This window comes from Cervus canadensis, chromosome 5, assembly GCF_019320065.1.
Source record: "Cervus canadensis isolate Bull #8, Minnesota chromosome 5, ASM1932006v1, whole genome shotgun sequence".
Classification (NCBI taxonomy): Eukaryota; Metazoa; Chordata; class Mammalia; order Artiodactyla; family Cervidae; genus Cervus; species Cervus canadensis.
Window position 1 is genome coordinate 73,602,682 of NC_057390.1, and position 144,179 is coordinate 73,746,860.

Genomic DNA, 144,179 nt, shown 5'->3' on the forward strand with positions numbered 1-144,179 from the left:
CACTCTGGGGCTCTTAAAAGGGGTGGGGACAAGTTAATGAGATTTGGGTGCCTGAAATACTATGAAGGATGCTTAAAATCAGATTCTGAAGCTTGAGAACATTCAAAGTGCTTTTGGCCTATGCTTTTCTTCACTTGATCTCCTTAGGGAGGGCCTTTATGGTTCTCTTAAGGATTAAGTAAACTAGTTAAAATCTGAACCATTTTTTCAGACAAATCAAAGCTGCAGGATTGTTTGAAAAAGTCTGCCTGACTGGTAGAGAAGGGGAAAGCATGACAGGGTGACAAAGGTGCCTCCAAAGATTTGAGTGCCTGGTTTCACCACAGATGTTTACAGGCCTTCCTCCATTAAGCCCTTCTAATCACTAGGAAGAGAGATGGGGGATCTAGGACACAAGGTGGGCTTTAAATAGGAGTCATTTTTGCAGAGATCTATTCTGTGGTGAACAATTTGAAACTTTGCTCTTGTCCAGCAAACAGTGACACCATGACTCATTAAAACGGAGTATAAGGTGGAGGTAGGCTGCCCAGAATCCTGGGTGACCCTGAGCACACTGGAAAACCGCACTAAGGGCCAATATTTTTCAAAGAGAAGAGAAATGTAGGGTGGGATAGAGACCTGCAAACTCTGCCTCTTGCTCTTCAAAGCCCAAGATTTACAGCCCGAGTTTCAGTCCGAGACTTACTGGTGGGAAAGGTGTTGGCTGTTGGGTGTAGTTGTTCTGTCGTAATAACCTTTTCTACACTGTTAGTGTGAACTAAAAGCAGCACATGAGTGATGCTGGGTGATGCTTGACAAGCGTGATGCAGGTTTCTAGTACTTTGTCTTAGAGATGTCATTTTCTCCTCTGCCCTAACCTCCACTGCTTCACTATTGATCCTTTCCCAGGCACAATCTCTGCTTGGACCATGAGCCCAGAGAATACAAAAGCATAATTGATACATATACCCGCTCTGCCAGGGAAGAAGATGGAGCCCCTATCCTTCCTCACCACTTGCACCTCTGCTCAATAAGCTACTTATGTGGCACTTAGTTATAAGTGTCTGTGGTCAGAGGCTGTCACATAAATTTAAGTGTACAGATGTCACAGTCTGCATTTTCACAGGACCATTTTAAAATGGCACAAAAATCTGCAAAAGCAAAATATTTTGAAGATGGGTCACAAATAATGCAAATGTTAAGGCACTTTTTGTAAATATAATTAACTCGAGGACCCTCTATAAAGTGCATGTGAGACATAGACATTTGAGGGTTTTTTTCCTCTTATTTTTTTGTAACAGAAAGAAATACAAACTAATTATCATGAGGTTTCCACACTGTGACATTCCCAGAGAATAGTTAACATTACTTAAAGTTGCTTATGACCCCTACAAAGGCAAGGTCAAAAGAGTTGATTCAATAAGAGTTTCAGAAAGAGTAAGTTGCTACTCCATCTTAGGACTGTTGCTCTACCTAAAAATAAGTAAGAGATGGTGTGATTTAGAGGACAAAGCACTCTGAGTTGAGGCACTTTCATCCTCACTAAACTCTGAATCCACTTGACCCTGGCCACTGGCTATAGTTTATTCATCCAATATTGAGGAATTTGTGTCAGAATATTACTTGAAGAGCAGAGCATTAGGAAAAGAGATTTTTAAGAAAGTAAACTCTAAGGAATGAGCAGCAGTGGCTGGAGGAGACGCCTGCATGAGACCCATTTCTTGGCAGTTGTTGCTGAAAACTAGAAAGCTCTGACTTGACTTTAGTTGGTAGCAATGGGCATACTGTGAGCAGTGCTCCAGAGCAACAAGGGTTAGAAGTCTGAATATGGCTAGAGACGGCCAAGACACAGAGAAGCTCTGGCCAGCAACAGCAGATGGGTCTTATCACCTGCTTGGTAATCACTGCTACTGCTATGAGTTGCTCTGGGAGGATGGCTAAAATGCAAGCAAAAGGGACAACTTCGTGGCTGTTTCACTGAATATTTGCTAAGCATCTGTGGCGTCTTCTAAGGAGGATATTGAGATAAATAAGTTACTGCCCTACCCCTGAGTTGGCCCCAATCTACAAAGGAAGGCAGACACACATGTAAGCAATTACACAGAGACAATAAAGCATGACAGTCTTTCCTGCATATAACTTACAAGTGATGGAAAATCATCACCCTATGTGGAAAGAGTTTGAAGATAGATGACATTGGTATGGGTTGATGAGTCAGACTTTGATTTTGTGTAAAGGAGGGAAACAAAGAATATTAGAGCTCTGCATTTATATACAATTGCTCTGGCAGTGTCTGCAATGGTTTGATACAAGGAATGGGTATTCGACAGAGGCAGGACTGGTAGGAGGCTATGGTTACTACAGCAGACAAGGAAAAAACAGTGGAAAGTATGGTGACAGTCAGGAAGGAATAAAGAGGTGCCAGAATCTTTAAGAAAAAAGGTAATTCTGCAAGAACTTGGTGAGTTCTATAGCTGATCTTTAAGGAAAACTTCAATAACATGTGTTTTCAGCACAGACTGGGAATATGCAAGGAGAGGTATCCAGTAGGAAACTGGATCAAGGGGATAAAACTCAGGAAGAAGGCCTGTTTTGAAGATGAGGATTTTGGAGCCCTCAGTCCACAGGCATTGTTTTGAAACTCTAGAAGATCAAACAACATGCTTTGCTCATGGCAAGTCCTAAAGCCCAACACTGGAACAGCAGCTCCAGGAGTTCAAGTCCCTGCTCTTCCTTCTCCCTGTAACATGCAAATTAAAACTCTGGGCCCCATGGGTAGACAGAACCATATTCCCCTCAAAGCTACCCACATCCTAGTTCCCAAAACCTGTGTTAGATTATGCGCAAAGGGTAATTAAGGTTGCCAATCAGCTGACCTTAAAATATAGAGATTATCCTGAATTAGTCGGGTGAGACTAATATAATCCCAAGGATCTTTATAAGTGGAAGAAAGAAACAGATCAGGTCAGAACCAGAGAGATGCCACTGTAAAGACTTAGCCCAAACTCAGTGACTTTGAAGAGGGAGGAAGGGACCAGAAGCCAAGAAATGCAAGTGGCCTCTAGAAGCTAGAAAAGGCAAAAAAAAAAAAAATTCTCCCCAACTCAACCCCACCAACATCATAGCTCAGTGAGATCCAGTCAGTACTGCCAACCTCTAGAACTCTAACTCTTTCTCACCTTTTTTCCCTAGGCCTTACTGCCTTTCCACACCTCTTTCTTTACATTTTTAAACAATTTTTATTTGACTACAGTTGATTTACAATGTCGTGTTAGTTTCAGCAAAGTGAATCAGTTATACATATGTATACATCCACTCTTTCACATTCCCCCCACCATCAAGGCTGCTCTCATTCCCCTCCATCCCTACCTTTACCTCCAAGGCCCAACATAGACACCACCCACTGGACCCCCTCCTGAGCCTCAGGGGCTCTTCCACTTCACCAGACCCCTCATGGACACTGCACTCCCCTCATTTGGGACTTAGTGTGACTGGCTGCTAATGCAATTTGCTGACCAGGATCCTTTGCCCAACTGCACCAGTTCAGAATGCCCTAAAGGATTTCCTTTGCTTCTTCGACCCTGATCCTCTCCCAATCTTCATATTCTCAACTGTCAACCCCTCATCCCCAACACACACACACAAGGCAATGTATCTGCCAGGCCACACAGCCTAAGACTAGCCACACCAATGTAAGTTTCTTATACATTTGATTGATACATATGAAAGAGAAGTGGTAGTGGTAGTAAGTTCAACTCGGTCACTCAGTTGTGTCTGACTTTTTGCGACCTCATGGACTGCAGCATCCCAGGCTTCCCTATCCATCACCAACTCCCAGAGCTTGCTCAAATTCTCACCCATCCAGTCGGTGATGCCATTCAAGCATCTCATCCTCTGTCATCCCCTTCTTCTCCTGCCTTCAATCTTTCCCAGCATCAGGATCTTTTCCAATGATTCAGTTCTTCACATCAGGTGGCCAAAGTATTAGAGTTTCAGCTTCAGCATTAGTCCCTCCAATGAATATTCAGGACTGATTTCCTTTAGGATGGACTGGTTGGATCTCCTTGCTGTCCAAGGGACTCTCAAGAGTCTTCTCCAACACCACAGTTCAAAAGCATCAGTTCTTCGGTGCTCAGCTTTCTTTATAGTCCAACTCTCACATCCATACATGACTACTGAAAAAACCATAGGTTTGACTAGACAGTGGTAGTACACTTAATCCCAAAACAAGGGGAAGGAGCTGGGTTTGCAGTATACATATTTCTGCAGTATGTGATAAAATTCTCCTGCTTCTAACACCTGGACTCTAAGAAAGCTGCGGCTGCTCCTGCCCTACACAGAAATCTCTTGCAGGTTTTGCTGCAGAATGATCATATGAGCAGCAAACTCTAAAACTCATCTAGCACCAGAGCCAGAGCAGTTAACACATGGGGCTCTCGAGTCTGCCCCTCTCCACTTCTCAGCCACAGTCCTGGTCCTTCCAGCTAAACTGCCTCTCAATAATATGTGACATAAACTTTCATGTCCTTGGTTCCCTGTTTAACAGCCAAACAAATAATTGTCTTAACTGCTCATAAAAGACCTAGAAGATTTTGGAAGGAAAAGTTAAAGAAATAGGAACAGTCAAGCTACTCTGCCTTTCCCTGTCAGGAAAAAGAGCCACACTGGCTCATCGCAGGTGACCCCTGACTTTTCCTTTATCTTTCTTACCTTTTCATTTTGCTGGTTATAGCTGCAGGGGTGACAGAACAGAGAATACCACTTAGTGAGCTGTTATTGGCCTGAAACTGTCTTATTGCTTTGTGGAAAGAAATTGAAGGAAGAATTTTTAGATATTGATATCTGTTTGTCAGAGAAAGTACAGTCATCCACAGAGGGTTTCTGACAGGCCAATTTTGCAGAGAGATTCACCCACCCGGAATCTTCACTTTCTTATTTTCAAACGTCTGGCTTCACCCAGATTCGCAAGAAGGGCCTGGAATCTTTGACCATCTTCTCCTGCAGACCTGCCCTACCCCAAATTTGGGGACACTATGGCCATTGGTTCTAGGTTCGTGTAATCACTCATTCTCCCATTTATCTCATTTGTAAATGGGAACTTGGCTGATTTTATTATTCTGCATTATTAAGCATCATGTTTCCAGATGGTCCACAGAGCAGGTCTGAGCTGGGAGTGTGTGTCGTCGGGCCTCGGCTAATCTATCACTGGGGGCACATGTTCTGCAGGAATCACTTTCAATAACTGGTCTGTGTTTTTCCAAATGGATTTACATTTTTATGTGCGACTGATGACTTCTCTGGAGACACATACTATGAACGTCTGGCTCACTATTATTACATGTACAAGTCATAAAGCTATGTAATAAGACTCATAAAAACATGCAAATAGTCCTTTTCCAGGGAGAAAAGGAACATGATCAGCCCTAAAATCAGAAGCTTTGCAAAGCTGATTGCTCTGCTGGGAAATGATAGGAAGGAAGATGAAACTTCCTCTGGGATGTCCATTCCTAAATAGTAGATAGATAAGATAGGCAGATGGATAGATAGATAGATTACATTAGATAGATAGGCAGATAGACAGACAGACAAGACAGATAAAGCTCAACAACTCCAGAATTTTGCGAGGCCAGGAAGTCATCTCCAGCAGTCCGGAGAAAAGGAGGGAGGATCCTGTATTGTCCTGCTCCAGGCTGGAATGACCCCTTGCCCCCCATCATGGAGCCCTCTGGGAACCCCACCATTCACACCCTCCACCTCAGGAATTCAATCTGGAGGCTCAGGTCTCCACTGACAATTCTTTCTTTCAGTCCCCCAGCCCACAGTGGCCCTGCTCCACTACAGACTTCTGACTTATCACACTCAGCTCTTGATTTTATACTCAGCCTGTGTTCTTCTTGGGGAGGTCCCATGACTATTTCCTCAAACAGATTTCAAGCTCTTTAAGAACACACACTTCTTCCTCACCGCCTCCTGCCCCCTACCACCATCACACATCCTGCATCCTCCAGCCTTCATCCAAGAGTTGCTACCATCAGCAGACAGTAAGAGCAGCACGCTTTAGGTGTTCAGAGGATGTTCACAATGGAGTCTCTGCAGCACTTTATGCCACCTTCAATCCATTCTTCACACTGTAGATACAGTGAATTTTTAAATGCAAATCTAATCACATCACCCCCCAGTCTAATAGCTTTGCCTGACAAAGCTCTCCTAATTCCTGCTGAGCCTAGCTCCTGCTCCTCCCGGCTCACTTTTTAGATCTCTCTGTCTCAGCTCTCCCTGCTCCAAACACACAGAGCTGTTTCACTTCCCCACATGCCAGGATTCCTCCTGCTTCAGACAGGTTAGTCAAGCTATTCCTTCTGTCCCTCTTCTTTGAATAGTTAGCATCTACCAAGTGATCTACCCGTCATTCCATTCTCAATTATCAAATACCCCTTCTGTCTGGAGTTCTTCCCTGATCCTCTATATCACTTTAAACCGTTCTATTCTGCATTTACAGAGCACCTGCTCTTTCTCCTTTGTAGTCTTTTCCACAGTTATTATTAATTTATATAGCTATTTAAGTAATTTCTATTGGCCTTTGGAAACTGTCCCATAATGACAGGGAGTCTAGCTCATTTAGCACAGCAGCCTAGAGCTTAGTATAGATTCTGAAATTCAATAAGATCTCTATGAACATTTTCAAAGTAAGAAAGAGAAAGGGAGAAAGGACAGAAAGGGAAAGAGAGAAAGGAAGAAAGAAAACATGGCATACATTTGAAGGAAGGAAGGAAGAAATGGAGGGAGGGAAGAAAAAAAAAACACAGCATGTGATACATTTTAATTTGCCCCTTCTTCTCCCCTCATCTGGCCCAGGCATCTTGAATCTTTTGCAAAATACTGGCCATACCTACTTCAAAACAACATCACACCTGTACCAGCAGGCTCCAGAATCACCCCAGGGATGTCCAGATCACTCTCAGCATCTGATCTTTGTAACCTGCCTCAACCTCGTAACTGAGCAACAAGGAAGCTTGAAGAGCCTTAGACAGCGGAGCCGTGCCTGGGGCTGAGACACTGCTGAGAGCTGCTCGTCCTGAAATTCCCGCTCCCTTGGCAGTGCTATGGCCACACTTCCTCGGACTTCCTGCTCTCCTTCTGACCTCTCCAGCCACCTTCATGGGCTCAGGGACCTCGGTCACCTTGTATATGGTAACAATCTATTCTTGAAGCTCAGTTTTCTCATTTTGCCCTCAGACCTACATGCACAGCTACCTCCTGCACAATGGTTCTCCCACAGATACCTCAGTTCAAGTAAAAATTTTCATTTTCCACTCTCAAACAAGATAGACCAAAATCCTTGTCTTCCCCCTGGGCTTGCCATCTCAGGGAATGAAACCACTATGGGTTCTTTGTGATTCAAGCCAGACAATCCTGTGTCATCCCTGACCACGTCTCAATCCTTGCCACCAGTTCACCACTGAGTCTTGCTGATACGCCTCCTAAGTGTCTCTCAGATGTGCCCCATCCCTGCTAGGCCCACTGCCACGATTCAGCCCCACAGCAGCATCTTTCACCTGGACAGCTGCCACAGCTTCCTATCTAGTCACCCTGCCCCCATGTAATTAAGTACCAACTAATTTCCACATTGCATCCAGAGTGATATTCCTAAAATTAAAGTCAGATCATGCCACTTCCTGGTCCAACCCATCACTGACTCTCCATGGCTCTCCATATTAAATCCAATAGCACAACATGGCTTTCTCATTCCCCTTCCTCCCATCAGATTCTGTAGTCCCACATCCTAAACCACTTGCTTTCTCAGCATGACTTTTGTCCTCTCTTAATTTTCCATACATTCCTCCCTTGGCCTGTTCATTCCTACTTGATCTTCAGATGTGAACACAGATAATCACTTTTTCTGCAACGATTTCCTGATCCTGCCTGGATTAGGGCAGTCATTCCTCCTCTGTTCTCACAGCAACCAGCCACCTGCATTCCCACCACGCCTACTCCGGGAGTTCCCGCTGTTCTGATTTCTGCTTGTGATCCTGTGCTCTCCTACCCTCCCCTTTTTGCTACTAATTATTGAGTCCATGTGGTTTTGGACTTACACCAAAGGCAAAAAAAACTCTTTGCTCAAAAATCTACAACCTTAAACTCATCAAGATAAAGAGGCCAAGTGGAACTGACGATAGGTAAAAGGGCAAATTAAAATGTCACCTGTGCATTAATGCCTATTTAGATGTAGAAGATACGGGTATGGACTTTATTTCACATGGACAGAGGGGCAAATGATAAAACGTGGTAAGACTTTGAAACAGAGATAGATGCTAAGAGCAATGCTCAAGGTGCATTATATGATCCTTGTGCTACTAGACTGTGGCCAGAGACTATGTCTGCTTGTTCACCACTGCAACCCAGTGAAACAGTTTTTGAAAGAATGGGCTATAGTTGTGAAAGTTGCTCAGTCATGTCCAACTCTTTGTGACCCCATGGACTATGCAGACCATGGAATTCTCTAGGCCAGAATACTGGAGTGGGTAGCCTTTCCTTTCTCCAGGGGATCTTCCCAACCCAGGGATTGAACCCAGGGCTGCTGTATTGCAGGCAGATTCTCTACCAGCTAAGCCACAAGAGAAGCCCAAGAATACTGGAGTGGGTAGCCTATCCCTTCTCCAGGGGATCTTCCCACCCTAGGAATCGAAGCAGGGTCTCCTGCATCACAGGTGGATTCTTTACAACTAAGCTATCAGGGAAGCCCAAAGCCACATATAATTGGCAAAAATCAAATTATAAAATCCACTGAGTTTGAAATATCTTTTTTTCCTTAATACCTCATTGATTATGTTTATCTTTGAAACAAGCAATTTCTGGATAAAGGATAAACAGACATAACTAAGGCATCTCTTGCAGGTCTACCACATGTCTGGGTTGAGCCCTGAGGGAGTTTAGACCTGAAGAAGGAAGGGCTGCAACCCAGCAGATGAGCACCAAAGTGGAAGTTGGAAAACTCCTCCCTGCAGGACCTTCACAAGCCTCATTTCCTTTCTGCAACTTGGTTTCCTTTCCTGTAAATCTGGGATAGTCATACTTACCTTGTAAGGTTGACATGAAAGGTAAAGAAAATAACATTTTTGAAATCGCCTTTCTCATAACAGATATTAGTTTTATTATTTATTTTTATAAAATATGACTCCTTTCCTTAGCTAGCTCAGCAGTTGGCAGGAGAGATAAGCACATTCCTACATAAGCCAAAGCATAATGGCGGTGGGATCCAAGCCTCCCTGAAAGAGGAGTAGATGCTTTCACAGAGGAGGCTATCCTGAGACTAGGAAACCATTTGCAGAACTGCAATGGGTCCCGACCACCTGCCAGCTTCTCCTTTGCTCCTGTCCATCCCAGGCTGGGTGGATGAGCTGATCTCTGTCAGTCCTTCCTACCTGTTAGGCCGGAAGTATAATATATTCCATAGGAAACTGCCTCATTTTCCATGTGAGTACAGCAGAAGGAAGAGCTGGTGCAAAAGCCACAGCCTCGCTCCAGCAGGACCAGCACTCCACAAGCCCTCGCCCTCTCTGATCCTTTAAGATGATATGTACACTCCTTCCTGTCCTCCACCTATGCAAGTCCACACCCTACCTTTGCCTAGACGATTTCTGTTCATCTTTTAAGACAGAATGTGTCCCCTGTTCTAAGAAACTGAGCAGTGTTATTCATTTTGGCCAGTCTTCACCAGCCTGTGGGTACAAACTAGTGTTAATCACAGTATTATCTAATATTTGGTTTCCTCATACTACCATCTCTATGATGTAGAAAACCGGTCTCCTGCCAAACTCTCCCACCAAGACTTTCTGGATGTCCCCAGGCAGTGTCTCACAGCGCTTTACCTATGTTCCTGGATAAATTTGCCTGCTACACCCAACCCCCATGGGAATTCCATCTGTATATCTATTTTAGTCCATGATTCCATCAAGCCATGCTTCTTTTCCCCTGAAAACCAAGGTCTCCCCAGGGCCTGCCTCATGCCTGTGGACCTGTGGCCTCTATCCTGCCCTGGAGAACACTCTGATCTTACCAGGACTTGTTCACTCCTCCCCTCCCCCACACATCCCCACTGTTCTATTTGAACAAGGTTTCCAAAGTGTATTCATAGGATCAGAGCTCTGCAAAACACCGAATGTTCTCTATAGATTTTTTTTTAATGCTGGGTTCCATAATTAAATAAATCGAGGGATTCTAAATTGCTGTTTCAATGTATGGTCTTCTTAGAGCAGCAGTATCAGTATTACTTGATAGCTTTTTAAAAATGCATAAACTCAACCCCAACCCAGACCAAAATTTTAACAAAATCCCCTGGTGAATAATACACACATTAAAGTCTGAGAACTATTGCTCTAAATTAAACAAAATTAAGCATATTTCTAACAAAAATTCCTCAGAGCCTTTAATGTGCTTGTGTGTATCATAAACTAAAGAGTCACATAAAGTGTGCATGCATAGTGTTTTGCAGTACACATTTTGAAAAATCGTGTACTGGAACTTCACTCTACCCAAATGTACTCTAGTCTGGGGCTGCTTGGGAGCCTAGGTCTTCTCTTTTACCCTGTTGGTTATGTCCTGTTACTAGTGTGCTGATAAATGTTTAATAAACACTTCCCCACAGACAAAATTTTTTGTTTGCCATGGTGTAAACACTCTCACCATGGCCAGTTTTAGGCTACCATTCAGCTTGAGGTATGTAATCAGCTCTGATGACCTAGTAAGAGTTGGCTGGAGAACTCTACTGTTTAGGGAAATACCTGAGCTGTGTTTTCTGCACCTCAGTGATCCACGCATGCTTCAGGCGAGCATTCAGTCCAGCTGTTACTTCTGTCCTCTACTTATCCTTTAGTGATGGACACCAGACTATACTCGGAATTCTCCTTCCTACCATGACTAAGGTTTCCTTAGTAGGACCAATCTCATCGTGCATTTCCTTCTCTCAGAGTGAGCCTCTCTTCTCTTCATCATCCTTCCCTCAGAATAAGCCTCTCTCATGAGGTTCCTAACTCTTCTAACAGACAGATTTCGGTAGTACCAACCTCACCAACTTGACAGAAAGTGAAGTCGCTCAGTCGTGTTTGACTCTTTGCGACCCCATGGACTGTAGCCTACCAGGATCCTCCGTCCATAGGATTTTCCAGGCAAGAGTACTGGAGTGGGTTGGCATTTCCTTCTCCAGGGGATCTTCCTGACACAGGGATTGAACCCAGGTCTCCTGCCTTGTAGGCAGACGCTTTACTATCTGAGCCACCAGGGTGTGAACTGAAAATCTGACTCAGGCTGAGAATTGGAGCTATTAAAGAAAACAGAGGTGGTGCTTCCTCACTCCTGATTACCTGAAGAGTGACTCAAGACTTTTTCCTAGCAGGTTGTGCTGGGGTCAAGCACAGCCATGGGACACACATGGTAAAAATAGATAAATCTGTTTCCTTTCTCATCACTTCCAGTTTGGAAAAGACTTCTGATTCCAGCCTGCTTGATGCTTTTTGGTTTTTTTTGTTTTTTTTTCCTGAAACATTTAGCATCACCCTCTCTGTGGATGTCGTAAGTTGCCTTCACTGCAAAGTTTGCATATAAAGCACTGTTCCAGGAGACAGAACCAAGCAGATGGAGGAAAATTAAACAGGGAAAACCTTTGAAGGACTGGGATAGCTCCTAAGAGGCAAATGCTCTGTTTCCCAGCAGGGCTTCTTAAACTCAGTAAAGCTAGAGTGTTCGAAGGATCTGAGATCAAGCACAGAGTCTAGGAAATCCTGGCCTCTCTAGGAGGGCCACAGAAAAGTCAGTTTCCTGCAGTGAGAGCACTGGATCTCAGCAGCTACCTCAACACCAGGACTCCCAGGTTGCCTTCTGCATCTCCCAGAGGGCTCAGACTTATAGATGGAGCACAGAGGTAGGCCTGAGTTTCTCTGCCTATGGTAAGAATTTACACGTGAAGAACTTACACCAGAGCCAGAAAGTGATTAGATGGAGAGGGGCTAGGCATTCCTGGCCATAATATTGTGTATTGTGTCACTAAAGAGGAAGGGAGATGGTTTACCCTCCATCCTCTGTGCTTGGTTTATGTTCCATCCTCTAAGCCCCACGCTCTCAACTTCATGGGCCATAAGGAGTCTGCCCCTAACACCTGTTACAGCTGTCATTCAACGCATACTTGCTGAGCACCTACTATGGGCCAGATACTCTGAGCTACACTGAGATAAGTAAGCGTCAGTCTCATCTCACAGAGAGCTGGAGTGGGCATGGCCAGCTTCACACACTAAGCCAGAGGGTGGGGATAAAAATATAGATTTCTGGATTCCCAGCCAACAGTCCTTCCTTCACAGATTGCTCTTGGGAGCTGCCCTTTGTATAACTGGTAATGTTTCTCAGTTCTCTTTGCATGTATCATTTTAGGTCTTCCATAGCCTCTCTTGTAGCCCAAAGAGCTGTGAATCAACTAACTAAATTTACTTGCTGCTTCTAAACGTTTTTGGAACCAACATTTGAATTATATTACCACCTTCTTTTTCACAAGAAGGGAAACCCTCATTCATTCATTCAGCAAATACATATTAAGTACCTACCATGTGTCCCTATTATCCTAGGTGCTTGAAAACAGTAGTGGGGAAGGAAAACAACTCTCTGCTTCTTGATGTTTATACTGTAGGAAGTATAGATAGAAACAAACAATACAGTTAATTTGGGGATGGGAGGGAGGCTCTAGAGGGAGGATATATATGTATACATACAGCTGATTCACGTTCAGCAGAAACTAACACAATGTTGTAAAACACTTATACTCTAATTTTAAAAAGCAATGCTGTATAAATGTATCTATATACAAATGCTCACAATAAAGGTAGGTTGTATTTAATGTCAGAAGGAAGTGAGCACTACGCTTTTACTTTTGTCACCTGCCCATCCCATCCAGCAATCTGCTTTCAAAGGAACTTTTGTAAAATGCAAATCTCACCATGCTACTCCTCTGAGTAAAACCCTTCGGTTGTTCCCACCATGTTCAGGATAAAGGCCATGACTCTGGCTCCTGTTTAATCTTCCAGCTGGGTCCCTTTCACAGGTCCCTTTTTCCATCGAGCCTTCAGGCATGCTATGCCCATGACATATCAGGCTGCTTTCATGTTTCAAAGGGTCGAGATGAAGAATGGGTCACCCATTCCTCTGGGTCTGCCTCATGTACTTTCCCTCATAGATCCTTTGTAATACTTATATAACGGTACCATTCTGACTCAACTCTTACTTCTGTATTAGCCCCTAAAAGGCATGGATGATACTTTGTTTATCTTTATATACCTAGGGTCTGTACATATGTACATGTCCAGTCTACATTCCTTGATTGGGAGAACTAACAAATGAATGAGACTAATTGGCTAGTCTGTGATTCTAGGCACACATATGGAAAGTCTTTAATTCCTGGCCAAAGAGGACTAGCAGGTATCTCATTTCATAGGCTCTGTGCATTATTCAACTCTAAACATGGCCTGCAGGCCAAATCTGATCTAACACCTGTTTTTGTAAGTTAAATTTGATTATAACACAGATCCTTTTATTTATCCTACCATTACCAGAGTGGTATAATTGCCATGGAGGTCATGTGGCCTGTGAACCAGAAATATTTACTATCTGAATCTTTATGTATAAAGTTTGTAGACTTCAAATCCAGGCTATGCCAAACAGAGTTTGTTTGATCAAATTTCTAAAAGGACACAACTAGCACAATTTCTCCTCAGGTTAGTCCAGAAACAAATACAAAGCAGGCCCATAATTATCGGGTTTGGGGCAAATAAATCACAGCAGAGGCTGAAGGAGGCCCATTAAAAGATCTGGTGCATGATGCTCCTGTCTAGAGAAGGCACTTTTTTTCCCTTCTGTCAGAATTTATATGACTTTATTTAATGTCAGAACTTGATGACTTCAAGAATATTCTTTAAGGGAATTGTAGCAATGGGCATAAAAAAAATACCCTGAACATTCTTCATTGCAGCCAACATGTATTTATTGAGCACCTACTACATTACAATCATCAGTATAATGTTAATATTTCCTATACCAAGCTCAAAACTTTACAACTCTTACAGGTCCAGTTAGCTGAGAAGAAGACCCTGAGAGGGAGAGGAGCATACAGGAAATGTATGAGGTGGTGCTCTCAGGACCTATATCAGTGGGGGAAGGAAAGGGAATAGATCTGAAGAAAGAGAAAAGCTGGACTGCAATGCAATCACAACAGAAGTCTCAGCTGGCTCCACTGGGAAATCTGAAGCCTAGAGGTTCTTTCAGAATCACCCCCATCAGGGTGGGAGGGCTGGCCTTCGGGCCTCTGCAAAGACTAGTCCTTGGAGGCACACTGCCTGTGGGAAGGAGGATCTCTATATGGAAATTCCTGGAAAGAGCTGACAGCTGAAGGCTAGAACCTGTGGGAAATAAACCCTCAGTCCTGAGGGAAGAGTCTGGGTGGGGCATGCAATCCTGTGTCTACCACAGATTCATTTCATATAAGTTCCAAGACCAGCTCTTTCAGGCTTCTTGGGGGCCTTTTTTCTTGGAATAAATGCATAAAAAGAGTTAACAGTGGGACAAATGAGAGCCTCTGTGGCTTCAGCTGGTCTCCAGGTGCTACCAATCACACCCCTCTTTTACTGGACATCCTAGATGCCCTGTACACTCAGTCAGCACCTCCACTATCTACGTGGCATGACCTAGACCCTCCACCCTAAGGATTCAGAGCTTCAGATCACCACGCCCTTCTTAGGACATGGCTGCTATACAGGGTTTGTACACATATATACATTTACTATTAAAATTAGGCAAAGGGGTGCCAAGAAGATCCAAATGCAAAACACATTCCCCCTGTCCCTTCCGTGTAGCAGCACCCTGCCTCTCCCTGATCCATTAAGTTCAAGTGTCCCTGTTGTTGTCCTTCAGTCGCTCAGTCACGTCTAACTCTTTGCAATCCCATGGATTGCAGCACACCAGACTTCCCTGTTCTTCACCATCTCCCAGAGCTTGCTCAAACTCATGTCCATTGAGTCAGTGATGCCATCCAACCATCTCAGTCTCTGTCACTTCCTTCTCCCCCGGTCCCCCATCTTTCCAACATCAGGGTCTTTTCAAATGAGTTGGCTCTTCGCATCAGGTGACCAAAGTATTGTAGCTTCAGCTTCAGCGCCAGACCTTCCAATGAATATTCAAGGTTGATTTCCTTTAGGATTGACTGGTTTGATCTCCTTGCAGTCAAGGGACTCTCAAGAGTCTTCTCCAACACCACAATTCGAAAGCATCAATTCTTCAGTGTTCAGCCTTCTTTATGGTCCAACTCTCACATCTGCACCTGACTACTGAAAAAAACCATAGCTTTGACTGTAAGAACCTCTGATGGTAATTACTTTCCTTGTCTCCTAATCTCCTGGCACAAAGAGCAAAAAGTGCCTGGGTAGCAGCTAATGCTCAATGTTCAATAAAATTCTTACTAGGTCCCTCAATGCAAGCTCATACCTTTGGGAATCAAAACTTCCAAACCTACAGAGCCCAGAGTTGTGGGAACAAGAAGCATTAATTCCCCCAAATAGCTTTGTGGAACTGATGGGAGGTGGGCCTTTCCTTCTCTTCCCTCCTGGTGACACACATATTTTACCTACTAGAGACACAACATTCATTTGCCATTCTGACATTATGAGAGGTTTACCCATGCTCATTCTGAATGTTAAGTACCATGACCTGGCCTGTATGATTTGGGGATCTTATCATCCCATTGCCATCAGTGAACCTAATTCTCTAAATTCTCCAACTGTCAGAAACCATCTTCAGAGACAGCTAACACTGAGTTCTGGGAGATGCTGGTGCCCTTCTTTCTAGTACATCTCTTATTACTTTGAGAAATGGAGCATCCTCTGGGTCCTCCCAGTAAATATAACCAGCTGGTGAGTTTTCCAGCCTTACATGGTACATCGTTTCCTAGCATGCTCATTTCTCTGAGACCTTTGATCCACCATCTGCCATACCACTTCTAGCATCCTTACCTTACTTAAGCCATCACTTCCTCCATGCTTCTAAGAGCCACAGTAAAAGCCAACATGTTAGCACCATCTCCTGGGGGTCTTGCCAGTTTGTTAAATTCTGTGTGTCTATACCAATATGTTCTCCCTCATCCAATTCCATCCTCCTTGATTCAACACCTTCAGAATCCACTGCCTAACATATGAATGTTACTTTCTGGTTCCTATGGGTGTATATTCATCTTAGATTTGGTTATAAACTTCATAGTCCCTCTGAACTTCCTGGCCACTTTTTCCAGACTGGAGGAAACATTAGATGAAGTCTGCCTCCAAGTGGGGGATCAGCAATCTTTGGGAGACAGAGACCTTTGCAGCCAAGGGTAATGCTAGAAAGAGCTAACAGCAGGGGGCCATCAAATAGCAGAACTCCTAACCATGGGAATAAGCTCTTTAATAGCAAAGGGGGCTAGTTCTGAGTGACACAAACCAGTATCCACCGTAAGCACTTTCCCAACACTCTCTTATATGCCTGGATGAAGGTAAGACCTGCCTCCAGGAGGTTAAATTCTGGCATCAAGAGCTCTAACAGGTAGAAAACTTACAAAACTTCTCTAAGGGGAAATTTTGCATCAGAGTACTATGATGAAAAGAGACTTTCAGCTCCATTCTTGTGTCAAGATGAAGAAGCTATGCTTGGAGGTCAGCTGACGTGCCCAAATCTCACAGATGGCTAGTGACTGAGACTAGACCCTGGGTTTATCCTTGAGCCTGCTTCAGAGATCTCCTTCAGAGATCTCCACCCAGAAGCTCTGACCTTCAGTGTGTCCTTCTAGCACCCCCATGCAATTTCAGAGGTGATGTATAAACCTTGAGATGAAGACTCCAAGGTGCCCAAATCTCCATACAGTAAACTACTTAACCCAGAGTGAGGAGGGATTGTCACCCATCAGCATGCTTCTCAATAATGGCACAAGAACTGCATGCAAGTCTGACTGCCCATCCTTGGTATGCAAAGTGCTGGCTGACTTTCCTGCAGTGGGGAAGTTTTCCAGTAAAAGCAGGAAGGAACTTCACCCTATCCAATCTCTTCATTTGACAGGGGCAAATAACTTGTCCTAAATCACACTGAGAGCTGAGGACAAAATAAGGACTGGAACTTCCCTCCAGGAATTAACCATAATTACTGGAGGAAGTGCATCTAACTTCTATAATGAGGAAGTAGGAACCAAAGAAACCAAAGAGTAAAGATGCCACACTAAAGCAGAGCTGCAGACAGAACCTAAATCTGTTTCCCACCAGTGAAGAGCCCCTCTGCAGGGCAGAGTAACAGTTGCTGCTGGTGTCCTACAAGATGGAAGGAGGAGGAGAACAGAGTATATTCATTGTTTTCCACTGACCCTATTCCAAGGGTGTGTGTGTCCGTGTGTGTGTGTGTGTTTCCACCAATAGCCTGGTTCCCACCAGCCATTCTTGACAAGGTCCAGACTTCTTAACTCCATGTTTCCCAAAGACAGAAGGTTCAGGGTGACCCTGGGTACTTAATCCAAATTCTAAAGTATAATAATCCAAACTTTATTATTACTATACTTTAGAAACAAAAGTATGACATGCTTGTAGGAAGCATCAGTACGCAAATGGAGCTTAATCAGGGGTGGGTCTCCAGAATGGAGGAAGGTCTGAAACCAAAATTTTGATGGGAAACTTTGAGAAGTGAAGACCTGGGTGTGGGCCAGGTCAAGGGAGCTGGTTTCAATTCTCTGAAGAGTAGCCGTGGAAATCAGTCTCCAAAGAGCCAGAGTTGGAATTACAGGGAGGTAACTCTCAGCTCTGCATGTAGTGTCCTGGTACCGAAAGCTGTTTGGCAATGCTAAACAGTGTCCTTAGAAGTAAGTAGTGAGTTTGTCAGCAAACCACATGTCAATAACACTATCAGTGTTCAGGAGGTGGAGGCTAAAAGTGCTGCCAACAAGAGATTCCTCAATTCTGGTGGCTTGGTAGAGAAGCAGAGGGTAGACAGGTGGCCCCCTATAAATAATACAAGGTTATTTAGACTCCAGCTATTATCAACAGAATATTCTTCTCTCTCCCTCTGACCTGTGACTGGCATCCACCTGGGTAGCAATGAGCTGACACTCCATCATCTGTGCCCCTGCTAATAAACCCCAAGAATTACGACTCTGGCTCCATCACAATATTGTAGTGGTCCCCTTGCCTCCATACAACCCAGAAAGTGCCTCTCCCAAGTCACCAACATTTCTCTGATTTTGGACGTGTTCATTTGTCAATTTAACATGAGCTTAAATGACCACTGTGTTTCCTCTTCTCTCTCACAATATACTGTGACTTGAGCAAAACAAAACAGAGGATTCAGATGTCATATTTCAAGAGAATGATGTGTCTAAGCTGCTGCTGACAGTGCCTCATTTTAAGCCCTAGATGTTTATGAAGAAAAGAGCTGATCACTTGGGGATATTCCAGAACCTAATGCCCTGCGGTTAAGCAGTCTCAAGAAAAGAGTAGATTTATAACCAGGAACCCAATCCCCTCTTACTTCCACTTGTAACTTACTAGGAAACTACCTTAGGAAAAAAAAGTCACTTTCTAAACATTTAAATAATTCAAATGAAAAACTCATTAATTAAAGCGCTGGGGAAAGATATGTTGCTGGCAGTTTGAAAACTGGGTTTATGAGGGAAGGATAAAGAGAAGTGACCTAAATCAGAGTTTGGCAGCTAACTAAATCCCCAGTGCTTACAAACGTCTCAATCCCACAGTCAGAGCCTCAGTGTGGAGAGTTGAGCTAAGCTACTGCATGGAATTGCTGCCTCAGCATCCATTTTGTTTGGCCAAGTGGGCTGCAGGGACCTTAAACTGATACCAGACCCTGCATGAAAGCACATGCCCTAAATACCCTAAATAGCAGAGTCACAAGCAAATGTTATGTTCCCAGTAGGATTTCCCCAGCAACCCTTGTAATCTACAGTCCCCCTGCCTTTTAGCACCTGGCCCTGTTTGCCTTATGTACCCCTGTGGGCCTCACCAAAATCTCACCCTTTGGTTTGAATTGACTGATGCAGCCCTAGCCCAGGAGTCCCAAAGCATTCACCCACAGGACCTAAAAAAGGTATGTGCCCCAGGCCCTACTTCTCTGCCTGACAGCCCTTGGCCTTGACCTCCCCACGTGACCCCCTCGAGGGGGCCACTATGTATGTACTGTGTACTCCCTCCAGGAACTGTAAGCAATAAACTCCTCTACTTCATTTTCTCTTGTGGTCTGTTGTTAAATTGTGGCTCAGCCTCCAGTTCTTTGTGCTCTACTTAACAGATGTTAATTTAACAGAGTCATAACCCTTGGGCCAGGAGCTGGAAGTGGATGCTGCTAGAACCTAGAGGCACCCACAGCTCAGGGTTCCTGGGCCCAGAAGACAAGAAGTACCTGCCACCCAGTCCCACACTCAGTCTCAGTCTGGTAGTCTTAGAGAAATACGGCTGCTACTCAAGAGTCATAAAACACTATGTGAAAGACCCTAAGAAGCTGAGAGCAGTTCCCTCATTTGACAAATAAGGACACTGCCTGGAGTGGTGTGACATCTTGCCAGCACTCCTAAGGGAGTAACTGGCAGAACACGACTGGATTCCATTCTGTTTGACCTGAGGTCGGCATGTGTTTAATCTGTCATACCATCTCTCTAAGTGCTGCTTTGGGTAAAGCTGACAGTCTAGACAGCATGCTAAGGTAAAGCCAGAATTACATGTATCTGTCACCACCATGCCTCCCCTTCTGTGACCATCTCCCACAAAATAGGACCAGGATGGTCTGCAATGGCTTCCAGCAGCTTCCATGTTCCTGGCAGCTCTGCCCCGGCCAGCGCTTTCATGGAGGACTGGTCATTATCCCTCTCCAGTTTTCATCCAAACGTATTTCTTGAAGGGAATGGACCAACGCCAGGTGATTCTAATAATTCTCACTAAGATGGGTGCTTTTCTGAGCTTGAGCTTCCCCAAAGCTTGTTAATGCAAAGCACCTCTGGGGGTAAAGGCAGGGCTGCTTTTGAACAAGGACACTTGCCCTGTGGCCCATGCCAATTCCCACACTACCCTCAGTGGCCACACTCTAGAAGGGTGTGACCCTTCTAGATTCCCCTTCCGCTGTGCAGAGCATCTCTGCCAACATAAGCGCCACCAAAAGGAAACTCGACTAGGAAAGGGGCCCTTGGAGCAGACTTCCGCCATCACTAGCCCCGCCAGGGTGGAGCCAGGAGCCAAAGAGAAGGAATGATCATTCTCTCTCTCCCGTGAGGCAACTGCACAGCGGTCGTGTCTAGGAAAGAAAAAAATGTCAGTGCTGCCCATGGGAGGGTGTAATGACCCAAATTATGGCCTGTCAGATGAGGCAGCGCCTGCCCCAGGGGGGAGGCCACTGCAGCAAATGCGGCTCACAGAGCAGGTAGGAAAGAGAAATGTGCTCAGGGCAGGCTGTGGGCGTGGGGGTGTGGGCTTCACACCCCTGCTTTCACACTCCAAGCCTGCTCCTCCAGGCCTCCGAGGCCTCCTGGGTGCAGATATCAGAATATCCTGGGCTGGGCGGGGAAGGGGCAGAAGCAGGCACACACAAAAGATATTCTTCAAACAAGACCAGGTAGCGAGTAGCTAACCTCTTAACCAGAATCGTGAAAGACGTCTCTCTCTTTTTTCTCTTAAACAGACTTTTAATTAGGCAGCATTCTTATGAAGGAGGGAATCCCTGTGGCCTGAAGTGATGAAACGGTGCCCACAGTGAACATAACACGCACTGGGGTAAGACAGGGCTGAATCCCAGACCCAATTTTATCACTGAGCAGACTCAGGCAGGGTATCTTCCTCTCCATGCCTCATTTTCCTCTTACTGTGACCTCATACAAAGGCTGTGGGGACTGGGCATTCACTCATTCAAAAAAGGACTTATTGAGCACTCATTCTACAATGACACATACTCTAACGAGTAATAGTTGTAGTAGGAATACTAGTAGCTGTTATTGGGGTTGTAGAAATTATAGAAGAGTAGTAGGAGTGAGCATTTATTAAGTGTCAGACACAGTTACAAAAACTTTACATTATTAACTCATTTCAGACCCCTAACAAGAGGGTTAATGGCAGGCCACTTTTCACAGGTGAATAAATTTACACGATAACTAACTTATCCAACAGCCATAACCAATGTCTTCAAATAACTTATATTCTATGGGAATGGGAGACATTACAAAATTAAACCAGTTAAAATTTAGAAAATAGCAGGAAAGAGACCAATTTAGATCAAGAGGTCATGAATAACAATGAAGCTAGGGCTGAGAGATGAGAAAGAATCAACGGTGAAAGAAGCATGGATTAAAGTAAACACATAAACACTGTCTAAAGCATAGCAGTTGCTTAACAAATGCTTCTTCCCTTCTTATTAACTCCCTGTTAAAGAAACTTGACACGAATAGCCACTAAAATGTTTATAATCATGGTGAAGATGACCATGTGCCAAGACTGAAGAAAGTAATGAAAATCAGGGTTGGCTTGACCTCTGAGCCAGAAAGCCTACATGAACAGATAAGATTAAAAGTGATTGTAACCCCAGGAAAACTAGAGAATATTCTGACTCTACCCAAAGGAAAGGACCCCCAAAAAGCCTGATCTGGAACAATGACAGACAAACATGTAGAATGTGATGGCATCCACCAACCATGAGACATCTGAGAATAATAAACCAATCAACCTGGCAAATGACACTCCCTTAAGAAATTTAGACATTTTTTCTACAAACAGTTAGGGATCTTAACTCTTCATCACATAGATGGATGATAGATGGATGGATGGGTGAATGAATGGGCTATTTCTATGACATCTCTCAGTGACTTATTCCAATCATTGCCTTCCTATTAAGGAACAGCCAATTCATCCCCACAGTAGCTGGGCTTAGAGTTTAATAAATACATTTCCTAGCACTCAAGACAGGGGACCTATTAGGCTAGTAATGGAAGCTGCACTTTCAGAACCAGCTATTTGTGGCAAAATGACTGCTCAATACGTTTTGAGGCTCCTTGATAATCCATCTAGCACATCTTCTATATTCTGTGGAGGCCCCGGGAAATACTCCAGGAGACAAGGAAAAAGCTAAGATGGTTACTAGTTATATCAAGGGTGGATCCACTTCTATAGATTTTATATGTTGGAGTGATGTCTAAGAATTTATTTGAACTTATTTATTGCTAAATCATGAATCCAATGTAAATTTATAAGATTCTTCTTCATAATGAAGATCTGTAGAAAGTGGGTGACAATATATCTATAATTAAGGGGGATTCTGAAAAGCTTGGCTATTTTAAGAATTTCATAATAGATCGATAAGGAATATCATCATAAGCATATTATTCTTGGAAGTACATAGTTTAAGAATATTGTAAAAACAAGCCAGTAATTTAAAATATTTCCCCTGGTATCTTGTTTACTCACTGGGGCTAATTTACTTTGAATTCTATGAGCATTTCTTTTCTCTTTAATAAAATGAAGAGGTTTACGAAGAAAAGACATAAGAGTTTTAGAAAACTGCTTAGTGTGAGCTGTTTATTTGATGTATGGATTGGAAAATTGGATGGGTCATGGGCTGAATTAGAAGAGGTATGTATTGCAAGTTAAAGGAGGTGAAATCACTATACCAGTAGCTATACTGTAAGAATGTTAGTAGCCTAGAACACTGCTAATAAAAGTAATGAAGCTATTAAAGAATATAAAAACTGTAATGCATAAGAATGATGGTGACAGACCTAGAAATCTGGGTCTATAAAGGAGAAGATTTAGAGTGAAATGGGATGGTTGTCTTAGTATATTAAAATTTGTTCTTTGCCAAAAGTGAGCAGCCCAAGGAATGAGGGGTGGAAAGAGAAGGAATAAAACTTCAGCTTTAAAAGAAGTAAAGGGCTCATGTAGGCTTCCTTTCCCAAAAGAGTTTGGGCAAAAGATAGTCAAGAAAACTTTAGGAGTGGTGCAGAAAATCATGGAGTTGGGTAAAGATCGAACTACCAACTAGACCCTCAACATGCCACTGTGAGTTCAGTGTTGGAATCTAAGTGGAGTCAAGCAGTGTGGGCCCTCATGCTAAAGAGAGGGTGAATGATCAGACAAGGAAATAGTTGAGGCAAGTGGAGACAAGAGGTACTGGCCCAAGGGAGAATAATGAGGGATGGAGGGGGAGAGAGCCCAAAGCCACAGTCTAGGTGAGTAAAGAGGATACCTGAGCTGGGTAAACAGTGGCAGTGGGAGCTCATGTGGAGTGTCAGAGCCCAAGCAGGGTGCAAAGTAGAGCAGGAGATAATTATGGCAGTCTGGCATCTGTTGTCAGAGCCCAAACAGAGTGTGGAAAGCTTTTGCACAGCCTGGCAAGGGGTGTGGAAGCCTAGTTGAGTAAGGAAAGTGTTTTCAAGGGCAGTGATGGCAATTTGGAATGGAATGTAGGAGCACAGTAAGAAGGGCACTAGTTCAGGGGAATGGCAATAGTAGCAGCCTGGGGAGAGGTGTTGAAACCCCAGAGTGGCAGGAGGCGCTTCTGCAGTGGGAGCTGGGCATGGGAGAGTGGTGCTAGCCATGGGATATTGGTTGCATTATTGCCAGGTTTGGAAACAACTGAACTAGATCAGGGCTTATCAAACTTGAGTGTGTATATAAGACATCAGGGGACCTTGTAGAATTCAGATTCAAGTTCAGTTTTTTGGAGTGGCATCAGAGACTCTGCATTTCTAACAATCTCCCAGGTGATGCCAATGCTGCTGGACCACAGACTGAACTTCGAGTGAAGAATCAGATGATCTACGAAAGCATATTCCACCTGGAAATCAATGACAACAGAATTCTTCATCCAGTTCTCAAAGAATTCATCAATGTGGATGTACTTTCATGAGCAGCCTGTGAGATAAACTGGCAATGACTTTGTATTTGTGGATGGTCTGGCATGATCTGATAAAAAAAAGAGTCTTGCCCCTCGGAGAACACTGTCAAGTTCTGGATATGTTTCAGAATGGAACAATAAGAATCTTTACTTTTTGGCCAATATAACCAAAATCTAGGCAATGGTACTTCGTTGCATGATCTAATAAAATAAGAATCTTGCCCTTCAGAGAATACCATGTCAGGTTCTGGACATGTTTCAGAATAGAACAATAAGAATATTTACTTTTTGGCCAATATGACCAAAATCTAGGCAACGGTACATCACAAGAAGTCTAAAGTACATCACAAAAGTCTAAAACTTTTCCTAAAAATAGGAAAAGTTCTTTGGACAACATCCCACTATCTCTTTATCACCATTTGCTTGCAGTTGAAACTGACTCTAATTTTTTTAAGCTTTTCTTTTTCTCATAGCAACCAAAGACCAAGGAGTCCATGCCAAAGGTAATTACCTTAATTACTTGGTGAATACTCAGTTCTTCTTTATATCTGTATCAAATCCTAACAAACTGATACCTTATCATCTTTTTGTGGAATAGTAAGCATTATTATTAAGTGCCAGCATGTGCCTAGCTATGGACTAGGCCTATTACTTGGGTTTCATCTTCTTAATATTTTTATTAAAAAGTAGGCAATTAATGTCATGATCTTCTTGTATATAATGCCAGGTTCACAATTTTATGCTTTTTCTACATATAGATGTGTCCATAAAATAATATAATGTTTAAGTATGTTTTAAAAATGTACTTAAATGCTATCACAGTATATCTACCCTTTTGCAACTGCTCTCTCTCAAAGTTAAGGTTCTGAGTTCTCTAAAGACAGACAGGTAGACAGATAGATGCAGTATTTCATTCTATGAAAATTCTACATTTGATTTCCAGACCGTTACTTTGCCTTTGGTTTTTCATTACTCAAGCTATGTCATAATAAGCATTTACTTCACTTGTGCAAGAGTATCTCTGGGTATGTAATCAGAAGCCAAACTGTGAGTTCGTAAGGTAAGCAAATTGTCAAATGTACTAGAAAACATCAAAAGCCCCTCCAAAGTGGTTTTACTATTCACACTCTCCCTGGCAGTGTAGGGGAGTCTTCATATGCCTATACACATGCCAACACTTTGAATTTTCACCTTTTAAAAATTTTTGGCTGATTGGATGATAAAAAGTTATCGCATTGGCCAAAAATTCACATGGAAAAACCCAAATGAATCTTGCAACACAATATTTTCTAAAAAATTTATATTCATCTGATTGCTAGCAAGATTATTTTTCCCTATTTAGGCTTCCTCTTTTATGCACTGTCTGCTTTCATCCTTTGCCCATATTTATTAGGTTGTTTGTCTTTTAGTGACTTGAGGAATTGTTTGTTTTCTTGTTTGTTTTCTGGGGCTTCTCTGGTGGTTCAGACAGTAAAGAATCCGCCTGCAATACAGGAGACCTGGGTTCAATCCCTGGGTCAGGAAGATCCCCTGGAAAAGGGAATGGCTACCCACTCTAACATTTTTGCATAGGAAAGCCCATGGACAGAGAAGCCTGGCGGACTACAGTCCATGGGGTTGCCAAGAGTCAGACACGACTGAGCGACAACACTTTCCAGATTGCTAGTTACACGTGTGGCAAACAACTTCTCCTGACCTGTCATTTCACATTTAGGTGGTTCACGGCATGTGGTCATGTAGGAATTTATCATGTCATGTAGGAATTTATTAAGTTAAATATATCAATGAGAATTTGCTTAAGAAATCCCTTTTTTCCCTGATGTCACAGAGATGTTCATATAAAGTCATCTTTTACACAATTTATCTTTATTCTACTTGAAATTTATTTTGTTTATAAGCGATAGAAATGCAATTTATTTTTATTTCCATATGGAAGGCCAATTTTCCCAATTCCAGATCATCCTTTCCCCCTGATTTTTGAGGACCCCTGTGTTAGCCACCAAAGTCCTCTATAAGCTTCACTCAGTTTCTGGACTGTCCATTTGGTTCCAGTCGTTTATTTGCTGTTCCCTCTGCCAGTGCCACTGCTTTAATTAATGCAGGTATACAAAATGTTTAACATTTGGTAATGCAAGTCTCGTTAACAACTTCTTCTATCAGCAGATTGATAAACAGTTTGCACATAACTTTTGAATTTTTTTTTAACTTTTGTTACCTATGCAAGGTTCATTTTAATGAATGTTCTTTATGTCTTGAAAATAATGCATATTTTCTAGGTCTATTATATCTAGGAAATCAAGCTTGATATTCATGCTATTTTAATCTTCCAAATCTGTTCTAAATTTTTATTTTCTTTCTATGATTGAAATGTATGTTGATAAGTACCTGTAACTGTTGTCTATTTACTTCTCAGTGATATTCCTTTCTAATAATGAAGTGTTCCTCTCCATCGTTATTTATGATTTCCATCTGCAGTTCTTTTTTCTCAAGAATAACTTTGCTTTTCTTTACTTTTTAAGTATTCTGTTCTTGTTATGTCAAATCAATAAAGTTTTCTTTTATAACTTTTTAAATCCTATTGGCTTGGAAGTTATTTTCTGTACTTTTACTCAAGTTTCTACACTATTTTGAAAACTCATCAAAATATCATTCACTATTGTCACTTTTTCTAGTTAACAAGTATGTATTAAACCAACACATAACCAGCTGAATGTAAATGTCTCAGGACTGTCCCCACTCCAACTCACCACCACATCTCTCTTTACTGTTTTAACACAGAACAGATGCATTTTCTTCTATTTCTGCCCCCAACTGGAGATCCATATGTTAAGAACCCAGGACCACAGGTATCTTGCTTTCTTCCCCACGACAGCAGTGTGACAGATGTGAGGCAGGAAATCTCGGTAAAAGCATCTATTTGGCACGTCCAACCTCTCCATGATGTGAGAAGATGAGAAGTCTAGACGAGAACGGAAATACTAGAAGGCACAATTCATGATTGCCTATCTAATCGACATTCTCATATTCAGATTTATGATGAATAAGCTTATCACTTTAATCTCCATCTCTGATTCTTTCACCTGTTTTCTTAACCGGTTCTAAACTCAGACAAAGGAAAAAAGTATGACAAGATATTAAGCTTGACCTCTGGCCTGGGCAAAGTAACAAAGATAGCAAAGTTCTGTCTGTTCACTGGGATCTCCATAACACAGGACACATTTCCTAACCTGGACACTGGAACTTAGGTCCACTTTGGGTGAGAATGAAACCAAAAAGAGAAGTTAAAGGGAACAGAACAGAAATAAGGATGACAGCAAAAGGCAGGTTCACTTTGTCCCTGGCACTGGATTTTGATGCTGAGAAACCCAGCTCTCCAGGAGTCCAAGGTTCTCAGCTAAGTAACTGCTTGATGTTGAGTTCAAATTAAGTTCTTTCTGCTTTGTGGGTGGGGAGGAGAACTGATGATATTTTCCTGGAGCTGTTCCTGCCTCACCACAAGACCACAGCAGCAGTGGCTCCTGCCCCACTGACTGGAATGGAAAACACATTTTGGTCCCCATAGCAGGGAAACCCCAGGAGCTCTGCCATACTGTCGCTAATACTGTAGTCTTTCCAGTCAAGATAGTGGAAATAAAGGCAAGATAACCCAGCATTCTTGGAACCCTGGGTCCAAGATAACCCAGGACCATGCCTACCAGCTTCCAGCCTCCAGACAGCTTGACCCTGGCCTCAGCTCTGCAGCAGCTCTCATAATTCCCCACTCACTCAACAGGCATTGATGAAGGAGGGGGTCTGGGCCAGCCTCACAGAAAGCTAACATTCTAGACGGGCACAGGGTAGCAAGGAAACTGGTTAGGCACAGGAGGACTAAAAGGCACAGTGGACATTCAGGGATCACTGAGGTGGCATTTCTTTCCAGAGTAGACTTGTTGAAGATGGAAGACCTGGATGATCAGCTTGACAATATAATAAGAAGCCCCCTGTTTCTGTGTTGAGAATAACACACTAGTATTTATTACATTACAGTCAGTCGCATAATCCTCCTAGCTCCTGCCATTCTGTTGTTTAATTTTGAACAAATTGTGTCCACTACAAAAAGCCTTAGGTAAAGAGAAAGCTTGTTTTCAAGGAATGTAGTCTAATATTTTTAAACTGCAGAAAGCACCTGCATAGTTTCCATCTGTAGCTGTGCAGGCTCATTCTCAGTATTTGTAAAGAACTTATGAATGATACATGTCCTCCAAAGGGAGCCTCAGCCTAGACCAGAGGAGCTCTGGGCATGGGTTTTGTGTTGGGGGTGGGGGTGGGGGCAACTGAGCAAAAGCCTACGTGTGAGATGAGACAATTTTATGCAAAATGGCTGTGTGGAGACTCCCATCGGCTCCCTTGCAAATGGACAAGTCATAAACCTGCCTAATGACTTGGAAACTCAAAATTGCCCCTTTCATTTTAAAGAATTTTTAATGTTGTCCTCTCCAACGGGCACCATTAACAAAGAAACCCTCCACTCCTCCACATGGTTTCCACGGTAGGCCAATGTGTTTTCAGTGAGACCAGAGGGGAAAAGAACTCTCAGTGGGGGAAAGATGTTGTGTGGAGAGAGAAGCCCTTGCTAATTTTTCCAACCCACCCAATCCACTGAGGCGGAGAGACAGCAGGGTGTGCAAACCACAGAGAAAGTAGAATTTATCTCAGCTGTGATTGCATCTTCCAACCATTTTAATCTCTCTCTCTTTTTTTTTTTTTTTTTTGACACTGTATAATAATACTTTCTTCAAGGAATGTTCTTTAATCTTATAATTTGAAAACAAATTCTATTTCAGCTGTCCTTCTGGTAGGCGACCTTTAATGGTTTTGCTATAGGTAAAACTCTGTCATTATGTTATGCCTCCCTGCTCAGCGTTCTGGATATCAAATTGCTCAGATGCTGTAGTTTTTGTCAGTGATAATATTGCCCTTTCAAAATTTCTCTGTAAGCAGCCTGAAAGGATTCATTCGGAGCAGTGGTTTCATTAATTTATTTAAATGCATTTCTCAAACAAAACAGGTTAGTTGTTTTGAAAATGTCAGGGTCCAGGAACAGATTTGAAAATATTCTGCAAAATACAAGCATCTGGGCTTTCCAAGAAGAAGAAAGCAAGCACTTGTGAAGGAAGCCAAGGGCCGAGTGGCTGCATGCTGTTCCCAAAGGCCCCAGCTCAAGGAGATCAGCAGCCCCCACTTCAGTCTCTGTGTAAGGAATCATGCTTACGAAGTGGTTTTCGCTGTGGAAGATAATTAGCGCTAATCTTTCAAATACGAACGGCCCCTCCCTTAAAAGGGTTGTTTGGAGGCAGACTGTTTTAGCTTAGCAAAGTGACTGGGCCCATGGGATAGGCACCAGGATAATGTGACTCCTATGTGCTCAGCTGGGTGAACCAGGAAGCCTAGGGGAGCATCAGGTTGGAGAAAACAAGAGTTCTGGGCCAGGCAGCAGAAAATGAAATAACATGTGTTGAAAACCTGCATGAAATGTGAACAGGCAGTTCCAAAGTATTGGTTGGTATATGTCATTTAAGGAAGAGTAAAATATATCTTCTTCAAACATAACTCTTATCACTGGATTTTAAATCACCCAGATGTTTTAGCTTTTTTCACTCCCTGGCTGAAAAAGCAATGACTCCCCATTGTCTACTGAATAATATCTAATCTTCTTAGCATGACATTCAAGACCCGCCGCAAGCTGGCATCGGCTTGTCTTGTGGAAATTGTAATTCTTTACCACTGCCTCCTCCACACCACACACCCTTTACACACTCCAGTGAAACTGCATACCCTCCATTTCCTAATCATTTCCGGCATTTTACCCACTTCCATCCTTCCGTGACAGCTGCAGACCCTCTCGCTCCTCAGGCATCATGTCAACTCCGTCTGATTCCTCAAAGCCTGGCACAAGGGCATTTTAGAAAATGCACTCCAAGCTACAAGGAAGGCCTTTGCCTTCTGGATCTTCATGACACTTTGGAAAATGCCCTTATCACAATGGACTGACTTGGCGGTGCTCTACATACACACTGCACTTCCCTCCTTCATTCCCCCACCCAGAGGTGGTCTTCCCTGAAGGCAGAACCAGATCTCATCCATCCTCACCCATCCTTCCAGTCCAGTGGTCCTTAACTCTGCTTGACACCTCAGTCACCTAGGGAGCTTTGTAGAAGCACCAGCATTGGGTTCCTACGCCAGAGACTCCGGTGCAATGTTTTGAATTTGAGGTCTAGGCATGGTACTTTTTTCCCATCTTAAGCCTTTTGAAGTATATAGTTCAGATGTGTCAAGTATATTTACACTGTTCTATAACCAGTCTCCAGAATATATTTACCTTATAAAGCCTGAACTCTATATTCACTAAATAGCAACTCCCCATCCTCCCCCTCCACCATCCCTACCAACCTCCATTCTACTTTCTGTGAATTTGATTCCTCTGAAAGTGAAAGCTTCTCAGTTGTGTTCAACTCTTTGTGACCCCATGGACCGAGCCCACCAGGCTCCTCTGTCCATGGAATTTTCCAGGCAAGTGGAAAACCCACTGGAGTGGGTTGTCATTTCCTACTCCAGGGATCAAATCTCAGTCTCCTGCATCATAGACAGATTTTTTACCATCTGAGACACCAAGAAAGTCCTTGTAGTTTGTATCCACAAGATCCTTTTAATTCTTTTATATATACCCAGAAGTGGGATAACTAGGTCATATGATAATTCTATGTTTAATTATTTAAGAAACCATCATACTGTTTCTTACAGTGGCTTCACCATGTTACATTCTTCAAAAGGGCACAGTTTCCAATTTCTCCACATCCTCACTAACACTTATTTTCTGGATTTTTGTTTTGTTTAGAGTAACCATCCTACTCCACCTGAGATGATATCTTAGTTTGTTTTTGATTTGCATTTCTCTAACTAGTGATGTTAAGCATTTTTTCATGTTTGTTGTCCCCTTATATATCATATTTAGAGAAATATCTATTTAAGTCCTTCCTTCATATTTTAATCAGGTTATTTGAGGTTTTAGTTGTTGAGGTTATTGAGCTGTAGGATTTCTTTACATATTCTGATATTAGCCCCTTACCAGCTATATGATTTGTGAATATTATCTCTAATTTCACAGTTTACCTTTTCAATTTTTTGAATGTGTCCTTTGATGCACAGACATTTTTAAGTTTGATATTGTCTCATTTGTCTAATCTTGCTTTTTGTTGCCTGTGCTTTTGGCATTACACACCCAAGAAACTATTTTGAAATCCAAAGTCATGAAGCTTTCCCTCTGTTTCTTCTAGGAATGTTAAAGTTTTAAGTCTTATGTTTTCGAGTTAATTATGTATATGATGTAAGGTAGGGTCAAATTTCATTCTTTTACATATGGATATCCAGTTTTTCCAATACCATTTGTTGAAGAAGCCGTCCTTTTTTCCTTTGAGTGGGCTTAGCACCCTTGCTGTAGATCATTTCACCATACAGACAAGGGTTTATTTTGGGGTTCTCTATTCTATTGGTCTGTATGTCTATCTTTAGGCCAGTACCACACTGTTTTTATTAATACAACTTTATGATACATTTTAAAATCAGAAAATACAAACCCTCCAATTTTGTCATTTTTCAAGATTGGATTGGCTATTCTGGGTCCCTTGAGATTCCATAAGAATTTTAGCATAGATTTTCTGTATTAAAGCAAAAATAGGAGTTTTGATAAGGATGGCATTAAAACTGTAGATTGCTTTGACTTCCACATGCTGTCAAAGCAATCTACAGATTATATTTTATTAGAAGTTCCTTAGGAGTTTCCAACACATAATCTAGGTTAAAAACTACCATTTCCCCTCTACAGTGGTTAACAAAAAGTCTTGCAAATAGTCATTAAATGAGAATTTGTTTTAAATTATTAATCCATTATTTAGCACACATTTTGTAACTATTTTGTTCTCTGGAGCAATGTGACAGTAACTTTGATTTAAAAGACAGTGAGAGAGGGATAAAAAGGACCAGGAAATGGGGCCATGATCAAAAGCAACCAGACACTGTAAAATAGTGAACCATGAAAGCAAACCACATCTGTAACTATGCCTCCTTCCCAGAAGAACATCCTTCACTCAAAGAAGAAAGTATGTGCCTCAAGTGAAATGAGGAAAGGGGAAGTTATAAGCGAGAGACGTGAGCCGAGACCCCATGTCTAGAGCCACAGACAGCTCATGCTGAACTCTCGAGGGGACTCCTGTGAACTAGATATCAGTGAAAGTGTCTTATCCTTAGGAATTCAAATAAAATTGGTTTGATTTAATACACTTAGACATTGCAAAATGATTACCACCATAGTGTTAGCTAATACCTCTATTATGTCACATAATTACCATTTCTTTTTTGTGGTGAGAACATTTAAGATCTACTCTCTTAGCAACTTTTAAGTGTATAATACAGTATGATTAACTATAATCACCATGGTGTACATTAGATGCCCAGAAATTATTCATGTTATAACTGGAAGCTTGTACCCTTTGACCAGCACCTCCCCATTACTTGCTACTACCACCCCCAAGCCCTGTAACCACTGTTCAACTCTGTGTTTCTGTTAGAAACTGAACTTCTTATATTCCACATGTAAGTGATATCATACTGTATCTGTCTTCCTCTGTCTGACCTATTTCACTTAGCATAATGCCCTCAAAATCCATCCAAAATCCATGTTGTCACAAATGGCACGATTTTCTTCTTTCTCATGCCTGGTTAATATTTCTATTCTTTGCATCATGGGAACCTACAATTCTTCCCGGTCTCCCCACAGATAGACATCTCCCCAAGATTGCTAGCCTCCTACTTTAACCACCAGAAGGAATATGAGCTTATCCACAGTTCTGTTTTAAAAGCAAGTTCTGTCTCTCTCCCTGTTACCCTTTTTCCTTGTTCCCCATGCTGTCCTGCATCTTTCAGTGATGGGGATACTGGTGCCAGCCTTCCTTCAAGGAAGCCAGCATCAATAAAGCAAAAGGCATGGGAGTGAATCATGGAGAGGGTATTGCCTACAACTTCCCAGAGGAAGAAAAATATCTCCAAATATGATATCTGTGAAAAGCATGCAAACCTATTATGAATTATGAAATATTATTTTATACTTTAAAAATGATACATTTTTCATCAAGATAAAAAATTAAAAGCTAGTACTAATGCACTCAAATGTCCTGCCCTTCTGCCTTTGCTAACTGGGCAGAATCCCAGTCTGAGGAAGCCCAACCAGCTCACATCCACCTGGGAACACAATTCCTTCTGAGCCACTCTGACTGAGGGGAGCTTACATTTCACAGCTGTAAATGGATGAGCTCTCCAGGCAGGATCAGAACAATGACACTCAGCAATTTGATTGTCTTAAAAGAAATCCTCTTGAAAAATGATAGCAGGCTCTCCTCTAGATGGAATATTAAACCTTGGCTTAGAGATGAAAGAGAGACAAAGAATGTGTCCTTTGTTGGAAGTGTCCCACTTGGGTCTTCAGCCCTCGGTTTTCCTTCTGAAGAGAGTACTCATAGTGAGGGAATTTCAGGAGCCTGGAGGAGATAATGTTCCCTGGATAGGAGGCCATCAGTCACTCCAGCCTCCAGAGTCTCAGCCTCTAACTTGAGAATCATGGCCCTGACAGTCCACCACATCCTGGCTGCTGTTGTTCTGGCCCCAGTCCCCATGACCAGGGAGGAAAGAGGATGGAGTGGATGCAGGAGAATGTGATAGAAAGGCCTAGAGGAGGAAAGTGAAAGGAGGAGGGGAGGGAAGAGAGAAAAAAGAGAATGAAAAGGGAAGGGAAAAGAAAGAAGAGGCAAGGAAGCAGAAAGGGACCTATCACAGCAGGTACTGCCTCCAGCAACTTCAGCCTGATCTTTGCAGGGTTTGGGATTGCTGTAGGCTGGAAGAATGCCACAGTGAGCAGAGCCAGAAAGTGGGAACGTTAACACAAATTTTTTCTTTCTTAAGATATTGATAGTTTTCATATATTTTACTCTAGGCTAAACAAGCAAAATCAATCAGTTAACTCCTGAAAAACACCTCTGCACTTTCACTCACATGGGCCAATCTGCTCCCCTTACCTGTTTACAGATCCTGTCCATCCTCTGACTACAGCTCAGATTTGACCCTCATGTTACAGCCTTTACTAACCACCCGCTGTTAACAAGCAGTGATACCATTCCCTTCATTTTCTGAATTTCTAAAGCAGTTATACGCTGTAAAATTCATTTGGCAGTGAACCATATACTACACAAGGCATCTATGTCATTGTTCTTTCAGAGCACTGTTACATACAGGACAAACGCGTGTCCAGGTTTAGCCCATACTGGCTTATGCAGGTTCATTCAGATTAACAATAACACCCATTTACTCTTAAAACCACCCCTCGGTGGGAAGATAAATAATATGGTAAGCCCATTGAAATGTTAAATTCAATGTCTTTCCAGACTCTAATGAGAATCCAAAAGCTCCTCGGGGTTCCCTGACATCCTCCACACCAGCCTGGCTCCTCACACACAGTACCCAATAATATTTTTATTGTGAGCATGCATTGCCCTTTTCATTTCAAAAGATGGAAAATGAACAAGCCCTACAATCTTGGGAACACATTGAATGTAAGGAGAGAGGTTTTAATTTAACTTAGACCCTCGCTGTTTTCATTGTGTAAGACCTAAAAACCATCACATTCCAGAGCCGAAGATGAATGTTATTCTCCGATTTGCATCTAATTTCTAAAGATCACGATGAAGGAGAAAGTGCCAGTTCAAACACAGACATGCTGGTCTTCCCCTCCTGGTGCCTGAAGACTGCTCGCCCTCTACAAGCTCAGACTGCCTAGGCCTGCAGGTCACCTTGGGTTACTCTGAAATATATTTATTCAATTTCATTCTTACAGGCATATAAGTGGTGCTGTCAAATAAAGTGAGAATTTAAATGATAAACATTCGGAAGAACAACAGTCCAGAAAATGAAATCTCTTCTTTCTTATTGAAACATTATGTTCTCCAGGTGAATCTGAAAGTCACCTCTTTCTCCTCTCTCTTCACTTCCCTCTAGTGGGGAGAAGCTGAGAGATGATTGTTATCACCCATTTGTTCATCTACCCATCGATCAATATTTATTAAGTATGTGTTCTGTAGTCGGTGCCAGACATGATGAGTAAAATGAACACAATCCTTGCCCTTATGTAGTTTATAGTCAGATGTGCAAAAAAGGCGTCAAATAATTGTGTAATTAATGTCTGGTGTTAAGCACAAAGGATTATTTCAGCAGTCTTGTCAGAAATCCTTAACCTAGTCTAGACAATCAGAAAGAACCTCCCTAAACAAGAGATACTTAGACAGACCTGAATGATGAACAGGAAGTGGGTAGGCAAGTAAACAGGAAGAAAGCTGCAGATGGAGGTTTCAACTGACTCATAAGCCTTGTGACTTTGAGAAGTGAAAAGTATTCCAGCATTCCTGAGCATGGGGATGAGGCCCCAGAAAGGGAGAAGGTTCCTTTAGGCTTGGGCCATGGCTCCAAGGTTTGGTTGCTTACTCTTTCTTTGGACAATTCACCCTAAATCTGTTACTAAGGCCAAAACCTAACCAGACAGTTATGTTGTGCTTAATCGCTCAGTCACGTCCAACTTTGCAACCCCATGGACTGTAGCCCACCAGGCTTCTCTGTCCATGGGGATTCTCCAGGCAAGAATACAGGAGTGGATTGCCATGCCCTTCTCCAGGAGACCTTTCCATCCCAGGGATCGATCCCAAGTCTCCTGCATTGTAGGCTGATTCTTTATCATCTGAGCCACCAGGGAAGTCCAAGAATACCAGCATGGGTAGCCTATCCCTTCTCCAAGGGATCTTTCTGACCCCGAAACTGAACCAGGATCTCTTGCAGCTCTTTACCACCAGACAGCTGAGTAAACATCAAAGTCACGGCCAGGTCTTAAGGATGTTCAGTTTGACTCATATCATAAAAAGGAATGAAAACTGGACTTGGTAGAACTCAGGGTTCTGGCCACAGCATTACTTGAAAAGACAAACATATATATCTTAACAACCATAACTTCTAAGTCAGCTCCACTTTTAAGCCTTCCTATTCCTCCCAGTTCTATGTTCTGCTTTAGGAATAACCAATCCAACAGCTATCAATTTTCTTAAATGCTAACCTGAATATGACTGTAGGTTACTATGCTAATGCTAACAAAATAAAGGGGAAAGAGACACAGTCTGTCCTTGAGAAACTTAAAATGGGCAAGGGACATCCTGGGAGTAGAGAGCTGACATGGCAGAAAAAGGAATATAGACTTTAGAGTCACAGAGCCTTGGGTTGAAATACTGACTCCATCACTTACGAATTTTGTGACCTTATACAATTTTATTAACCTCCCTGAGTCCCAATGTATTAATTTGAAAAATGAAGACAATATTCACCTACTTCCTAGAATGGTTGGTAAGATTGAATAAGGTAATATTTTCAATTACTCTGTGTATGTGTGTGTGTGTGTGTGTGTGTGTGTGTGCGCGCGCGCGCGCGCGCGCATGTGCGCACAAGAAATGAGAAGGGAGACAGAGCAAAAAGATAAACAGAAATTGTTCCTTACTCTTAAATTTATAGACTGAGATATACACACACAAATGAGCACTATGATCACAATATAAAATGAAAATTTAACAATCTAGAAAGAGATGATGACTTTTTTAACTAAAGGACAGGCAGAGGTGATGTGGAAGAGACATAGGCTCATGAGTTATCTTATGGAAATTCAAGTTGCATAAACTAGAAAGTGTAATATTAAAATAAAAGTTTTGTTTTCTACAGACAATTTGAAATAATCTGAATTCCCTGAACTCAAAATGAATTAAGACATGAATTTTTTCAAAGTTATCAGGCCAAATGTATTTAAGTTTTATTTACACTCTAACCATAAGGCAGTGACACTTTAGCTGGTAAACAGAAATACCCACCTTTCTACAGTTTCAGTCTTTACTTATGCAAGTTTTCAGCTGTGCATGGACCGAGGAACCACATCCTTTCCAGTAAGTGTGAGCTACATTTGGGGTGGGGTAGGAGAAACCACTAAGACTTAAATGAAAAAAGGGTAAATAAATGATATATGGTAGAATAAAATGTAGACTTTTAGATTCCTAGCTTATGTGGCTTGGTACCTCACAAGCCATTTAATAAGATCTCTTTGGCTTGCTTCAGAAAGAAGTGAGTTATCCATGAGAAGTGTGCAAAGAGATGCTGAACAGTTCTATTTCCGAGATAATAATTAGATTCATGTGCCTTGTTGGATATTGGAGGAGAAGAACACTAAGGATTCCTCAAATCAAGAGATATCAAGATGAGGGTCTCCCTATACTTCTGCTCAATTCCCACATTCCTCAGTGTGAGGCTCTTTCCTTCGGAACTGACTCCGCTATCTCTTCTCCCGTTTTATTGTTGAACTTGTGATATGTTCCAGGGCTGCCTCCTGAATGGACTGTGATCTCCTAGGGTTTGTGGTGGCAACAGTAGTATTAAGTGGCAGCAGTAGCAACAATGATACTATACATACTACGCTTATTATGTGCCAGACACTGTTCTAAATACTTTCTACATATTAACCCATTTAATCCCCTCAGAGACCTTTTGATAGCTTTATCCTCATCTTAGAGAAGAAAGTGAAGAAGAGAAAGGATAACTAGTTTTCCCAGGCTCACATAGCAGAGCCAGGATTCAAAGCCCGGTAGCTCGCCTCTGGAATCCACATTTTTATCCACCATGTTATCCTACCTCTGCAAGGGGTGAAGGCTGAGAGCCTTGTGGCTCTGAAGGTATAGTGATGGTAGGAGTAGGGGTTCTCTGAAGTACGGGACCCCCGTGAGTCTTCTTCCAGAATCCCCTTCCCTATAACATGTGGCCCGGGCAACATCAAAGAACTGTACCTCCTGCAAAACTCAGCAGTGACAAAACAATGCTCAAAAGCTCAGGTAACAGCAGAGATTCTCACAGAGAATATGGCTGAACCTCGGGAATTCTGCCCACTTCTGCAGTCACAACACCATTCCAGCTTCTCTTTTACCTTTAAGACCTGACTGACTCTAACTACCTCAGGGCTGAGGTGCCTACTTTTATTCTTCATTCCAACAAAACCAATGAAGAGAAAGAACACCAACACAGAGATAGGTATTTTAATACTCACATACATGCTCTCTGCTATGAGTATTATGACGATGACCTACCCCAAAGAAAGCCCAGGTGGGTGGAATACCTGTAATATTTACTAGAAACATGTTCTGGACACCCTCTGTGGTGTAACATTTATGGAAGAAGGTATTACTTAGAAGTTTTAGAATTACAAGGGACAAAACACAACTCTCAATAGCTTAGGTAACAGTTAAGATTAATTCATCAAATAATGTTGGGTTATTTCAAGGAATTCACACCCAGCACTATCTGGAAATCAGAAATAAATGGAACAAGGCATCACTTAGAATTCCCTCTCCAGCTCATATTCTCAATTCTCTTTGCACATTGACTACACATTTATCTTTTATTTTTCTTTCTTCCTGTCTTTTTCTTTCCTTATCTTTAGCCAGACAAAATTCTGCTTCTTAGGTCCTCATGGAAGGAAGCATGGCCACTCACATCCACTGAGCTATGAATCTTACTGCTACAGGACAGAGAAAGTACCTGACCCCACTCTCCAGGTCCTAAGCCCAGACTCTGGACCAGTGTCTGAAGAGAAGAATCACTCTACCCTTATAGTGACTCTTACAGACATATTAAAGATGAGTGGGGGCAAAGCAACTTACCAAAAAAGAGGGACTGAAGGACAGCCCCACGGGTGTCTTCTGCAAGTAGCCTCTATGCCAATTAATGTACCTGGCAGATCCCCTTCATGAGACAGAGTTTGCCAAAGGGTTGTGTCTTAAGCAGCATGGAAGCTGCAGGCACCAGGCCTTGGTGAACATGTAAACAGCATGCATACAGTTGGTATTCTAAAACAATAGTTGATATTTATTACACATTTAATATCTGCCAAGAGAACACATCTCTATTAAGATCGTAATGGAATTGTCTCTGTTTCAGAGACGACGAGAAAACTCAGTTTTGGAGAAAGGCAATGAACCTGCTCAAGTTAGAGAGCTAGGAAATTTCAGTTTCAGAGTTTGGATGTGATTCTGTCTAAACTTAGACCCAGAACTCTTGCCACTAAGATGTTCTTTCACTCTCTCTTTCATGTAGCACGCGCTAAGCCCGATGCCAAGTAGGAAAATTCCAAATGCACACCCCAGGTGGTTAAAAGAAAAAATATACATAGAATCACCAGCCTTGAAGATGCAGTGTTTTCACTTTGATGCCCCTCATCCACTAAAAAAAGAGAGCTGACACATCGCTCAGCGTTTTAACCTCAAATGACTCCATGTGGCATTCCAGGTCAGATGTGGAGCTGTTCTGCACCCTTAAGAAGAATCCAACAATGTGTATCTCTCTTCTTTTGGCTTTCCATTGTCAACTGCAAATTGACACTTGCCCTGGGCACTTGCCACCTACCTCTACAAAAATTAAATCATGTGATGCTGCAGCTGCTGACCTTCAACGCCCCCTGCAATGAGTTCAGGGTGGAGAGCAAAAACAAGGCACCCTGTGCTCTGGGAAAAACGGGCGGGACAGGCCTTCAGATAGTCAGACATTTTCAGGAGTTGACTTTGTGAGCCCAATTCTTACATCTCCTCATATCTAGAAAAGCACTAAAATTCTTCACGGTGATGACTTCTCCTCATGACAGGCAAAAGCTTCATAAAACTAGCAGAAACCTTCTGGAAAAATATGTGCTTGACTGCATGTATTCTCCCTTCACCAAAATTACATATATACCAGCCTTCCCTTTGCCCTTTGGAGAAGTTTCTCAGAGTTATCTGAGGTGGTGTCTCCAGGGCTGCAGTCCTCATTTTGCCCTAAATAAAACTTAACTCACAACTCTCACATTGTGCATTTTTTTTAAGTCGACACCAGAAGGGTCTTCCAAGTCCCTAAGGACCCAAGAGATAATTCTATGATGCAAACTTTCACTTACAGACAAAGGTTCAATAGCTGCCAATTCCTATGTGATGCCATTCATGACTCAGGAAGCATATGCTGGGTTTGGGATTCTAAGCACGTTGTATGACTGAACTCACATTTTGTTGCTATTCTATTTTATAGGTGAGAAAAATGAACACTGGGATATTTCATTTGGCCTATCTAAACCCAGAATCACAGACACCTCTCAGCTAAATAACTATACAAGAGATAGATATTTAAAAAAAAAACAAAAACACAACTCAGCGCTGAAAGATTTCAGAGGAAAGACGCATCCCTGCCTGCTGGCTCCTCCTTGTACCACAGACCCCTGTCTTTCCTCCCACGCAACTGTGGCTCTCGGACTGCCCTAAAGTTGCCCATTTTGTGTCTGGCTCCTGCACTAGACTGTTCTCTTTGCTATAGTACTTCCAGCTTCTAGCATAGCGTCAAACAGATATTAACTCAAGAGGTGCTCACCATGGAAGCAAAGGAGACATGTAGAGAAGAGAGAGAAGAAAAGGAAAGAATAAATGAGGGAGGGAAGAAGAAAGACAGGAAGAGAGGGAAATCTGGGGGTGGATACAGACTGTACATCCTAAAGGCAGGCAAGTTTTTGGAACAAGTCATCTATAAAATTAGAAAAGATCTATTAACACCTGGAGATCATTAATTCTGACAAGAAGACACCCTGAGTGGTCACTAGACACCATTAATCCTTGAAGAGAGAAGTGCAAAACCCTTCCCTAAAGTCTCACGAGGCAGAGTGCTGGATGTTGCCCTCTCTAACAGAGGATGCCCTCAACCAACACCGTGTAGGCAGACATGGCTGACTGAAGAGAATGGCCATTTATCTCTCATTCTTAGCCCGGCAAGGAGGTCCTCCCAGTTATGCCAGTTAAATTTCCATTTCTCATGGATCAATATGTTCAACTACTGTCTTAGGAGAAACCTGAGCCTACAAAGCGGGCACTCTGACCCTCACCAAGGAAATAGTGTTGTGTATCTTTGGGCCATGGGGCTTCAGCAGTGTAAATTGAAAAAGTAAACCCGATTTGAGGGATATGTAAATGAGAAACTGAAAAAAGAATTAATATTTAGCTTTGTAAAGAACACAGCTCTCTGCCTCATTATGAAAGCTGTTTTTACTGTAACCAGAGGAAAAATGAATTGTTAGAAGCTCCCCAAAATGTGCAGCTGAGAATGCCTTTATATTAATGAGGAAAGTGATGTTGATTAATGGGCAGCCTGAAAGTGAGAAAGAAGCTTTCCTCCCTTCTGTCTTCCTGCCAGTCAGGGAACAGGTAGCCCACCAAGGTCCCCAGGCACAGCAAGACCACAGTCCCCTGGGTCTGCTGCTGGCAGGGACACTGCATAGTCAGACCATGCTTCTTTCAATTATACTGACAAACATGTCTAGGCTTGAACAAATTGGCCCCTGTGAATTAGACTGCATTATTATAGAAATCCACATCTTTCAAGCCTCCCTGACCTTAATTGATCAGGATCCTCCTTCAGCAGCCTACAGCTAGTCGGGAAAAAGATTTTCTGAAAGTTTAGCTAAATGACTATATTGATTTTTACCCTTAATATTTTCCTATATTCATCACATTTCTTACATTTTCCTAGTACCTTGCATGTTTCCATGGCTTTCTGGCCAGCTTTATGTAGTAACTGCTTTAACACAGTCCAGTAAAGGAACACGATCCCTGTTTTACAGGTCAGAGTCCACAAGGATGTGAAAATACCTTAACCAAAGAGTGAGGTATTTTGACTCATAGACTAGCAGGACTTCTCCTTAATGGTGGCTTTGAAGATAGTTTTTACTTGGAGCAAGAGTTTCTATCAGACTTTGCTACCTTCTGGTTCACATAGGCCACAAACCATCCAGAAGTGAGAAGCCAACCTTCTTTCCTAACAAATCACAAGGAAAACAGCCTCCTCTGCCTGATATATACACTGTATTCATTCTGTATAAAAACAAGGCTTTCTGTGAACAATCAGAGGCCAGCTCTGTATGCTGCCTGCTATTGCCACCTGTGCTCAATTTCAGGCAGACTTTCAAACATCAGTGTCTTCCGTACCTCCTGAGACATCAGTACACACAGTGGAGGAGTGACCTAAACAAGCAGACAAGCTCTGGCGGCATGTGAAATCAGACCCTTTGGTCAAGAGTTCAACCTTACAAGGAGCAGGCTTAATGAGGTCTGAAGCTTATACAATCTTGAGGGCCATTCCTAAAACATGACAGCCACCTACAACTCACTTCTGCAAAGAAGGGACTATCAACTACAAAACTCCAACCCACTGTGATCTCAAGGCAATTTCCCCTTAGCCAGATCCCAAGACTGTCTGCAGCTTCTCCACCAATAGCAAAACAATAGGACGTGTTTGGAGAAGCTGGAGAGAAAGAGTGTTTTTTAAACTGATAATGGTCAAAATATCTCCATTTTGAAAAAACAATGACCTAAAGCACCTGGACTCTTTATCACAGGCAAAGCCAAAACTCTGACTCTAGCATGTCTGGTCTGAACAGACCTTTGTTACATTAAACCACCATCCTTAGAGCAAAGCTGGTCTGTGTCCCTGACTTGAATTTCATACCACTTCCCCAGGAGCCAGAAGGTTCACCTGTACTGCTCACAACCACACTTGCTTGGAAAGAGGCAATTTGGAAGCGCATGTCCAGTGTCTACATGATTTAGCCCCAACCTTGAATCTTTTAGGACTTCCCTGGTGGCTCAGACAGTAAAGCATCTGCCTACAATGCGGGAGACCCGGGTTTAATCCCTGGGGTGGGAAGATCCCCTGGAGAAGGAAACGGCAACCCACTCCAGTGCTCTTGCCTGGAAAATCCCATGGATGGAGGATCCTGGCAGGCTACAGTCCATGGGGTTGCAAAGAGTCGGATATGACTGAGCGACTTCACTTTCACTTGAATCTTTACTTGGTACCTGATGATCTGATTGTGTGAATACTAGAGTCGCAGTTGTTTATAGTAAGTAAAACATCACAAGTCATTCCCAATGTGAACAAATATATGAATGTGTCCTGGAACAGTGAGGCATACTGTTCAAGCACAATGGAGTCATCCTTTCAGGAAGCAGAAGCATTTCAAGATTCTCAACCTTCTCCACAGTCATCACTGCAAATTTGACAGTTCTCTTAAAGACAGAGGATTTAAAAAGCTGGGAATCTACTGATAGGCTTCCCTTTCATTTCTGTCTTTAGTTAACTCACGGGTTCTCACCAGGTACACAAGGAAAACCACATAGGATTATACATGTAAAACTTGTGTATTTTAATTGATAGGTAGTATAAAAGATTTTTGTGTGTGGTTTTAACTAGTATCCATGACTTTCACCTTACTCATCGATTTTGGAGCCTAACCCACACAGATGTGACTTCACAGAGTTTTTGTTCATTAAACCAAGAAAGTAAATAATTTTCTTTGTAAAGAATAATTATATGACAGACACTTTTCATTCTATAACCTCAGGGCAAGGAGGAGCAGAGTGAAAACAGTAGTGTGCAGCATCCTGATAAACCTCCCCAGACACAAAAGGAAATTGCATCTCTAATCTCAAAATCTGATTAAATAGGAAAGAGAGAGGGGGTAGTGAGAAAGCTTCACATACTCTCGGGTAACTTTTGAAGGGAGCACTTCTGAGCTCTACATCACAGGGTTTTTAATTTGTATTCCATATTTCTCCCATAAATAAGAACCTATACATTACATTTGGTTATAAACATTGGAAAGACTTGAGTTTTTTTTTTTTTTAATAACTGTGTTAATCAGATAGGAATAAAAGCGAGAAATTTCAAGCTGGCCAGCTAGGAAGGATGAAGCGGAGACCCTAGAAATAAACCTGTTTACCAAGTGGGCTGGTTAGATCCCATCAAGGCAACTTCAAGAGACCACCCCCCACCTTCTTTTGTTCTCTCCTATTCCTAGCAGGCTCTAAATTCAGGTTTCCTTTCATTTCGTTATAAATTTTGCATTTATTCATTGTTGTCCAGATATATTTTTTAACCCTCATCTGGAGTTTGTTCTATTGATCTTTTAATGACTGGCTTTCAACTTAATTTCATCCATCATGCCAATAAAAAACCTACTATGTACCAGATATTATTCTATGTATTAGATAGACAGTTGTGAGCAAACATCTCCATGACATATGAGACTGATACTTTTATAGGTAAAACTGGTCAAGTATCAATAGTCTCATCTCATGTGGTTAAGCCTACATTGGGGAGACAGAAAATAAGTGTGCTTGGTACAAACTTTGGTAATATATTAGAACCTACTCTGAATTTATAGCCCTCAACAATCAGCGTCTATTTGATTGCTATCTCAGTCTTGAAAACTGAAGCTCAAGGTCCCCAGAAGTCAGCAGAGGGCCTCAGGGGAAAAAGCTATATTCAGTGATTTCCCCGCCCTCTTCATCGTACTTTCATGGGGTTTCTGGCCTGTGATAAATCCTAACATTCATACTGGCTCAATGACGATGGGTTATCATTCTTTAGTCAAGAGTGTTAGTTATTTCTAATTGAAGGTTTGACAGAAGACCAGTTTATTTCACACCATCTGAAATAAAGTAAGGTCACTGGTGAGAACTGGGAGCATTTTCATTAGACTATTACCTTCAGCATAGTCATAGCCCATAAGCTGGAATTTGCTCGGTTCTGATGCTCATGGCTTTTAGTGGGATTTTCCTTCCAACAGAAGCACTTCCAACAGTGCTTCTATGGCCCACTGATGTGTGAACATCTATGAACCTTCTGAGATTACTGGACCCATATTCTTCCTGAGGGAAACTGTGCCTGGTTCCAGGAAACCTCCTGATAAAGGAGAAAAATATGTCCTCAGAGAACTGACAGATTCTTAGAGCCTCATGCAGGACTGAAAGAGTAGGGGAAAGCCCTGAAGCAGGGGAGAAGTGATTCTGCCATTTATCAACTGTATAAGCTTTGATACATTATTATCTACCTAAACCTACCTCAGTTTCTTGCAGAGAAAATGAGGCTCTACCCTCCAGATTGTGAAATGACAGTACATGAAAGTACAACAATAAGTGCTTTGTAAACTACAACATACAGAGGGTGATTTTCAAAATGAGGAAACAAAATTTTGAAAAAGAACACCTGATTCATCCCAGAAATTAAAGGCAGAGTCACAAGATGACTAGACAGAGAATTTTAGGCAGCTGGGGATCAGTATACTTCAGCATGAATTCATGAAGAACAGTGCAGAACCTATATTTATACACTGCTGGTGTTTTAGGGTCTACAAAGCATGCAAAGTGGGAACATGCCAAATGGAAAGGACACTGGTTTCCTCACAAAACGTCTGGAGTTCACATCCCGGTTCCATCACCTACTAACACTGGAAGCCTCAACAAGTTAAAGGACTTGTCAGAACCTTTGTTCCTCAGGTGCATATGAATCAAACACTCAAATTTATTAAGTGTCTACTGTAGAGCAGTAAACTCCTTATGCCACTGTATACATCAACACAGGTAACCCTCATACCAACGTTATGAGATGTGTTTTTGTTTTCATCTTAAAAATGAAGAAAATGACTTGACCAAGAAAAAGATATAAACATAAGTAGCAAAACTATGGTTTTCAACATTGTCTCGGGTATTTCCACTACACTATTGCTACCTCCTCTGTAATCGGTCAGGACTGTATAACTAGTAGGGACAGGAGGTGGTAATTTTAAATAGAGTAAACAGACATTGCCCTCCTGGAGCAGGTGGAAATACACAAGTTTCATGTAAGTGCTATCCAGATACTTAGAAGACCGAGCCCCAGGCTGTGAAGGTACAAAATAATGACCTGAAGTCATCCTAGATGTGGAATTTATTTCTTACCCCAGCACACAAAGTATCTTGCGTTATTGCTACATTCAACTCACTAGGTTTAAACAATGTGATACCAACAATGTAATGAACCAACATAATCTGCCTGAGAAACAGATTAGGACACATGGCTGGAGAGTTGAGGTAGTACCATGAAGGTGTATTGTTGGTACCACCAAATGCTGAACAACTTGTAATGATCTTTAGTAACTGGTATAGAGAAAAGGGCATTTGCCAGACCCAGGTGCCAAGGAATGTATTGATTTGTTCTAGGAATGAAACCGCAGCTGCAATTGGAGTCACTACCCAAAGGAGTTCATGATAATCCACTGTCACCCTCCAAGATCCGTCTGTCTTCTGCACAAGACAAAGAAACAAACTGAATGAACACTAGATAAGAAATATTAATACAATGTTTGCATCTTTCAGGTTTTTAATAATGTCACTATCTCTGAAATCTATCCAGAAATATACTGTGCTCTCAATCAACAGAAATACATGGTGATGTTTCTCTCTTTTCGAGAGCTTACAGGTCCTAGAATAAAGGACTTTAAAAATAGGAATGGCTCCTCTTATTGATTCCCATGGTGATCCATAAGAGAAGGTGTTGCTTTACCATCACTTTGACCTCTTCTGGTTTATAAGACCTAGTTCCCAAGGAAGTACACTTCCAGCAGGAGACACAATGATACTTTATTGAAACTGGTAGCTGAGACAGCCACCAACCAATCTGAGCTCCTCCTGGCAGTAATTTAACAGGTAAAGAAGGCAATTTACTGTACTGAGTGGGATAAGGATGCTTTCAAGAGGATACAGTAGCAATTGCTACTCCATACTGGAGGTAAGGAAGAGTTCATCTGGAATTTATGAGAGTCCCTGGGGCTTCTCTTGGTACTCCAGGTCCTACAATTAAAGTCAATGGAAATTGTCCACAACCCTATACAGTCAGAAATAATAGTGCCCTAAAACCTTCATGAATAAATGTTTGGGTCACCCTATTTGACCAGGAACCAACACCAGCAGATGTTTTTAGTAGAGGCAAAGGAAATATGAAATAAAGAATATGTAGGGGGAGAAAAAGGTAGTTAAAAATGCCAGGAATAACCACATGGGCAATTGCAGAAACAAGAACTATAATAGATTTTAGTACTTCTTCCTTAGTTTAATACAAATATGTTTCAGCACACATTAACTATTTTTTTCTCCAATTCCCTTATTATCTAACAGAAGATAAAATAATGGTACTTAAGTTTATCTCAGTACCTACATTACAAGATACCAAAGGAAGCATGTGATTCCACAAAAAGATGAATACACAACATGCAAAAATGAATTAAAAGAATTTCTATCTACTTTTGAGGACTTTCCTGATGGATGAGTGGTAAAAAAATCCACCTACCAATAGACGATACATGGGTTTGATCTCTGGGTTGGGAAGATCCCCTGGAGGAGGCCATGGCAACCAGCCCCAGTATTCTTGCCTGTGAAATCCCATGGACAGAGAAGCCTGGCAGGCTGTAGGCCATAGGGTCACAAAAGAGTGAGACACCACAATTAAACAAATATCTACTTTTGAAGGCGGTGGTCTGTTTTCAGTTGTACAAGGGATTGCTGCATTGTTAGGCTGAAACATGGTTTCTGTACTGTATTCATTTGGAAGAGAAGTGAGGTTAAAAGATGGCTATACAGGCAGCACACAAGGAGGGTGCCAGCTAAGCTGAAACTATATTTCCCAGATTCCCTTTCCTGCATAGTTCCAGGTTAGCGTGGACTAAAGGAGAAATTCGCACAAGATCTGGAGGGCGAAATGAAGCAGCAGATAGAAAGTCAGTGCTGGGCAGCTGAGGCAGCCCATATGCATTTTTCTGATCTGCTGGCTCACTGGCTGGCATAGAGCAGCAGCCAAGCTCCCAGAAACTCCAGATCCCACTACATCTCTTCCTTTAGTCTCTGACTCTTAGGCCAGATATATGTTTATCTCTGTGAGGAGCCAGTTTCTCCTTTAAAGTCACCTGCATCATCAAAGATGAAGTCCTAGAGGTAACTAGGGATGGATGTGGGCTTCAACACATCCCCATGGGTTCTATTTTGTCCTTGCTCTCCTCTATTTCATGTCCATCTTTTCTTTTTTGAAAAATATTTATTTACTTGACGGGATCTTTCATTGAGGTGTTCAAGCTTCTCTCTAGTGTGGTGTTCAGGCTTCAAAACATGCAGGTTCAGTAGTTGTGGCACATGGGCTTAGCTGCTCCACCACATTTTAGGCTCTTAGTTCCCTGATCAGTAATCAAACCTGTGTGTCCTGCATTGGAAGGTGGATTCTTAATCATTAAACCACTAGGGAAGTCCCTCACATCCATCTTTTCTTACCAACTGACATGCTTAATCGCTCAGTTGTGTCTGACTCTTTACAACCCCATGGATTATAGCCTGCCAGGCTCCTCTGTCCATGGGATTCTCCAGGCAAGAATACTGGAGTGAGGTGTCATTCCCTTCTCCAAGGGGATCTTCCCTATCCAGGGATCAAACCCAGGTCTCCTGCATTGCAAGTAATTCTTTACAGTCTGAGCCACTGTGGAAGCCCCTTTGAACTGACTATCCTGCTATTTCAGACCCTACCAATATACACAGACGTAAAGACACACTGTTCAATCAGGTCCCACAACTGCATAGTTCAAACCTTGACAACAAAGCCCTTATTGTATAATTTTATACTATATAAACCCCTCCTAGTGGTTCTGCTTCTCTGATCCACCTTAACTGATGGGTACAAAGACAGAAGCAGCAGAGCTAGAGCTCATATTTAACTCATTTCTAACTGATTCAGGGTGCCTTGCACTAAATTGTTGCCTCTGCCATAATAATGGAGGACCGTATACCTGAAGGGTGTTGGTGGTTTAAAATAGCATATTGGCCACTATTCTCCCTCCTGGGAAAATGGAGACATACAGGCTGCTCAAAGAGCTTTGAGAAATTAAGATGATTGACTGTCTGGCCCAGAAGTTGCAGATTAAGTGAACTGATATTAGCCTGCATGGAAGGTCTCTAGGAGTAGGCCCCATCCCAGGGGCTTCCTTCAACTTTGGCCCATTCAGCAGTTTTAGCTGCAAATTGCATAATAAAGATAGGAGGTATGTTGATCACATTTTCAGATGACACATGGTTGGGACAGCTAGCAAATATGCTGAGAGATAGATTCAAGAATCCAAAAGGTTTGACAGGATGAATAATGAGTCACAGCTAACAAGATGAAATTCAACAGGATGGATATCAAGTTTTACCCTCCACAGGGTGTAAAGACACCCTCCCTAAACTGGAGACTGGTGCCAGGGTATCCCTTTAGCACCCTCTCTACACTGGAGACAAGTGACAGGGTATCCCTTGAGCAATCTCCCTGCACTGAAGACTGGTGCCAGGGAATTGCTTGAGCTCAGTGTGGGCAGAAGCACATGATACTGATGATGGGTCGGCTTCAAGGGAATGCCTCTGGGTTCAAAAATCATCTTGACAAATAGAGACTTAGAGAAACTGCTTAATAGCCGTCTTTGTGAAAACCCATTGAGCTCATTACCAATCAACACCATGATTACATTAGAGAATTCAGTTGTATAATCATTAGTCTTCATTATTGAAGGTGTGGTATACTCCAGTACACATTGAAGGTTATCTTAGAACTTTGCTTTGCTCAAAACCACACAGCTGAGGTTCAGGGTACAACTCTGAAGGCCATACTTCACTTCAGTTCAGTCGTTCAGTCGTGTCCCATTCTTTGCGAGCCCATGGATTGCAGCATGCCAGGACTCCCTGTCCATCACCAATTCCCGAAGTTTAATCAAACTCATGTCCATTGAGTCCGTGATGCCATCCAACCATCTCATCCTCTATCAACCCCTTCTTCTCCCACCTTCAATCTTGTCCAGCATCAAGGTCTTTTCAAATGAGTCAGCTCTTCGCATCAGGTAGCCAAAGTATCGGAGTTTCAGCTTCAGCATCAGTCCTTCCAGTGAACACTCAGGACTGATTTCCTTTAGGATGGACCGGTTGGATCTCCCTGCAGTTCAAGGGAGTCTCAAGAGTCTTCTTCAAAACCACAGTTCAAAAGCATCGATTCTTCTGTGCTCAGCTTTCTTTATAGTCCAACTCTCACATCCATACATGACTACTGGAAAAACCATAGCTTTGACTAAATGGACCTCTGTTGGCAAAGTAATGTCTCTGCTTTTTAATACACTGTCTAGGTTGGTCATAACTTTTCTTCCAAGGAGTGTCTTTTAATTTCATGGTAGCAGTCACCATTTGCAGTGATTTTGGAGCCCCCAAAAATAAAGCCTCTCACTGTTTCCCCATCTATTTGCCATGAAGTGATGGGACCAGATGCCCTGATCTTAGTTTTCTGAATGTTGAGCTTTTAGTCAACTTTTTCACTCTCCTCTTTCACTTTCATCAAGAGGCTCTTTAGTTCTTCTTCACTTTCTGCCATAAGGGTGGTGTCATCTGCATATCTGAGGTTATTGATATTTCTCCCAGCAGTCTTGATTCCAGCTTGTGCTTCATCCAGCCCAGTGTTTCTCATGATGAACTCTGCATATAAGTTAAATAAGCAGGGTGACAATATATAGCCTTGATGTACTCCTTTCCTGATTTGGAAGCAGTCTGTTGTTCCATGTCCAGTTCTTACTGTTGCTTCCTGACCTGTAAATAAATTTCTCAAGAGGCAGGTCAGGTGGTCTGGTATTCCCAGCTCTCGAAGAATTTTCCACAGTTTATTGTGATCCACACAGACAAAGGCTTTGGCATAGTCAATAAAGCAGAAATAGATGTTTTTCTAGAACTCTCTTGCTTTTTTGATGACCCATTGGATGTTGGAAATTTGATCTCTGGTTCCTCTGCCTTTTCTAAAACCAGCTTGAACATCTGGAAACTCACGGTTCACATATTGTCGAAGCCTGACTTGGAAAATTTTGAGCATTACTTTGTCAGCGTGTGAGATGAGGGCAATTGTGCAGTAGTTGGAATATTCTTTGGCATTGCCTTCCTTAGGAATTGGAATGAAATCTGACCTTTTCCAGTCCTGTGGCCACTGCTGAGCTTTCCAAATTTGCTGGCATATTGAGTGTAGCACTTTCACATCATCATCATTTAGGATTTGAAATAGCTCAACTGGAATTCCATCACCTCCACTAGCATTGTTCATAGTGATGCTTCCTAAGGCCCACTTAACTTCACATACCAGCATGTCTGGCTCTAGGTGAGTGATCACACCATCGTGATTATCTGGGTCGTGAAGACCTTTTTTGTACAGTTCTTCTGTGTCTTCTTGCCACCTCTTCTTAATATCTTCTGCTTCTGTTAGGTCTATACCATTACAGACAAGCATTTGACTAACATGGGGAGGATATATAATTACATCATATGAAGAACATATCAAAAATAGTGATCATGAGAGTTGGTGCCAAATAAGTTCAGTTTTCACATAAGAAAAACATAAAATTTTATTTGTACTTCTAGAATACAGATGGGCAAACGCTACAGAAAGCAACACCTTTATCACTAAAATGAATAAGCATAGAGTATAGTGGTTAGGTTGGGCTCTGGAGTCAAACTACTCAGATTAGAGTTTATGAGTCACTCTTCAGCCATGTGACTTCGGCAGGTTATTGATTTTCTCTGGTCTTAGCTTTCTCATGTAGCAAATGGAAAATAAAAGTATATCCCCCTCATCCATGTGTTGTGGAGATTAAATTGAACAAAAACAAATAGTATCTATCTCACCTGGTTGTTGTGACTACAAAACAAAGCAACACATACTTGTAAAGCATTTAAAAGAAGTCACTAGGTCAGAGTTAAATAAATACTTACTGTTCTTTTTATTATAAGGAAGCCTGTTCTGACGCTCAGATGTATTCCCAAACTGAACACCCTGCAATAAGTAGATAGCATCTTGTGTCTGAGTGTGTTTAAACTAAGATATGTTGTCTTTTGGTCAGGGATAACTTAGAGTGGTCTGCGAAAGGTGAGGTGACTGCAGCCATGAATTCAGAAGACTGAACAACAACAATAATCTCAGACTGGTGTTTCACAGCTCAATAAACATGTGAATCACCTCTGTATTTTACTATTTTATTTATTGTTTGGCTATTCATACAGCATGCCGAGATCTTAGTTCTCCAACTGGGGGTTGAACCTATACTCCTTGCAGTGGAAGCATGGAGTCTTAACCACTGGGCCACTAGGGAAGTATCAATATGTTGTCTTTTGATTAGGGATAACTTGTTCATTGTTGTTCAGTCCTTAAGCTGTGTCCAACTCTTTGTGACCTCATGGACTGCAGCATGCCAGGTTTCCCTGTCCTTCACTATCTCCCAGAGTTTGCTCAAACTCATGCCCATTGAGTAGGTGATGCCATCCAACCATCTCATCCTCTGTCGCCCCCTTCTCCTCCTGCCCTCAATCTTTCCCAGCATCAGGGTCTTTCCCAGTGAGTCAGTTCTTCACATCAAGTGGCCAAAGTATTGGAGCTTCAGCTTCAGCAGCAGTCCTTCCAATGAATATTCAGGGTAGATTTCCTTTAGGATTGACTGGTTTGATCTCTTTTTGTCCAAAGGAATCTCAAGAGTCTTCTCCAGCACCACAAATGAGATATCTTAAAGTGGTGTTTCTCACACCTCAATGTACATGTAAATTATCTGTGCATCTTATTGAAGTATACATTCTAACTCAGCAGGTCTGGCATGGGGCCTGAGAGTCTGCATCTCTAACAAGTTCCCAGGTAATACTGGAAGACTGTTGGTTTAGTTACCACATTCTGAGAAGCAAGACCGTAGAACACCTCCTCCACTGGGTGGGAAGAAAAGGAATAAAGTCCCTTCCATTCTAAAATATCCATATTTTATAACATTCTAAATATAAGAGTATTCGGTATCTTGAAGCCACACTGTAACTGAGTACTCTAGCGCAAGTGCCCTAATCTTGTGCCTTGTTTTGATACATTCTACAAGCACTTTTAAGGAATGAGTACTTTTTACAGCAAAATCCAAAGTCCTCAGATGGAAGCTGATCTACTTCTACAGAGGGTTTCATCTCCTAATTGGCTAAACATCTGCTCCAGCTCTAAGCACAGATTTATCTTTATCAAATACTGATTGGTCTCTGGCTCCTGCCGGCTGCTGTGTCCCGGTGTGATGGAGAACAAAGCAGGGCAGCTGTGAGATGTCAGGAAGCCTCGGGAGGAAGCCAAAGAAGGGCCAGGGAAGCAGAAAAGAAAGAGACTCACAAGTTACTGGCAGGAAAAAGAGCAAACTCTGCTAGCTTCAAGGCGGAATGGAACCAGATCTGGAGATGGGAAGATCTAAGACAGGAAAATCTAAGATCCTGAGATCTTAGTTCCCCAACTAGGGATAGAACCTATACCCTCTGCAGTGGAAACAAAGAGTCTTAACCATGCTTATGTTCATTCAACCCTGAATATTCATTGGAAGGTCTGATGCTGAATCTGAAGTTCCAACACTCTGGCCACCTGATGCAAAGAAACGACTCATTGGAAAAGACCCTGATGCTGGGAAATATTAAGGACAGAAGAAGGGGACAACGGAGGATAAGCTGGTTGGATGGCATCACTGACTCAATGGACATAAGTTTGAGCAAACTCTGGGAGATAGTGAAGGACAGGAAAGCCTGGCGTACTGGATAGGAAGGTCCTTAGAGATTGCCTGATTCATTCTCTGTCGTTTTCAAAGAGTGAAACAAAATTCCCATAAGAGGTTATGACCTTCTAGAAGTAACACATGGATGTAGCTTCAGAACCAGAAGCCAGACCATGCAGCTTCTGGTCTGGAGCTCACCCCACTGGCCCGTGACTGCCTGCCATCTTCTCCTGAGGAGTCCTGACCTAGCAATACTGCTTTCTCTCTCCATGGATCCTGTTCATGCTTCAGCTGCCCTTCAGAGTAAGCAGGGCTGAGAGAGATTGTGGGGAGACTGTTAGAGAACGGAGAACTCCTGGTTTATTCAGGTTAATTTCTCAACATGAAAATGCTCCAAAAGATCTGAGAAGTATTTACACATCATTCCCTTTGCTCTCTGTCTCTGTTGTATGAATAAATTAGACAGCAAATATAACACAGCATCTGTGAGAGGCTATGCCTTTCTGGAAGTAACACATGGAGGGAGCATCAGAATTAGGAAGCTGGCCAACCAGATGGCCTTGACACCTTTTCAAGAGCCAAGAGGCCAGAGTTCAACCCTAGTTCTCAGTATTTCTCCCCTGAAGGCCGCTAGGTTCAAGCCTACTTCCTCTTCCATTCATGAACTGTCCTCGTTGCAATAAAAGTAAAAATTTAAAGGGTACATACCCCCTTTAGGGAAGATCAGGTCAGAAAAGGGGCAATAAATGACTCGGGAGCTTTGGTCAGGGAAGCAGGGAACCTGGAAAGTCACAAGAATTATTCCAGACCTGGAAACCCTAGCTTCTCCCAGATTCCATATCTTTGTACTGGCTGAGAACTTTAGACATTCTTCGAAGAGGAATAAAAGTCATTAATTCATACTGACATGAACTGACTAGCATCGAGGCTTCTCCCAAGAGGCTCAGTTTATAGAGGGGTCTCCACGAAAGCCTCCTGTCCTACATTCAGAGGGTGTCTACAATCCCCTGAGAGTCTCAGAAGGTGCTTTATCCATGCTTGATCTTCTACATCCTGTGCAGCAGCTTAGGGAAGAAGTGTCATCTCCACTCTCTCCAATGAGGTCCTAATCCCCTCTTTATCAATTTGCTGAAATCAATTGTGACCGAATTTGGAATTCCCTGGTGGCCCAGTGGTTAACACTTGGTGTTCTCACTCTTGAGGTCCAGGGTTCGATTCCTGGTTGGGGAAAACAAGATCCCAAAAATTCCCAAAGCTGCTCAGCATGTCCAAAATAATCATCATCATCAATTCAGAATTAGGGACTTCCCAGGTAGCATAGTGGTAAAGAATCCGCCTGCCAGTGCAGGAGATGCAAGAGGCATGAGTTCGATCACTGAGCTGGGAAGACCCCTGGAGAAGGAAATGGCAACCCACTCCAGTATTCTCACCAGGAGAATCTCATGGACAGAGGAGCTGGGTGAGCTATGGTCCATGGGGTGGCAAAGAATCAGACACCAGACACGACTGAGCATGCACATGCCTGCACACACACATACACACACACACACACAGCAGAATTAATGATGCATCACTTAAACAAGAGACAATGCATTCTTTTTTTACAGAAATACATTTGTCACAACAGAAATACCATGCACATTGATGAAAGGAGGGCCCCAACCAGTGGTATTCTTGAGAGACCCCCCAGTATCAGGCATTTATTTGCAGTGTTACACAGCATTGATGGTCCAGCCTCTGGAGTACACCAAAATCAGGAATGCAGAGGTCACTACTCAATGGTAAGGCAACCTATGGTTCTCTCTATTTAGTTGTTTGGGTAATTTTTCACTATTTCTATAGAATGGAAGGGCTTCCACTCATGTATAAATCCCCCTCGGTCTGTGATACCTGTGGGTGGACAGTGAAGACAACAACAGGCAGCAGCAACAGTCTGAGCATCCTACCATCCCACTGATCATCACTGAGGGGGCATCTGAAAACCAGGAAGGATCCAGGGGAACCACACAGTGCTTTTCTCTGCCTTTCACCAAGAGGACTCCCCAACATGACTTTACATAGATAATCATTTCCATGTTTAAAACAATGCATAGAAGAAGCGATAGAGCAAACCTTTTACTCTACATGTTTTCAAAGGCAAATGTGTGAAGCACTGGAAACAGATAGTGTTGACTATACCAACGAAACCTAATAAATTCCATTGCCAATTTACAGTTCTGTGTTTGTCAGCCCATCTTTGGCTTTACTGTCCATAACAGTAGGCAATAAATAACAGAGCCAGTGTCACAACTAGTTCCCACAGGGAGGAGAGAGAACCACATATTTGAGTTAAAAAAGTAGAGGTTTCAAAACCCTAACTACCCTTAGTATTTAGGATTCCCTCATGGGCATTTTTCAAGGAAGCTTTGGTAACTTCCTTCTTTTCTCTGGACAGGCCAAGTCCTAGAGAGTGATAGCAGGAAGGAAGATTGTGTAGAGTGGTCTATGTGAAATGGTCACTATCATTTTGCTTGTAACTGCAAAGTGAGGACTAAGAGCCCTCTTATCCATATTTGCTTGCAATTTTCTGAGTTTGCTTTAATGGATATGACATTTCATTAATTCTGATTCATTGTATACTCAAGCCAAAACACATGCAGTTTAGTTTCATTTACTGACAGAAAATAGAAGCTGAAAAATTCCAAGTCAGAGCAATAACTGAAGGTGTGTAATTACTCATTACCCAATCAGCTACCAGGTTCAGGGGGCAAGAATGCTTTGGAGATAAATTGCAACTTTTGTGAGTGAATCTGACAGGCTGGGTTAGTAGGTGTGTTTCTTTTGATTAATGACACAAGGAAGAAAGGTTTAGAAAAGGTGTTTCTACTGATTCTGCTACTTCTAGGCTGACCCTTAAAATGTTTCCACCAGTTACTAAGGAAAACATAAATTATAGTGAGCAAAGTGAATTTTGTAGAAACATACAAAAATGTTACATCCATAACTTCTCAGCTCCAATTAAAAAGAAACTCAAGATGATAAGTCTTAGGATATGCCAGAATGGGTCACTCAGACTACAGATCTCAACTTTCTCAGAAAATGCACTTACCAAGGTGAAGAAAAAACAAACACAGTTGGAGATATTCATCATGATCAATTAACATAAGAGCTTGAACACAGTTTTGATGCCCTTCAGTATTTTTTCAACAGATTAGACTTCTGGAAGCAGAGCAGACATTTGCCAGGTTACTCATTAAATGGGTCGAGGAAAACACTTTCCAGGTCCTTGCTCTCCCTGAGTTTCCTTCTTAGATGCCATGGCCATATATATATTACACACACACACACACACACACACACACACACACACACACAGCTAAAGAGCAGAATCTGACAGTATCCAGTGAACTGACACAAGGAGGGGCAGATATAGAGAAAAGTCTTCTGATTGGGATTGTTTGTTTGGGAAGATTTCACAAAGATGGTGAGGTGTGCGTGGGGTTTAGAGGATGGGCTGAGATGGGTTCCCATGAGGAACAGTTTAAACAGTATAGTGGCAGAAATTATCTTTATTTGGGGGTTGGGACTTTGGCTAATAAGGTGATAGCAAGGGATTCTTATTCATAAGGAACAGATAGGATCCCACTGGGGGTGGAGGGATGGGTGGAAGGAGATTCTGAATGTGCAGACTGTTTGTTTGATAAAAAGTCACACAAGTGCTGACTCCAGGTTTTGCTACCCTGCACGGCTTCAGGGGCATTAGCCCTGAGCACTCACCATGAAGATGGGAATGGAGGGAGAACATGTTTGTGATAGTTGGAGGATGATGAGAGCCTGAACTAGAGGGGTGGTAAAGGCAAAAGAGACAACAGAAGCAAGAAACAATAAAAAGGAAACTTGTCAGGATTCGGGAACCAGAGAGATATTCGAGGTGAAAGACGGAGCTAATACAGATGGTTCTGAGTTTTTCAGCCTCACTGGGAAGTCAGGAAAAGAGAAGCATCTTTAAAGGGAGATAATGAATTCTTTGCAGAGACGTGCTAGAGAGAATGGAAAGTGCGTGGCAGATGTGCAAGCATAAATCTGAAGCTGGAAGCTGTGTACATGGGACTGGAGCAGAAGTGAGCACCCAGGTCTAGGTCTGGGGTGTTGACAGTGATTAGCTCAGCGAGGTGAAAGCCGAGTCCAGCACTAAGTACATGTCCCCCAGTTCTACTACTGAAGTGGATCTGACATGTACTCTGCACCCGCAGGAGCTCCTTCCACAACGCTCCCTCACCATGCAGTCCTTACCCTGACCAAACACAGGGCTGGCAACCAGGAAGCCTACCAGCACTTGTGCAGAGAAGATGAGAAGAGCCATTTGTGGAGGGCAAGGGTTTCAGTCCACTCATGCTGCTATAACAAAAATACCATCAACTGCATGTCTTACAAACATTTACTTCTCACACTTTTGGAAGCTGGGAAGTCTAAAATCATGGTGCCAGCATTCTCAGGGTCTGGTAAGACCCTGCTTCCTCAGTGCTGGCTGTCATCTCACTGTAACCTCTCAAGCCAGAAAGGAGGATGGAGCTCTCTGGATCTCTCTTATAAGGGGACTAACCCCATTCATGAAAGCTTGGCCTTCAAGACCTAATCAACTCCTAAAGACCCCACCTCCTAATATCATCACCTTAGAATATAAATTGGTGAAGGAAGGATACAAATATCCAGGCTATGGCAGAGAAAGTCCTATTAATATTCAGCTGTGAAATTCTGGCAGATGGCCTGTTAGTGCAGACGTAGACCTAGGAGTTACTACAGTTGATTGTGATAAACTTAATCATGGAATTTGAGAGTCAGAGGACCCTGGGAGAGCATTCAATCAGGTGTTTTTAAATCTTTTTAGCCATGGAATCTTTTTAAAAATGAAAACGTATACAGAGATATAAACAGCTAAGCTGTTCCCATTGGGAGCCCAGGAGACACCTTGCAAGAAGCACAGTTCACCAAGTGGGGACTGTGAAATAGGGCTGCAGACCCCAGACCAGTACCGCTGCAGTGCTCTAGGGAGAGACGCAGGGTCCCCAATCTCACTCCGTATAACATCATCCCAGGATGAATATACTGGCTTGGCAAAAAGTTCGTTCAGGTTTTTCCATAAGATGGTATGGAAAAACCTGAATGAACTTTTTGGCCAACTTGATACAACAGAGTATTGTTCAAAGCCTCCTTAGAAAAACAAATAAAAACACATTCCAGTATCTTTACTGACCACCACCACAAAAACCAAGGAAAAAAGGAAGAGAGGAAGGAAGGAGAAAAAAGAAAGAAAGAAAAGGGCTCATCCTCAGAGATGAGGCAGAGGCTGAGGGGACCCACCTACCCACAGGGAAGGTAAGGGCAGGGGCTCTGGGAGGTCAAGCCCACCTCCAGTACCGGACCAGAAGGTGAGGCCAACACTCACAGGATCCTCAGGCTGCCCTAGGGCAGGGGCCAAGCCTCCTCTTGTTCCCTTAACCCCACCAGGTTGTTCCCAGAATTGCACCTTCAATCAGCCTTGGCACATTTCATAGGGGATCCTTCCTGGCAGAATCCCTGCTCCCCAAGTTCACCTCCACAGAGCATCCTGCAGAGCCAGTGCTCCACAGCTCCAGCTTCAGGGAGAGGTTTCCTGGGGCCTTCTCCCACTTTGAGAAGAAAGTAAGAGACTAATTTGCTGTGAACTGTCATGAGCAATAAAACGTTCATTAACTTTAATTGTAAACACTTTAACTCCCAATCATAGTAATGAAAGGATAAATTGAAGAATCAAGAGTTAAGTACCCTTTTTAAATTTCATATCTTCTATCATCACCTGGCCTCTTAAACCAGACAAAATGAGATTCAACAATGCACCCACAGACTGTCTGCCCCCAATTTCATTCCACAAAACTCCACCCATTTTTCAAGGCTCAGCTCAGAGAGCATCTCTGATCCTACTCAATTGAAAGGAATCTGCCCACTCATGGCACTGCAAAACACTTTTCTAGCATTACTGAGAATGGCTCTTGTTTTTATAGTTTGCTTTATTTGTCACAAATAAACTGAGTTACTTGCCAACTGGTATCACATCTTAAGTATCCCTATTATTTCAGCCACAGAAATAGTGTCTCATGCCCAGCAATTGCTCCAAAATGACTGTTGATGGATTGAATGAATGGTTTAAATCTCCTTGAAAAGCTAGCAAAAATTCATTATGAGAGATTCAAAGATGCATTAATTTGTTTGGCCTTTATCTGCAATTGGATTATATATCATAGCAAAAAATTGTAATGGCACATACATCATTTGGCTATTCAATCTCACTTCAAACACTGCCCAATTACTAACCTATTTGCTACCTGTGATATTTACATACTGGAGTGGAGTACCTGTGTTAAGAGACCCAATTTTAGACTTTAATTTAAATTCTTCTCTGTCTTTGCCTAGGATAATACTCTAGTGCTTATACAGTAGGCTCCAGGGAAAATCTATGTCTTCTGAGGAAAGAAAACAGTTGAGACCAATGTTTAAAATTTAGTTTCTAACCTAAAAGTATGCATGCAATTCATCAGAAGGTAAATACATTTCAGCAACTTTTCTATGGGCAAAGTCAAGTGGGAATGAGCTCAGAATCTGGGGTCTTAAGCCTCTCAGTCAAATCGAATGGCACAAGTCATATTATTCCTGCTTTATTCTTAGTATGGTTAGAATACTAATTGAAAGCTCTCTCTCCATAAGTTCCAAAGTCTTTGTGTAAATGATGACTCTGACCTTTTCTGTCCTGAAACTACCAAGATAAATTTTTTACAATGTCGAGACTGAATGACCCCCAACAAACCAGCTTATTTTGGGGCTGGCACATCTAGTTCTAAACGGGTAGAGTTGCTGCATGTTATCAGAATGACATTTCTGCTAATTAGAAGAAAGAAGGTGTGATGGTCTTCTGATGTGTCAACCTGAGTAGGCTGGACTACATTTCCCAGAATCCTTGGGAGACTTTGGAAAGAGGGCAGAAGGGAAACAACAGTCCTTTTGTAGCATGTACTCATTGTTACTGATGTGTTGATCCATCCAGTGATGGAGGAGCACCTAGGTCAAATACAGACATACCTCATTTTACTGTATTTCACACTATTGTGCTTTGCAGATAGTGTTGCATTATTTACAAATTGAAGGCAACCCTACATCGAGCAAGTACATAGGCACCGTTTTTCCAAAGGCATTTGCTCATTTCATGTCTCTGTATCATATTTTGATAATTCTCACAATATTTCAAACTCTCCTCTCATTATTATATCTGCTGTGGTGATTTGTGATTCGTGATCTTTGACAGTAGTACTGCAAAATAAAGATTATAACTCACTGAAGATTCAAACAGTAATTAGTGTTTTTCAGCAATAAAGTATTTTTAAATTAAGATATGTACTTTGGGTTTTTTTTAAGATGTAATGCTATTGCAAATTAATAGACTACACTGTAAACATAACATATATTGCATTGGGAAACCAAAAAGACTGTCACTTGCTTATTGAGATATTCAGCTTTTTATGGTGGTCTGGAACCATAATTGAAATATCTCCACGGTATGCCTATATGTGTGTTTAGATCCATAACAAAGGGTTTTAGCTTCTACAGGACATCCTCATCACAAAAGGCAGAGGCATTAAAAAAAAACAGACATAGGTTTCAGGCCATAATAGGATCTATATAGCTCATGCTTGTAGGATTTAAACTTGTGCTTTTGGGATTCTTGCCTGCTTGTGATATTCATCCCTTCCTAACTGCCTGTTCTATGGACTGCAAGATTCAATACTACATGTGGAGGCAGCTTTATAGGGACTATTTAACCAGCCTCCACAATTAGACAAGCAAAGCCCCTGTAATAAATCCATAGATTGATGATAGATAGACAGACAGATTTCCTGCTGTCTCTACCAGTTCTACTTATTTTGTTGAACCTTAGCTGATACATTAGCTTTTTCCAGAATCCCTGAATCTCTTTCCAGAATTTCAGAATGCCTGAGATGATGACATAGAGCTATCTGTGCATACATGGTGCACAATATATATGACTCTCTTTTTTATATAATTTACAAAGTAGACTGTGTAATCAGAGAAGAAAAAACTATTTAAATCTACCTTCCTGGTTGAGATCTAAATTCTACTTTCTTAATGGACTTCTCAATCAGTTTTGGACTTAAGCACTTATTCTGTAATTATTTTAATCTGTGCAACTTTTCAATCCATACCACTTCTAATGCTCAGTTTTCTCATCAGTAATAATTTCCTGCCTTACAGAGTTAATATGAAATGTAAGTCCCACGATGTATATGAAGTTCCAAGTGTACTGCCAACCATACATACAAGGACCCCCTCACCTCCCTTCCCCATCTTTCAAATTCCATCTATTGTTCTATTTACAGACTAAAGTCATCCCCAACAAACCCTACCTCCCACAGCCTCCTTCCTTCTTTCCTTCTATTCTACTGCACCATCAAAGTTAACACCTCTATGCTGTATATTCTATGCACCCCCATCAGTTAGATTTTATGTTTTCAGATCAAGAAGCAAGTGTTATGCTTGTATGTTGATAGAAAAGAATCACATTTGCTTTTAACACTCTAGCTATCACCGTGCACTCTGACAATGCATTCCCTCTTTGGTCCCCACAATGAGCACATTTAACATCTATAGATATATTACAATGGCCATAGTGTATAATCAAGCTATACTTTCAAAAGCATTAATCTTATTTCATCACTTATAGTCACGAGAATTTGAACAGTCATGGACAAAGTAATGCTACTAACAGATGGGCTGGTTATCAACTAATACATGCAGGTGATTCAGCCAGTACCTAACTTGGCCCACAGAAGTTAGCATTCATCCTGATTTCGGAAGGAAAAAAATAATAATAAAAGGTGGGTTAGATAACACTGGTGTAAAGATACTGCTAAATTACTGTGTGACCTGCACTTCTTGGAGGACAATTTCTGGGGAGCTACAGAGTAGAGCATCCTCTTCTACTTTCTATGTCATCAGTTCCACTCACTGACCCAGTATCTGCTACCAGCTACTGAAACCAGCACAAACTTTTATTTATTTTTGGCAATGCTGGTCTTCATTGAGATGTGGGCTTTTCTGTAGCTGCAGAGAGCAGGGCCTACTCTCTGGCCACAGTGCCCGGCTTCTCACTGTGGTGGCTTCTCTTGTTGTGGAGCACAGCCTCTAGGGCGCATGGGCTTCAGTAATCACGGTACATGGGCTCAGTAGCTCTGGTTCCCGGGCTCTAGACCACAGGCTCAATAGTTGTGGTATTAGGGCCTAGCTGCTCCAAGTTATGTGGGATCTTCCTAGTCCAGGGATGAAACTCCTTTCTCCTGAATTGGCAGGAGGATTCTTCACCACAGAGCCACTAGGGAAGCCCAGCATAGACTTTAAATAAGTGCTATATTGTAAAAGTGGAGATGCTGACTTTCCTGGCTAACAGTCCTCTTTAAATGTCAAAAATGTAAAGATTTCCCCCTGAAATTTTATATTCACTGACTTATGCATTCTATTTTAAAGATTATATGAAACAGAATTCTTTTTTAAAATAATTTGTATTTTACTAATCATAAATTTATCAACATTCATTTCAAAAATGATACTAAAGTTGGCTCTCCACACCCGTGGGTTATCTATCCATGGATTCAACCAGCTGTGGACAGGAAAGGCTAACTGTACCATCCTTTTTATGTAAGGGACTTGAGCAACCACAGATTTTCATACCTGTGGATGTCCTGGAACCAATGCTCTACAGATACTGGGGGATGACTACATGTGGATACAAAAAAGAATTTTTTGTATAGAAAATGCCAGAAGGGTATATGGATTTACAGAATCTTTGCTAAATTTTCCATGTCATTTTAGGGCACCCAGAACATTCATTGTAAACCAGCCCTCCAAAGCAAATTACCCTGACCTGAGGTTACTTAAACAGGAATGATTGGAATATATTTTTAAAGCCATTTAGAAGTGTTTACATCAAAGGCCATTCAAAATGGATTAACCCCAGATTTGAAAGAATTGTTTGTCAGGGATCAAGGATTGGTTTTAAGACTGAAACAGAGGAGGAATAGATGGGCAATTCTCTCTGCAGGTAGGTATAATGAGTAACATAGCCAAGAGATCAGTACTAAGTGCAAATCTTATTTAGCATGCTATGAATGGTAATGAAAAAAATTCAGTGAGACCCTAACTGTTTCAACTGACTATAACTTGTGGTATTAAAGCTAAATCAACAGAAAATATTCAGAGGTTTCAAGGAGACAGAGCGAGTGTGGACAGATAACTTCAGTGTGAAAATTATTATGTAATACAATCGGAGAAATTTTCCAAGTTTGTCTTAAAGAGTGATGAACTCTGAAACATCATCTTATATGATGTCTCATTGTTGTTGTTCAGTCTCTCAGTTGTGTCTGACTCTTAGTGATCCCATGGTCTGCAGCATGCCAGGCTTCCCTGTCCACCAACTTTAAGAGCTTGCTCAAACTCATGTCCATTGAGTCAGCAATGCCATCCAACCATCTCACCCTCTGTCGTCCCCTTCTCTTCCTGCCTTCAATCTTTCCCAGCATCAGGGTCTTTTCTTATGAGTTGGCTCTTTGCATCAGGTGACCAAAGTATTGGAGCTTCAGTTTTAGTATCAGTCCTTCCAGTGAATATTCAGGATTGATTTCCTTTAGGATTGACTGATTTGATCTCTTTGCCATCCAAGGGACTCTCAAGAGTCTTCTCCAACACCACAGTTCAAAAGCATCAATTCTTCAGCTCTCAGCCTTCTTTATGGTCCAACTCTCACATCCATACATGACTACTGGAAAAACCACAGCTTTGACTATAGAAAATTTTGTAGGTAAAGTAATGTCTTTGCTTTTTAATATGCTTGCTTAGCTTTGTCATAGCTTTTCTTCCAAGGAGCAAGCATCTTTTAATTCCATGGCTACAGTCACAATCTGAAGTGATTTTGGAGACCAAGAAAGTAAATTCTGTCACTGTTCCCATGATGTCTCATAACAGGAACCAAACTGAAACAAAGTGCTTGTCTCTCAGTTGTGTCTGACCATCTGTGACCCTATGCACTGTAGCCTGCCAGACTCCTCTGTCCATAGAATTCTCCAGGCAGAATACTAGAGTGGGTTGCCATTCCCTTCTTCAGGAGATCTTCCTGATCCAAGGATCAAACCCAGGTCTCCTGCATGGCAGGCAGATATTTTTACCATCTGAGCCACCAAGGAAGCCCAACAGGAACCAGGGAGTTTTCAAAGAGCATTTCCTAAATTCTATTAGCTCTATTAGCCTTATAGGGCTTCCCAGGTGACTCAGGGGTTAAGAATGTGCCTGCCAATGCAGAAGATCCGGGTTCAATTCCTGGACCAGGAAGATCCACTAGAGAAAGAAATGGCAACCCACTCCAGTATTCTTGCCTGGAAAATTCCATGGACAGAGGAGCCTGGAGGGCTACAGTCCATGGGGTCTCAAAGAGTCAGACACGACAGAGTGACTGAGCACATACACACATTACCCTTACATTCAGCTCTATGAAAAATATTGGACACTGTCACAAAAGGGCCTGTACTCAAATTAGAATAGATACCTGCTCCACCCTATGTATCCAAGGCATTCACACCTAGATACCATTGGTGTTTACCATCACCACCTCCAAAAACTAAGAATTCTAGAACTAGATCAGGTCAGAGAAAGGAGCCTAAAAGTTTCAATTTTCCAAAAAGCAAAGGATCTATGCTAGTCCCTTCCCTCACTGGTGTAATATATTCACACGATTTCATTATCACATCAGTATTAACATGTATGAAATAAAGTTCCAAACAAGGATGCGTTTACCAAATAGTGGCTAAAGTCTTAAAAAAGAAAAAAAGATTTCCACTTGGGTATTCCTATTTGCCATACAGGGTTGGTTTTTATCTCTGAGAAGACTGGACTTACCACCAAACCTCAGATAAAGAAGGTAGATCTCACTTCTCTCCCAGAGAAAGATCTGCATTAAGAAGATGATTTATAATTCCCCTGAGTCTGAACTTTTTCTTTGACAAACACCCTTCATCACAGGCCATTGTCTGCATGGGAAGTACATTATGTCTCATGGCAGACAGAGAACAAGGCCTATTCAGATATGGAAAACAATGTGTATTCAAATTCCCATTGAATATAATCAAGAGGACTTGTTTCACATCACAGAGTGATGATTCTGAAACAACTCTAAGATTTCTGGAGCATCTTTCTAGGCTTACTGGAGACATGTGTGGTCCTGGGAGAGCTCATCAGATTACCCAACTTGACCTCTCAACTTTCTCAGTGAGCACCAAAGTATAACTCAATATTACTTCACTTTAGCAGCTGCTATTCTCTGGCCAAAGACACTCAATGGAACTTTGACACTGTGTGCCAGTGACAAGTCTGTCTGTTCAAGCCTCACACTATGGCAAAAAAGACATTAAGAGACACAGAAGTTGAAAGCTGATGCTGTTCAGCCCAAGTCTGTGTATTTAGAACTATGTCAGAGATTAGAATGTTTAGAAAGGATGTGGGGTACAGGAAGGTAAACGCAAGACAATAACACGTAATCTTCACATCTCTACGCCCATAAACACAAAGGTCCTCTAAGTATAAAGCCCTCTTCCCAGATCCTAGAAGTCCTGAGAGCTATCCAGGACTCTAAAAGTCTGCTTACTTAGCTCTCTAAGCATTTCCATTGTCATCAGATGCAAAGCTCAGGGCTGGGACCCATCAGTGAAGGGACATGCTGTCTAAGCCTTGCTCAAGGAGGGAGTGACTATACCATCACCCAGCAGATGCTGGTGTGTAGGGCAGCCTGGTGGTAGAAGTTCAAGAGTGTGGCTGCAAACAGTTTGATGGGTCTGGCTGAGACCTTCATGTTTTCTTTTGGACAGAACTTCCACGGAGAAAATAAAAGGTTGGATAACACATTCAACAAGCACACTTGCTCTGTGAATTGATTTCAAGACAATGAAGTCTTGAAGGGAAAGAGAGGTCCATAAAGTATAGCAAGAAATAGCAGAAGATGGGTCAAGTGTACAGGCTCCCCTGTTTTGCACTGGTAGCAGTGAAAAGAAGCAGGAAGGTGTATTTTTCAGGTTCTCACTCAACGACAATTGATACTCTCAGATTAAGTAATTAAAGGAAAGATTAATTAAATGACCATCAACAAAGGTGCAGGCAGAGTGTTGGGAAAACACACAGGATGCTGCATTAAGGAGAATGAGTCTTTCCAGCCTGGAATCTGTAGTCCTAGCCCTAAAGCAGCGAGGGGAAGGAGCAGATTCTGTAACCTGCAGAAAGAGAGGCTATGTGGGAAGATCTGTCAGATATGAGCGTAACTTTCCCTCCCAAGACCAATGATTCTAAAATGATGCTACAGGGCAGAAGAGGTGATAACACCCACACCAGTCACTCTCCTTCCTCACAGAACTCCTTCCAAGGTCCCCACTAGTTGAACACAATCCAAAGCCAGAGGGCATGGGAGTCACTGGAAGGAGTTCGTACAAGCCAGCCTCCAGGAGAACAGAGCAGGAATGAAGAGAGAAAAGAATACATCTCAAGGGTTAAATGAAGGCTATTTGGCCTAGAGACCAAGGAAGGATCATTTTAAAGAAAAAAAGAAATAAAGAAAAAAAAAAATCCAAAAAAAAAAAAAAATCCTCAGATAATAATAATCACCATATGCTTACATCATATGATAAAGATGATAACTTGAGACTTATGCCAAAGCACTGTACATATATTAGCTCATGTAATCGAAATGTTTTGTAAATTCAGCTGGCTGAGTCATCATCTTTTCTCTAGCTGACTATTCCTTCCTTGAAGTAGCTTAGAGCCCTCAACACATGGGACCACAATTTATCAGACGGAGAAACTACAGCTACAAATCAGACACGAGCATCACACATCCAGGAATGCCTGCAGGAAATCAGTCCACAGCAACTACAGTCCAAAGCATCACTTCTAATGCAGAGAGACAGCTCTATAAGGGAGCAGTGGTTTAAAACCTCCAAACAGCTGCTGCCACTGTGGAGAATGTATTTGCTCATTTTAGCATAAGAAAGCCATTCTAAACCAGTCCTTTATCACACTCACTACATTAAACAGTATATTCTGGGCTGCAAAGCCCAAGAGAGCAGTGGCAAGTTGGCTGGCCATGCTGTGTAGCTTGCGACCTATATAGGACACAACAGTAGTCAGACACCAACCGTATTGCACTGTTGGGAAGTTAATCTCAGAACCAGATTGTAGATCACCAGCAATGGATCCCTGATAAGTTTATGGTGAGAACTGGGATAAAGATCTTACACAGTACCCAGGAAACCTCAAGGAGGCAAGAATGATAATTTAGGCGGGCCTCTGGAGCACTATTAGAGACTCTTCTGAGTAAACCAATAAATTCCACTTTTTAATGTAATCTGAAAAGGATGACCTTGTAATGATATAAGGGAGATTGAACAGGAAGTCAAAGAAATGGCCCACATGAAGTCAAGATGGCCTTTTTATTTCCTATTTCATGAACATTTTTAGGCTCCCACAATGGGAGAGGAATGACACCTGTGATCATGACCAGAGATATAAATAAAACATCCTATCCATAGTATAATGTGTGAAGACAACACTGAGATGCAGGTTACATTCTCCTCAAATATCCTGGGCCATATTTGGGTTTAAGTTCACAATTGTAATGGCCTGCCTACTCACTGAACTACAGAATATCATAAAGTTCTTTTCAAATAAGAAAGATTATAATTGTTCTCAAAAGCAAATATTCAATTTTGAAATTGGACTTGCTCGACAACTTAGATGGATTTTTTTTCATTGCCTTATACTTTTGATTTCCATGAAAAACTCAATCTCCAGAGATTCTAAGCTTTCACCACATTGCCCCCCAAATTATTAACATTTTAATCTTGCTTTAATTAACTCTTATTCCAATGGGATAAAACTGACAGGATCCAAGTTTGCAAACCAGAAGCTGAAAGTCTGGTGTACTTGATTAGCAGCTCAAAACAACTGTGGAGACCAAAGCAAATCTCCAAGCAAACACAACCACAGTGGGAGGAGATGTATAAAAACTGTCAGCTCTCCTGCCCTCATCCCCCAACTCCACCTCCCCAAGTTGTATCGGTCACCATTACATTATTTGAAGCAGGTCCCCAGAATAAGGAATCAAGAGGTTTTTCACCTGACAAAGAAGGATACTAGGATGTCACCTACCATTCAGAAGTTTAAGACACTAACATAGTTCTCAAAGGACTGACAGTCCATCCGCCACTTAGCTTTCAGGACACTACACATCCTCTTCCTTGTCTCTTACTCCACTAGTTTTTCCCTCTTCATCTCCTTTACCAGTTCCTCTAATTTTCCTAGAGTCTTCTTTTTTTTTTAATTGAAGTATAGTTGATTGAGTCTTAATTCTTAATGCCGGTATGTCTTAGGGTTCATTCCTTGGTTTTCTCATCTTCTCTCCATGTAAAATAACTCCCTAGATGACACCTCATTAGTCTTGTGGCTTTAAGTAGCATCTTTATATCAATGGCTCCTAAATTTATATCTTTAGCATAGACATTTCTCCTGAACTTTAGACTCACATATTAACAACTACACTTGAACATCTAATAGACATCTTATATTCCACATGATGAAAACCAAACTCTGGATCTCTTGACTCTTCCATCGAGTTCTACATGTGGTCTTTTCAGTTGACTCATGGGGGTGCTCAGACCTAAGAACATTTAAGTCATCATTGCCATCTCATTTTCTCTCAATGTGAACTGAATATTTAGCTTTGACTATAAAATATGTCCAAAATGTCATCACTTCTTACTAACTTCATGGCTACCAAGTGGCCCACACCATTGTTACCTCTTGCCTAGATTTGAATCACCTCCTAACTGGTCTCCCTCCCTCAAATCTTTCTCCTCTACCTATAGTTTAAATATCAATGAAAGTGATTCTTTTGAAAAGTAACTTGAATCATGTCTTTCTTCTCCTTCAGTTCAGTTCAGTTCAGTCACTCAGTTGTGTCCAACTCTTTGTGACCCCATGGACTGCAGCACGCCAGGCTTCCCTGTCCATCAACAACTCCCAAAGCTTGCTCAAACTCATGTCCATTCAGTCGGTGATGGCATCCAACCATCTCATCCTCTGTTGTGTCCCCTTCTCCTCCTGCCTTCAATCTTTCCCAGCATCAGGGTCTTTTCCAATGAGTCAGTTCTTCACATCAGGTGGCCAAAGTATCTGGAGCTTCAGCTTCAGGATCAGTCCTTCCAATGAGTATTCAGGACTGATTTCCTTTAGGATAGACTGGTTGGTGCTCCTTGTAGTCCAAGAGAGTCACAAGAGTCTTCTCCAATACCACAGTTCAAAAGCATCAAGTCTCTGGTGCTCAGCTTTCTTATGGTCCAACTCTCACATCCTATATGACTACTGGAAAAACCATAGCTTTGACTAGACAGACCTTTGTAGGTGAAGTAATGTCTCTGTTTTTTAATATGCTGTCTAGACTGTTCGTAGTTTTTCTTCCAAAGAGCAAGCATCTTTTAATTTCATGGCTGCAGTCATCATCTGCAGTGATTTTGGAACCCCAAAAAATAGTCTCTCAGTGTTTTCATTGTTTCCCCACTTATTTGCCATGAAGTGATGGGGCCAGATGCTATGATCTTAGTTTTTTTGGATGTTGAGTTTTAAGCCAGCTTTTTTACTCTCCTCTTCCACTTTCATCAGGAGGCTCTTGAGTTCCTCTTCACTTAATAATCCCTTAAAGGATCCCCATTTTACTCAGGTAAGGCCATTACAATAGCTTCCAACTGCCCTATTCAATCTACCCATGTTTATTCATCACCTCTCTGACCTCCTTTGCTCTGCTTTGTCACTTACTTACCCCATTCTAGCTACACTCCTGCTCCAGGTTCTATGCATGGACTGTTTCTCCTCTACCTGGAACACTTCTCCCACATATAGAAGCCTATGTGACTCCTTAATTTCCTTTAAGTTTTTTCTCCAAATGCCGCTTCATTATTGAAACCTCTCCTGACAATACAATTTAAAATTGTACTCTCTTATATTCCCCTAGAGATCAGAAATAAACAAAGATATCCAATATCTCACTTTTATTCAAAATTGTACTGCATAGTCTAGCAATATGGCAAGAAAACAAAATAAAAGCCATCTATATTAGCAAATAGAAATCAAAATTACTTCTAGTAACATGATCTTATACATAGAAATCCTAAGTATTAATAGTTCATCAAAAAATATTTTAGAGCTAAAACTGAGATCAATTTTATTTCTATATACTAAAAATGATGATCCAAAAATGAAATTAAGAAAATAATAGCATAAAAAAGAATCAAATACAACCAAACTTGAGTTTAGAAGAAATACAAGACTTGTACACAGAAAACTAAAATATGTCATTAAAAAAATAAAGAAAACCTAGATAAATGAGAAAACCTAGATAAATGGGAAAACATCTCATGTTCATAGATGGACAACTTAATACTGTTAAGGATGGCAATATTTCCCAAATTAATGTACAGATTCAAATGTATCTCTTATTAAAATCCAAGTTGCCTGTTTTGCGGATATTGACAAGTCGATCCTAAAACTCATATGGATATACAAGGAAACCAGAATAGTCAACATAATCTAGAAAATAAGAATACTTCCCATTTTCAAAATTTACTACAAAGCTATGTAATCAAAACAGTGTAGTATAATACAAGGACAGACATATAGTTCAAACAAATGGAACTGAAAGTCCAAAAATAAAAGCATATACCTAATTTCAACAGATCTTCAACAAGAGTTCCAAGATAAGTAAACAGTAAAATAATGCCAACAAATGATACTGGGACAAAAGGATTCCACAAGCACAAAAATGTACTCAAAATGAATCAAAGACTTAAATATAAGAACTAAAACTCAAGATTCTTTAAGAAAACACAGGTATAAATATTCAGAATCTTGGATTAGAGAATGGTTTCCTAGATATAACACCAAAAACACAATGAAAAATGAAAAAAATTAGATAAATTGGACTTATAAAATTAAAAAAGATTTTTATTTCAAAAGACACTATCAGAAAGCAAAAATACAATCCATACAACAGGAAAAACTATTTATGAGTTATATTATAATCAGACAAGAATATATAGACATATATATGTGTGTGTGTATCTATAAATATATATAAATACATAAAGAACTTTTACAAATCAAAACAATAAAAGACAACCATATATTTTTAAGAAGCAAATGATGTGACAAGACATTTCTCCAAGGAAGATATACAAAAGGTCATTGTGAAAAGATATTCACCATTATTAGCCCTAAGGGAAACATCAATCAAAACCACAATAAGATACCATTTAGGATGGTTATACTAAAAAAAAGATGGACAATAACAAGTCTTGATGAAAATGTGGAGAAATTGAAACTCTCACTGCTGCTGGGAAAGTAAAATGGTACAGCTGCTTGGGAAAGTAAAATGGTACAGCTGCTTTGGAAAGTAGTTTGAAAGTTCCACAGAAAGTTAAACACAGAGTTACCATTGCACCCAGCAATTCCACTCTTAGATATATTAACATATCCAAAAAAATTGAAAACATATGACCAAATAAAAACTTGCACATGAATGTTAATAGTCATGAAGATAGGCTAAGTGTCCATCAGTTGGTGAATGGACTGACAAATGTGGTACATACAATCGACTATTTGCTGCTATTGTTTAGTCGCTAAGTCATGTCTGAATCTGCAACTCCATGGAGTGCAGCAAGCCAGGCTCCTCAGTCCTTCACCATCTCCTGGAGTTTGATCAAATTTACATCCACTGAGTCAGTGATCCTATCTAACTATCCCATCCTCTGCCACTCCCTTCTCCCCCTGTCCTCAGTCTTTCCCAGCATCAGGGTCTTTTCCAGTGAATTGGCTCTTTACATCAGGTGTCCAAAGTATTAGAGTTTCAGTTTCAGCATCAGTCCTCCCACTGAATATTCAGGGTTGATTTCCTTTAGGATTGACTGACTTGATCTTCTTGCAGTACAGGGGATTCTCAAGAGTCTACTCCAGTACCACAATTTGATAACATCAATTCTTTGATGCTCAGTCTCCTTCATGGTCCAACTCTCACATCTGTACATCACTACTGGAAAAACCATAGCTTTGATTACACGACATTTTTGTCCGCAAAGTGATAACTCTGCTTTTTAATATGCTGTCTAGGTTTGTCATTGCTTTTTTTCCAAGGAATAAGCATCTTTCAACTTCATGGCCATAGTCACAGCCCTCAGTGATTTTGAAACCCAAGAAAATAAAATCTGCTGCTGTTTCCTCTTTGTTCCCTTCTATTTGCCATGAAGTGATGGGATCAGGTGACATGATCTTAGTTTTTATAATGCTGAGTTTCAAGCCAGCTTTTTCATTCTCCACTTTCACCCTCAAGAGACTCTTTAATTCCTCTTCACTTTCTGCATATCTGAGGCTGTTTGTTGATATTTCTCCCAGCAATCTTGATTCTACCTTGTGAGTCATCCAGCCCAGCATTTCATATGATATACTCTGCATATAAGTTAAATAAGCAGGGTGACAATATACAGCCTTGACGTACTCCTTTCCCAATGTGGAACCAGTCTGGTGATCCATGTCCGGTTCTAACTATTACTTCTTGCTCTGCATTCAAGTTTCTCAGGAGGCAGGTAAGGTGGTCTGGTATTCCCATCTCTTTAAGAATATTTCATAGTTTGTTGTGATCCACACAGTTAAAGGCTTTAGCAGAATCAATGAAGCAGATGTTTTTTTGGAATTCCCTTGCTTTTCTATGATCCAGAAGATGTTGGCAACTTGATCTCTGGTTCCTCTGATTGAATATTATATGGCCATAAAAAGCTACATGGAGGAGCTCTGAGAGCATTATGATAACTGAAAGAAGTCAGACACAATTGACAACATATTGTATGATTCCATTAATATGAAATGCCCAGATCTGGCAAATCCACAGAAAGACAGAAAATATAGGAGTGGTTTCAAGGAGCTGGAGGAAAGTGGTCGGGGGGAGGTAGATAGGCACTACTCACAGATACAGAGTTTTGGTGGGAGATGGTAAAAATGTACTGGAATTAGGCAGCAAGAATGAATTATCCACTTTAAAAGAGGGAATTTTATGGCAGATAAATAGCCCAATAAAAATAATATAAAAATATAAAATACGACAGTGGAAGAATTGATTCCCCTTCCTTAGTACAACAACCTATTCCCTTAACCTGCTTATGTTTTATTGTTTGTTTGATATCACATCACCTTCTAGCATGTTACATAAATTACTCATTAATTAAATTAAAATGGTAGTTTTCCCTACAGACACTAGAAAATAAGCTGTAACAAGACAGAAATGTCTGTCTTTATTTCACTGTTATATATTCAGTGCCTAGAATAGTGCCTGGCATATAAGAGACCTTCAGAAATACTTATTGTGTGAGTAAGCTAAGGTGTTAAAAAATAAACTTGGACTCACTCAAAAGAAAAGTATAGTGATAGTGTCCCTTCTCAAAAACAAGTTGTTTTCAGCTACAGAAACATGCTAGTTGGGCTCTTAAAAAGTTGTTTATCTGTCTCTCTTTTTTTTAATTTTTGAAAAATTAAAAAAAAATTATCTTCTTGCTTCAGGGGAGTTCTGAGAAATTCAGAACACACTTTCCACTATTCCCTGGCTATATAAGGCTCAACAAACAGTTGTTATTTAATCAACTATGTGGTCTGTCAAATGCCGATCTCTTAGGGATGCAGTGATAACTTCCAAACAGGAATTCCAGTGGATTTTCTGACTTAAAGCATTAGTCAAAATTGTCTTCTCAGTTTCAGGTTGCTCTCCATCTCCCTCTCTGCCTGTCCTATGTATGCCTAGGACATGCCTAGTCCCACTGCTACCTCTTCCAAGAAGCCTTCCCAGCTACTCAAGTCCAGGCTGATCCAATTGCCCTCCTATCTGATGACCAGGTGGTGTTAATGTGACTAACAGCCCCTGACACATGTGTGTGTGTGTGTGTGTGTGTGTGTGTATAAATATATGTAACATCATGGCTCTCTGTTATTTGAAAAAAAACAAAAACAAAAAACCAGTAACCAGCAACGAGCTGCCATGCAGTTGGGTCCCTAAATGAGGTGGATGAGTGAAAAGGCAGTTGAAGACAGTGGTTTGTAAACTTTGTGTTCAGATAATGTAGGAAACCAGTCTTGTGACAGTAAAAGAAAAGAAAAGGAAGGCTCTTCATGGTCTACATAAAAGTTTGACTATTACAGGTGGCCCAATTCCCAGTTACTTTGTTCCTGACACCAGAGACCTGTTTTTCAATCAAAATCGCAGCAGCTGTGGAGCTGTAAGGCTGGGCTGACACCTGGGTCAGAGGTTCCCCATTAGTGCTGGCAGATTTTTCATAATCAAGACACTTCTGAAACGCTGAACCCTACTCAGTGCCAAAGGTTAATGATTCAGTGTGCAGGGACTGAAGCGCGAGGCAGGGCAGCAGACAGCTCAGGGAGAGATGCCACCAGTGGACCCGCTCTGGCTGCTCTCGTTACATCCCTGAATCTATTGGACATTTGCCTCCTTGCCGAGGAGTCATTCAGCAGAGAACATTCATTAAGCAGGCTACATTAGTCCTGTTTTTCTAACCCTGGTTCATGTTTTTGCGTTTGGCAGTCAATGTTTTTGAGCAATCTCTCTGTCCACCATTGAGAATGGCTATGCCCAAAGCAAAGAGGATTGAAGATTGAAAGGGTCACCCATTGAGTTCAGTGTAGACAGGCAAGCTGGATAACTCTGCATAACAATTACAACTTGCTTTCAGTTGCAAAACATTATGTATGAGAGAATTCTTCATTCCACAGCACTCCCACTAATGTGGGATGCTTCAGATCATGAATACTGAGCAAAATAAACTAAAATTAATTTTGATTAAAATTAATTTGTTGACATTCCTTAAGAAAACTGATGATAACCTGTAGAGTCGAGATGAAAATGATTGTTTTAAACAGCCAACCTATTTAAACTTCATTAGACTTTTATATCATACTGATTTTACCGGTTCAAGAACAATTACTGAGAATGTTTTATAGGCCCACTCTCCAGCTCCTCTTGGATATCTTGCAGTTGTTTCAACTGAACACATTGCAAAGAGGACTGACCAATCCCCTTCTTCTTTTGCCCTGTATCATTCCTGGCATTGTATATTTTCCCATTTTACTCAATAATTCTTTTAGCTTAAATACCTCCAGTTCTTTCATTCATCACAGTCTTTTAACTCATTATCAGTCTTTTAACTCCAATCGAAGTCTAAACAGTTTTCCTATGATGTGTGTATTAGTCTGGTGTGTGTACACACAGAGAAAGAGGGAGGATGAAAGAGAGGTGCAAAAATGGAGAGGAAGAAGGAGGGGCAGGCGGGAGGAAAGAGGAGAGAGATTGACTGAGATATCCTGATCTATTATGGAGAATTGGCTCACGCAATTATGGAGATTGACAAGTAACTTGAGCGCGCCAAAGAATTGATGCTTTTGAACTGTGGTGTTGGAGAAGACTCTTGAGAAGCCCTTGGACTGCAAGGAGATCAAACCAGTCCATCCTAAAGGAAATCAGTCCTGAATATTCATTGGAAGGACTGATGCTGAAGCTGAAACTCCAATACTTTGGCCACCTGATGCAAAGAACTGACTCATTGGAAAAGACCCTGATCCTGGGAAAGATTGAAGGCGGGAGGAGAAGGGGATGACAGAAGATGAGATGGTTGGATGGCATCGCCGACTCAATGGACATGAGTTTCAGCAAGCTCCAGGAGTTGGTGATGGACAGGGAGGCCTGGTGTGCTGCAGTCCATGGGGTCGCAAAGAGTCGGACACGACTGAGTGACTGAACTGAACTGAACTGACAAGTCCAAATATCTGTAGAGGAGACAACCAGTTTGAGTTTCAAGACTGGAAGTAGCTGTAGGACCAGGAATAGGCAGTGTTCTAGATTGAAGTCAGAAGAATTCTCTATACTTAGGGAAGGTCAGCCTTTTGTCTATTGAGGCCTTCAGTGGACTGGATGAGGTCCACCCACATTATGGAGGGCAATCTGTTTTATTCAGTCTACCTATTTAAATGCTAATCTCATCCACAAACAACCTCATAGAAACACTCTGAATGATGTTTAGCCAAATATCTGGGCACACCATGACCCAGTCAAGTTGATACAGAAAATGAACCATCACAGCATGTTTCTAAGGACTGGTCTTTTGGGATAGTCTCAGCATCCCTCCTACATTATTACATGAACTCTGACTATTCTCCCTGCCTCCAGCCTCCTTTCCTCTCTACTCCATAGAGCACTTCCAAACTATACCCAGTCAATCCACTTGTTGAACCTTTAAGGTAAATCATGCTGACCTCAGGTGTCCTGCCCCCACATGGCCTCTGCTCCAGTTTATTGCCCTCACTTCCCTCCCTAATTCCAGTCTACCTGTGTTTTTATTCTTCCCTTAAGTTTTATAACTTCTTAGAACTTTGCTGGGAGCAAGGTCTCCCTTAAATCCCTTTCTGACCAACCTGTGTATTTTGTTTTCCAAGATAAATCAATTTATACTTTTTGCAATTACTATATGCATTTCTACACATAGAGAATATTTCTCCATTCACAATATATATTCCTCAGTAGATAGTCATATTCATATAGAGAGATAAATAGGAAGTGTAGAAACAAAGAACACCCAAATGAAAACAAGGAAAACCTACTCCGAGCTTGGTATAGCAAGAGTCAGCCACCATCACCTGAATTTCATAGAAGCTCAGAGGGAGGCATGTGCGCTCAGTTGCTCAGCTGTATCTGACTCTCAAACCCCATGGACAGCAGCCTGCCAGGCTCCTCTGTCCATGGGATTTTCCAGGCAAGAGTACTGGAGTGGGTTGCCATTTCCTCCTCCAGGGGATCTTCCCACCCCAAGGATGGAACCCACATCTCAAGCATCTCCTGCACCACAGGGAGATTCTTTACCACTGAGCCGTGGGAAAGCCCTCAGAGGCAGGCAGAGTGGTGTAAAAGCTGCATATTGAAATAAGGGGAGTCTAAGGCATGTTCTTCTTGAAAGTTGTTGGCATCCAAGAAGCCAGGAGAAGGATAACTAAAAGTAGAGCATCCTATGTGATTGGTTAGGGGAGCATATTTGGCTCTCACTGGTTGGTCATAAACTGGAAGCAGAGGCAAAAATTAGGGTAGTTTTCAGTTACTGGTTAAATCCTGACTGCTTTGAGCCAATTGCTACAGAGGTCATAGTTGTCTTCCTGGATTGACTGCTGCTGTGAGTCAGAACTCTATTTTTTATATATAATCAGGCAATTTGTAAAACTAGCCTCTCAAGTTAGAGACAGAGATATTATGATTAGGATCAGACAGTATTAGGTCAAGACCTAGAATCACCCACTACTGTCTTAGACCAGTATAATGTGAAAGGTCTTCAAGTGAAATAAACACATTCAGAGGACAAGATGTATGGTCAGACAATATTTTTAACTGTTTGGTCTCAAGCCCTAATCTATGACTGATAAACTAGAGGAAGACTGCTTCTTCTTCCTATGCTGGGGATGCCTGAGTTGTAGGCCTCTCGGTTTCCTCTAAACCCAAAAGGGGATCTTGCCTTATATCATTGGAATACAAGGAGGAGACCCCCCCGACTCCAGCAGAATTAGAGGAAAGGACTAAGAGAAAAAGACAATAGGAGAGAGTATCTGCCCCAGTGACTCTACCCTGTGCCCTCTCCTCCATGCCTAACTTTCTCAGCTCTCCCCACCTCTAAGAAGAGATAAACAGGTCAGCCAAACATAAAAAGTACCATTACAAATCTGGCAGGACAAAAGGAAGAGAACAGTAACTCTCATCCGAACATGACCTTATAATTATACAAAGTTATTCTACCTGCTAAAATATTACTCAATAAAATATGCTCAGATTTAACTATTCTATTCATCATTCTGCCAGGAGGTGTGGGGCAGATTTAAATTCCTCCCCAGAAGCCAATATTCAGATTTCTTCAGTGGTCTTTTTGGTCCTTTAATAATGGCACACACTTCCTCCATCTCATTTTTCTTCAAAAAAGTGGTTTGTTAAAGTTTTACAGAACTACAGTATAGGGCTAAACCAAAATTTACTTTTTTAAACAATCCCTTATTATGGGCATTTATACTGCTTCTAATTTTCACTATAAAAAATAATGCTATGTTGAGCATCCTTATATAATAATCATTAGCCAAATATCTGATTATGTCCTAAAATATCCTGAAAGTGAAATTACTTATTGAAAGATTCTGGACATTTTAAAACTATATATCTTCACGACTCTAAATATATGCTTCCAAACTGTCCTGTAAAATTATAGTATCAACTGACAACCTCAATAGCAGAGTAGAAGTGAGGTCAATTTACCACAATGTCTCCATAATTTTTCTCTTTGCAAAATAAACAAATGATTTCGTTTAATATTTGAACATTTTTTCACATTCTAAATGTTCATTTACATTTCTTCTTTTCTTAATAGCTTATAAACTTTACATATATTCTACCAAGGTACTCATCATTTCCTGTTGATTTATAAGAAGACACTTAACTTAATTGTAATGGAATTAATTGTGATATTACATGAGATAGAAATCTAACTTCATTTAAACTTTTCCAAAGTTTAGTCAATTGCTCTGATTGTAATTGCTGAATAATTAATTTCCCCCAGGGATCTGAAATATTATAAATATCACATCAATAATTTAAATGTATTCTAGGCAGATTTTACTTTTCTTTTCTTCTTATTCTGTCATCTATATCGTTTTCTTCTTGAAAATGTCTCTCTCTGCACCTTTTTCTTGGTTTTGCACATTTTTATAAATGTTGAAAAAAAGCTATGTTTTTTCCAGTAATGTATGGTTGTGAGAGCTGGACCATAAAGAAGGCTGAGTACTGAAGAATTGATGCTTTTGAACTGTGGTGTTGGAGAAGACTCTTGAGAATCCATTGGACTACAAGGAGATCAAACTAGTCCATCCTAAAGGAAATCAGTCCTGAATATTCATTGGAAGGACTGATGCTGAAGCTGAAACTCCAATATTTTGGCCACCTGATGTAAAGAACTGACTCATTCGAAAAGACCCTGATGCTGGGAAAGATTGAAGGCGGGAGGAGAAGGGGATGACAGAGGATGAGATTGCTGGATAGTATCATCAACTCAATGGACATGAGTTAGAGTAAACCCCAGGAGATGGTGAAAGACAGGGAAGCCTGGTGTACTGTAGTTCATGGGGTTGCAAAGAGTTGGACACAACTTAGTGACTGAACAACAATAATAAATGTTAAAGCAAGTCACACATGTCTTTTTCACAATTATATTAAATAATTTTCTTTACTCTGCTAGGCAGACTTTAGAATAATATATCCATTTTTTTAAAAAAATACTGTGACTTTAAGAAATTGTATTAAAACCATAAATTAATTTGCAGAAAACTTACATCATTATTGGAGAAGGAAATGGCAACCCACTCCAGTACTCTTGCCTGGAGAATTCCATGAACAGAGGAGCCTGGTGGGCTACAGTCCATGGGATCGCAGAGAGTCGGACACAACTGTGCGATTATATTCAGTTCAGTTACATCATTACGGATCAGTCTTTCCTATCTATTAATAAGATATCTCCATTTATACAAGATAATTTTTACATTGTTCATTCATGTTTTATGGTTTTCTTACAGATTTTGTGATTTCTTACTAAGATTTCTTTTCATTGCTAATGTGAACAATATCACCTTCTATTATTTTCCTAATGTTTAATGTTAAAATATGGGAAAGACTGTGCTTTTAAAAAAAATTTGCTTTATGCTTAACCAATGTGCTAAGCATTCTTATTACATAGTTATATGTTAGGTTTGCTATATAATGATTGTATCATCAGAAAACAATGATAAATTCGGAAGCCAGTTTCACTTGTTCTGCCTCTAATTTTTTGTCTTGCCTTATTTCATTAAAAATTCCACAACAAACTTTAATAATAGTAAGCATGCTTGTCATATTTCTGTTCTAAAAGAAATGCATCTAGAGTTCAATCCTCAGGGATGATGGTAAAGATCAGTTTGCCATAGATTTGCAGGACTTCCGTCTCTCTCGTATTCATCTCATCAATTTAATGATCTCAGGATTGGAAATTTGTATAACCAATAAGCTTAGACTGTCTATATAGTTTCTGTAGGAATTTTTCTCTCATATTTTAAGCTTAATAATTTATCAACATATATAACCTCTACTTCAGTGGGTCTTAATCCTAGTCATACATTGGGCTCATTGGAGCACTTTTAAACCTGTTGATCTCTGGAGTTTTTGTCTGACTGATTAATAAAAATCTCCATGAGGAGGGGTCTAGATAATCAAGCTGCTTGAAAAAAATTAAAAAAAAAAAAGCTCTCCAGGTGATTCTAGAGCCTCTTGATGAAAATGAAAGAGGAGAATGAAAAAGTTGGCTTAAAGCTCAGCATTCAGAAAACTAAGATCATGGTATCCAGTCACATCACTTCATGGTAAATAGACGGGGAAACAGTGGAAACAATGGCTGACTTTATATTTTGCGGCTCCAAAATTATATTTTGGGGCTCCAAAATTATTGCAGACGGTGACTGTAGCCATGAAATTAAAAGACGCTTACTCCTTGGAAGAAAAGTTATGACCAACCTAGACAGCGTATTAAAAAGCAGAGACATTACTTTGCCAACAATGGTCCATCTGATCAAGGCTATGGTTTTTCCAGTAGTCATGTATGGATGTAAGAGTTGGACTACAAAGAAAACTGAGCACTGAAGAATTAATGCTTTTGAACTGTGGTATTGGAGAAGACTCTTGAGAATCCCTTGGACAGCAAGGAGATCCAACCAGTCCATCCTAAAGGAAATCAGTCCTGGGTGTTCACTGGAAGGACTGAGGCTGAAGCTGAAACTCCAGTACTTTAGCCACCTGATGTGAAGAACTGACTCATTTGAAAAGACCCTGATGCTGGGAAAGATTGAAGGCGGGAGGAGAAGGGGACGACAGAAGATGAGATGGTTTGATGGCATCATGGACTCAGTGGACATGAGTTTGAGTAAACTCCAGGTATTGGTGATGGACAGGAAGGCCTGGTATACTGCAGTCCATGGGGTTGCAAAGAGTCAGACGTGGCTGAACCACTGAACTGAACTGAATTGAGGTGATTCTATAATATAGACTGCAACAGCAGTCCCCTGGCATTCAATTTCAGACACAAATGAGCACAAGTGACAGCTAATTAAAATGCAGATTCCAGGACCCAACTCCCACCCTCTTCCCAGAGATCCTGACTTGGTATATCTTGGGGGAGGGTCCACTGTCTGTATATTTAACAAGTATTTTAAAAACCACCACTTGCCCTGACTGCAAAACAATCTGACTCTACTTCCAGCCTAAAGGCAAGTGTTTCAGCCCAGATAGTCTGAAACAGAGGACTGCAACCTGAGCTACATGCGAGACTCACCTGGACAGCTTTGAAGACATCTGGCAGCCTGTGCCCCCTGCTTCCAGACTTTTTCATGTAACAGTAGATCAAAAACTCCAGCTCCTAAAATGTACCCTCTTTGCTACAACCCCTTCCTTTAACTTTACTGATTCCAAAGCTCCTCCCTCAGCCAGTTTCTGCAACCAAATCATATGATAAAATAGGAATTTATATGGTCTGAGCATAAAATAGGGATTTATATGGTCTAATCATGGGAAATAAACCATTCTTAGCCCTTTAGAAGGCAGTTTTTGCTATGGGTTTTTCATTTGGTGCCACCTTCTTCCTCATCACTTGTTTCTCCTAATCTTACTTTCAGGCTATAGGTGTGTTGTCTGTCTTTTCAAGGGCAAAGGCATCAGCTCCAGTTGGTTATCTGGATTTCCATTCTGACATGTACATTTCTCTCATAATTAATGCAAATCCATCTTTGATGCCATCACAGCCCCTTTAGGCTATTAGAACATTCAAAATTTTCTCATAATACATGGATACTTTTCCCCTGATGGCTCAGAGGTAAAGAATCTGCCTGCCAATGCATGAAATGCAGGAGACACAGGTTCAATCCCTGGGTTGGGAAGATCCCCTGGAAAAGGAAGTGGCAACCCACGCCAGTATTCTTGCCTGGAAAATCCCATGGACCAAGGAGCCTGGCAAGCTACGGTTCAGAGTTGCAGAGTTGGACACAACTTAGTCACTGAACAACAGCAACACAGATATTTTAGTGGGCACCCTGAGGCTAAATCACTGAGTTTTGTCCAACACCTTCTTAAGGGGAAAACACAATTTATTTCTGTAACCAACTCTTTGCCAGATACTGTGTTATTTTGCCATAAACATTATTTCTCGCCAAAAAGCCCTGTGTTTTTATGGGTGGGTAAATTACAGAGCCAGGACTCAGGCCAAGGTCCTTCTATTTCAGTATAATTATCACATCCCTCTGTGACTTAAGGCACAGGCTACAAATGGGCCAGGGTCTCTCATCCTATGGTTCAACTGCACGTGGAAAATTTTACCTGCCTGCTGCACTAAATGGAGCGAAGAAGAAACCTATCTGAGCAATTCAGACAAAGTGGAATTTGTTTTGCTGCAAATGGTTCAAATCATTAAATTCAACAAATACCCATTAAGCCTCTATTATGTGTAAGGCTTCACAACCCCTTGCAAGTGCCAACTATAAATTAGATTTGGTTTATGGGAAATCCTCCCCTGTTATTTCTCAGCTGCAGTGTCATATTGTCATTTTTGCTCCACTTACTCAATTTAAAAAAAAAAAAAGAGATATATATGTCTAACCTGTGTCAAGACTGGACATCTCTGATGAACCAAGTGCTATTTCAGAAAGAAAGAATTAAGGGCAATATGCTGGCTTCATGAAGCAGCCAAAAGCTCCACAGTGATGATTCTTCAGTGCCTCCCTCGCCCTCCTCTAAGCTCTCCTAAGCTGGCTGGACTGGATCCCTCCAGAGCTCTTTGCTATCTGGAAATGCTGATTTTTCATTAGCCCGCAGTGGAGTAGCCACAGCCCATCTGTTCAACCTCAGTGCTCTCCATTCCCAGCTCAATTTAAAGATTTACAAACTCGGAGAAAGACCTCTCCCACCTGTGAGGCCAGCACAGGCCCTCCTGGGTCCCTGTGTCCTGTCTACCAGACCAAGCCACATGCGCAGCTCCAGGAATAGGCCCTACCATTGGTGCTGGTAGTGCTCTCCCTCCAATATGTAATAAGGAGATTAGGGTTTAATCAGATCTGATCCAAATTCTTCTCTTGGTCTCCCTTTTGAATACACTCCGTTGAGAGAGACCTTGGTTTTGCACACTTAATATGCAGAAAGACAATAAGGAGCTTAAGATAGGCACATATATAAGCCCCCTCTGAACTTGGGAAATCAAAATTGCAACATGCCTCCCAAGCCTTAGGAGCCTGAGGCATCAGTGGAGCCAGACTGGGGAAGATGACTTGTTCCTGTCCTCTCACATGCCCTGCAGAGGATCAATAATGACAGCGTGCACCACAGCCTCCTCCATGTCCCTGAGATCAAGGAACCAAACCAGAGAAGGTGCCCAGAGCAGTAGATTGACATCTTGATCCTAGTGCACTTTATCCAGGCATCAAGAGCCTTATATATTAAATTTCACTCAGAGGAGTAAATTTCCAGGTAAGAAAAGAACAGTCCTTGACTCTGTCCATTTATTTACCTGATAGTTATTTCTTGAATGCCCACCTTCGACCCCAGCCTATACCAAGTCAGACTACCTTCCTGAATACAGACAGAAGCATCAGGGACCAACCGTGCCCACTCAGAGCTTCCCATCCTAGTGAGTGATAATTGAATACAAAGCCATCTGTGTCAGAAGGAATATGAATAGAAATCCAAAAGAGGGCTGAAGGAATGTGAGGTGACAGAGACTTCAATATGCTGACAGGTCAGAAAAAAAACTAGCTAGTAGAGGCAGTGTGATCTGGTGGAGAAGGATGGATGGGAGAGCTGAATGCACAGAAGAGAATCTTCGGAGAGTTAATTTGTCCAGCAATATGGCACCCAGATTGAGCCACCTGCTGCAAACATCTCAAAAGGTTGATTCTAAATCATTTAACTTCTTGATTAAGCAAGAAGTGTCAAAGTAAATAATTCCAAACCAGAGAATAAGTGAATAAGGAAACTTTAAATTTAAAATAACCAATGAAGCCAACTTTAGCTTTAAAAGAATTTAGCAAACCTGGTAAACATGAGTATCAGTTATATCAATATATTGAAATAGTATTATTTGGCCATAAAAAGAAATAAAGTACTGATATATGCTACAATACAGATGGATCTTGAAAACACTATGCTCAATGAAAGAACCTAGTCACAAAAGACGAAAATATCGTATAATCCATTTCTATGAAATGTCCAGAACAGGCAAATCCATAGAGGCAGAAAATAAATTAGAAGCTGACAGGAGCTTAAGGATGGGGGAAAGTTGGGAGTGACTGCTAATGAGTATGGGATTTTTTTAGGGGGTGAGGGAAATGTTCTAAAATTAGGTATTGGTGACGGTTGAACAACTCTGAGAATATACTGAAAAACACTGAATTGTACACTGTAAGTGAGTGAATTAAATGCCATGCAAATTATATCTCAAAGCTGTTGGGGAAAAAAGCAAAACAGGAGACAGAGGGAGTGACTTATGGGATCACTGTTGAGAAAAAAGGTCAAAATACTGATTAACCCTAGACTTCAAGTTATGCATGCATATCAAAACCCTCTGGGGACTTCCATGGTGATCCAGTGGTTAAGAATTTGCCTGCCAATGCAGGGGACACAGGTGTGAGCCCTGGTCCAGGAAGATCCCACATGCATGGGGCAGCTGAGACCCTGTGCCCCAGCTACTGAGCCCGAGCACCCCACAGCCTATGCTGCTCAACAAGACAAGCCTCCACAATGAGAAGTCAATGTACCGCAACTAGAGAGCAGCCCCCACTCACTGAATTAGAGAAAGACTGCCCTCAGCAACAAAGACCCTGCACACCAAAAACAAATAAATAACAGTAAAGAAGTAAAATAACTGCTGTAGTAGTTACTGAAAGAAGAAAAATAGAGTGCATAATTTCTAAAATAAGACTGAAAATGTAATAACAAAATATAAACTCCCTTTAAGGTAAAAAAGGAGAAAAAGAAATAGAGAACAAAATAACTAGACAAATAAGATGCTATAATTAGAAAATATGAAATGAATATTTTTATATGTATTATTATATGAATATATACATATAAATACAGTGTGTGTAAACATAGGTAATTACCTGAAAAAGTACTGATGCATAAATGTTTACAGCTAAAAGATAAATACTTAAGATGATAAAAATAAACCCACTTCTATGCTGTTTATAGGAGAGACATGTAAGACATAGAAAACAAAAAGACTGAAAGTAAAAGAATGCAAAGATATTCCAGGTAAATAGTAAAGAAAGGAAGCTATATCAGTATCAGTGTAAATTGATTTTAAGGGAAAGCATAACTAGCAAAGGAAAAAAAGATAACTAGACATAGGGTCACTATTTAAAGTTAAAAGTTTGAATTTATCTAGGTCATAACACTATTAATCTAATAACATGTTGTGAAAATATTTAAAGCAAAAAATTGTTGTAACTATGTAGGAAAAAAAACTACTACATTAATGGAAGAAATTTAACATAGCTATCACACTATTAGTCCAAGCAGAGGGAAAAAAATTAAGAATACCTATTAAAATCACACTATTAACTGCATAACTTCATGGGCATTTATAGACCATTTGACCCAACAATAAGAGATAACAAAATTATTTCAACCAAAATCACAATATATTAGACTATAAAAAGAAAGGTTTGACAAATTTCAAAGGATTTTGTGTCTCAGAAAGTTCATTGAGCATAAAACAATTAGGTAAGAAATAGTAGCTAAAAGATAGTTAGGAAAATCTTAGCACATTTAGAAATTTAATAAATCACTCACAAATCAAAGAAATCATATTACAAATTAGAAAACTTTTGGAGCGAAACAATACTACTATGTGAGAAATCCCAGCATTGTGAAATGCAAATTAACGTGGTATTGATAGTGAAAAGTATGACCTCAAATGCTTATACTAGGTAAAAAAAACCTGAAAACTATTGAACCAAGCATCTGTCTTAGTTTAAAAAAGAGACAGTGAAGGGGGAAATAGTGAATTAAATCCAAAGAAAGTAGAAGGGGGAAATAATAAAGATAAGAGAAGTTAATAAAATAGAAAACCAGCACACAATAGAGAGAATAAAACAAAAGCCAACAGTTGGTTCTTTGCAAAAAGTAATAAAATTAACAAACATCTAGCAACGTTGATCAAGATAAAAAGTAGAGAAAGTATGAATAAACATATTAGGAATGAAAAGGGCAACTTAATTACAGATGCCACAAACATTAATAAGATAAGATGAGATTATAAAGAGTTTTGTGCCAATGAATGGAAAATCTTAGATGAAAGTTAAATTTGACTAGCCAAAATTATTAATGGCAAACATTTTAAAGTGGATAAAAGAGAACATTCCAAGTAGAGAGAGTATTACATGAGAGAAGAGCTAAAGGTAGAAATGGCAATGGCTTTGTGTCAGACTTTATTTTTTTGGGCTCCAAAATCACTGCAGATGGTAATTGCAACCATGAAATTAAAAGACGCTTGCTCCTTGGAAGGAAAGTTATGACCAACCTAGATAGCATATTTAAAACCAGAGACATTGCTTTGCCAACAAAGGTCTGTCTGGTCAAGGCTATGGTTTTTCCAATGGTCATGTATGGATGTGAGAGTTGGACTGTGAGGAAAGCTGAGTGCCAAAAAATTGATGCTTTTGAACTATGGTGTTGGAGAAGACTCTTGAGAGTCCCTTGAACTGCAAGGAGATCCAACCAGTCCATCCTAAAGGAGATCAGCCTTGGATGTTCATTGGAAGGACTAATGCTGAAGCTGAAACTCCAATCCTTTGGCCACTTCATGCGAAGAGTTGACTCATTGGAAAAGACCCCAATGCTGGGAGGGATTGGGGGCAGGAGGAGAAGGGGACGACAGAGGATGAGATGGCTGGATGGCATCACTGACTCGACTGACGTGAGTTTGAGTAGACTCCAGAAGTTGGTGATGGACAGGGAGGCCTGGCATGCTGCAATTCATGGGGTCACAAAGAGTCAGACACGACTGAGCAACTGAACTGAACTGAACTTGAGGGGTACACTCACTGATTTGCTCCACAAATATCTATGGACAGACAAGACCCTCAAGAGAGCAGAGCAAGGAGAGAAAGAGTTATAGCAATGTCTGATCTCTCAAAACATCTTTCAAGTTGATCTATAAGAACCAGTGGGTGAAGATAATAGGAAAAATAAAAGGACAAATCTAAGAGTTTAAAAGGCTGTATAATGTTGGAAGAAAATATAGGAAGATAGACAGAAGTGGCCACAGAATAAACAGTAGCAATGTTTAGTATGGTAGCACTGTTGAGGCCTACAAAGAAGGAAGACATTCAGTAAAGTCAGAGAGAAAACTCTATTCATCAAAAGCAGATTAAGAGCCAGTTGAGTGAGAAAAATAGTAAAAATGTTAGTTTCCTTATAAGCAAATGATATATGATGTTCATGGAAAGCATGTTAGAAATATATAAATTAAAATAAATTCAATGTGGAAAAAAAAAAGCCATCTGTGTTGCACTCTGGGCTAGCTGCTGTGTGGGAGACCTTGTGAACTGGCATGAATATTGCCCCTAAGGAGCTTACAGCATATTGGGAAGGTTTTAGGACATACATACATGTGTGATGGAAGGAAATTAAAGCTCTCTGGAGGTTCAGTGAGGAAATTAGTGAAGATGGGTTCTCAGTTCTATGTTGGAACATACTAGGATGAGGATGAAGAACTGGAGGAGTTGGAGGGAAATATAAACTGGAGGAGTTGGGGGATTCAGACTTCATTCTGGATCAACAGAAAACACTGAAGTTTTTGAATAAGGGAAAACTATGACCACGGCTTAAGATTTATGAAGTTAATATAAACACACATATATGATGAATGGGATTTTAGAAAGTTAAAAGATGAGGCATGGCAACAATTTTGTTAGATGTTGTAGTAATCAAGATAAGCCATGATATGCTCCTAAATTCAGGTGGGGAGGTAGACACATAGAGGAAGAACATTATGCAGAAGCACTGAGAGCCTTAGTTACTGATAAGATGTTAGGCCTAGGCCTAAGTAAAGGGGAAACGGCGGGTGGGGAGGGTATCCTAAGATGTCCAGCCTGAACAAGTAAAAATTAAATGAATTAATGACTATTTATTCAGTCATTTCTTTGTTTCAAAGACATGGCTGGGAATCAATAAAATCTTTAATGAGTTCCAATTTCTCAATTTAGGTAGTATGTGTTCTATAAGAGAATATAAAGGCTAATTCAGACATGAAGACTTAACAATAATGTCAACTGGATCTTGGCTAAGGAATCTTTGAAACTGCTGCCAATCAGTCAAAAAGCAGTATCAAGGGTACACTCAAGGTCAGAGATAATGAGAATGGACATGGCTTCTCAATGCGTCCCCGTTCTCACCAATGTCTGCTGCACAGAACGTGAGAATCATACAGTCAGAGACACAGAACTCAAGGGTCATTGCCTCTCAAGCTGTTTTAAACTGGGAATGTTGGGTACACAGGAGCTTCAGCCAACAAGGAGCCCACCTTATCATCACATACAGAGCTCTGTGCTATGTACTTCCTGCTTCACTGGGCTTAACATAGATGGCAATGAAACACACCCAGCTACAGACTATAATAGCACAGCAAGAGGAAATGGCCAGGAAGAACCTTGCTTGCAGAACCTGTGAGCTCAGGCTTCTTGTTTTTTGGATGGGAAAACTGAGATCCCAAAAGGATCTCACCCAAACCTGTGTCTTTGGAGGCATGACCGACAGCCAGGCAGTCCCCCACCAGGTGAGCTCTCTCCACACATGTTGCCTCCAGTCTGGTAAAGATTCTCCTTGGAGCTTCTTGAATTGATCCTAGATCTGGGAGACAATGCTCTTGATGTAACCTTTCTAACTACGCTGGGGATGACTCTGGTATCCTTTCCAATCCTTCTCTGAGTCTCAGGGTGGAGTTCATTTTTTACAGCTCTGAGAATTAGAATCATGGAGTTTCACCAGTGACTGCAGATGCCAGGGCAGTCAATCCTTTGAGTGAAGAACAAAGCCAGAATTACCAAAAGGCCCATCAGGGCTCTAGGAGAAACAATCAACACCCATCTTCTGTGCAAATAATTTTCATTGGCACAATGCACTAAAAATGGCAAGCACCTTGAGGAAAGGGACCATGTCTTAATGCCTCTATGGGCCTGACACAGAAGAGGTAAGCAGTAGCTGTTCAATTAATTTAATTCCTAATTGATGATATTCTCTGGGGATGTAGCAGTCCCCACTTAAGTTTACCATCATAAAGTTAAAAAAAAAAAAAGAAAGAAAGACTGCATCTCTATTTTATTGGAGAAGGAAATGGCAACCCACTCCAGTACTCTTGCCTGGAAAATTCCATGGATGGAGGAGCCTTTTAGGCTACAGTCTATGGGGTCACAAAGAGTTGGACACGACTGAGCAACTTCACTTTCTTTCTTTCTATAGTTCCTTTTGGAGAAGGAAATGGCAACCCACTCCAGTGTTCTTGCCTGGAGAATCCCATGGATGGAGGGGCCTGGTGGACTACAGTCTATTGGGTTGCAAAGAGTTGGACACGACTAAACAACTAACACACACACTCCATTTTATACCTATTTTAAATAGAAAAATTTGCACAACTTGGGACACCTTCACTTCCATCTCTACTAAAATAATCCAACTTTTCCTTGATGATTTTTAATCACCAAATTGTCTGTTTTTTCAATGAGCCCCATTATAATGTAGGAGGAAGATTGAAAGGTTTCAGACTGTTTATGCAAACAGCCACAGACAGCTGCTCTTTTTGGGTTTTATGCCTACATTTGATGATTTCTATCTCCCTTTTACAACATGGCTTTCAGCTACTACTTCTTGATGCTCTCTTCTTCCCTTACACAAGCATCCTGGGGACCCCAACCCCCCAGAAACTGGAAGGAACATCTTACCTTCATATTGCAAGAAGTAGTGGAAGTGTCCAAAAGATACAATAACTAAGGCCATCTGTATGGGTCAGAGTAGGCTCACACCCTATCACAGGTAGTTGCGCCTTTGCAGCAGAGTGGCCTGACAACAGCAGGAGGCCAACAGAACACAATGGTGAACTTAGCACAGAGACATTCTCCCTGAAGAACACGATGTTTTTCTTGTTTTTTTGTGGAATTTGTGTGTGTGTGTGTGTGTAGATTTTGTTGTTGCTGTTTCCTTTTTTTTTCAAGGTACTGAATTGAATTATTTCCTTACACTTGAGAGAGACAGATCAGACAAGCAATTTTTTTTCCCTCAATGCAGCCAGTATTCACCTTTCCTACACTGTCATACATGTTGCAGCTTGATAGGATGGCAGTAGATCAACAGTCTGTGTACCTCGATCATCCAAAACAGTTTTTTAAAAGAAACAGAGTGCTATCTTTAGCCTCTGGATGTGGAAAGAACAAGGATTAATTTCACTGTTTTCACCCAGAAAACTCTATACAGTAAGTAAAGACATTCATTTCCCAGAAATATTTCTCATGCTCCTACTATGCACCAAGTGCAGTGTTGTCTACAAAGATGCTGCCATCAGAGGAACCAAAATTTATGCAGAGCTGTTAAGTGTTGTACTTCTAGATGCCAAGTGGATGTGATTAAAAAAAAAAAAATCCATTTGGCTTGAATTATGCCAGCTCTTCCTTCTTTCCTATTCCACACTCTGGTGGCATAATGAAGGTGATTCTTCTTCCTGGGGTTAAAGAGAATAACTGAGCAGGGGGTTAGGAGGAGACCTCATAGAAGGAAAATTCAGAAAGAACAGACAACAGAGAAAGCACTGGAGCAGGACTGGAAGCAAGTACGCAGATCCTCAGAAAGAGGCCAGCATTTGAAGATAAGGGAAGGTAGTGTTGAGAAGCTCAGAGACAGGCAGCAAGAAGACAAACTATCCTTCTGTGTAGTTTGAATCACTTCTATAGAGGATTAGCTGCCTGGACTTATTTTCAAACTTAATCACGTTCACCTTTGCTGTCTGACTTCATTTGGCATGCAGAAGCTGGGTAAGGAAAGCATAGGGCATGCAACAGTCACCCTAAAGGGACAATACGTTCTCTGCAGGCAGGAACAATGTCATATTTACTTTTTACACCCTCTAAACATCTGGCATAGGACTTTCTTTTTCCTGATAGATGCTTACTAGGTATTTTCTGTTTTATTTTTTTGGTTACATCTATATGCATATAAATACATGAGCAATATTGAAAAATATGTATACCATTTTACAATATTCAGAGCTCTCCCATCCATTAGCTTGTTACTGTTAGCTGACACTTTACAGATGAGGAAACAGAGGCACTGAGAGGTTAAATAGATAGTCCAAGCTCATTAAGTTAGGGAGGCAGGATTCTAGTCACAGTTTTTGATGCAGTGATTCTCACAATTAAATTTCCATAAGAATCACCTAGAAAAGGTGTTAAAATACATATTCCAAGCCTTCTATTTAGATACTTACTGTATATTTGGCTTGGAATCTGAAATTTGCGTTTTAGTACATTCCCCATAGTCATGTATAGATGTGAGAGTCAGAGCATAAAGAAGGCTAAGGGCCAAATAGTTGAAGCTTTTGAACAGTGGTGCTGGAGAAGACTCTTGAGACTCCCTTGGACAACAAAGAGATCAAACCAGTCAATCCTAAAGGAAATCAATCCTGAATATTCATTGGAAGGACTGGTGCTGAAGTTGAAGCTCCAATACTCTGGCCACCTGATGCAAAGAACTGACTCACTGGAAAAGACCCTGATGCTGGGAAAGATTGAGGGCAGGAGGAGAAGAGAGTGGCAGAGGATGAGAGGGTTGGATGGCATCATTGACTCAATGAACATGGGTTTGAGCAAACTGCGGAAGGTGGTGAAGGACAGGGAAGCCTGGCGTGCTACAGTCCATGGGGTTGCAAAGAGCTGGACATGACTTAACGACTGAACGACAACAACCCAATCATTCAGGTGAAGGTCCACATACTCTAGCCAGGTGCATCATTTACAAAGGGATAAGCATAGATCTGGGAAACACTATGGTAACTTGGCCAAGGATGGACTCTTCTACCATTATGTACCAAAGAGAGTCAGTGTGGAAGGGCAGCTGGAAACTTTCTCAATTTGCTCCCTTCCTCTAGAGTCATAGTACTGTTTGGTGAATAAATGAAATGTTGGTTGAATAAATGAACCTGTTTCCAGGATCCTGAAGAGTGTAAAAAGAAGTTTACTTTTAAAACACTTCAGAAACACATAATCTAAAAAAATAGCTCATACTATTGAACAACTTCAGCAAATCCTCTGCCGTACCTGCCAAGGTCACAGTTTCGATCTCACCTTCAATTATTGATAGATAGCCTGATAATTTGAGAAGAGAGAAACAGACTTTTTTCAAGCTTTGGAAAAGGAAAGTCCTTTTAATAAGAGATTCTATCCTGATTACATAGCTCTTATCAGGAAATCCCTTGAAAGCTGAATTCCAGAAGGCAACTATTAAAAATGCCATTGAAAAACTGGAAATTATCTGCTTACATAGCTTAGAACAGACCAGGAGGAATTATATATTTGGTGCAGAACAAGAACTAAAGACTGTTCTTATGGCAAGATTCGGAATGAATTTTTGAATGACCTTTGCCTCCACAAGTAAACCTCCCTTCACATTAAGCTAGAAAATGTTATAGTAAGCACACAAGATGGCACGAACCCAGCCATTTTTGACTAAGGTAGTCGGTATACCATTAATGACACCACCAGTCTAGATCTCCAACAAGAAGAGATCAACCCAGAGATTTTCCTCTGGATTACAGAAGAAAATGAGGCTTGAGCCCAGGGGCACTTCAACAGGCAGAACCTGGCCAAAGGACAAGGAAGAGATGTAACAAAGCAGGAGCCCAAAGACTCTAGACAAAGGGTTAATCCCTTTACCACAAACTCAGTCATGACAGTCCCAGGGCTCTGGAGGGACCAAGGCCAGTGCTCCAAAGGACTCAAGAGTTTCAGCAGGAGAAGCCAAGTTCCCTAAAGTCCAAAATTATTCATTTATGATATAGGGACCAAAGATACTGGTGGACTTCTGTCAACAAGACTCTAACTGTAGCTCAGCTCTGGCCATATTACCATTGAATATGACCCAAAATATCACCTGATTTAGGACTAATTAAGTTTAAACTTCTTAAGCTCACTCTGAATTAAAATGTTTTAAGGATTTCTTCCAAATGCAAGGTGGTGCAGTGGTAAAAAGAATTTGCCTGCCAATGCAAGAGACACAGGTTCGATACCTAGGTCAGGAAGATCCCCTGGAATAGGAAATGACAACTCATTCCAGTATTCTTGCCTGGAAAATTCCATGGACAGAGGAGTCCGGCGGGCTACAGGCAATGGGCTCACAAAGAGTTGGACACAGGAGCACAATTAAGCACTTCCAAACAGAAGACCGAGCATGGGAAATCAACAAAGATCTGTGTTCCCCCATCTTCCTGCCTTCTATCACTTCACCAAGTTTTGGACTTTACCTCCCTCCACAAGCACTTTTGACTACATGATGGGTGAACACACTTCCAGGCTTTCCAGTTGACCTTGGAGAAGTACTGTCTCACTGGAGGATAAAATAGACACTGACAGAACAAGTGAAGGCCAAGCAGAGAAATGACCTTATTACATTCTCTTATCTATCTGGCCTGTCACTCAACCACTGAAACAGGGGAAAGGGGCCCCGCAGGATGTGTGAGTCCTAGAGTTGTGCTGTTCTTGGGGTTTCTGGGTGATCGAAAAGTGATGAGTGATTTGTCTAATGTCTTTACCATACATTGAAATTAAGCTACAGATCTGGAATTATTATAATCTCTTATTTTTCACTAAGAAATAAATAGTCTGTTGTTTTAATATCATGCTCAGAAGAAACATTTAAGCCAAATAGGGATATCAATTTTATCTAGGATTAATGAAGTGAATATTTTTAAACAGTCCTGTCAAGAAAGATTTTGTCTTTGGGGTACTAAAACAAAGCAGTCAGATTCTGGGTCTTTTCGCCTGTTGGATCAACAGCTCAGTGAAACAAAACTCTATATAAATACATATACATTAATATTTTCTTTCTACTGAAATATATATTTATCATGCACGTATTCCTCAGCTTTCATGCATGCTGTCAGACATGGAAAATTAGCTTTTGCATTTACTAACTCCTCCATGGGAAAGAGGTCCCTCATGTGTTAAACAAAAGGGAGCTTTATTGTTTATGAGACGGGAAAAATAAATGTTGCCGTGGCTTTAAGATCTGGTGATTGGTAATCAGTTTTTATAAATGACCATGAATCACTTTTGTGCTGGCTGGTCTTTGTTTGGAATGTGAGATGGCTGTTCTGTCTTACAAGTAAGGAATTATTAATGTACCCTCCCTGGAGGGTTTCAATTTCACCCGTACAAATAGCTGTATATCTACCAAGTGTATGTTCGGTGTGCCTATCTATGAAATTTAAAATTATATGCTTTGTGTAAAACAGAATATATAATAGACTCTGAAATTGAATAAAACTTATTGGACTCATTTTTTATCCTTTGTGACATTTTTCTAGTAAGAGAGTTCAGACAAAAGGCATTGCCACCAAGGAGCCAGGAATGCAAAGCCCTGTCCAATTTAAATAATCACTCCTTTCTGTCATGTTTTACAAAGAGATGTATTCAAACATGCTCTTTGAGCATTTCTATATTTGCTGCTTAGCTTTTACAAATATGAGCAGGCAAAGACACCCCCATTTCCATTTGTATGTTTATGTTACTTGAAAAAAATATAATCCTCGCAATTGTCTCATTATAATAATGAGAGGGTTTTCTTCTCTGATAAATAGGACAGAGGCCTGGCTCACATATTTTGTGCAAAACTTCACATTCCTCCTCTTCTTATCAAATAAGGTAAGAAGTGAAGTCCAAGATAATAAGTTCATGGCAAATCTGATCATGCCACCTGCCTTGTTAAAACCCTTTGTTGGTTACCCATATTCACATGGTTCAAACTTCTTAGTATGGCTAACAAAGGCTTTTCATGACTTACCTGATGATTACCTCTCCAGTTTCATCTCCCAACTTCCTTTTGCTAACTCCTTTTCTGATTCTCTAGGCACCTATCTGCACTCCTTTCAATTCTGGGAATGCAGAATTCTCAATATTTGTCTTCCTCTCTCTCTCCCCCTCTTCCTAGCTTAGGGGTTTACACCCACCCCCAACCCCTGCCTCTCTCTCTCTCTGTGTCTATCTCTCTTATCTAAGAATACATAAACTGGTGAATAGTGCTGCCAGCTAAAGAATCTATAGGTAGAAAAGATATACCTAAACAAGTTACATGTGCCTATTCCTGGAAAACCTCTTAAAATGAAAGGCACCCAATGCTGTCATATTGCTATCAAATGACCACTTGGTATTTTCAAGGAACAGTGCTCATCTGGATGGTCAGCACTGGTCTCTGTTGCTGGCAAGATGGACCGCTAGCAGCACAATAGACAGGTCAGCCTTGGGAAGTCAGAACTTATGCTATTGAACCCATGCATATCCTTCATCCTGGCCACAGCCACAACTCTGTTCATGTGTCTATCATGTCAGTATCAAGGTGGCTGATGACAGAAGCTGGCTGACATCAACTGGCTGAGTAATTCTGCCCACTTGGTTGTTTTGTGTCTCTTCTGTGGTGGATGCTGTCTTGTGGGTATTAATGTGCACTAAACAAACTTCACACAATTCCAAATGGGAATTTCATGACAATTCCCATTGGACCATCTATATGTCATTAACTGAGAATTCTTTGGTCCTAACTTTTCCATCTGTTTCTATTCGCCACTGTCCAATTATAGAAAGTTTGTTATAAAATAGTAAGAAAAATACTAAAAAATGTATTTTATAAAAAGTGAAAGATCTTCAATTAAGCAACCAATTATCACTAGAATAATAAACTTTCCCAACAGTATCAAAAATTAGCTGATTCAAAATTTGAAAAATATAAGTACTTTTCATTAGCTTTAGACAGGCCACACAGTATCAAGAGACATAGCCCAATCAATACTTTCATATATTTTGTCTCAATTTTCTTTCCAAATTTGTAAACACATATAAATTTGCAAACACATATAAATTTGCAACCTAAAATAACAGACTCATGGCATAGATATTTTTAAATGTTTGACACCTCTCAAATAAAATGTTTATCGAGACACGAAGAATTAGTTTCTAAGACAATGAGTGGTGCTCCAACTATATTAAGTCAGAATTGAATTTACTGGAATTTTAAAACAAGACACTGATATTTCCCTGTAGATTTATTCCACTGTATGATATATATTGGAGATATTTGTGTTTAGTTTTCTGGAGCACACTTTAGGAAAATTACTACTAATATAGGTGTTAAAAGTATGCAGCGCACACACACACACAACAAAAATCAATGCCCATTTATCAAACTTTTGAAGAAAATAGAAGACGATAAATTTAATGATCTTATGCTCATTGCTTAAGTCATGGAAAAATTGTACAAGGATTTCAAGAATTATAAATTCCAATAAAGCTAAACTCCTTGAGAGAAAAGGAATGCATGCCAAATATTCAATAACCAAAGGCAAAAAATAGCAGTGCAATTACACTTTCTAACTGATATTTGAATCAAGTAACTTTAAAGGTCCGAAGAAGTTTGTGACCTAGCTGAACTTGTATGCAAATTTATGTTGCAATTGAAAATTTTTGTAATACAAATCAATAAAAATGATTTTACATATTTTTCCAATATGAACCAATAAGAAATTTTTCATTGTAATTGATAGTTATCTAAATTGTTTGCAAAACTATAAAAAAATCTCCTAAGAACACTTTCTGATATTAATAAATTTAAAGTTGTTTTTCAATTTATGTACTATCCTTTTGAATTAAGTTTTAATAATAATGAGTTGACACAATACTTTACTTCATCTTAACAACCATATTTGGGCTTCCCAGGTGGCGTAAGTGGTAAAGAACCTGCCTGCCAAGGCAGGAGACATAAGAGATGCAGGTTCGATACCTGGGTCAGAAAGATCCCCTGGAGAAGAGCATGGAAACTCACTCCGGTATTCTTGCCTGGAGAATCCCATGGACAGAGGAGTCTGGTGGGCTACAGTCCATGGGGTCACACAGAGTCAGACACAACTGAAGCGACTTAGCCTGCACAACAATCATATTTATGAAACTGATACACATTTGCTTCAAAGTCAACCCAATTCTTTAAAGACGATAAACCAGTTCTGTCAGTGTGGATATAGATATTAAAGGCAAATTATTCCTTTTGATATTTGATTAAGTTGGCCAACTTTTAAGTATGTTTGGAACAACTTATTCATGAGAATCTATCTTTTCAACTGCAAATTGTATGAGATAAGTATATCCCATGAAAACGTAACATCTGCCATGAGATATGCTCTACATACAAAACACATCAGAAGTACAAAAATCTTCTTACAAATAAATCTCACCAAATTTTCATACACATGCACTGAGATCTTGGGTCAAATAAAACTACTATTAAAACTAATTCACCTGTTTCCTTTTAATGTGACTCTTTGAAAATGTAAATTATATGTGTGACTCACATTTTATATTGGACAGCACAGTCTAGAGCTCCTCAGCCCACACTGTGATAAAGATCAGGAAAGTTGACATGGCCCTGAAAAATATTATAAATGCATGCAGTTATCCATTCCATATCATGCAAATGTGAGCTGTTCCTGAACCCTGTGATAGGGATACAGGAGAGTCAGTCACCAAGTCAATAGCTGCACACCATTTACCTAAGTCTATATTAATCTGCTCCAGCAAAGAGAACACATCTGGCAAGGCAGCTGTGATTGTGGCTACTGCTTTGCTGAGCTTGCAGTAATCTACCATCATTCTCCAAGCTCCATACACTTTTTGCAACTAGACTCATGAATTAAATGGAAATACGTTAAGAACCACCACCTGCATCCCTTAGAAGCTCTAGGTAGAATGCAAATCTCAACCATACTCTCCAGAATGCAATGTGGGGCTTGATTCACTATCTTGACTGCAGGGGTGTAGAGGGCTGAGGGATAGGTCAAAAGTTTTCTCTATGGTAGCTTTGACCCTAATATGGTAGCAGTACCAACTGCCAACTATGTCCAAACAATTGTCTATTTGAGGATGGGAAAATGAACACCAGAGGACACCACATACCCCTATTCTAACAGAAGGACCATATGATTTGGGTCTCTGGGAATCAATAAGAACTCAAATCGTGTACAGACCAGTCCTTTGAAAGTCTTGGTATTCCTCCTTCCCCATAGTTACACATGTAAATGATCTTAGATCTCTTTAGAAAAAGACTGGGGAAATAAGTTACTGAGCATGTATACCATGATGCTACATGGTCCTTCTTCCTAGAGACTTAGACATCTCTTCAGGCAATAATCTTGGTTCTGAGTGGACTTTAACATAATAGACCTGCCATGTTTGGGCATTTAGCTCAGTTATTAGTTTTGAAAATAAGAGTTTCTTTACATGCAACCAAAGATGCCCTCGGGCTTTCCTACTTGGCTTTATATTGCCTTTACTTATCTTCAGCTGATCATTATCTTTCTATAAAGCATCAGTGGCATTTGACAATAGCCATCTAATCCTATTACCCTAACAGAGACTATTTATACATCTCATTGGAGAAGGACATGGCAACTCACTGCAGTATTCTTGCCTGGAGAATCTCATAGACAGAGGAGCCTGGCAGGCTACAGTCCATAGGGTTGCAGAGTTAGACACAACAGAAGTGACTTAGCATGCACACACGCATGCTTTCATCTCATATGTTGATTTCAAAAGACCCTGTTAAATCCTGCATGCTAGCACATTCCGTTCCACCAGTTCACCATCTCATTTCACCACTAGTGAAAATGTTAACAAGTTGGAGGGATACCTTTGACCAAGGGCTCTCTGTGCACCAACGATTGGGTCTTTATTGCAGCCTGGTGGTTTGTGATGGAAAACCTCATCTTACCACCTGCTTTCCTGGACCACTCCCAGTATCAATCTTCACAGGGTGGATTCTTTGGAGCAGATGTCAAAATGGAGAGATGGTGTTTTGGGTGGAAATTGTTGCTTCCTAGAGGAGGTGAAAATGGAGCTGGCCCTTAGAATGTAGGATTGAGACAGTAGAGAGAGAGAGACAGAGACTATTCCATGGGTTTTGTTTTTTTTGTTTTTTTTTTTAATGGAATAGGGACAAAATCAGTGCTTTGAGAACACTGGCATTTGAGATCAGGATAGACTTGAGGCTGAAGAAAAGTAATCAGAGACTGGTCACATGACAGTGAAATCAAAAGAGAAGGAGTGAAAAGGATAAAATAACAAAGAATTGCAAGGAAAGAACTGATGTGATCTAGAAACAATCTTAATGAGATAGAGAAAGATTTGGGACCTGGAGGTTTAGGATGATAATAGCACCCTTGAAAGAGAATGAGACTTTGGGAAGACAGATAATGAGTTGGGATTCCAATTGAGTTTGCTTAGATGGCAAAAGCTATACATTTCAGGAAAGGTGTTCTATAGGTTTGTCTCTCATACTAAGAGTCTAGAATCTGGGTCAGAGAAAAGAATGTGTTATATCAGTTTGGAAACAGACATTGAAGCCTGAAAGAAAAAACTTAGAAAGAACTTAAAGCTTGAGATTTGAGGTTTGGGGGACACTCACTGAGGGACCAGAGGAGGAAAACAGGAGCTACTGATACAGGGAGAACCTACACACCACCTGACAAGTGCCATGGGAGAAGGATTTCACACAGGCAGCTCATCAGTGAGGCAAACCTACTACAACTCCCATGAGCCAGTTTGCACAAGTACTACACTGATACTTAATTTTTCCCAATTAATTTTTTAATGTTTTTTCATTCATTATTTATGATAAACGTTGCCAGATCTTTGATTCTATCTTCCCTCAAGGTTAGAGTTTATTCCTTTAAATGCACGAAAAGAGAAAACATGTCTTTGCTGAGGAAATCTCTGAAAAAGATTTGGAGATAAAAATATTTTTAGGGTGAGTCTTCCTGGCTACTGCAACACAGGATCTAGACACAGCATCATTATACCCTGATTTGAGGGGTCAATAATACAGCCAATAGTCTGTGTCTAGGACACAGTTCCCCAGAAATGCTCAATGGGTTTGCATCCTTAATCTTTGACAAGGCCAACCCAGCACCACAAAGTGATGGCTCCAGTTCTAAATATATAAAATATACTTAGGTATATTACTGCTGGTAGCCTCTTATTTTCACATTTAATTAAAGTACGCACAGCTAATCCTCTCCAAAAGCTCTAGCAACTCTCTCCTTCTAGCAGTTTTAGAAACCTTATAGCCATCAAAACCCACATATCTCAAATCTACCAGTCTCCCGCTTTAGTTACTCAGTCTCTCCCTTTCTTTCCTAACTGTGTTCTCCAGATCCTCAATCCAGGTCCACAAGATCTAGGCCTCTTCAACAACAGCCCCTTTCACCTTCCTGCCTTATGTAAAATGTGGCTTTTTCTTGAGGAACCATTTCTGCTTCCCTCCCATTTTGAAACAAATCATTCTTGCACATCCTTTGCTAGCTATTCAGTTCTATTTCTGGACCATTTCTCCACTGTTTTCCTGCAAAAACCCACAGCCCCTTCTAGATTTGTGGCCTTCTGTTTATGGGTCCTTTTCTGTCCCTCATCCATCATCTATCCATCCCCATATCATGTCTCAGTCCATGGAGACTAGGAGTTGGTCCACAGCTCCCTTCTCTACCCAGGCATCCCCAGGCCCAGGTGGATGGACTTCCAGCCGTGCACTCACTCACTGCATGTCCCCTCCACTGGGCTCCTTCTCCATTTCTCTTCCCCATCTCCATCACAGGCAGTTTATGATTGCCAGGAACCCACTCCACTTAAAAAATACTGCCCTCTGAGCCCAACACTCCCTTGCAGTGATCCCTCCAACACCTCCCACAGCCAATCTTCAATCCCAGGGAGGTTTTCAGTGTTTTCCCACCAGCACATCTTACTCTCTATGGTCTTTCATCTTCACTTAATTCCTTATAGAATTTAAATTCCATTGGTCTCATTTAGTTCCTTTCTTGACAATGTCCTCAACTGTCTTGCCAATAAATATCATAGTCTGGGCTACCATCATCTCTTTTCTAGACTACTGAAACAGCTAACTGATCCCATTGCTTCTGCAGTCACTCTCTAGATCTTTCTTAACTGCAAATCTGATCACAACACCTCCCTGCTTTCAATACATCAGCAGTTCCCCTATCCTAAGCTTGCTTACAAGGGCCTGCTTAATGGAGCCATGACTTTCATCTCAAAAGTCCTCTCTTCTAACTCCCCTTGACTGATTTCTGCTCCCATCCAACTGCCATACTCAAGGACTTTCAGTTCTAGCGTGCATCTCCTCCTCCCCCATCCCTTCACCCCTCCCATCTTTTCCTCTCTCCTCCCCTCTCCTCTCCTTCCCTCCCTTCTCTTCTCATTCCTTACTTTCCCTCTCCTCCCTGCCTCCTCCCTCTCTTTTCTCCTCCGTAACTCATCACTTTCTGCAACATGGCCCCTCTTCCTGGAATAGTTTATTCCATCCTTGGTTCTATTGATGCTTCAGGTACAGACTCCTCAAGAAAGGCTTTCCTGGCCCCTAGTTATAAGAAGTGAACTGGTTCTTGTCTTTCACAAACACTACTTTAGGTTATAACAGGTCTTGTTATCTGAATTAGAATTTCAACTTCTTAGCAGTGCTGTCTCCACATAATGTTCTCCCAACGCTCCCTTTGTTCTTGTCGTCTGTGCTCCTCACTCCTGACCCTAACACCCAGGTGCCTTCACGGCTCAGAGCAAACCACCTCTCTCACCCTCTCCTTCATCCTTCTTGTAAACTGAATTGTTCATATTTTCATGAGTTCACACCTCCTCTTTAGCCACAACACACTCCTGGACATTCCTCAGTACACCAAGCTCTTTGATACCTTCATGTCTGCACATTTTTTTGCTTTCTGCTTAAAGGGATCCTGTCTTCTTCTCTTTACCTGGAGACTTCCAACTCAGCTTTGAAGATTTAGCTCAGATGTCAGCTCTTACATGAGTCTCGTTCTCTCCCCTGTGCTCCCTCAATATCCTGCCTAAAATTCTCTCAGAGCACAGGGCACTGTATTTCCAGGTTTATATGTGTGTTTCTCACTGAAACAGTAGTCTTTAAGGTGGGAAAACATCTATTCAATTTGTATCCATTAGGTCTTGAGCATAGAGAAAAAGAGAAAAGGTTTTAATCATTACACCAGTGTGGTATGGTTCAAAAATGTTTTCTCAAGTCCCACAATTTTCATTGTTTCCCCAAATTCAGCTGAAAGCTTTCAAGCAATCACAATTGTCAGTGAATTACACATTAAAATGTATGTGCCCAATATTTTGCTTCTAACTAGTCAGTATTTATAGACAAAACAGTCTAAACTGTATTGTTTATGTTTTCATGAGGCCACAAGAATTTGCTAAAGGCAAAGTTGGTTGTTTTGACCATATATTTCCATATTTCACAGGAAGATGATGATACAAAACCACTTTGCAATAAACCACAAGCCTAAGCAAGAATTTATTAGAATGAAATTGTTATTCTGCATGTTTATTATTTCTTCTCATCTTACCAAATCTAGTATCATCTGAATGAAAAGTATGAAAAGGAAAAAGAAACCACAAAAAAATATTCGGCTTTTACTCTAGAATTTGATTAATGACTCTAACTTTCTTGGAAATGGTGTTATTTCACTAAAATATTAAAGCCTTTGCATTGTTATTTACTGAGACTCAAAACAATACATTTCTAACTTGTATTTGCTTCCTGTCATTTGGAGTGAAATTAGTTCACTGAATCACATATCATTCTAGGTAGTAGCCAAATACACATTCTCAGTGGATCTAATTTGATCCCAGCCCTCTAACTTACAGAGTCTAAAATACTGGGGGGAATCAAGGGGAAAGGTATGAGTATCACTGAAGAATCCTGCATTACTTTTGCTGGAATTGATCAGAAAGTCAAAGGCAATAAAGTATTTCTTTTAATCAATGAGTCTTTATTGCATGCTTATTAGGTAGGAGAAATGTACGTAAGCTTTATGGATACAACAAAAAAGAAGGGACACCCCCATCACTGTCCTCACAGCTGCCTGTCTAGCAGGGGTGACAGGCAATTAAATAAGAAGCCACAATGCAGTAGGACAAGTGCTACTATAGGGGAAATATTATGTGTCATGGGGTGACATGTAGTAGGGTATCAGGCATCTGAACATTTCCTGGCTCTCAAACCACTAGATGCTAATAGTATGTTAAATGCACTTTAGGAGTAAAAGGGAAGAATTCGGTTTTCAAAAATCCATGGTAGGTGTTCAAAATGTTTATTGAATATTTGTTGTTGTTCAGTCACTAAGTTATATCTGACTTCTTGTGATCCCATGGACTGCAGCAAGCCAGGCTTCCCTGTCCTCCACTATCTCCCAGAGTTTGCTCAGATTCATGGTCACTGAGTTGGTGATGCTCTCTAACCATCTCATCTTCTGCCACCCTCTTCTGTCTTTGCCTTCAATCTTTCCCAGAATCAGGGTCTTTTCCAATGATTCAAGTGAATAAATGCAGAGGCTTTAAGTCAAACAAAGGCAGTGTCCTTGGGTCACAGTGGCAATGCCTGGAGTTGGGACCAGTACTGTATAATGGCTTGGTCCAGAATACAGCAGTGCAGTGAATAGTGAGCTCCTGGGGAGGGTTGAGGCCTCCACATCACCCGCTTAGGGAAAAAGAACTCGCTAGCACAGCTACAAATGGAAAGTCAGTGTCCCATCTTTATCCTTCCCTAGAAGTAACAGTCTACAGAGCTGACCCCTCAATTCCCCTAGAGTTCAACAACTCGGGGGGAAACAGCCACCTGCATTCACAAATAGATTATCCCAAGCAGCCCAAAGGTGTTTTTCCTACATTTTACTGGATTTACAGTCACATTTGATTTCCCCAAAACAAAGACGACTTGGAATCCTAAAAAGGGATCCATTTTCAGAGCAAATATCTGAAAAACCTATCAGGAGTACAATCCATTTTAGAATCTCCAAAGCTCTAAGACCTCAGTATATCGCTGTTCTACGGTGGATTTGAGATTTGTCGTTTCTAGACTCTACTTGGCAAAAGGATCTGTGTCTCTGCCAGATCATTTAGCAAGTGTTCACAGCACTTCAATCTGTCATGGGTTGTGTTTAATAAGGCGTGTGCGTCCACAGCTACCCTCTCCAGGCTGACTGGAGCTTGTCACCTGCTAGGTGGTTGCCATCACTCTTTTCCAATAAGACAGAAATGTGTGTATAATGAAGGGGTAGATAAGGGAAGCATTCTGCCTCAGTGGTGAGTTCCTGCTTTTTGGGGGGGATTCCAAAGAGGACAATCCACAAACTTGGTTGAGTGTATAGAAAAATGGACCATACTCCCAGTACTCTGAGAATTCTTCCCTATCTTCAAGTCCAGTGAAAATTAATGAGCCAAAACTTCAGAGGTGTTCAAGAGACCATTTGGTTCAGCCCAAAGCATCCAGACAAATAAAAGTTTATTTCATCTTTGTATGTGTGGTGTAGGTAGAGGACAGGGGTACTGCTTGGAGAAAGACAGCAAATCAACAAAATATTTGAGTCTAGAAACCAAGCCTCCCACCTGCAAGTGGCCTTATCCAGAGCTCTCAAACTCTTTCAACTAAATCTCTTTCATTATAGACAAGGTATACACATACCCCAAGAGAAAAGATTAGAACCCATACAGGTGATTTCAAGCATGGAATTTCCTTGAACTTACAAGTTGGAACTTTTTCAAAAAATATTGTGAAATTTGTATTCTACTCATGAAGTGTCTGTTTGAATTAATATAAAATCGTTTTTGCTTCAAAAAGGTGCCACATTTGTTCCATTATCTTTGCATATTCCCAGGGTTATGGGCACCCAAGTTCAAGAAATATGTCCTGCTTCATGAAAATACAGCTGTTGGTTCTCTGGCTTCCTTTAGACATCCCAGCAGAGTCTTGTTATACAAATGCCATTTTTCCACCCATGCCATCTAGACCCATCTTATGAGAGGTATTCATGGTAGGACAAGACAAGGAAAAAAATCCCCTTTTCACATAATTTTTGCTTTCTAAGCTTAGTCCTCTAACCTGTAAAGTTTCCTAGGTCTAGGCCATAACACCTCTGACTTGCAAATGAGGACATTGAAAGAGTCATTACTCCTTGCAAAATCTATCCAAACAAATACTGGCTCCTCACCTTCCAAACTGGAACATAAGAAGTACAGGAGCAAGGTGGTATAAAAAAAAAAAGCTTGTGGTAACTCTATATTGTTGTTGCTCAGTCGCTCAGTCACGTCTGACTCTTTGTGACCCCATGGACTACAGCACAAGAGTCTTCCCTGTCCTACACCATCTTTCAGAGCTTGCTCAAACTCATGTCCATGGAGTCGTGATGCCATCCAACCATCTCGTCCTCTATCATCCCCTTTTCCACCTGCCTTCAATCTTTCCCAGCATCAGGGTCTTTTCAAATGAGTCGACTCTTGGCATCAGGTGGCCAAAGTATTAGAACTTCAGTTTCAGCATCAGTCCTTCCAATAAATAGTCCAGATTGACTTCCTTTAGGATTGACTGATTTGATCTCCTTGCTGTCCAAAGACTCTCAAGAGTCTTCTTCAATACCACAGAACAAAAGCATCAACACTTCAGTGCTCAGCCTTCTTTACAGTTCATCTCTCACATCCAAACATGACTCCTGGAAAAACCATAGCTTTGACTACATGGACCTTTGTCAGCAAAGTAACATCTCTGCTTTGTAATACGCTGTCTAGGTTTGTCATAGCTTTTCTTTCAAGGAGCAAGCATCTTTTAATTTCATGGCTACGGTCACTATCTGCAGTGATTTTGGAGCCCAAGAAAATAAAGTCTGTTTCAGTTTCCATTGTTTCCTCATCTAATTGCCATGAAGTGATGGGATCGGATGTCACAATCTTACTTTTTTGAGGGTTTTTTGAATGGTAATTCTATGATTTGGTGAGAAACACAGCAACAAGAGGTTATTAGGGCTACTGGTTCTATTTTTTAGGTCTGAGTCTATTCTCCTGGAAAAAGTAATGCGATATAGTAGAAACCAAATTCCTTCCCAAATATCAATTCATCTGTTTCTTAAAAGGATTCCCTGATGACTCAGCAGGTAAAGAATCTGCCTGCAATGCAGGAGACAGAGGAGATGCAGGTTCAACCCCTGGGTCATGAAGATCCCCTGGAGGAGGAAATGGCAACCCACTTCAGTATTCTTGCCTGAAAAACCCCATGAACAGAGGAGCCTGGTGGGCTACAGTCCATGGAGTTGCAAAGAGTTGGACACGACTGAGCACAGCACACAAATTTATTTTCAATACAAATTATACCCAGATATCTAGAAGAAGAACTACTTAGATGCAAAATATTGGACAGAAAATAAATGCATACTGTTAAGTTTAGCCATGAATGCCACATGCATACCTTATGTTCAACCCCAAGAGTTGTTTTTGAATGCTATGGTATTTACAGACACCATATACCCACCCCTGTAAAATTATGGATTCTTCCTGCTTTGGAGCATTCCAGAACACAGCACCTGTGATGGTAAATTTTATGTGTATTTTATGTGTCAACTTGACTGAGTCAGAGGGTCCCCAGATATTTGATTAACAATTATTTCTAGGTATGTCTATGAGGGTGATTCTGGAGGAGATTAACATTTCAATTAGCAGACTTAATGAAGCAGATTGCCCTTCCCAAAGTGGTGGACTTCCTCTAAACAGCTGAAGGCCAGAATACAATAAAAAGACTGAGTAAGAAAAAAAAAAAAAAAGACTGAGTAAGAAAGAATTCTCTCTCCGTCCATCTGTCTTCAAGCTGGGACATCAGTCTCCTCCTGCCTTCAAACTCCAACTCAGACTTCGACTAGAATTTATTCCATTGGCTCTCCTAGATCTCCAGCCTGCCAACTACAGGTCTTGGGACTTTTCAGGCTCCATAATGTTAGCCAATTCAATACACACATAATAAATATAAATATTTAATATATACAATCCTTTATATATATTTATGTGTGTGTGTGTGTGTATTGTATATTCCAGAAAAGGAAATGGCAACCCACTCCAGTATTCTTGCCTAGAAAATTCCATGCACAGAGAAGCATGGCAGGCTACAGTCCATGTGGTCACAAAAGTCAGACAGGACTGAACAACTGAGCACATACTATATATTCCACATAGTTTCTCGATACACACACACACATATGTATATACATATATACACATGTACAATGAGATACAGATATAGATGAAAACGTAGATCATTGGTTCTGTTTCTCCAGAAAACTCTGAGTAACAGAGCTCGCCACTGCCACCACTAGATGTGGATCTGCCCAGATGACTTGTGGTTACTGATTACATCACTGTCATTTTCTCACTTATAATTATCTAGTAAATGTCTTTTTTTCTCTCATTTTGAAATGTTTCCTTTAAAATGACAGCTTTTTCTTGGTCTGTGCTATCTTATGACTGGTGAGTAACTGAGTTTTATGGCATGTCTACTACAAATAGACTTGGACCTCACAGAGGAATTTCTGTGTGTTTCTTAAGTTTAATAAAATATTATGCATATGCTTTTTTATGTTTTTGGCAAGAGTTCCATCACACTGGCTTGGTGCAGTTTATGCATTTCTTATTTTCTATTTTAATATAGGCTTTACTCCTTGGGATTTCTATTAGTAATGCTGGAGGACTTGGAAAGGCTTTTAGAAGTAAAAGTTGTTATTGAAACCCTTCCACAATGCATAATTAAAAGGATGGCAGTGAAGGATGATACAGTACATTTAGTAGATGAGGCCAGTTACAGTGGCAACTTTAAGGAAAAGACCCGGCATTCTAACCCTTGCACTGGGGCTCTAGAAGGTCAGCCAGTTACCCATTACTCCACAGTTATATCCCTGCCCAGAAGGCCACATGATCTAATAAAGAAGGCAAGGACTATTGGGCTCTCTCTCTAATGGGGCCCATTCCAACACTGAGAACAAAAGGATGACCCCAAATAGCCTGGGGAATCAGCAAAGCTCTGCACAATGGGGCCACCAATGTCACTAGGCTTACCCTGTGAACAGCAGCTCTGATCGCAGAGGAGCAGGACTTTGTCTAGGATTCCTGACGCCAGCCTGCCTCCCCTTCACCCCATCTGGAAGAGCTTTCTGCTTCTACAAGCACAGCACACACCCTGCTGGGGTCGTAGCTGCTGTGTACCCATGCAAGCTAATGCAGCAGACCTGGCCCAGGTTCTAAAACAGAAGCTCCTTCTTTTTTCACATTCCTTACCAAAACCCCAGCAGGAAAATATCACTTGAAAAAATCCTTCACCTTCTGGCCCATGTAGTCTATGACTATGAAAACGTCTATTGTGGTTCTGCTAAGAGGGCTCCCCTGGATACCAAGCCCTAAGCCCATGTCAGATTCCATACTTATTAAGTACCTACAGCACCGGGCCCTACTGCAGGGATGTAGCTTTGACACACATCTCGCTGTGTGTCAGAGGTGTACAGGGTAATAAGACAGTCCCTGCCTTGGAAAGGAAATCGGACATAAGCAGATCATTTCAATGCAAAGACAGAGGTGCTAGAAGGCATATGGTGCTGAAACCTTAGATCACAGTCACTAATTCAGCCTAGAATTCAAAAATGACTTTCAGGACAGCAGAAAACCTGAACTGCATCTTGAAGGAATCTGGAAATATTAATGAGACAAGCGGAAGGCTTTCTTAACTCCCTCACATAGAACCACCTCCAACTTCTAATTTGCTTTTCCAAAAATAGTCCCCAGATGATGTATAATCCAGGTCCCAAAGCCAAAGGGCACAGTGCGCTGGTTCCTGGAATCCTCAGTTTAGTGAGAACCACTCTGGGATACAATCCATGAAATCACCTGCTTGATGAAGTTTACACCCCCACTTTCCTCCCCTGGGCTCCAACCACACACCCCCAAAACTTGGCCTCTGGTGCCTCATAAGGGCACTGTGTTCCCTCAACACCCCAAGAGATGAAGCTTCACCTTCTGTGAAGGAGGCAGGGATATGGGCAAACATCTAGTCACCTCAGAGGAATTTCTAGAAAGACAAAATATATGATGCTCATGTGCCCTGATTGTGAGAAGGATATTTTCCAATCTTCAGTGAATGGTTACAGCATCCAATTTAGGTTTTCAATCCCACAGCCTACCCTGCGTGGGAAGACAGAGAAAGAGCCTCAATTTCCAGGTTTATAAATGTCGAAAATGGGATATTCTCACTAAAATTGTGGTGAGCATTTATGTTCATTAAATGTGATTGCTGCAGTAATGATATACACCTAAAACTCCTTTAACCATTTAAGTGAAAACCTAGGCTCCAAGAAAACCCCACAGCAGACATTAAGATCCAGGGTTTTTTTTTTTCTTTTCCTTCTTAGCAAACCAATTACAGTGCTGGAGTGGGTGAAACACCCCAAGGAACAGTCTATAAGATCATCTAATAATTGGGCCAATTTATAGTAGGTAACGGAGAAATGCTTGAAATTGTCATTTCTGCTGGTTAGGGCTGAATAGGAAAGAATGTGATTAATAAATAGCTTAAGCAGCAAACAGAAAGTACTTACAATGTACGAATGCTCTGGGGAGATGAGGTATTGAGACAATCATTATGATAAAGTACAGCCAGATGATAAGCTTAAAGAGGCTGAAACAACTGTTGAAAATGTCACATTAGGGGGACATTGCTGGCTGGAATTTATTATTAAGATTTCCTTTCAACCATATGGCCTTTCAACCATAAGGTCAAACGTTAGGTCAAACGTTTCAACGTTATGGTCTTTCAACCATAAGGTCAAACGTTAGGTCAAACGTTTCAACCTTATATGGCTTATCAACCATAAGGTCAAACGTTAGGTATATTAAGGCAAACTGAAATCAAGGAGGATTTTTTTCAGCATGAATGACAAGCCAGGGTCCCAGAGGCAGGACCAGGTTAGAGCCTCTCTTCCCAGCTTCTGTCTAGAGGACAGTGCTGGACATCACTGCAGTAGCCTACTGACATAAACCCTAGCCTATAGGGAGAACGGGAGTCATCTGGGCGATGATGACCACAGGCAGGGTGTCCTACCATCTATCCAGGACAGAACCTCAGGCTCCCAGGAGCCTGCTATTACCTGAACTGTTCCAAGAAATACAACCCAGTACTGTATGGATGCCTTCTTGAAGCAGCAGAGTACAAGTTTTAAAGGGACAGACGTCTGGCATTTAAAACTAGGCTCTTCCAATAACTTTAGATAAACTGTGAAGTTTAAGAGTAAGTTTATCTGGCATTCCCTTCAGTCACTCTCTCCACTCTGTTTCTTCCTCAAACAATCTCTGTAGGGAACAGCAGTTGATTTTAACAACCAGGCATCCTTTCCCCTTCTCCTAGAAAACACTCCGCCTCTGGAGGACTTGCCTCTTCCCACAGACAGGCAAGTCTGACAACACAGGTGGCACCCAAGGTGATACCGGTCCCACTCGCCACAGTGATTGGCTAAGGGATGATATCATAACGCAAGTCACATCCATCAGAAGCTTTCCTTCGGGTTTTACATTGGAGTTACAGTCCTAGAACGATGGCAGCCTGCAACTGACTATGGTCCTGTTCCCTCCCCATAATGCTTCATAGCAAAAATCTGTCTGGAAAGGAAGAGACAGTCCTGAATGTTAACCCCTCCTTCCTGTCTCCTTTTGCCTCTATTATTATCCTGTGCTTCTTTCCCTCAGAACTCTGCATTCAGATCACTGTCAGATGACATCAACTAGGTTTCAGTTCAGTTCAGTCACTTAAGTCGTGTCCGACTATTTGCGATCCCATGGACTGCAGCACGCCAGGCCTCCCTGTCCATCACCAACTCCTGGAGTTTACTAAAACTCATGTCCACCGAGTCGGTGATGCCATCCAACCAGCTCATCCTCTGTCATCTCCTTCTCCTCCTGCCTTCAATCTTTCCCAGCATCAGGGTCTTTTCAAACGAGTCAGTTCTTCGCATCAGGTGGCCAAAGGATTGGAGTTTCAGCTTCAACATCAGTCCTTCCAGTGAATATTCACAACTGATTTCCATTAGGATAGACTGGTTAGATCTCCTTGCAGTCCAAGGGACTCTCAAGAGCCTTCTCCAACAGTTCAAAAGCATCAGTTCCTCAGTGCTCAGCTTTCTTTATAGTCCAACTCTCACATTCATACATGACTACTGGAAAAACCATAGCTTTGACTAGATGGACCTTTGTTGGCAAAGTAATGTCTCTGCTTTTTAATAAGCTGTCTAGGTTGGTCATAACTTTTCTTCCAGGAGCAAGCATCTTTCAACTTCATGGCTGCAGTCACCATCTGCAGTGATTTTGGAGCCCCCAAAAATAAAGTCTCTCACTGTTTCCACTGTTTCCTCATTTATTTGCCATGAAGTGATGGGACCAGAGAGATTTTCTTGGAGAGATTTTCACTTTTAGGTACAAGAAGAAACCACTAGTGATTTGATTCTAGGAAGAATCAAAGTAATGGCTCTAAACATAGGGCTACCTGACGAGCAAATTTTATAAATGCCCCCAGCCCTTGTGGGTGGAAGCAGAGAACAACAGTGTGCATCCATTCCTCATAAGGAGCATTTTGGACTAAATTCTAGCAGTTCCTTGGCACCTCGTTATATGCTATATATCTAGCTGGAGATGTCAGACATGCTGGGTGAGCAGCTCAGGATGAAGCAGAGAGACAGACAGCCTTGAAAGTCATTCTGGATCAGAGCCATAAAAGGTCTTAGGAACAAACAACCAGGACAACCATCAACACAGTATGATGTCAGGGACCCTGAACACCCCGTGTTCTCCTGAAACTGCTGCTATACTCATTGCTGATTCCTGACATTCTTATATTGAGGTTCATTTTTTATTACAAAATTCTGAGTATTGTTGAAGGGGAGGGAAGATGGCCTGCAATGGAATCACCAACATCTCAGTAGAAATGAAGCATCACATAGCAGAAGAGCTATAGAGAGAGCAGGAGCAGCATCTCTTCCTCTCCATCCATCCCACTGCTCTGGCTCAGGCCTCAGTGTCTCTTAATCTCTGCATCAGCTTCTAAATGAATCCCTGACTCATGTTCTCCAATCCATCTTTCACATTGGAGCCAGAGTGAGTGACCTTTCATAAATGAAGATCTGACCATATTCTACCACCACTTAAAATCTCCCAGTGTCTCCTACTAACCTCAGAACAAAGTCTATGATCTTTAGCACCACCTAGCAGGTCCCCAGTAATGTAATCATAATTCAACTCCAGCCACTCATGCCTACCATTAATTTCAATGTAACTCTCCATATATCCCTTATTTATCATCTCCTTATCTAGGTTGAAGCTGTTGCTTCTACCTAAAACATTTTTTTCTAATCTTAATTGTATAAATAATTATTATTCACTCTTTGATTTCAGCTCAGGTATCACAATTTTAGACTCTTTCTATTCTCTGCCTCCCCCAACCCTCCAACCAAAAGCCAGGCAACATTACCAAGGGGATAACCATGGCATGGATCCAGAAGCAGGGTGAAAGGATGGTAGGAAAGGGTATTGAAAATTGTTAAGTGCAGCCTCATGCACATGCTGGGCCCTGTGTGCTTAACCCTTTCAGATCACAGAGCCAGGATCTAAGTTAGTTGGTACCAGTTCCTTACACAGCCCATGTCCCCATTTGAGAGCCTTTATAAATGTTTCCTTCTAGGAGAGAGGTTCATCTGAGGTTCTAGAAGTTAGCCTGTCCTCCAGGGTGCCTAGCTTTTACATAAGACCAAGAGCCACTCAAGCATAGTGACAAAAACTCTGCCACCACAGACTGATTGGCAGCTACCAAGGCCCTCACTGCTGTAAGAACCAAGGACAGGGCAGACCAAACTTTGGCAGAGCGCAATCTGCCCCAGTGACTCCAACAGAGTGCAGAAATGTCCTGGGCAAGACAGCTCCCGTGAAGAAAAGCACCACAGGTTTGTTCTTATCTCTATCAGTCTACAACTGACAGCATAACTAGTGGATTATAAAAGCCAAAAAATAGAAAAAATAACACTATTTTTTTTACCCATGCCATAAGAGTTATTGGGCATTCATTCTGTGTTTTGAACAGGAGGCAAGAGGCTGGGGTAAGAAGTCTGCAAGCTTACTGCACCAAGCCCTGTCCCAACCCCTTAGAGGTCAACAGTAGCAGTGAAGGTGATGCTGTATTTGCAGTTTTCACATGAATCCACAAGGCCAGGGATCAGTGAGACTAAAAAAAAAACCCTCACCTTTAATCAGGGCTCTTCTTGGGTTTATGGGTGGGTGCTGGCTTCACCCACAAAGAAGAATGATTAAGGAGGGGTCCACTGCTGGTCAGCAACTCCTCCAGAGTTACCAGAATAGAGAAACTAGGTTCTGGTGAGAGATGTTGGGGCCATGAGAGCATAAAACAAAAGACCAAAAAAAAGACCAAGATTACTAAAGTGAAATCTGAAGGTTAATTATTTTATAGAGAAAAAAGAAAAAATTAATTGATATCAGGTTTTTGAAAACCAGAATCCACTGCATGCCTGCCACGGATCCTGAGGTTGACCCAGGTATTGAATATGGATTTATTATTGGGGCATTTTTATTATGCTTTAACTGTATACATTTTTAAAGACAAGCTTTCTTTTTAATTCAATAAATGTAATGCTTAAAAATAAAAGACCTTTCATAAAATGAACTCAGGTTAAACCAGGTTCTTAAAGTCATTACAATCACTGTCATAAGGATGAATTAAGAAGGTTGTTCTGGTCTCCAATTTAATAACACTTTTGACTGCCTCGTAAATTGTGTGATATATGGTAATTTGGCATCCGGTATTTGATTGGCTTGCTCCTCCAACCCTTCCTCATAAATTAATGTCATCATGAACACAGACATGTTCTTTCCTACTCTCCCTGGGTCCTTTTTAATAGCTATTAACCCTTGCTTGCCACCAAGACAGCATTAATTTAACAAAAACCAACAAAAATTATGGCAATTAAAAGACTCAAGAATATTTCTAATAATCTGTGTGACTAGTCGCAAGCATTTAAGATTAGAAATACCTGTCTCTTCTCAAAAAAAGCAAAATGACAATTTTTTAGTATGTCTTCCATGCACTGGGCTCTGTGGCTTCATATAATTATGAACCTTCAAAAACCATGCAGGAAAGAACTCCATGGGCATCCAGGCTGTGTTAGATACATTCTAATCAGTACAGTGATGGAGACAGGCCACTAGAGCAGAAATTCTATGACTTTGCTGTGATGGGGGAAGTAGAGAGTTAAAGAGGATCTTGAAGAGCACCAAATCCAGGCTTTCTGAGGTCAGAGAAAGTTTGTCAGAAGTTACACCTAAACTGAGATATAGCAGACAAGCAGCCAGGCAAAAATATGTGCACTGTGGAAGAAGCAGAAGTAGTGCATTTGGGAGTAATTAAAACAATATGTGGGAATAATCATTGTTTATCTAAAGAACTGAATGAGGTTTAGAATGGCCAAGGCATAAAGGACAAGAGGGAGTGAAAGATATGGCTGAAGAGGTCACCCAAAGAAGACATGCAAACCATTGGTTTAGATTTTATCTTGAGAGCAGTTTCTGAGCTGTAGAGTTTTCTGGGCAGGAGACTGACATGCCAGGTTTGTGACTTATGCATTGCTCCCTCTGACTCTAGTAGTGAGGATCAGTTTAGATGAGGCAAACTTGGAAGTCTGGAGGTCAGTTAGAAGGAAGTTTCCCATAGTAATCTGGATGGCCAATGATGGTCACCTGGACTTGGGAAATTACAATAGAAATGGAGGCAAAGTATTAGCTTTGAGAAGCAGTCAAGCCACAGATGCAATAGGATTAAATGATGGCACGTGACAACTGATGGCGAAAAAGGGGTCATTGATGATACCCACATTTCTGACTGAGCAAGTGGGTACAGGAGAGTTTTCACTGAGATGAGGGCCTCTGGGGGAGGCACAAGTTTGTGAGGGAGTTAGGGGTTCAGTCCTGGCTGTAGCAAGATTGAGACACCTGTGGAATTCCCAAGGGGAGATATTTAGTAGACAGTAGGACACACAGATACAATGCACAAGATGTGGGTTTCTGGAACAAGTTTCTTTTCAGAAGCACAGGGTCTACACTGTATAAAACAGAACTGTCATGTCCAAAAGAAAGTTAACATTCAGTTGTGGGGTCAGGAATGACTTCACAGAGGTTATACTGATTTTTTAAGATCTTTAAAGAAGGGTGGGATTTTAAGTGATTTTTAGAGGAAAAAGTGGACTATTTGAAGCTGGAGGAACCTGACTGAAAACACAGAGTGAGAAAACTGATAACATTACAGGAAATTATTAATGTTTACATTTGGCTAAGGTGTAAGGTGTGTCTGTGGTAAATAGCTAATGGAGCTGGGAAAAGGACTTGACTGAAAGGCAGGAAGGCTGAACTAGATTCTGTAAGTGATATGGATTCTTCAGAGGTGTCTGAACTACGGAATAACAGTCTTTATGAATTTCACAGACCACATCTCATCTTGCTGAGCCTTTATGAAGAAGGCAGGATTAGAGAGATACCAGAACAAGAAGGAAAGCTTTTGAACTCAGACGGCTCTGGGTTTGATACTCAGCTCCTAGCTTTGGTACTCAGAAGTGCTATGGTCCTGTTGAGTTAGTTCCTGCCTCCTTGGGTATAGAGTGAGCAGTATGATACCCACTTCTCATGGCTGCTATGAACACTGAAGAACATCGATTCAAGGTACCCAGTACATAAAAGTCAATTACCATATGAAGAGCTGCTATTGGTGATGGTTTAGAGAGTTGCAGCTGTGTTTGTCAGGCTGGTCCCTCAGAAACAGGACATAACAACAGCAGCCACCATTTCGGCTAGAGAAGGGGTATTCCCAACTGGAAAAGAACCACGAAGTGAAGTGAGGCGAAAGTTGCTAAGTCATGTCCAACTCTTTGCAATCCCATGGGCTATACTGTTCATGGAATTCTCCAGGCCAGAATACTGGAATGAGTAGCCTTTCGCTTTTCCAGGGGATCTTCCTAACTCAGGGATCCAACCCAGGTCTCCCACATTGCAGGTGGATTCTCTACCAGCTGAGCCACAAGGGAAAAGAACCACAGTCCTTCTCAAAACAAATACAACATGATTGTTTCCCACTGGAAAAGAACTAGGAGGGAGAAGGGCAGTGATGGCTCCTCAGCACATCCCTATGTGTCCATATGTATTAATCCCTGTAAAACAACAGCAATGCCTACAAATCAGTGTCTCATGCCCCATCATTGAAGTAACTTCCAAAGACACAGCTTCCAGAGTAACATGAATCTGAATTTGTGGACAAGGCCCAGAAGTGTGTACTTCACAATGTATCTGAAATTCTCCTCCCCAATGCATGATTTCAAAAAACTCAACATTTGAAACCCAAGCAGTAACCATTAGCCACACATCAGATTCTTTCTACCGTGCCAACAAGGAGTGAGTAAGGTAAGACTCACCAAGTACACCCATGACAGAGAAGACTGGCACAACAGAGACTTGTGCATGGCGTTTTATTTCTGAGGCCAATAACAGACTTATGCTTCTTGAGATCGTTAGAACGAAGGCTTCTACTCAGACTTTGGCTTACACAGGAGGAACCTACACAATAAAATAGCATATTCCAACAAGAACTGTATCTTCAGAATAGCCAGAGGGTGGGTGGGGGTACTTCCCTGGTGGTCCAGTAGTTAAGAATCTGCCTTGAAATGCAGGGGATGCAGATTTGATTCCTGGTTGGGGAACTAAAAGCCCACATACCACAGAGAAACTAAGCTCTCACACTGCAAGTGTTCTCCATGCATCATAACTAAAGAGTTCATGTGCTACAACCAAAGATCCCTTGCACCACAACTAAGACCTGATGCAGCCAAATAAATGCTGTTTTAAAATTCACACTTTAAAAAAACAAAAACGAATAGACAGGGGAAGGAAAAGCCACCCATGGCATTTCACATTAACTGTCAGGGTCTACAAAGGGTCTGAGGTGTTACCCTATCTGCAAGCTAACAAGTTAACTTGCCACAAATTCAGGAATGCTTTCTTAAGTCAGAGACAAAAGACTCTGTTACTCACAACAAAAGCAGTAGCCAGAGGGTCAGCATGGATCACAGTGCCTCAATCCCCTCAGGGCAGCACAGGTGGACCTAGATGGATACACGGGAAGTGGGCTGAATTACAAGAGAGGAATCCTGAGCGGGAGGACCCCATTTCTTTATAGAAATGTGCAAGAAAACTTGCTCTCTATCTTAGAAGAGACATTACCTCATCCCTCAAGGTTACATGCTGCAAACAAACAGTGAAAAATGGCCCAGATAAAGACTGTTCAAGGCCTCACAATCTTGGCACACTGGGCAAGATGAATCGGAGCACAAGAAACCCATAAACAGATGTCTACCCACACTGAACCTTATCCCACTGCGGCCGGCCTTGAGCTGTATAACTCAGCATCTCAAAGCATTCTCTCTTCTTTGAGACTAGGTTGGGGCGGGACTTGGGGGTGGGGTGGGGTGGGGTTGGTGCGGTGCAGTTAAGCCTCACTGGGATAATGCATCTCCAAAAGTGGATGTATTTAATCAGTCTCCTTAATGACTCCTTGGTGACTACGACACCATAACTAAGGGTCAAAAATACACACACACATACACACATACAAGGTAGGTGCGTCTAAGAGGGAGAGAAAGAGAGAATGATTTAGCTCCCTTTCAAAGCTGTCCCTGACTCTATAATGCTGAAATCAGAATATTCCAGCCCTGGGGAAGAAACTTCTGTTAATTCTCAAGTTCACAATCTGCCACATAAATCAGAGTAATACGGTAAGCTGTGATAAGCACAGTGACACATGTGGAGTTCGATTAAGTCTTTTGTTCTCCCTGGGGAAAGGAAGAAAGGCTTCTTTACATGATATAGCAATATCAAATTATCTGCTATTTTTTAATATTGCACATCTTAAAGTCATATCTGGGGTTGTTTTGTGAAAAGCGAACTGATGAATAATTTAGAATGGTATCTTAGCACCTCTCCCTGCATATAAAAAATGTAATCTGACTTAATTGTATGTTGCCATGATAACATTAAGAAAGTCCCCAAGGGGTAACTGGGACATGCCCGGCTTAATGAAAAGTCAAAGGACATTACTTGAATTTATATGAACTCCATTTTCATGCTTGCACTGCATGTTTTTTGGAATGTGGTGCTGGCCTCCCTCTCCTGAGAGCTTGGAGTGCACAGCAGTGTCTGTGGTGGCTCGCCTTTGCTTAAAGAGCTAATTAACTGCTTATCATGATTTTCTCATTTGGAAATCAAGAGGCTTATGGAAATCCTTTGGAACAACGACTTGGAATTCATGCAACTTCATTACTCATTGAAGTCGGAACTCTTTTGATAGGGACAGTTTCTGTGCTGTGTTTTTTCCTGGTGCATCCATAGCACTGAAAACTGTCCCCGACATTGAAACTTTGTGCCCACATAACAACAAAGTAAGAGCCTGGAGGGAAAACCTTGCAGAAGAAGCCAGAATTACCAAGGCAAAATGTGTCTGCATTTATACAGAGACAAACTCCACTCGCAGCTGGCCGGAACAGAGAATAATTAAATCACTACTCATACAGCAGAGAACTAGACTCTGTAAAGCTGATGAGAGTCAACGACCTGGACAATCACTGGGACTCAGACGGTTCACATCATCAGGGTTCAGTGAATGAAAAACAAGTCTGGGGGTGAGCATTCAGAATGCCAAGAGAAAGACAGATAATCAGAAATAAGTCAAGCAATAAAAAGCCCACTGGCAGGACTTCCCCTGGTGGTCCACTGGCTAAGACTGAGCTTCCAATGCAGGGGGTCAGGTTCAATCCTTGGTCAGGAAGCTAGATCCCACATGCCGCCACTAAGAGTTTCCATGCTGCAATGAAGACTGAAGATCCCTTGTGCTACAACTGAGACCCAGTGCATCCAAATAAATAAATACAAAAAAAGAAAAAAAGCCAACAGCCATAGACAGTTGTGACTCCACCCACAGCTCTGAAAGCAGTTTTTGGGTTTGTGTGGCTTCTCCTTCCTGGTCACAAAGGGATACCATCTTTACCCCTCTCTTCTTTCTCAAAGGCACAGAGGAGCCTGGTGGGCTATAGTCCATTGAGTCGCAGAGTCAGACACAACTTAGTGACTGAGCACATACACACGCAGCCCTGTATGTTGCACAACTGCTGGCATTGCTGAACATTAAAACTTGAAGTCTATTCAACCTCCCTTTGATGTTTCACCTCCACTCTTCCCTTCCACCACAGACATCTAGACTTCACATTCTTTTCTTGCAATCACAGCTTGTTTTGCACACTGTTCCCTCCTCCTCCAAACCCTCTCCTATCACTCCTCTTTCTTCATCTCTGCTCATCTAGATATATCTGTGCTTCAAGGCACAGCTCAAAGCCAGCTCCTCTAAGAAGCTTGCCTCAATCATTTCCTGCTTATTCTTTCATCAGAATTCCATATTCCTTCATCTGTGTTCTCACAAGTTTCGATTATTATTTGTACTATAATACTACACTTTTCACTATGTACAGGCATGTAAACATTACTCTCCAGTTCACAAGGCTATTTCTTGAGGATGGTACTTTTTTCTTTCTGTATATACATGACTGAACATGATGCTTTAAACCTAACACATGCCTCATAAATGTGGGCAAAATATTACACTGAATATTACACTGAATTTAAGTGAACACTGATCACCTTGGAATGGTGAGATGGTTCTGAATTTCCCAGAAGACTATGGTATAAGAATCCACTAGAAAAATTGTGCCCTACATGCTGAGAGCTCACTGGGTTTCCTGAAAGAGCTGAAGACACCTTCACAGCAGATCTCCCTCTTCTGTGGGTCATGCTGCGAAGACTGTGTTACATGCAATGCAGGAGGTAGGAATTACATATAATGTACAAGAAACTCAAGTACCAGGCTCCAGAGGAACAGGTCTATGGACTCAAAGCCAGATCTGTCACTGGTTGCAGCTCATCAGCTGGGACTTCACAGTGGGCCCAGAGCAGTCCATTATAGTGATATGCAGTTGCCACATCTGACCCAAAGTAAATGCTCTTTTTGCTTTTTCAACGTCACAATGTTTATTTCACTTCAGCTGCCTCTTTGCGAGTTGGGGTACTTAAATCTTTCGAACTTTCCAGGTGGCAGTCACAGTAAATCCCTGCTTAGAGTCTCCTCAAGTGACAGAAGTGTCTTGGATTGGATACATGAAAAGACAACAACACTCAGACAGGTGGGATCATGCCATCCAACTACTCAAAAGACCCATAGTTCCCTCAGAGCCAGGCTTTCCTTGAGATGTATGTCTGCTTGGTTCACTAATCTGTGTGCACTCGGTCATGTCTGACTCTTTGTGATCCCATGGACTGTAGTCCACCATGAGATTCTCCAGGCAAGAATACTGGTGTGGGTTGCCATTTCCTCCTCCATGGGATCTTCCCCACCCAAGGATTGAACCCATGTCTCCTGCATCTTTGGCAGGTAGATTCTTTTATGACCGAGCCACCTGTGAAGACTTGACCTTCTATAGTTGTCCTCAAAAGGATGGTACTCTGAGGAAGAAGAATGCACTGTAGGCTCAGGAAGATAAGGGTACAAGGAGTCTTGTATGCTGATTTGAGAATCCCTGACACAAATGGTGATGAAATTCAGGCAACACAAATGGTGATGAAATTCAGGCAAGATTCAGATAAATTCAAAGTGGATTCAGTTCCACTTGAAGAGAAGCTATTGGTGAGCCCAATTAAGACAGAAGAAAGTTCAATTGGGTACAGATATGGGGAAGAAGAGATATACAGGGATTTTGGCTGAAAAATCCTAACTCAGGTTCAAGGTTTTAGGTTTGTCTAGTGTAATGAAAATCTAGATATTATGGTATCCATGGGTAGATTTTTAGGGACTGGAAACAAATCAAACAGTTCTGACACTGGAATATAAAATATCTGTTGAAACCAAAGAGAAAATAAAAAGCAAGAGTGAAAAAAAAAAAGATTCAGATGATTAATAGTTGAAGAAGTTGAAATCAGTTTGGGGGACAGAAGAGAATGGAGGTGCGGTTGTAGAAATAAATGGGTAAACAGAAAGCATGAAGTAGGAGCTACAGGAAAGAGTGAAGAAGAATTGGTCTGTTAGGGACACTGCCACTCTGTTTTATTGCAAATATCCTTGAGAAAATGTGCTTTTAAATGTTATCAGTCATTTACTGTCATGAGGAAAACTTGCATATTGATTTTTGATAGCAAGTCTGGGAAGAATACTGATAAACAAGGGTAAGGGGTGGGCTCTGAAATTTGAGGTGCAAAGGGAGAGCTAGGGCAAGGAGGTTGACTAGAGAGAACCTGAAGTGATACCTTTCACCAGAGTACATAAGGAAGGGAGACAGGACTGAGCAGACAGGATATATTTGAAGGTCATGACCCAGGAGGGAACCAACAGGGAGACAGGCATCTTCCTTGAGTCTCTGTGTATTCTGTAACACTTATAGGGAAATGGGAGAATTGGTTTCCTGAACTTAGCATGTCACATAAGAGTCAATTGCTGGCCTACAGATGCTCCATAATGGAGGCAGAGCCTGAAACAAATGGCACAGCATGAAATGTAAAATGACTCACTTTGTTGAGCATCCAGACATGACCAGCAGCCAGGAACCACTGCTATATACGGACCAGTGACAGAGTGCTTCTCCATAACTATGTTACTCACCTCAAGGAAAAAACCAAAATGGCAGTCTGGTCATTGGGCACCACTCTCCTTCCAATAACTAAGTGAGATTTGAATCGTCACAGACTTTTTGAGCAGCCTGTGGTGCCTTTAGTGGACAATCCATCTTCCTCAGCCAGCATGCCTCACAGCCCACTGTCGGCTGCTGCTGCCCATGCCCAGACTGTCTGACAAGCTATCCAGTCCCAAACAATGACAATCCCTAATTCAGAGCCTCATTCTAATCTGTAGTCTATTGTTGCTCTCAGAGTTAATGCATGTCGGGACTTCCCCACCTAAAACATCCACTTCTGACTTGTTTTCCTCAAATACAAGTAGATTTTTTCCCAATCGTGATCCTTTCATACAAGTGACTGGCCTGAGATGACAGAACTCTCCAGTCATCTCCTCTGGCTTTATCAGTGCAGCCAGCAATAGAGAGAACTGGGGAGAGACTGGACCCTGTAGAAACCCCTAGCTTATCACCTGAGTTTGTATCTACTCTCACTGCTCAGTGAAAGTCTTTTGTTTATTTTTTGATCCATTTCAACTCAACTCTGGCTAATTTCTCCAAAGGAACTTCTCTGAGGCTTTACAAAGCAAAATGGCTGCTCAAGCCTACATGTTGGGAGACATTCTCAGTCGTGCCTTTATCAATTCAAAGGTATTTAGCAGCATGTTTCCGAAAAAACCATTTGCCTTTCTCCCATTCTGCCAGTTTTCCCTCTGCTTCTTCACTTTCTTTCCTATTAATATGGGTCCTATTATTGAGTCAAAACATGCCTCTTCCCCTGATAGGAGGGGAAGAGAGGAGAATGTAGCACACTGAAGTTTCTAAAGGATTTGAGTTCAGGGCATTACCTAATTTCTCCTTGAGGCTTCAATGTTTTCAAAGTAGACCCCTATTTAGCAACATAAAACACTGAATAATCAGGTATATTTGGATAAATAAATGGTGAACCTGTGGGTTCCCAGCAGGTAATGATGAAAAATACATAGCTTTCTCTGGTGGCAGGTATAAAAGTTTCATTGCTACCAGCACCTAAAATTGGACATGAATGCAAGTATTGAGTATTAAAGACAGCAAAGCTGAATGTTTTGAGTGACAAATAATAATAGGGACAAACTCTAATAATATTACTATATGCTTTACTTATATAATTCTTAAACAACAATTCCATAAGTAGATATGTTAATTTATTTCATTTTCCAGATGAGGAAACAGGCCCAAAGGACTATTTTTTTGCAACTTCGCACAGCAGCCTGGAAGTCCATTCCATGTTGGAACCCATAGCTCTGATGTCCAGAGCCAGCCCTGCTCCCATGACACCATCCTGTCTCTTATTTGGTGTTCCTTGACCAACGATCAAATCCTCCGGCCAAATAGCCCCCAGAATGGCTCGGGTTCTTGGCAGCTGGTGTAGGCTGCTCTTTGGAAGATCAGAGTAGTTTTGAAGGCAAGTGTATGGCCATTCATAGGTTTTCATGTTTGAACAATCCTGACAGCATCACTGGTTTGACTACAAATTTAACTTGTGTTCTACGTAGAGGCCAGAAACATACTCTCATGCCCGGGAGATGTTTAATGATGGAGTCAAATTCCTTGTTTCAATAACTTATAGGATATCTCTGAATGCAGGAGCAACCAAATGACCTCTTGGAGAAATGTCAGTCATCAGTGTTTGCCAACCTAACGAAGCTGGAGCTCAATGGAGGCGTCCATGGAACACAGCAGAGCTCGGGTGACTGAGCACCTGCTTTATAGTAAAGCAGGCCCACACCCAAAAATGAATCTCAGCTCCACCTCTGATAAGCTACACGGATCTAGTTATGTCACGTAAACTCCTCTGCACCTTAGTTTCCTTTTCTATAAAATGAAATGATAATAATACCTTCCTTTCAGGATGACCCTAAGGATTAAGTAAGATAACTTGTATAATATAGTGGGCACATATAAGACCTCAATAAATATTAATACCCTTTATTATTGCTCCCTTTTCAAAATAAACTAAAAGAAAATGACTGATTTTTATTACATTACTATAACAAAGTTCACTTCAAATAGCTTGTGTTTGATTCAATCTATTATGCTGAAGCAAAATGATCCATCAAATATTTTTAAATGGACTTCGTTTTTACAGTATCTGTCTGATGTCTCTCAAATGCATAGGAACTGATACATTAGGCTGTCCTCTTCCAGTCCTGCATACAGATCAACAATCTTGAGGATATGGTACCAAGGTACCCATTTTCTACCTTACATCTGGTTCTAGATCAGTATTAGAGAAGTTAAATTAATTTAGAGATTCATAATCAATTATCTGCCATGGAATGAAATGGAAAAGAATGAAAAATATCAGTTCATCACACATAGTGAAATGAAGTACTATTCTAAAAAATGTTTATTTCTATATTATGCATATATTATATATATGTATAGATGTACTAGTTGGCACCATCATATATAGTTTTTAGCATGGGTCCCAATCGAACAAGTTTGAATGCTATCACTTTGGACTGTATTCAGAGGTCCCAATAACTAGAAGGTTAGAGCCCTGAGGATGGTCTGAGATAGAGCATCCTGGCAGCACTTTGTGTAGATTTGTTTTAGGCACAAGAATTAGGTTCAGCTTGTTACCCATGATGGTATGATGTCATCTTTAACTCTGACCACACAGCTGGCCAACTCAGAGACAAAGATCAATGATTAAAGAAGGCACAAATGAAGTTGTCAGAGCATCAAGTGTATAATTCTGTTTGCAAACAGCTGCAGTGTGGGTATAGCCTTTGTTACCTGTTCAAGCACTTCTGTTCATTCTATTTTGGGGGACTCTGTCACGAATTCTAACAAATACATGTCTCTCCCTGGATTCCCAGACACAGCTGGGGAAAGCCGGAGATGAGTAGGAGGTTTACTTTTTGGAGTAAATGTTGCTTCATTTGATCTCTTGGGATTTCTTGCTTCACTAAATCAAATAACGGTCTACTATCTTTCTTTTATTTCCTACTTGTGCCATAGAGAAAATAGGTCAAATTGCATTTTACTCTCAGATACTCATCAATGATCACATTTTCTTCTAACTGTTCTTGTTTCTTTTCAATTCCTGTTTGTCATCTTCTACTACTTCTCGCCTCAAAACTCTAGTGCTGAACCATGATATCTGCAATTTATCTTTAAATTTAGTTCCAGAAATAATATGTATGCCTACATGCTTCCCTACAGGATGTATTTATTTCTTGATCTCAATATAACTTGAATGGTTTTGGTTACAGTTGTAAGAAGAACATTTCTAAGAGAAGACAATCAGATCAGACAGAGAAGGTGTTAATATAATCAGGGCTTCTAAGAAAAAAGCAATTTTGACAGATTAGAAATTGTATCTTCATGTGGATACTGCCCAAGCTGTCAAGCCCTCTTCCCATGGTGACAGCAGCTCCCTCAAACTTCTGGGACACCCTGTCTTCTCGTCACATTATGGAAAGCCAGCCCAGAGCTATATTTGGACCCTTCTGTCAAAGAAGACTATGAAACAGGAAGTAAAGCTCCCTACTGAAGTTTCCAATAACTGTTGCTGATGCTTTCTAGATGGTACCGTGTAAGTTTCATGTGGAAGCTGGGGTGTACAGAGGATAAGTAACTTAACCTACCCTTCTGAAGAAGGGGTCTCTCATCTTCCTATGAAATCTGGCAATGTCCCTGTGCACCAACTTTGTCTCAATTCGGAAAACCCACAAGCAACAAACAGAATGTTTATATTAGCTTGGAAGTTGCCAGTGAGTAAACCTATCAGAGCAGACCCGGAGCCTGGCTTACAGCTGAGGCAGATGTGGGAAGGCAGATACATTTAGCCTTTCCCTGTCTCTACACAGCCACTGGGGACTCTTGTGAGAAGCTAGCCACTAGCCCAGGGAGAAAGGGCAGAGCAGTGCTGAGTGAACAAAGCAGATATTTAGTGCTTATAGATAATATCCAACTCTGGCATCTGTGGAGAGCATGGTGAGTGAGGGCATCTCCTAGGAAACCAGCAGATAACATGAGAGAGACAGGCTTTAACATAAAAAGAGCTGCAGGGGAAACAATGCATGTGAGCTAGAAATGAGCCACATTTAATAATGCAGCAGCCTTTTCCTGTACAACAAATAGGCCTGCACTGCTCATGGGGATGCATCAGGGCTAGGTGCAGGGAATCCTGAGCTCTGACTCTCTGGAGGTCAGGATCTCACATGTGAGGTGGGAGAAGCAGAGTCTAACACATTAGAAGACTAACAACCCACCTTCCCCAGCAGCTCCAGGCACTGTGGGAATCCGCAGTGACCATGCAGACTGCAGAGAAGGCACGATGCTGGGGTGGAGACTCGCTAGGCTTTTGGCCTGCAGGGTGACCTGCCTGGAGGCAGAGGTGGTTGACAGGATGGTGACTGCCAAGAGAAGCCACAAGTCCTCAAACTTTTCTCTTTCTCCACTTCCCAAGACTTTATCTTTCTCATCCCTCGCTTCCTTCACACACACACAGACATGTTCCTTTCAAAAGTCTACTCCACTCTTTCCCTTTTAAAAGCCACTTCCAAAATTCACTGGAAGATTAGCATTAAAAAAAAAAGTATGATGATTTTAGAATATCGTCATTCACCTGACTGTTTGGTCATGAAGGCATGTGTTTATGTGTCTACTATTTGCCAAGCAACTCTCTGGGACAAGGCAGAGGCCAACTGAGGATCTCCTGTCCAGTACTAAAGCCCACCCTGATGCCAGTCGAGCCAGACAGAGGACCTAAAATGTTGGGCCTCTCACTGATGACTGTTCAAACTCCTGGTTGCCAAGCAACAGGTGTTGCTAGCACAACAATAAACATACTTTATAATAATCTTCTGAGTCTTGGCATTTAGCCATTAAAGAAAAAATCCTCCTTGGAGAATTGCTAGAATTAAGAGGACATATTATTGTTTCCACGCTGCAGTTGTTTCCTGGCTGAAAGCATTGTTCCTGTCTGGTGAGGGACATGTTTCTATCCAAATGCTTCTTTGCCCAAAAGCTGTCCACTGAGATTGTCAGGATACACACCAAAACTATTCCAGGTAGAACGCACTGGTTACCGAAGACATTAAGCTTTCATAGAACCAACCAACCAACACAGGTGCTTTGATTCAGAGTTTCAGCTCTGATCTGATGAAGAAACCTCCCTGAAACTTATTTGAGCCTCTTTCAGGACACACATGGTGTGCTAAATTAAGCAACAGTATAAACAAAATCGCCAGAGAATTAAAAGGACAAATCATGGTCATATCCTTTAAAAGAAGGTAAAAAATGGGACTTCTATGCAGGAAGAGGTTAGCACCATAGACCAGCATTCTGGTAGGAGGGGTTTCAAAGTATTCCCATTCATTTATTACAGGAGTGGAAAAAGCATTTCATAATCAGACAAATCTAGCCCAATCCTAGACTAGTCACTTTAAAGTCTGCAAGTTGAGCCTCACCTTGATCCATTAATTTAAAAAAGAAAAGTCTCCTGAAAGCTATCACACCCAACTATTGTAAAATGAAATGAGCTAAGTAATGACGCGTGCAAATTCCAGTCCTGGCTCATAATAGGTGCTTAATAAGTACCCCCTCCACAGCCTTGCCTTCCACTGAACAGAAATGTCATTGGGCCCATTTCAGCTGCAGCAGCGCTGATGCTTAAGCCGCCTAGTGCCGCACTAAAAGAGAGCTCTAATTCAGTCTCCTCACAAATGCAAGCTGACCGTGCCCATTAGCACACATTAGTAACGCTCCTGGTCCTAATTGGGAAAGACTCACACACTATATTTTTACAAACTCCTTAAAAGCCTCTCTTCTCTCTCCATCTGTGCCAGCGACTCGCCTTGAGGGCCCTCCCCTCACTCACTCTTCTCTTTCTCACTGCCCCTGCTTGTCCACTGTCTCTTTTATCCTGTGTCCACCTTCAGCCCTCACCCTGGACATGCTGACCTCCCCTTACCCTCCTCCTGCTAAATTTAGAGGCTGAGCTGTCTCCCTGGTGTGAGAGGTTGGAGAGCCGTGGCAGCGGGCTACAGAGCCCATCTTGAGTTGGCTGTCGGCAGTGAGGGAAGGACAAATGTCAGGGAGCCCTACTCCCCGCTGCCCTCCCCTAGCCCCAGCATTCACTCCTCCTCAGCCTCTCTTGACAGGCAGGGTAAAAGGAGGAGGGCACCGAGGCCTTTGAAGTCTGGCTGCCTGTCACCAGAGCTCAAAGAGACCAAGGGCTTGTCAGAGCACAAGTCACTGGGGCTCTCTCCCTTTCCCAATTAATTCAGTTGGCTCTGGAAGGAAGGGGACTGAGATATGCCCAGAATGGAGTTGCAAGCACAGCTTACTGGCACAAAACTGCAGCATCAAAAAGCTTTCCTAAGCACCTGCTCTCGACCATGGTGTGTGTGTTAGTCACTAAATCATGTCCAACTCTTTGCCACCCCATGGACTGTAGCCCACCAGGCTCCTCTGTCCATGGGACTCTCCAGGCAAGAATACTGGAGTGGGTTGCCATCCCATCTCCAGGGGATCTTCCCAACCCAGGGATCGAACCCAGGTTTCCTGCATTGCAGGCAGATTCTTTACCATCTGAGCCACCTGAAAAGCACCCCTGGACACTGGAGGAGAACTTCATTCCCTCTTCCAAGAGTAGCAGCCCCTACACAACCGATGCACAGGTGGGAATCCAAACACTCTTTCCCTCAGACTCCTGTTTGTCCCCACAAGCTGGTCAATGTTAAGAATCCTGCCACCAGAACTTTCTTTATTTCAGCTTTATTTCTTCCCACCCTCCAACTCTACCTGAAAATCAGCCCCAGTCACCGATAAGAATCAATGAATCTCTGTTCTTTTTTGAGAATACACTTGGAAAAGGAAAAGCACAAATCCTGTGAAAGTGAGACAGAAGCACTGGGGGTGTCGCCAGAAGAGAGAGACTGCTGCTGCTAAGTCTCTTCAGTCGTGTCTGACTCTGTGCGACTCCGTAGGCGGCAGCCCACCTGTCTCCCCGATCCCTGGGATTCTCCAGGCATGAACACTGGAGTGGGTAAGAGACAGACAAGAGACAAGAGACCCCAAAGACAAATGCCTTTGTAGCCACTGTTCACTTTATGGCATTGTTTCGATTCTAAAGTTTTCATTGAACTAATGTTATTTAGTCCTTGCTGTGTTCATTCATGTTCTGTCTTATAGATGCGTTCACTCGTGTTTTGTCTCATAATCCCCTCTCCAAAGAGAAGCCAGACAGGACACTCACTGCCTAGGCCTGGATGTGTACCAGCTCCTCTTCGAGGACGCAGGGGTGGGGTGAGAACCAAGGTCACTGTTGGACAGGGAAGTGCTGTGTCACCTGCAGTGCTGGAGTTTCAGTCAGGCAGCAGGTATCAACACTGACAACAGAAGAGGGCACAGAAGATGTGGGAGGACAAGTGATCCCTTAAGTTGTATGTCGAGACAGAAAGTGATGCTGAGGAGCTTTGATGGCTGTAATATGACTCTTCGCGTTTCACGGGAAATGCCTGCATGTGGGGTGACTTCATCCCTGACTCTCATTCTAGGTCATTTTGTTACAATGAAACCCCACAGCAGTGCTGTGATGAGAAGAATTTGTCTGTCCAGTGTCCAGATCTTACAAAGAAACAAAATGCCTGTGAAATGCTGGGATGGACAGGTGTTATATCATCATGTCTAATAATGATACATTTCAACATTCTATAGCCCCAAATCAGAGCCTCCTTTCTCATTCAACTACTTCTTCTAATTTGACTTCAGGTGACCTGTGCAATGATATTATCCTAGTAAAATTAAATGTAGAGACATAAAAGGATTGAGTGTTTATTGTAGGATATGGTGGGTGCTGCCCCAGGTCCCAACTCCCTGACCACTCTACAACTGACACCCCTCACAGGGACAGTGATTGGGTACATACTGAAAATGATTCAACTTGACTGGCAATTTCAACAATGTGTCCAAGTACCAAGAAACTGAAGAATATAGGAATGCTCCCTAGGAGGAAAAAACTGAGTATGTCACTCTGCTATAAATTACAAGCAGTTTCAGCAGCAAAGTAATTCTCTTCAGTCAAAAGATTCACTGCCAGCTGAGGACCACACACTGAAGAGGATCTGTAAGTATGACTGAAGGTGGATCACCCACCTGCTCCTGGCCTGGCTGGTGCTGTGGGGAGACTGGGTGCCATGGGCCCTAATGACAGGCCTCACCTCCAGCAAGCAAGTTCAGCTCTGGACTGCAACGTGGGCAAGAAGTGGATGAGTAGCTTTGTCACGTCACTATTACTCGGTCTTTCCGTAGCATATTTTATTTACAGTACAGTGTTAACTCACTTGTGAAAGCCAGTCAGTGAAGAAGTAGCTCTTAGATGGCAGAACCCTTCATTAGTTTGGCAAATGGGTGTTGACCACCAGTAAGTTTCAGGAGCTGTGGCAGGCCCCCAGCTAAAGCGAGAGGTGAGGACAACCTCCCCTGTGTGTTACCCACAGACACACATGGGTAATGCAATAACCAGGTCTGACACCAGAAAAAGAGAGAGAGGGGAGGAAACAGGTGGGCAGAGGACATCGGGAACACTGACTGCGTCAGCTCTTCCAGCCTCCATCAGTCAGGAGGGAGGCGGCTCTCCTCTCCCAGGGAAGTCAGTCTCAGGACTGTAGAGATCAGCCCCCACCAGGACTCGTGGAGGCACAATCTGACTTTATATCCTCGTGGAGAGAGATGGAAATGAATATTTAAATGTATGGGATCATAAAACTGTGGGACGTGAGAAAACATCCGCCGTTGAGGCCTGCTGGTGACACACTGCTCCATAACATGCACAAGTTTATGGCTCCCCAACTGCTTCTTGCTCATTCGCAGAAATGTCGCACCTGAAGACTGGCATCCTGCCCTTCACCCTGGAAGTTTAAAAGTCACCAAGAGCAGTTCCTTTGACCGGAGAACCCAGGTGAGCAAAGGCACAGCTACCACGCCCTGAACCTGAGGGAGCCCCGCCCAGAGCCAGCCCTCTCTATTCTGTTGTATCCGTGGCTCCACCCACATGATTGATGGTGTGACAGAACAGGCAGGAAGCAGGTTTTTGCATCAAGTCAAAGCATTGGTCAAAGGAAAACTTATTTGATTTTACGACTTACTGTCCTGTTTAAATTACTTTGTCATTAGGTTAGTTAAGAAAATATTTTCAACTGTAGTTGTACAAGCCATAGCTCAGTGTTTTCTTCTAGATTTATATGTTAACACATTAATCCCCGAGCCACATTGTTTTGTATGTTTTAATACAGATGCATACATGCATGGTTCTTGTACACACATGCACATATATATGCACATTTCTTTCCAGAACACTGGCGCATGCCACATTCTTTTCATAGATATGTTAAAATAAAGCTTTAGTTTCATCCTAAATTCTCCATGTTGCCTGGATCATTGTACCCCTGACATTTCAATATGATAAAACTCTGCAGAGGAGAAGCTTCTGTCCACTTGAGGCTTGCCAGGGCCGTGGCTTCATCAGGAATACCAGTGATACCTGCTGTTCCAGCGGCAGCGACCACAAGACTTCCTCTGGGCACAGACACCACGGAGCTGAGTCAAAAGGACTCCAGCAGAGTCCGCATTTGGACCAAAGTATAAAAATTCCAGAAGGACAGGCTGGAGCTGAGAACTTCATTTCCAAGAGACATCATTTCCTCTCTGGAGCACTCAGGCTGAAAATAAAGCTCCTGCAGCAGGAAGACCATCCTCCTGAAGTGCAAAGGATTAATGCCAGAGCCCATGCAGAACACAGGACTCCCAGAAGAAAATGTAGGCACTGTTTGTGCCGAGGAGAGAGAATCAACCAGGTCCAAAGGCAGGGATAAAAAGGCATGGAGGGTATTACAGACTACATGCTTGTCTGCCTCCAAAATCCATATGTTGAAGCCCTAATCTTCAATGTGATGGTATGGTATTCCAAAGGTGGGGTTTGGGGAGATAATTAGGTCATGAGGGTAGAGATCGCTTGATGGGATTAGTGTCCTTAAAAGATACACAGAGAGCTCTCGGTCTTCCCACTATAGCAGGGCACAGCAAGAAGACTGCAGACTGCAGACCATGAAGAGTGTCCTCATCAGGAACTGAAATGGCTGGCACCTTGATCTTAAGACTTATGGAACTACAATAATAAATGTCTGTTGTTTAAGCCACACTGTCATGGTGTTTTGTTTGGCACCCTGGACTGACTAAGACAAAAAAGGAAGGCGAAAGCTGCTAGCCACAAAAATTCTACTCAGGTGCCCATGAACACCAGCGGCTGCTAATTTCAAGCTGCCTGGTGGAGAGAGAGGAAATCCCTCTGACCTAAGTTCTGTGTCTTTTGTTTAATTCAGCCAAGGTGGACTGGGACCTGCTGGGTACTCAAATTGCACTCTCTGCAGAAGGTTTCTGAACTCCACGACCCTGCATTCCAGCAGGCCAGGCACCAGCCTTCAAGATTAAAGGAGGACATGGAAACATGTTCAAGTTCTCAAATGAACAGTCTGGGTGGAGCCGTGACACCATATTCAAAACTGCCAATTCTACATGCACATTGCTCTAAGCTCTGTGGAGTGCTCAGAACAAAATTATTTCAGCAGAATAAAAGTGAGTGCACTTTCCCCCTGCTCTTGAGTGCTCTGTCCTTTCCCATTTGGATCACATCCCAGAGCTGACTCTGTGGACAGGAGCACAAGACCACAGTGTCACCAGCAGCTAGGGTGAGTTCTAGGCAGCGCCAGTCTCCTCCTTAAGGAGAAGGTTGCAGATTTCCTAAATCATACAAGGCTACTGTAACAGTAGTCATAGCAATAATAATAATCATGAGCACTGGCCAGAGAATGATTCTTGAGGACAGACACTGAGTCTTTTGCTTCACCGTGTCCTTGACAGAGCCTGAACCCAAAATACTGTTCAACAAACGTCTAAATGCATAAAAGGCTGAATGGAGGAATACACAGGTAAATGCAAGAATCCATATTTTCCCATCATCCAGGGTCACCAATGCCTTTTCTGTTTAAATAAGAATAGTCCAATTCCTCTCCTGTGGCTGCAGAAAGACCATGTCTCTAAGCAGGTCCCCTGTCTTAGTAGTGCTGTGAAGCCCAGGAAGAGTGGGCAGCCGGCTGCCCCCAGGATGGGTGCTGCTCCTGACTGTTTGGTCCACAGATGCTCTGAGCTCTTCCCTGCTGACTTCTGTTCTCGGGGCCCGTCCCTCTGCTTCCTGATCTGCTTCCCCTACACATGGGCACCCTCTCTCCTGTCATTCCCCAAACCATGGCTGACACTCAGCTGTGGAATTTCAGAACTCAGTGCAGTCTGAGAGTGTGCCGGTGCTGAGAAGAAAAGCCTCAAAGTTTAATATCAGAAGCCACAGCTTCTAGTGCTTGTCAACACAATGCAAGTCTCTTGTGGAAGGTGGATCCCTCTTTGGGCAACAAAGGCCCTCAGAGTCGTCATACATCCACCCACACACTCTACCGGCTGCTGGGGACACTCCCAGGTAGCAGTCCCCTGGGGTTCTCTTTTTCTCTCCAAATCAGGAGTCCTGCATCCCGCTTTCCTCAACTCCAAACAAAACAGTTCACCCAGAGCCCCTGCCCGGAACACAGCAAGGGCACAGACCTACACCATCAAGCAGAGCGGCTGCAGGGCCTCCTTTGTCTTTGTCCCTCTCTTCCTCTGAGGTGAGGCTCTGGACTAAGTTTTACATAACCAATGGGCTCACTAAAAAGTTCCCCAGGCCAGAGAACACCACTTCTTCAAAGACAGATTCTGCAGATTACAGATTAGTTGTGCCAAAGTGTACTTTTTAGCCACGTAAGTGTCTGGGATCTGTCCCACGAAGTGGGAGAAGATACCCTGAAGGGCCTCAGCATGGGTGGCCAGGGCCACCCACCGAGCATCTCAGGGCCTGGCCTGAGCAGCGTCACCCACCACTATTCAGTGTCCCTTGTCCTTTCTCTGGCCTGTTCTGTGGGAAGGAGTGAGGAGGAGGACTGTCAGAGTAGACAAGGCTGGGCGGCAGGAAGGCAGCAGCAAACTCTCTTCTACCACTGACATCTTAATAATCACCAAGTTTTCAAAGAAACTTCCAACCACAGGGAAACTTCCCAATGAAATTGACTTCCAGTGAAATGCATTTACCTCTCAGCTCTTCTCCACATGTACTTTATGACAGCATCACGAGTCTCCTGCTTCGGGATGAAATCTTGTCAGCCTGTAAGAGCAAGGCAGGATGGAAGTGAGTTAGTGTTGAGGGGGAAAAAAAAAAAAATGTCAGTCAGGCTCCTAATTGCCTCAGAAGCTGCTAAGGAGGTGTGGGGCCTCCAGCCCGCACCCACGGGGCCCACAGTGAGCCTACTGACCTGTAGGAATGGCCAAGGCAGCAGCCTGTCTGTGGCTGGAGGTGACAGGCTGCAACAGGGAAGTGGGCAGGTGGATGGCAGTGCTGACCCCCTGCACGGGGCCCGCCCAACTCTATGACTCCCCTCCCCAGGACCAGGAGTATTCTCTGCAGGGGACTCCCATCAGCTCCCTCTTTCAGGGAAAGGTCTGAAGTCATTTGCACTCTCCTGTCCTCTTCCCTAGGGGACCAGCCTTCTCAGCCTGAGTTCTCAATGGCAGCAGCAAGAAGATGGGAGAGGGATGTGAGAGAGAGAGAACCACTCTTCCCTGCCTCTGAAACTCTTCTTCATGGCAGCTTCCTTCTCCCAAGTATCCTAGGAGTCTGTCTTCTGCAAAAAATACTGTTTTTCAAAAATTCTACTCATTCCTTTCCTCACCCAGAAAATTATCCTTGATTGTTCCAGGCAACGAAAACTTCTCCCTTCCCTGAATTGAATTCTGTCACTCAGATTCAGTCTCAGATCTGGGCCTGGGAAGGCCTCTGGCTTCCCCTTCAGTATAACTGAGCAGAGGACTAACTGCTCACACACACCAGGCAGGGCACCTAATCCAGACCCACAAAGTACAGAAGATTCGGAATGTCATTCCTTTGTCTGTCTGAGAAAGACCTCCGCACATGGAGAAAAATGCCCTCCCACTGAGGTAAAAACCCAAGGCCTCACTCGCTCCAGCTACTGATGGGGGCTGGTGGCCTGTCAGTGCTGGTTTTGACAACCCTACTTTCTGACCTGCTCTTGTTCTTAAAGTTCAAGGCTTTTCTGGAAGCCACAGGGGACAGGACCATGGTATTTGTCAAGAAAATCACATTTGTACCAGAGGGCTGAAAGAAGGCTGAGCGAAATGTGCCACCATGTGGTACCAGAGGCTTCAGAATGACAACTGCCAACACTCATCCCTCCATCACTGAAGTGACCGAACACAGGAACTCAGAGGAGGGCCTGAGAGTCACTGTGGGGCCAGAGGTTGGGCTGGAGGTGGAGGAGCTGAGCAGATGAGATTTAGCTGAGCCTGGGCCTTGGTAAGTAATGGAAAACATGGAGTTACACAGGAAAAGGCCTGGTCCTGGGAATCATAAAACATGGCTTCCAGTCATAATTTGGACACAATACCTGTAGATCCTCCAGGAAGTCAGTGAACATATCAGAACCTTTGTTTTCTCAATTTCACTGTTAAATGAGGTAACAGCTAGACACTCATGAGCTTTAACATATAATGAGAAAACAGAGCAATGCCCAGACTAGGGGTTAGGAGTGGAGGTGCTCTGGTGAACCTGGAGACCATTAGCCAGACTCAGAAAGCATCACCGAAGAGAAAAGGTGAGGAAAGATCTTGCCTTAGGAGGTAGAAATGAAGGAGCAGACTGGCAGGACAGTCTGCAAATGAAGGGCAGGACAACTGCAAAGGCAGAAGCAGAGGAAGGTGTCTTCTGGGTTGGTTATGTGGGCCAGGATCTGGGGAGAGACATCCAGGCTGGAATATACATTGGGATTCTTTGCATGAACGTGGTAGTCTGGGAAGAGAGAGCAGTAACTGAGGTGGGGAGTGAGTGTACAGAAGCAGTTAGGACCCTGAGGATCATCACATGGTACTGAAGCTGGCTACAGCAACTATGTATATCTTTCCAACTCTTGCTCAGTGACTTCAGGTTGAAAAGTAGTTTAAAATTGGTGGTGAGGCGGGAGGCGGGGGTGGGACAGTATATACACCACAGAAAAGGAAACTAACTGGAGCTTGTTTTCTAAGAGCTGGTTGTTAAACATTTACCACTGACCAAGGGCATCTAATTTTAAGGGCGGAGATAAAAGGCCAGTAAAAGAAAGGACAAAACAGCTTCAAAGATGTAGGAACAGAACCAGAAGGGAATGGTGCTCTGAATCCAAGGCAGGAGAGACAGGCCAGAGGAAAGGGTCTTCATGAGATGAAGCCAGTCCGGCTGAGCCACCCACACTCTGGCTAGCATGTCCTGAGGCTTTGGTCACATGCCGCTGGTCCCATGCTGGAAGGGGAGGCGACCCTAGTGTGGGCTTCTGTGCCTATACCACCTGACCAGGCATCACCCATGGCCTCACCAGACTACAGACAGCTCGGACTTCTTTCTGACATTTCCTCTACACCCTTGGCACTTCACAAAATGAAGGCATCATCAGGAAGCTATTTCACAACATCTGAATCCTTCTCTGACAGACAACATTTAGCCAGAGATGATAGAAAAACTTCATCCTTCCCCAGACTGTAGACATGAGGGTAACATGGAGGAAGTAACAGCCTCATTTCACAGCTAGATTGCACTCAGACGCTGCCTATGTACCCACCAGCCCCAGACTCACGACTCTCCAGGTTCTGGGAGCTTCTTGATTGTTCCTTGACTGTGAGGCCCATTCTCTGCAGAATGCTGGCAGGCAGCAGTTATATTATGTATCTGCTCTGTGCTCAGGCAAGAAACCATTATGTTCACGGATCATTATTGACATCCTGACATTTGTCACTTTCTTTCATAGCAGTTAAATCTTGCTTTATCTGTAAATGTCACCATGTCATTTATTCATGAAAGGGGTCACATTCCTGAAATAGCATGCTTCAGTTTAAAAGGGGAGCTTGCCTTTCTTCGCAGTAGGTAATCCTCAAACAAACTTTACTGCTGATAAGTGCTTTTTTATTGGAGTTTCTTGGCCTTAAATGACATCCTCAAATGTAGAATGCAGTTCTGTGTTTGTGGAAATAAAATCTGAATGTTGAACAAGAGAAGATTGTTGAGATTAGAAAAAAAAAATGAAGGTTTTTCTGTTGCTACCATATGTAGTAAGTTGGATGTAAACAGATTTGAATTTTTTTGAGAGTAAGCCATGATTTGAATAAGATTGTTATGCTTCTGGAAGCACGCCTGTGGCCTGTTTGAATCGTTTATGCCTCAGATGCCTCAGTGAGATCAGGGGCTTTCGAACGTTCCTGGGCTGATCCCTCAGCTGGGACGCTGGAGGAAAGAGCCTAGCACATGCGATGTGCTCATTCCTCCCACCCCCAGATCCCAAGAACACCGGCTCAGAGATGATTAGCTCTGGAACTTATGATGGCAGGAAGAAATTTCTTCTTGACAAAGTTCACTTTAAGGAAACTATATAATTTATCGCCCAAACCCAGACACTTTTTTGAGAGGGAGAAGAGGCAGTAAAAATAATTAACAGGTATTAATTGATCTACAACTACCGTGAAATCAGACAAAACAGGGCATATGGCCAGCCAAACTTTAAGGCTTTATCAACTGTCTCGTTTAAGAGGTTTACATCCACCAGCTGCTAATTAACCATTATCCAGGAGAAGCTGTTCTCCCTGCACGTGAGGTCCTGAAGCTATCTGCCTCCAACTCATTTTTCTAGCCCAATGGTTCTAAAAGTGTGGTCCACGAATGGAAATGGCCTGAAAAGGTTGTTCAAAAAATGGATGTCCAGCCTCTACTTCAGGGCTACTAAATCAGAATTTCCAAGAATGTGGATCATGCACCTGTATGTTAACAACACCTCCCCGGTCCTGGAGGTGAAATGCGCACTGAACTTGGAGAACCAATCGCTCTGATCCAAATCTTTTGTTCTCCCCACCCACTCTGTGTTCTGGTCACACTGTGGTAATAGGAAGTGGGTGGGTAAATTCTGCTCTTTTTGCCTAGAAAAGTAACTTTCAGATGGGGTGGGAGCCGAAAATAGATTCTCCATTGTGCACAAATACAGAGGCTGTGGCACTTCCCGCATAACACCATTAAACATCAATATACTCCCCCATGCAGAATCATGTGTGTAGCCATCTCACACCCACTAGGTGCAGACAACATGCACAAATACTGTCTTGTAGGAGCTGGGAGGTAAGAAAAGGATTAGATGACATCAGGATCATCAAAAAAAGGTGATCGAATGCAATTAAAATTGCTCACTGTTAGAAGAAGAAAGGGCGAGGGAGGAAGACTTTCCCAGGCGCTAAATGAGAGCCTTTCTGAGTGTGATAGAGACTGTGGCAACAAGTGTCACAGACCACAGCTGAACCTGAGTTCCCATCAGTAAGCCCAGGCCAGGGTCATGGTCAAACAGATATCATTGCCTCAGACAACGTCCTCATTAGTTCACTACAGTCATTACTGCCGTGGCAACAGCAGAACGTCTTCATCCTGCTGATGGCCCTGAGAGGGACCAGGTGGGTGGCTGGCAACTCAAAGCAGCAAGGCAGACAGAGAATTAGAGCACAGACTATTCGTGTGGTGCTTTCAGATACATTTTCTCACCTCCCTCAATTCAATCATAGATGGAGCTGAGCCCAAAGCCCAAACATGACCTACAGTCCCAGGTAAAGCTTCTCCCCCTGCTCCCCTCTGCCTCTGGGAGGAGTACTTGACACCAGCACTACAGAGAACATGTGTTAGGGCAGTATCTTCTGAAGTTCCCCAGGCCCTTATAAAGTTAAAACCTTCCCACCATGACTGAGCATGGGCATTGGCCATCCTGTTGAACTCCAGCCTAGGCCAGTAGTCACTGTGAGACCAATGGTGAGAGTCCAAGAAAGTAATTGTCATGGGACCCGGAGGTGGTGATTGAGTGTCTGCTTCAAGTCCATCTCAAAATCCAGACCTTTCCATTTATAATTTTGTACCCCATCAAAGGAGTCCCTTGTCTAACCTTCAAATGCCTCTGTTCTCAATGTTCCATTCTCATTTAACTAGACAAATTCACCCTCAAGTTCTCCCCATCTACCCCAAAACTGGCTTTTCACTGAACTTCATATTAAAGACAGAGTTCTAGTTAAAGCTCTAGACTACTTTCAAAGAATATTAGGCCAGGTCTACTCAGCACCCCAGAACTCTCCTTATGGGTTCCGACCAGCTCACCTCCCCTCAACCACCTCAAAAGCCCTGCCTGGAGCTGGATACTGAGTGGGCAGGGGGTTGGGACACAGTTCCTGGTCCAGTGGAAGTTTCAGACCAGCTGAGAAGGGGGCAAACCTACACCAGTCAGACCATCTGACACCAGTTCTTCTGCACTTCGGGCCTCTTAAGGACTAAGTGAATTATTTGGAGGAAGTTGCTTGTCTCCTTGAGCCTTAGTTTCCTAACAGACGGAGAGCATATCGATCTATGAGATTCACTGTAAAACTGACTGAGGAGATGTGTTTCTAGACCTTTACCCAGGGACACCCAGTAGGGATACACATTAATACCCTTCCTTCTGGCCTAGAAGTTAAATATAAATGTGGTCATCAGCTCTGAGTTGGGAGTAATATTTTACTAACTGCAAACAGGCTCATCCTCTGACTTGTTCAGTGCCTGTGAGAGAGTAGATTAACCTGCAAATGCCTCAGGTTCCTCATCTGTGGACTATAATTGCTGTCCCTCCAGCTACCTAGCTCCAGTTATCATGGAAAGAAGAGCACAAGGCACGTTTTAGAATGGCTGGGAGCTGGCTGGGAGATGGTTTTCAGAGAGGTGCAGGGTGGGGCTCTATTATGACCACTGGGATTGAAAAGACAGCTCTATTTTCTACTCTGTCTTTCTGTTAAATTGAACTTCAGCCCTGGAAATTAATATCCCCACTGCATTTTAGTGAGGTGGCTCTATTTTTACAAGCGCCGCAGAATCAAGCCCTGATCTGTTATGCTGTGACCTTTCTCCAGGCTCTGCATCAGGGAATCATAATTCAGGGCCGGCCTTGGCTTTGGAAACCTCCATAGGCCTTTTATGACATGAGTGCTATTGAATATTCTATAAAATCTCCTTGGAAAACTGGCCCACATTTCTTTATAATCTCCCCAGACTGTTTCTGAAGTCCCTCTATAGATTTTTTACTCTAAAAATCCATAGTGTTTCTTAATAAGGATCTCGGCCTCTCCTAAGGGATTGTGGAGAGGATAAGGCTGGATCGGGTCCCCGGGGGAGGCCAAGGCGGAGCAACAGAAGCAATTCTGATACTGTTAAGCCCCTGGATGAGGATTCTGAGCTTAAGAGCCTGTCAGCAGGATACAGCCACTTCCAGTACATGGACATGAAGGGAGGAATTGAGAAGTTGAGCCATATCCACCTCCCATCTCCACTGGATCCCATGTCCTCCTAACCTTGAGAAGGAGAGGTCCGTGTATAGGAATCAAAGCCCCTACACCTTTTCAGATGCCCTCAACTGTCTCTTTCTTTCTCTTAATCAAACTCCACCTGTGCCAAGCTATCCCCTTGCTTCTGCATTTGTATGAAATACAATGTCATGGGGCACGACATCTGGCTTTATGAGCATTTTCTAGGGAACAGATCATACAACCTGAAAGTGCAATTTTGTCAGCTCCCTCTGGATGTAACCTTGACTAAAGAGAAGTAAAAATGGAAGGAAACTGGGCAAACACATGCCCTTTTCCTCTTCAATGTTAATTGTTTTAAAAAAGTGGATTTTTTTTTTCTTTGCAAACCTTTGCAAGAAGTCCAGGATGCCAAGGAAACGTGCCTGTGAGGACCCATTGCATCTCTAACACACTCAGCGGAAGCCTCCACCAGCACAGGAACACACAGCATAGCACTGCTTTGCATCTTTCCTTGCCTCACTTCCCCCTTTCTGCCTGCATTCTCAATACCTCCATCTTGCAACTCCCAAACAAATGGTTAGTACCTTAATTCCTGCCACTGACACTGCTTTCACAAGGACCTGGGCTAAAGTACATGGTTTTACCAAGTATGAAGGTCAAGTAAGTTGTGATAGGTCCCATCAGAGCCAGAATGTGATCCTGGGGGACAGAACTTCTATATGACTTATCTCTATGCCACATTACACCACTTTTGCTTAGCACAGGATTTGGCACATGGTAGGTATTCCACAAGGACCTGAAATATATGGCATCAAATTGAGTGTATTAGAACCAGAAAAAAGGCTGAACACCACTGCCCCCCCCAAAAAAAAATGTTTTCTTCCAAGATGAATGAGTTATGAGACTCTGAGCTCCTGCCAGCAGCACCTGATAGAATAGGGGCACTTCCAAGAAGTCTTGAAAAGGGTCAAGCATCATATACTACCCTGGATTAGTCAGGGCTTTCCAGAGAAACAGAACCAAAAGGAATTCAGAGTGAGAGAGGATAGAGAAAGAGAGAGAGAGAGAGACTGATTTACTATGAGGAATTGCCTCACATGAGGAGGCTAAGTCCCATAGTCTGCCATGTGCAAGCAGGAGACCCAGGAAAGTCAGCTGTGTAAGGCAGTCTGCATGTGAGGGTCTGAAAACCAGGGAAGCTGACAGCATAAACCCCAGTGTGAGGGGAGGGAAGGACTGATGCCCCAGTTCCTGCAGTCAGAGAGGAGGGGCTGAATCCTCCCTTCCTCCACAGTGTCTTTTGCTGACTCACTGAAATTCTAAAAACCACTCCACTTGGAGCACAGATGGAAACTCAGCAACATTAAAAAGGCCTCTGGATCTAAAAACAAGGAATTCAAAAGCCTGGACTCTAAAGAAGAGGTAGTACCACCTCACTAATTCCCTGTGGACTAACAATCAGGTTTAAAGATAATTATCTTTAAATTATGTCTCATGCAGTTTTCCTGGTCCCAGGGTTCAAGAGGGCAGTGACAGTGATTATCACCAAAAGGAACAGCACTTAGAAATTAGACCCAACAGAGACACTTTAGGACAGAAGCTGAAAATGGGTGCAGCTTCAGCCAGAATGTGTCACTATGTTACATCCCTAGATGAATATGGATATTACTAAAGACCAAGATAATTTAGAGGTAAGGAGGGACTAAGCCATGAAACAGCTTCATTTTACAGATAAGAAAACTGTGGCTCAGGGAGGCTGGAAAATTGGGAATCGAGCCAAAGTGTTCTCATACAAAGCCCACCATGCCTACTTCTTCCTCCAGATTAGCCACCCAAGCGGAAATGGTGACTACAGCTTTAAGGAGGAAAAGCAGATGACAATTTATCTCTTCCAGAAAGTTTCAGAAAATATAGGCATCTAACCAAGGAGACTTGAGAGATCTGGAGATCACTTTTGTAGGGCAGCTCCTTCCCCAAGGACACAAGCGAAGCAGGGGTCTTGATACCTGTGGGAGAGAGGGGCAGAGCTCCAGCTGTGCAAAAGCCAGAGAGCTGCCCCAGTGCTGCTAGTGAACTCAGCCGGCAGCAGCAGGTCTGTCTGCCTGAGATCTGGCCTCCCATCTCTGGAGACCAAAAGAACTAAAACTCGCGTATGGCCAGAGGCAGGGAAATCACCCAGCAAGCCTTGGGCACACTACTGGATTTGGGCAGCTCCTCTGCTGAATTTTAATGAAGTAATTAAGAGCTAGATAATAGAGCTGGGGCTCTGCAGAGCAACACTCATGGCCCTAACCTCTTTGATATGTTCCTGCATCAGGAAGCAACTCTATCACTAAACGGCTTCATTAATATTCCAGCCAGCTCTCTGGCTCTTAAAGTGATCTACGCCAAAGTTTGTTAGTCTTTTAAATTACCTGGTGAAGTCCCTTGGAAAAAAAAAAAAAGAATGAATACTTTCTGGGGAAAGAACATCATCACAGGGGGTGCTAGGAGAAGCAGACCAGTTAGACTTGTTCATATTTTCTCTAGTCTGGGTTATGAAGAGAAATAATGATGGGACCACTTCATCCATACTGATGGGGGGCATGGCTTAGGGCATGGCAGCCAGGGGAGCTGGAAGCCTGTCTTTGCCTGGGATGCATCTGCCACTTGGCAGATACCTGGACTCCTGGACAACACAGCTGTTAACTCCTTGACCCAAAATAAAGAAGCTGAATGCTTGGGCTCCACATGGCCAGAGGGCTTTCTTCAGAGAAACCTGCTCCTCTGCCCCAGAGGTTTATCCTGGTCACCCACGGCGTGGGAACAGAGAAAAGCTGGGTCTCGCCTGTGCGCTCTCCTTTCTGCCTTCTTGGTCCTCAAGGCCCATCTGACCCCTCACGTCCCTGAGTCCTTTCCTGTATAACCCTAGAGGCTCAGAGTTGGGACCTCAGAGTTCAATTCACACCAGTCCCTCTCTTGTATTACCACTTTAAAGAATCCCTGATAAAGAAGATCCAGATTCTGTTGGAATG